The sequence below is a fragment of the Camelus ferus genome, chromosome 6 (assembly GCF_009834535.1).
Source record: "Camelus ferus isolate YT-003-E chromosome 6, BCGSAC_Cfer_1.0, whole genome shotgun sequence".
Classification (NCBI taxonomy): Eukaryota; Metazoa; Chordata; class Mammalia; order Artiodactyla; family Camelidae; genus Camelus; species Camelus ferus.
Window position 1 is genome coordinate 23,166,908 of NC_045701.1, and position 101,172 is coordinate 23,268,079.

A 101,172-nucleotide genomic window follows, 5' to 3' on the forward strand; every position below is an offset into this window, starting at 1 on the left:
GGTGCTGTATGATGTAGTGGTGGCACTGGTGATAGAGTTCAAACTCTATTATACTGTTTCAACACCAGTTATTAAATAGTCCAGCTCTCCCCAGACTTTTATCCTATTAAATACTCATAGCTTTTTGCATCTTTGGTAGAACTAAGAACCTTATTAAGGTTGAAGCTTGCCATTTTAAAATTTTTTAAAAACATGCATCTTCTTCACCAGGGAAGTCTTTTTTTTTTATTTTTTAATTTAGGTGGGGAGGTAGTTAAGTTTACTTATTTTATTTATTTTTAGAGGAGGTACTGGGGATTGAACCCAGGGCTTTGTGTATGCTAAGCATGTGCTCTACCACTTGAGCTATACCCTCTCCCCAGGGAAGCCTTAACTTTAGGAGCTAGATTGGAAGCAAATCTGGTGTAAGAGTTGCAGTTGGAGGAAGAATTCCTCATTTTCTGATACAACAGAAAAGAAGCATTTCTTTGCTGTCTTTGCTTAAAGACTTTAGCCTAAACAAATTATTTCAAAGAGCCTTGTGCTAACTCTCTGAAAGGCTTTCTTATCTACCTTAAGATAAAAGCCCAACTAACAGTCTAAAGTTCTAATGCTACAGGAAAACAATTATTTCCAGATTCAGATTTGGCATCAGTTAGAGAAAGCACTGTGACTTGGGCGGAAGGTTTCTTGTACAGCTGTCACAGAGGGATGAAGGCTCTAACAGTGGCAGATAAGTGGATGCACACTTTATGAATAGTGAGTCACTATATATTTCATGGTCTCTTCAAACAAAAGTGAAAATCCTGTCTTTTCAGCTGTGTTCTTTTTCTCAGGTTCATCATTATGTTATTTGTGCCTTAGTGAGACAAGAAATAAGAACCATTTGAAATTTTGCCAAAAATAGAGGCTTCTTTCTCCCAAACAAGCAATATAAAATATAAGGGAGATGGAAATGTGCCCACTTTGTGGTTTTATGCTCAAAGAGAAAATGAAGACATCACAGGCCCTAACTGGTCAGTTACTATTTTCTCTCCTCTACAAAGAAGGGTCCGGATTGGAGAGGATGCGGAATGGAGGAAGAGCTAGCAAAGCAGCTGCAAGTTCTCTAATAAATTAGCTTCCTCAGATTTTCTTCCCTGTCCTCAGAGTGGATTTTCAGAAACAAAGTTTCATCCACAGGGCAGTGGCTTGTCAATCTTGTTGTCAAGGTTGCTGAAAAATTCACTAGATAGTAGTTAAGCCTATGTTAAGAAAGAATCTAAATTTACCATCCAGTCTCGGAGTAATGACGTTATGTGTCAAAGTGGTGGATTGAAAAATGAGGAGAAGAGAGCAGAGGGGTAGATGGGTTTGATTACATAAACATACAGATATGTAATTTTATAACCTCAGCTTTATGAGAAGAAAACATGAAAATGTTTGAAAAGTCGTATTTTCTTTAAGAACAAAAATTTCTAAGTTTCTAAGTTGATTATCCTTCAGATCCTTCAGTGTTTCAACTATATATGCTTAAATATTTTTAGCTGAGATATACTTAGAATCTTCTGCTTTTCAGCAATCTTAGAGCCGTGACAGTGACAACTAGAGTAAAAAGAAAAATCAGGCACAGCATAGAGGCATATTTAATAATTTTGATATTTAGATATGAATTAGATAATTTTCATTGCTCTTTTCTACCAATTTTCTTCCCTATCCCCAAAACCTGGTGTAATTCATGCTTCCATTTAGTGGTCCAATATTTCATCTAGATCTGTTCTCTTCCAACTCATCTTTTTAATATTCTGCCTCTTCTAATCTTCCAAACAACAAAACCCCCTTCTACTCCTTCATTAACCCTGCCCCCACCAAGTCATTCTGCATGTAACAGAATGGTGATTATTCCATTTCTGAAAGGTTGCTAAAGCCATTCGAAACCTTTCTTTTCTAACTCACACAGTTCTAATCAAGAGACCCAGTAGCAGCAGCACCACTGGATTACATACGTAAACCAAAGGGCTTGGTGGATAAAAAATGAAAACATTAAAATATATTGAAAACACATAATTTTGCCACTTAAAATTAAAGAAAATTTGGCCTTTTATAAATCATTTTATCTACTTTTCAATCTAGCTCATTTACAGGAAGGTCAGGAACACCTAAAGGAATGGTTGGCTATTCTGTCTTGTTACAATCCTATTATAACAGTTCCAAGTCTAGGATATAAAAATTTCCATGGTAAAGCAGCTCCTGTCTGCAAAATCAAGCCATTCATTATCTTAGTTGGCAAAAAGTAGATGAAATGTTAGAAGCACAAATTTAACAAACACTATTTTATTATTTACACAATACATAGTGATCATAAGGGTACATGTCACAAATTATAAAAGGGAAAAATACAGGGAAAGGTAGCAACAAATGCGTTAAATAACAACAAGGTACCCATTAATATGGAGTCTATTTAGAATAAAACAATTCTTCCTTAAAGTCAGACAAGGCCAAGAGTAGGTACATTGTTGAGTAGAGAATGCCAGTTACCTAGAAATATGTATCTACTAAAAAACAGAAAAGTATTAGTAGTGTACCTAAATTGAATTATAGCATATACAGGTCCAGTGTTCCACAAGACAACCATTGGTTTTAGGCAGGAATCTGTGAGAGATTTCACTGCCTATCTTGCTGCAAGAGGGAAGCCCCAGGACTGATTAACTTCCCTACCTTCCATAAAGCTTTGTTCAGGTGACTTTGGAATGTGGTATCAAACAACCCATTCATTTCTGCTGCAAGTTCCCCCAGAACAGACACTGTGGACTCATCACTGGCATTCAGAATCCGCACAAAGAATTTATTCCACAATTCACCATCTTTTAGCCTAAAAATATATAAAACCATTTCCATCAAGATTAGGTATACGAGTTAGAATTCTTTCTGTGTTTAACTCAGTGGTACACTTAGGCACCAACATGGTTTAATGTAATACCTACAACTCTCTTAGAGATCATGCAAATAGTTCTCTGAAATGGGAAAAGCCATAATACAGTGCACATAAAGGGAAAGAAAGTCATCTGAATCTATATATTTCCTCTGTACACTAAGATGCAGAACTTCTCTTCTACAAATAGAAGAAAAATGAATCTTGTCTCCTCTCCTTTAACTTTCCTAAAGTCTAGGTCATTAGAAAGAGTAGAGCTTCCTCTCCTCCTGCCCAGCGGTTTATTATCTTTACAATCTTCTCAGAATCCTAAGCTTGACCAAAGTTACTACTGCTTAAGTCTACGTATGATATTTGTGCTTTTTTTTTTTTTAATCAGAGAGGCTTCTATTATTGTATAAGGCAAGGCTATTAGGAAATCCCACCTGCTCCTGTTTGTATAAGACCCACCTAGGACCATAAACAACTGGAGAGACCTGAATCTATCCGTATGTCTTGCATTATATTTTAAACCTGTTTTGAAAGTACATGTTAGAGATGAGTAAGACTGGCCAAATTCTGAATTAAATAAAGAAAAAAATACAATTCAATTGTTGGGAGGGGATAATGGAGGTGAAGGGATATTAAATTTTCAACACTAGTTTTTCTTTTAACCAAAGAATGTATCAGTAAGAGACTGGTAAACTTATTCTGGGAAGTTAAGAGCAATGATAAGCTAAAGTGAAACATGGAACATTTAATAAGTTATTTTTTAGTCTCTAAGATTAAGAAAAATAAATGTTTTTATTTAACTTATTCTTTAATGTTCTTCCTTATGTGGATATGAATTTTTTTATTATTGAAGTATACAGTCAGTTTACAATGTTGTATAATTTCTGGTGTACAGCATGTTTCAGTTATACATATACATACATATATTCCTGTTCATATCCTTTTTCATTATAGGTTACCACAAGATATTGAATATAGTTCCGTGGGTTATACAGTATAAACTTGTTTAACAAGTTTTATGAACAGGCTTGAGGGAGTACTAAAGTTCTGAGACCAAGCAGCTCATATTAAGAAAGCATTTACTTCTTCACCAAAGAGATTCAGTTTTCTGCTTTGGTTTCACCCGTTCATTAAACAAATAATAGCCTTAAATAAGTATGTAATTTAGAAATTTAACTCTCTTCAAGAGATGCTTATTAGCTTTTGATAATAGCTATTAAAAAGGGGTATAAGACTAGTACCAATTGATTAGAAAATTATTCTCACAAAATGTTTCTATTAACACTTCTAAATTGAGAGGCTTCCATACTATAGTCACAGTCTATATGTCTATGATACAGCTAGGTCCAGAATGATGTCCTGAAGTCTTAATAGCCTGATTCCTATTTTTAATTAGCAATTCCTTTGTCCTGCACTAGGTGCTCCACTGATACTCCAATGAAAACTGGTTAAAATTAATGAAATCACAGCATATGGACTAAGAAACGAAGACTGTTGAAGCAGAGACAGCACCCAAAATAAAGAGAAAATTATTTGGACAGGAAAAGACCCTGAAATCACCAATACTTACTCAGAAATATTTTGGCTAAGTCTCCAGAGGGACTCATCCCAGAGGACCTGTAGGTGTTCCTTGAACAATAGTAAATGTGCTAAATCTGCTATACCAAACAGATCTACCTGAAATCATAAAAAGCACCATCAGCTAAAATAATTCTCTGCTACTATCATGGCAATTTATTTAAGAAGTTGACGGGTACTATAGTGCTTAGCTAAGTTTATTTTATGACATACTATTGACTGTTCCTTACCCTTATAGTAAAGGAAGAAACTCCCCAAAGAAGTGATTAGTAGAGCCAACTCTAGGAATTATCCTTAAGAACAAAAGATGACAAAAATATCTGGACTGTCAAATACAAATCTGCACACCTACTGAATTTGCATGGGCTTCAGCTGAGCTCTAAATGTGGTCCACATGACCAGTTCAGGCTTATGCTACATATTCAATCAGCAAATGCCATATACCCAGAGCTGAGTCAGAAGGGATTTTTGCATATAATGCCACCATATAAAACATTTTCCATTTGTCCTAATGTTCTTTTTATATACATCATTTCATTTAATCCTCACAAGAATTTTTATGTACACAGAGCAGATTATTACCTTTATTTTACAGAGAAAATTGCAGAAAATGATTTACAAGAGACCACACAGGTAAGTAGTAGAGAAAATAGTGCTGACACTTAGGTTACTGAGTGAGTCATGTGTCTGCACGTGTATGTGTATATTCTTCAGTGTTGTGACAGAAAAATGGTACATTTCGCTTGACTTGGTGATATTTGAAAACTAGGTCATCTGTTCCAGGAGAGACAATATCAGTAAACACTTAGCTTTCATGGCTTATCTAGGTAAGAAAGAAATTAAGAAACCCTCTCCATATTTGCTCAGGCTTGTTTTACACTTACCTGGTAGGGAGAAGAACAGTTAGCCAGGATCTTTTGTCCTTCCAGGATCTGTACAGTCCGAAAGCCGCTGAGGTTAAAAACGTCCAGCTGTGCCCTAAGGTCCACACTGTAGGAAAAGTCCACAATCTTCAAAGCTTCATTGTTCTTATTACAATCATAGGGATCGTGGATTCTAAGCCCATATTTAAGAGAAAGAGATAATAAAAACAGGCCATGAAAGAAGCTGCATAGCTGGTCTTTAAAAAAAAAAAAAAAAAAGAAAAAGAAAAAAAAGGAGGTACTGCAAGTGTGTCTTAGCTATGCCAACAGCTCCCTCCAGTGGTTAGTTCTGAAAATGCACCTGTAAGAGCAGCGGCAGGGTCCATCCAACTGGGGAAAATCTGATTAGTTTAGTGACACAAACTAAATCTCTAAACCATAATGTATGGCCACCACAGAACACTGATAAGTTTCCATATTATATAAAGTAAGTACTGGAAGTAGAGTGTAGGCCTCTGCCTTACAATGTACATACTAACACATACAATAGCCATGATTTATACACTGACAAGAGTTATGATGAAGGAAATTAAGCTTTTATAGGAGTCATAGCATTTCTTGTTTAGTATTGTAGATTAGGCTTTCCAAGCATCATTCAGATTCCTCCTTCCCAGAATGTAACTGAAAACAACATAAGGCTTTTTTTTTTTTGTAAAGTGACACCTTTACAAAATATTGTAAACTCTCCAGTTTATATTAAACTAACATCACGTGTAATTCCAACCTTTATTTCCTTAAAAAAACCCCACAAAAACCAAAAAACAACTTTATAGCACTTATTCACTATTGATTAATTTTCCTTGGGTTTACCTAGTCTGCAATAAAGCTCCTTTCCAAAGAGACATAGGAACTATTTATGTGAAAAAAGAATGGATTATTTTTCTGTGTTCCTTTTGTTTCCCTACTTTTTCTCAGTTCTTTCAAATCCCTGATTGATTTGGTGGCAGGTCCTATATTCCTAAATGCAGGCTTTGATTAATCCCATTACATATACTTTACAGCACAGTATCATCTATTTTCCTTTAAAATTCATAATTGCTCCCAGTTTTCCTTACTATAGGATGCAACTTTTTTTAGCCATTATAAAACTGTAATTCCCAAATATTTTTAAAACTTGGGAGAGGCAGGAAAAATGTTTCTTAGATTTAATAAAAAGAAGCAGAAAGTTCTCTTAACTCTCTAACTGGCCATTCACTGTTACCATGGGCAAAACATTCCACCTTTTTGGATCTCATTTTATACATACACGCTTACACACAAACACACACATTAAATGACTTCAAAAGGCTCTTTCAATTCCTCGTGACTCTCTATAAAATTCCTTATCAAATTTGAAAAGTTGTGACAAAGTAAAAGACAATGTCTTTATAACACTATGTGTTTTCCTGGAGTCCTCCAGTGACTGCGAGAAGGGTATGTGAATACATAGCACACAAATGCCCAATGCTAAAAAGGCTCAGAAAATCTCTTTGCTTACAATTCCCATACAAAGTCCTGAGAACTCAAGCACTATCCTCTGAAATTTCAGTGTTGTGAAACAGAAGGAAAACAAAAACTACACCAGGGGTTCTCACATTTGGAAACATATGGGGAGATTTTTGGTGATCACAATGGCTAGGAGACTATAACTTGTATTTAACTGGGCAGGGGGTAGTTATGGAGGCATAGAGATATAAAACAACCTGAAATGCTTGGACCAGACCTACACAAAGAATTACCTCATCTAAAGTACCTAAGGTACCCTGGATGAGAAATGCCTGGGGAGGTCTTTAGGACTCTGCCATCTCAGGAAAGAAGGTAAGATGCTCTAGTTCTTTTGGTTTTAACTGCAGGAATACATTGAGGATTCTTTTAATTTCTATGCCAACTATGATTTAGAGTCTAATTCAGTTTCCTCTTACAGAATAAGTAATCAGGAGAAATGTTAAAAATGATTCCAGCTTTTAGTGTACACCAGTGACCTCAGAGAGACAGTTAACTGCTCACTCAAGACGAACGGTTGGGGCCGACAAAGAATTTTTAAACCAGACTGCTTTACTCAAATACCATGAGACCAATGATCACTAGAAGGGTGTACTGGTCCTCTAATACTTTTCATAAAACAAAACTGTCAACCTTTTTTGCCTTGTTTATGCCTCAGTATTTTCTATATTTTCTTAGTAGTCTTCATTTCTTATTTCCTGCTCACCCCTTGAATGTGATGGCTAAATTGGATTTAATTTGAACACTAAGCCCCCTTTCTTGGCATGGTTTGCATTTGCATTCTGGTTTTACCTGCTTCTCTTGGCAATGATCTCAATTTGATATGACTTAAGCTTTGGGCTTTGAAACTGAGCAGTGCCTTGGTTTTGCTAAGGATAGCTAGTTATCCTCACTAGTTCTGCACTGGCCCCACACAAAGAAAGACTAGATAATCTACTTCACATTTCCCCAGATATTCAAATTTTATATCTCTTCTTGATAGGAATCATCACAATAGGGTAGGTTAATTCTTTTTTTCTGAATTATTTCATCAATGTGTTTTTTTTCCTTTGAATTCTCTTAAACTATTCCCAGTGACTACTGACATTTAGGTAGCAAATATTCTCAACATACTGTGTTCATTAATATGGCATTTAACAAAAAGCAAAAGAAAATAGCAACTATCCAAGTTTTAAGACAAAGCCGATAGAATTATAAAAGAATGAAAAGGACCAACCTGTTTCTAAGAATCAGGCTCCTTGGACTCAAGTCACCATGGACTATTTCTGCTTTGTGTAGTTTCTCTACTATTGTCAAAAGGTTATAAACGATCAACACTGTCATTTCATGGGTAATAAATTCACTGTGTTGAAGAAGATCCTGGAAATAGAAAGACAGAACACTTTTTCTTAAGTTGGGGTGACTGTACTTACACTCAATACCTTGCCTACTGCTGCTCTGCACTCTTCAGTGTTGTTCTCCATTAGAATGTGAGCTCCTTTGTAGGTAGGATTTTTGTCCCATTTTTAGCAATGCTGCTCTCCTTTAAGATTGTAAGGATTTATTGAAATAATAGATGAAGAGCATCAAGAGTGAGCCTGGCCCACAATAGGTGCTCTATAAATGGTAGTTTTAAAATACCCTTGATTCCAACCATTTTGGAGAATTCATATTACAATCAAAATATGCATCAAAACCATCACTATATATTGTACACCTGAAACTAAAATGACATGGTTTATCAACTATGCTTCAATTTAAAAAAAGAGATGAGAAGTAAAAAACCTCAGAAACACTAAAAAGAAAACCAAAAAAAAAAACCCAGAACAAAAAAAACCCCCGAAAATAGTAATCAAAACCGTATGGTTACTGGCACAAAAATAGACACAAAGATCAATGGAGCAGGATAGAAAGTCCAGAAATAAGCCAACACATTTAAGGTCAATTAATCTACGACAAAGGAGGCAAGAATATGAAGAAGACAGTCTCTTCAACAAGTGGTGCTGGGAAAACTGGACAGATAAAAGACTGAAATTAGAACATTCTCTAGCACCATATACAAAAATAAACTCAAAACAGATTAAAGACATAAATATAAGAACAGACACTATAAAACTCCTAGAGGAAAATACAGACAGAACACTCTTGGGCATAAATCACAGCAATATATTTTTTGAACCAACTCCTGGAATAATGGAAATAAAAGCAAAAATAAACAAATGGGTTCTAATTAAACTTAAAAGCTTTTGTACAGTTAAGGATATCATCAACAAAACAAAAAGACAACCTACAGAATGGGAGAAAATATTTGTAAATGATGCGACTGACAACAGACTAATTTCCAAAACATACAAACAGCTCATACACTTCATATATAAAAAAAAGAAAAAAAAAAAAAAAAAGCAATCCAATCAAAAAATGGGCAGAAGACCTAAACAGACATCTCTCCGAAGACATACAGATGGCCAACAAGCACATGAAAAGATGCTCAGCATCACTAATTGTTAGAGAAATACAAATCAAAACTACAATGAAATATTACCTCAGACCAGTCAGAATGGTCATCATCAAAAAGTCTAAAAATGATAAATGCTAGAAAGGGTGTGGAGAAAAAGGAACACTTCTACACTGTTGGTGGGGATGTAAACTGATGCAGCCCCTGTGGAGGACAGGATGGAGGTTCCTTAAAAACCTGAAAATAGATTTACCCTATAATCCAGCATCCCACTCCTGGGCATATATCCAGTGGAAACTCTAATTTGAAAATAAACATGCATCCCAATGTTCACAGCAGCACTATTTACAATAGCCAAGACATGGAAGCAACCTTAATGTCCATTGACAGATGAATGGATAAAGAAGTTGTGGTATAGAGGGGAGGGTATAGCTCAAGTGGTAGAGTGCATGCTTAGCATACACAAGGTCCTGGGTTCAATCCCCAGTACTTCCTCAAAAAATAAATAAATAAACCTAATTACCTACCCACCCCCCACCAAAAAAATAAGTTGTGGTATATATATATACTCAAACATAAAAAAGAATAAAATAATGTCATTCATTTGCAGCAACATGGATGGACCTGGAGATAGTCATTCTAAGTGAAGTAAGCCAGAAAGAGAAAGAAAAATGCCATATGATATCACTTGTATGTGGAATCTAAAAAAAGGGATACAAATGAACTTATCTTCAAAACAGAAATAGACTCACAGACATAGAGAACAAACTTATGGTTACCAGGAGGTAAAAAGAGTTGGAAGGGATAAATTGGGAATTAAAAAACTGGACCTCTTGGGGAATAATGGAAATGTTAGCTATCATGATTGTGGTGGTGGTTTCATTGGTGCATATATCTATCAAAATTCATCAAATTGTACATCTGAAATATGTGTAGTTTACTGTACAGGAAATATACCACAATAAAGGTGTTTTAAGAAAAAAAAAGGGGCAGCAAAATCTTCTTAAGGACATTCCAAAGAATAAAATGATATATTGTGTTTAGGTTTTTAAAAATAATCCAAGGGGTTAGTAATAGATAAAACAAAAGTGGCAAAAATAGACCACTGGTTTCCATCCTCATGTAAGGAGTTTAGAAGTTGCCACTCTGTCCTAACAAGTAAAAAGCTGAACTGAGAAATCAACGACTCTTCTAGAATCTGTAAGCATAGGGGGCCCCTCACACTTCTGTGAATTTTACCTCTAGGAGCCAGACTAGGTTCTCACAACATATATTGTAGAAAAACTCCCCTCTTGCTTCTGGCATGGGGAGGGGAAAAGGAACCATCTGAAACAAGCCAGAGCACTCTGTTCTCAACAAGGTCTGCCTTCAGGGGAAACTAGTTAACCAGAGTCTAACCTGCTAGGGTATTATCAGAGTCTAACCTGACCAGAGGAAGGGAAATAGCCAATTCCAGCCCACACTAACCATCCTGTCCCACCTAAGAGCGGGTGGTAAACTGAGAAACTTGTGAAGTTCACAGTCCAAAGTCATAGGCTCAGGATAAAAAATGATACATTGTAGCACTATACAACACTTTGCCCCCCTTCACACCTTATCACATTACTAAAGGCATATTTACAGCAATTCCTTTTATACACTGTGTCATGTATGGCTATCAGGAAAAAATCACAAGGCATACTAAGAGGCAAAAAATGCAATCTGAAGAGACAAAACAAGCATCAAAGCCAGACATGGCAGGGATGTTGGAATTATCAGACCAGGAATTTAAAACAAGAGTGGCCATGAACTGGTGATGATCATAATGAGATGACCAGGTCATTGCACAATTCTGTCTACTTTTGCCTGTGTTTGAAATTGACATAATAAATAGAAGAGGTTCTTGGTCAAAATAACTTGGGAAAAGAAAATAATCAGTGCTTTTAACTTATAATTAATTGGTCTATTTCTAGAAGATTAACAGGAATTCTGTACTAAATTCCTTTGCTAAGTGGAGCACAAATCTCTCTACTTGGGGACTTTAAGGGATAGATTTTCATATTATTGCAAACCTGAAGGGTGAAGCAGTTTATATACTGGTGCCAAACGATACAGCCATCTTGGTATTCATAACAGCTGCACAAATTATCACACTCCTCATTTAAACGTTCCTTTAACTTGAGGTTGATATAAAAGTCCCATGGGACAGGTTGAGACGATACCTATAAGAAAATATATTTTAAAAATAAGAGCAATTAGAATCTGGCAGATTGAAAACATTCCCTTCAGCTCTTCTTATATCCAAACAGAAATAATAGTAAAGGGATATTTTAAAAGGCATAATCTACAGTAAAGAACACAGCAGCAACAAATTTTGGAAGCCAGAAAGAGGACAGTGAGAGGTAACAACCCACTTAGCAGACCCAAGAAAGCTGATTTTAGCAGTAGAGAAAGCTGAGAGCAACTGAATTTTTACAAGACCATCCCCCAATAATATGAAACTGGTGGCACTAATTACCTATAGAGCTAAATAGGAGTGGTTGAACTATACTAAAGAGGAAGTTAGACCCCAGATTCTGCTTCCTGCTCCTGTAGCACAGCCTGGCAATTATCTCTCTCTCATTCTAGAAAACCAGGAGTTTATTCCTAGAGAATAAAAAAACAGAAGGGCCCTGGACTAGAAGACCCTAGGCACTGTTGACAGTGGGAATATCATATGGAAAAGAGGAAAAATTTACTACATATCAAATGTTAAGATGTACCTTCCCGCCCCTCTACTCTCCAGAATAATTTCCCCACTCAGCTTTCAGGAGGCTAGCAGCCAGGATTATATGCTCCAGGCAGGAAACCAAGAGTTTTCTCTGAGGAATCTGATAAGCTCAAGAGAAAATACCTAAAGATTGGGGATTTTCCAACAAAATGGCCAAGTGAGATCATTGTACAGTGAGGCCTGTAGTTGTCAAGGTCCCACCATATACACAGAGATTTCAACTGGCTTTTTGAATCCAGTCCATCTCTCTAAATATGAAGAGACAGCCAAGACTTAAAGAAAGCCTTTAATATGAAAGACAGAGATCAAAACAGAGAAAGGAAATAGATGATGCTGGGGGAAAAAAAAATTAAAGCATCACTAATATAACCAGAGATAAGAAATATTTAATCATTGAAATGAAGAGCAGAATGCTATAAAGAAGAAAATTTTTAGAATAAAAGAGCTCTTACAAATTAAATACATGATAAAAGAAATTTAAAAACGTAGTAAAAAGATTGAAAATAAAGTTGACAAAACATTCCAGAAAGGAAAGTAAAAAGACAAAGAGAAAATAGGAGAAAAAAAGACAAGATTTTTAAAGGATCTGTCCAGGAGACCCCAAATCCTAATAAAAGGAATTCTAGAAGGAGAGAACAGAGAAGACTGAGGGGGAAGAAATACTTTTTTCTTTGAAGATAATTTCTCAGAACTGAAGGAGTCTCCAGATCGAAATGGTCATTGAGTGCCTAACATACGGTTAACAACAGGCTTTTACCAAAGCATGTAATTGTGAAATTTCATAATACTGGGGACAAACATAAGATCCTACAAGGACCCAGAAAGAGAGGGGGAAAAAATCCCATAGGGAATGGCAAAAGATTTTAAATGCAAGGTTAGAAGCCAAAAGCTAATGGAGTTCTTCAAAATTCTAAGGAAAAAAGTTCTGAACCTAGAATTCTAATATCCAGCCAAACTACCAATCAAGTAAAGTTGTGGAATAAGAAATTTTCTGACATGCAAGGTTTCAAAAAATTTACATCCTATGCATCCTTTCTCAGGAAGCTACTAAAATATGAGGACTTAAACCAAGAAAGAAGAAAAAATGGGATCCAATGTAACTGGGCATCCAACATAAAAAAGAAGTAATATGAATCCCTGGGATGATGGTGAATAGAAATTTCAAAGTAGTATAGTTGTGTGTGTGCGTGCGTGTGAAGCCTAGAATGTAATTGTCCAGATTGGAGCATGCCTGAAAATTTCAGGAGAGATGTCCTCAAAAAGATAAAATTGATAGAACACCTAACATGTTTGGATACGTTAAGAGAATTACACAATACCCTCTCATTTTTTATATCTGATCTTGACATACAATGATGAGTGACTTCTTGATGCATTACTGACTTTCCTATAAGGAAGCTCATAGACTATTAGAAGGATCTGATGGGACCATGAGGCCACAGTTACTGTTGCAACCCATATTATTTACAAAGTAATTGAAATGACAAAGAATCAGTCCCACCTTTATTATGGTTAACTCTGCAGAGTTTCTTGGCGTCACCCAGAATAATTTGTAATCTTCACATATGAGGTATTCTTGTCTAATGCAATAATCCTCATTATCTGTTGAGAAGGTTTGATTACATTTAAAATCACTGTGCATATGTATAGCCCCCTAGCTTTTACTCCCTGGTTTAAGGGCTAAAGGCATTTTATATTTGCCAGTTAGTAGCATCTAGAATAATTTTCTAAATCATTTGTTAAAAATTGAAAGAGGGGAAGAAAGAATTCCTATTATTACTGTGACATGAAATTATCAATGTCTTAACTTCTATAATGCTCTTTCTTTCATTCTAGAAATATTGATTGTGCTTAAGCATCAAGTTCAAGTACAAATAATCACTTATTTGTATACTGTCTACACAAAAGGACATGCATTCAATGATACTTACCTAATTCAATTTCCTTCTCTATTTCCAAATTAGGCATTGGTCTATCTTCCACAAAAAACTCTGCAGAGGCACTCAGCTCTGGTATAGATTTTAGCAGTTGTCTGCGATACTGTGAGCACCAGGGTGACTGAGCAGGGTTGTCTGGGGAAAAAGTTAAAAAAAATTATCCAAAAAACTTAAAATGGGTATTATAACAGAGAAGGGGAAAAAAAAGCCCCAAGACTGCATGATCAACACTGCTAACCTAACACTCATCTTAGGTCTTTACGGTACTGAATTTAGTTAGTACTCATTTATTCTAGAGATTTCACAATTTATGGCAAGTTTTCTATATTATAAATATATACAGCTCAATTTGCCCTGATAAATCAGTGTTCATTGCACATGGATGTAGAAGCTTGCTTATAAGTGGTATATATGAACCTACCTGCAGTCTCGTTAGTGAGCTCCAGTTTCTCAGGAATTTGAAGACATTTGATGGAGGAGGTGCTTGTAACTGAGGCAGAAGATCCAGAGAACCCAGAGGAGTGTGTGGCTTCACGGCTATCTTCAATAATTGGGCTAAAAGCACAAATGAGTCAATCCTTATAGGGATAATGTATATCAATTTATCTTTGTTAGAATTTTGACATTCAACAGTCTCACTTTTAAGGTCTATTATTTTCCTGAGACAAAAATAGATTCATTATCAGAATCCAGGTGACTTTATCTACCCTGGTTGACAAGTAATGCCAAGCATTAAATTTATGCTTTATTAACATAATCTATAGCAAATGCCTATTCTACATTTATTCTTAACTTACTGAGAAAAACTGATGAAGACATTAACTTTCTTCCTCTTTATCCCTTCTCTGGACTTTTTACTCTTCAATAAGCAAAGGTCAAGAGAAAACAGGAGTTACTCAAGGTGAATACATGCTACAAAATGTGGAAAAAGTTTATTAGGGAAAAGATTTGAAAATACAGTTTTAAAAGCACAAATTGGCAAATTGAAGGATATTCCTTAAACTGGAATTAGTTTATTTAAATTAGCTGATTTTTAAATATGGATAGATCACAAGGCTTAGTCCCTGGCTCTCTATGTCATTTCCTCATAGCTCTTCTTTATTCATTTCCACCTCTCTACCAAAAGATATTTTTAAAAAATATATCTCTAATTGCTTATTTGAAATTAGCATCAAACTATTCTACCATTATTTGAAACTCAATATTAAAGGAAAAATAAATGCCTCTTCTCTACCAATCAGGCACACTTTGCTGAGTTTCCTCAAAGATATCATAACCACCAAAATTTATTTCTTCTAACCCTTTAAATTGATTAAAATCAATTAATTACTAAATCCCATTGATACTTTATCTAGGGGAGCTCTACTGTCATATAAAGCACTTAGCACAGTACCTGGCAGGTAGTAAGAGCTTGATAATTGACTGCTATCACTGACAAGCACACACAGAGTGAGAGGGCCCTCAAACAGTCTGGTTTGTACAACTTGTAATTACCACTCACCTCAGCTTCTTGATGCTGAGAGTTGGATTGTAGATAATGCCACTAGCAGTTTGCTGGTCCTCTGAGGTCTTCACATCTAGATCTTCTTCCTGCAGCAGTCTCTCAGGATCAGAAGGGAGGTCCTTCAAGGATATGACCTCATGAAAAGGAGTGGATGCAAAACGAGCTGCTCTAGCAAAGTCACAAGTGTCTTCTGGGTTAGGACAAATGGTTACATTCCTGAAACCTGTGATAATAGCATCCTCACTCAAGGGCTCAATTCCTGTAAATTCATCCTGAAATAAAAACCATGTAAAATTTAGCTGAAATATTTCAATGAGTATGCCTATCTTTTTTCCTGAAAGAGACACATATTAGATAAGTGACTTTGAACACAGGGTAGAAAAGTATCATATCGGAATCTCTAGGGAAAGACAATTTTAAAAAGCACATATTCCACATTTGAGGAAAAAGGTTTTGTATTGTGAAAACAGCAAACTATATTTTATCAAAAAAATACACTGTGAGGATTCTCCACACAAAGGAAAAATACTAGACAACGTTTTTTTCCCAACTAGTTTCACCAAGGAACTAGAGGACTAACAGTATTTTCCTTCTGCATTTGGCCTAGAAAAATGTTCTGGTAATCTGCTATCTTCATACCTTTTAAGTCTTCTTCTATGACACATATTTAATTTTTATTTTATTTCTTAAAGTTTTTTTTTTTTTTTAAAAAGTCAACTAGCTTAAAAAGATATATAGTGAAAAAAGTCTCCCTCCTGCACTTGATCCCCCAACAGCTCCACTCCAATTACTACTCCCCAGAGACAACTGCTGTGACCATATACATCTGGTAGGATACATGCACAGCATTTAAAAAGGGGTTTTAAAATAAGTGAAATTACAGCATATATGCTAGTCTATGTCATTCCTTCTCATTGTATTTTTTAATATATTTTTTGTGCTATTAAAAATTCTTTAAAAACATGATGGTAACACTGTGGGTCTATCAGAAGTTGACCAACTGTTTCAGGTTATTTCCTGTTTTTTACTATCATAAAACTTGTAGATTTAAATCTTTAGTAATATGTTAATTTTCTTAGAAATAATTCCTAAAAGTAGAATTATCAAGTTAAAAAGGTAATGGAACAGTAAGGTTCTTTATACATACTGCCTAGCTGCCCTCAGAGAGACTGTACTTTGTACATTTACCTGAAGTGCACAAAAGTGCCTATTTCATTTAACCCTTGTAGATATTAGATATTAATTTTCTAGATCATTACCAACGTAACATATACTCTGAATTTTTGACTCAACATTAATAAGCAGAGGTGAGAGATACATCTAGAAGAAATAAATGAAATTAAAAAAACCATAAGATTAAAGTAAAATAGATGTCTGTAGTATAAGAACACATTTTATGCAATTACTACTTGTGGTCCTATTAGTTTAGACATTTTAAATGATTTTTTTAAGGCGAAAAAATTCTGGTAGGTACCTATTATCAAAATTCAAGTAAAAGGTTTAAGACAAAAAAACTAGATCAAGATTTACTCCTTTAATAATTTAGTCCATCTTTGAACAGCTGAACCTAGAACCACTGCCTCCAAATCCAGCATATCTATTCCTCATATTCTCTGATGGTATTCTCCAGAACACAATATATAATTAATTACTCTTTCACATCATTATCTTTTCATAGCAGTCAGTGGATTACCTATATCAGAATTACCTGGGAAAGTATTTAAGATAAAAATAAATGCTTGGGTTTTATCCCTGGAAATTCCAATTCACTATAGCTGGAATGGGGCCTGAGCACTTTTGGTCATAAATGGCTCCCTAGGTTCTTCTGGGTTGCTGGAAAATTTCTGTATCTTGATCTGGGTGAAGAATGCATGGATATTTGCATATGCAAATATGCACTTAGCTGTACAATTAATATGTGTGCAGTTTACTGGATATAAATGTACTTCAATAAAAAAGTAAACAAAATGAAAAACATGTTTAAAAAAGTTCCCCCAATGACTCATTCCCTAGGATGTGGAGAATACACTGTTTTAAATCACTACAGCTACTGATCACATCTCCCCTTGTAAGTCTTCAGATTAAACACACTCAATTCTCTTCAATCTCAGCACAAGTTTCCAGATGCTGGTTTGAAAAGAGGGATGACTGTCTTCCTTAAAATGTCAGTGAAATGTCACTGATAACGTTTATTTACTTTGACTTGAACGTTTAGGCAGTCTTTTTACCCTAAGTATTATCATGTCACTAGTCCACAGTAGTTAAAATAGAACATAACTAAAAAAAATTGGTTGGTCCACGTAACTTTCATTGCCACAAAAAAATATTTTATATAAAAAGAACAAAATCCTTTGCCAAATTGTTAATTTGAGATATAATTCACATAACCTAAAAATTCACCCTTTCAAAGTGTGCATTTCAGTGGTTTTTAGTATATTCACAAGATTGTGTAACCATCCACTATCTAACTCCAGAACATTTTCATCACCCCCAAAAGAAATACCATACCCATTAGTAGTCAATCTCCAATCCACTCTCTCCATAATCTCCTGGAAACCCCTAATCTACTTTGTCTTTAGGGATTTGCCTATTTTGGACATTTCACATAAATGAAATCATACAACATATGTTCTTTTGTGTTTGGCTTTATTTTAGCTAAGTGTTTTCAAAGTTCATCAACGTTATAAAATGCATCAGTACATCATTCCTTCTTATGTCTGAATATTGCTCCATTATATAGATATACAACATTTTGTTTATGCGTGCATCAAGGTTATTTCCACTTTTTGGCTATTCTGAATAATGTTGCTATAAACATTCATGTTTAGTTTTTTTGCTGAAGATATGTTTTAAATTTTCTTGGATATATACCTTGGAGGGAATTGTTGGATCACATGGTAACTCTATGTTCGGCATTTTGAGAAACTGCTAAACTGTTTTCCAAAGAGGCTGCATCATTTTACATTCTCACCAGCAATGTATGAGGGTTCTAGTTGCTCCACATCCTCACCAACACTTGTTATTTTCTGTCTTTTTGATTAAGACCATCCTAGTGAATGTGTGTAGTATCTCACTGTGGTTCTGATTTGCATTCTTTGATAATGAACGGTGCTTAATTCAAGCCAGTGATTTTCATTTAACTCTAAACCTTTGTGAGAATTAAATGAAACAATCCAATAGTTCATTTATATTAACTCAGGGATACTGCTCCTTACACAAACATCTGGAGATACATCCTCATTTGAGGTGATGCTTTCTGAAGTTTTGAGAACTGCAAGGGGTCTTCGTTGGGCTAAAGCCCGTGGGGGATCTGCAGAAGGACTAGAAAAAGATATATTCTATTTAGCAATTTTTCTCTTAACATAGATAACAGTAACCCTTCATTTCATACTCATTTATAATAAGAGAAAACTTTTAAGTGTCAAAACAAAACAGAAAAACCTCAAACCTGATAGTCTTCTTTTCTGAAAGAAGAAACTCGTCAAAAATGGAGAAAGGTACGCTGGAACCTACAGAAAGAGAGCCTAGATTTACATTCTTAAGAGTAAATGCCCTACTCTTCAGGACAACTAGGTCAATTAACAGTTTTATTGTTTGAAAGCAAAAAGACAATCTATTTGTCTTTTATAATAAATAATTTCAAATATATAAAACTAGTTATCATTTAATAACAATTATCTAAACATGTTTTATCTTTATTCCCCACCACTACTCCCCAAACCTAACCCAACTCTGGATTATTTTGAAGCAAATACAAAATACCGTAACATTGCATTTGTAAATATTTCAGTATATGTTCCTCAGAGAGAGCCTTTTTTTAAAAAGCATAATCTCAAAATATGATCATATCTATAGAATTAATGATTTCTAAATATCAGATATCCAGTCAGAAGTTTCACATTTTATACTCAAAACTTTTTAGAAAGTTTGAATTAGGAATGTAAAGTAAATTCATACACTGTGACTAGTTGAAATGCCTCTTAAATTGCTTTTATTCTATAGGGCTTTTTTTTTCGTTAGTAAATTTTTGTTTTAGAAACTGGGTTGTCTACTACACAATGCTGGATTTTTTGCCAAGTATATTTTTACTTCACATGCTCTTCCAGGCTTTGCATTTCCTATAAATTGATGGTTAGAATTAGAGGTTTAATTAGATTCAACTGAATTTTTTTAAACTACTTATATAGGTGGATATTTATGTTTCTACCACTTTTAACGTGTTTCTGAAAAGAGAACAAATTTAATATAAAACAGCTTTAGTTTTAAGCTTTTTTTCCCTCCTTTCTTCTAAAAAAACCACTTTCCAGTCTTGGCTGTTGGGTACTACTGATATGCTTAGCTTAGAGTGGAAGATGATTTTGCAGTTAGTATAAATTTAATTTTACATTTAAACTGAGTATTTTAAAGCATGAGTCATTTCACAAAAATATTCTTTCAAATGTCTAACCTATCTTGAATCATATGTTTATAACTGAATTCCATGATTCCAAGAAACAGTAATACTTTAGTCCCCCTCTGCCTTCTTTCAACTCCTTTTACCATAATCAAGAAAAGTATTTATACTTGTTATATAATGCATCTGTTATCAGCAAGTTCTTCATCAGACTGTCAAATACAACTCACTTTTAGAATGAGGTTGTTCTTGCGAAATATTTTCTGCAAGTGAAGTTTCCCTGTGAAGAAATTTGTTTTAAAAAATGTGCTTGGTACCCACAGAAGGAATTATTTAATTCTTAAAAGTCCAAGAGGCTTTTTTATTAAATATAATCTTCACTCTAAGATAGAGAAAATATTCTAGTACCATCAATCCGAATTCTTTAAGATAGAAACTTCAATCATTAAAATTGTTATGGAAATATATTTGATAGCAGATGTTAAGTTACATTAACAGTATAAGCAGATTACAAAATGGTAAACTTTCATTTTTATAAAACAGAACCAAAATAACACATAAGGAGAGAGATACCAATGTTAACAGTAGTCATCTTTTGGTGGTAGAAATGAGTGGTTTTATCATTTACAAAATTTTTTATATTTGATAATTTTTATAAGAAACATGTATGTTTTTTCATGGAAAAAAGCCAGTATCCAAACCTCCCTCATCAGCATCAAAGCTTATGTTGTGAGAGACTTGTAAAAATCATGTCTTGATACTAAAAAAGTCAAGGAGACTTTAAGTCACTGGAGAGTCAAAGGCTGCTTCTAAATGCCCCCTATAAGCATCATCCCTTCCACCAATGTGGTCATACCTGCCACAAGAGTTTAATGGGCAAACAGAACTGGATAGAGCCATTCCTTGTATTTCCTGAGACTCTGAAGCAATTTGCGGTTCGGTCATCTCCTTTGTAGACATCTTCTCTTCTTGCTGTTTACGTTAAATAAACAAAATCAATGTGTTCCTCTTATCCAGAAAATGCTACCTATTTTCAAGCTTTAGCTCCAAAACTAACTTTACTATACTCTTCCCCTAGCCATCCATTAGCCATATAAAATGTCTGTACTGCAAAAGTTCTTCCCAGTAATTTATGTTTGCAGTATAAATTGGTACTGTTGTACTCAACTGAGTAGTGGTAAACATATACACACACTGAATTTCTTCAGCGAATCCCATACTAATGGCTCATGACTAGAATAAAAAGCTAAAGTCAGAAGTAACAGTACAGTGATTTAGTGTATAACTAAGAAGTCAATAAATTGCATCACTTATATGCCACAAATTCCATTTGAAGTCACTTGTTAAATTACTTTCCTGCTCAACTTTGCTGCTACTAATAGCTAAGAAACTACCAGAAACTCTGAATGGGTGCTGGCAGGACTTTTACCTTCTTTATTTTTATATTGTTTAAATTGGTCTCAATAAGCATTAGTTTTATGTTTTGAAAAAAGAGAAATGACCTGATCACCCGCTCTTTCCTGCTGAGTAGTTTGGATTTCTTTTAGCTTCTTCTCCATCTCTTCAATCTGTTTCTGCATTTCTGCTCTCTTCTCTGCACTGGTCAGTAGCTCAGCTAGAAACAGTAAAGTTGGCTGAGGCATTACTCCTCATAGCAATTTATTCTGTCAAAAACTGTCTTTGGGGCTCATGTCCTCAACACATACACTATTTTACAGATGAGAATGACACAAATGAAGCAAAGTCCTCAACCTGAGGTCTAGGTTTCTATTCTTTTATTCATTCAGTCAACAACAAAAAAATAGAGTATCTATTATGTACCAAGCACAACTTTGAGCATTTTAGTATTATATAATACAAAGTCCTTGGTCATGTGATGTTAACATTCAATTTGAGGGGGGACAAAGACATACACAAATTAACAAGAAAATCAGTGTTAAAAATAAAATAGGTGAAATGACAATGTGTGACTTGGTAGGGGGATGGAGGTCAGGGGCTACTTAAGTCCAGTGATCAGGGAAGATCGTCTAAGAAAGTTACCTTATAAGGCTGTAAGTTGGATAACAAGGGGCCAGTCATATAAAGATCTGGGGAAAGATTCTAGGCCAAGGGACTAGTTGGCACAAATGCCCTATTGCAGGATCATTGTGTTCAAGGATCCAAAGGACGGCCAGTATGGTTGTAGCATAGTAAGAGGGAGAAAAGTAAAAGACGAGATTGGAGAGGCAGGCAGGGGCCAAATAATGTAGGCATAAATAGTTTATATCACATTCTAAGACAATGAGAAAACACTGGAGAATTTTAAGTGACATGACCTGACTTTTTAAAACAGACAATTTGCTGTGAACAAAATGGACTGTGATAAGGCCAGAATAAGGGCAGAAAGTCTAACTGCAGTAGTCCAGCTAAAAGACTCTGGTTTGGAATAAGGTAATAATGGGAATGGTGATAAATTAAAGATATATAAAAATTTTTGGTGGTAACATTGATAGGCTTATTCATGAGATGTGGGGGAATGGTAAGGAAAGAAGGATCAAACATGACTTCTTTTTTTTGGCTTGAATCAACTGGGTGCATGGTGATGCCTCTTATTGAGACGGGGAAGCCTGTGGTACATTTGCATTTTGGGGTGTGGTTTGTGACAGAAATCAATAACTGTTTTTGGCTATGTTGCGTTAAAAATGTCAATGGATTAGTATAGCCAAAAGATGCAGGCAACAAACTATGAGTCTAGAGTTCAGGTGAAATGCCAGGGGTGGGGATATGAATTTGAGAGTCCATGGACTATGAACAGTATTCAACCTATTACCTAAAGATAGTTGTAGAAAGAAAAGATAACTGGAATATTCCAGGACTTTCTTCTGGGCCTTAGGAAGAAGAATGAGAAGAATAGCAGTAAAGGAAACTGAGAAGGAATACACATCAAAGAAGAAGCCAAGAGAAGCATTTCATAAAGTAGTACTTCATCAACTCTGCCAAAAGAAGCCAAAAGGTCAATAAAAATCAGGACTGAGAAACAGCCATTGGAAGTTTCTGGAGACTGTGATCAGAGTTGCTTCAATGGAATAGAAGGGATGCATGAAGAAATAATAGATATTAAAGAAGATTACAATTCCCCCCAGATTTTGCTGTGCAAGGGAGTATAAAAATGGGGTAGTAGCTGGAGAAGAACATGAGGATGATGGAGTCTGTTTCCTTCTTTAAAGAATGGAGACATTAGTGTATATATGTATAAATTGGTGAGAATGGTTTAGTAAAAAGGGAAAACGCTGCAGGGGGAAGAAAAAAGAATGACTCCTTTGATAGGAACAGAGAGATGTTAACTTTCACAGAAAGAATTTTAGAGTATATAGGTATAGGTACAGATTGCAGATATGGCAGATTTGGTGGAAGAAAATGGAGTTACCGTTATATTCCTTCTAGTCTCAATAAAGTTAGAAACAGGATTATATGTGAGGAGGGACAAAGATGTAGAAGATTTGAAAATATGAGAGAAAATTAAATTAGTTGTTTAGCAGAAAGAAAAAAATCACCTATCAAGAAACTAGTTAAGACTTTTAGGCAATGGTAAATGCTTGTTTTAGATTTGTGATCAAGAATTTTAAGCTGAGACCAATACATACAGTTGCATTTTTCTCTAGCTACATTTAAACTACTTGGATGCAGGTACAGAGTGTGAGCAGACAGCTGGATTTGACCAGGATTGGTTTTGCCAGGTGAATACAATATAGTGGATGGTGTAGGGGCAGAAAGTAAGCTATGAGCCAGGTGCTTGGTCAATTAATGAATGACTACGTGACTAAAAAGTCAGAGGTGAGATCACTTAAAGAGGTTCAAGAGGGAGGGAAAAATTGGAAGACATGAACCTGAAGGAAGCTTTTTAAAGGAGAAAAGGGAAAATGGTCTGGAAGTAGCAATGGGAAGAAAAAATTGACTTTAGGCTCTGCCTGTGGCTTTCTCATTTCTCGTATATCTGCCTTAGAGTAAGTAGTCAGCAACCATCTTTGAAGCTAGTTTTCAGTATAACAAGAAATCACTTTCTCACGGGCATGAGGATTTATAAGAGTATAAGCTATAAATAGTGGAAATTACACATTCATGAACTAGATTGAGAGACAAGCTTAGGAAATGAGTATTATAATATCCTCAAAGGTCAATACCTCTTTTTAACTCCTCAAATCCCAACTAACCCTAGCTCAGGTCCTTCTTTGGCTAGTTGAGAATAAAACACACAATTTTACTTTTATAGACCTGGTATAGCTAGATCCTTCCCTTTAGGAAAGAGTAGTTTTTATTTAAGTACCCAGTTCCTTTTCTAGCCCATAATGAGCCATCTTACCAGCCTGCTTCTTTGCTGGGGTCATTCCTACTTTTTAAAAAGTTTTATTAAACTAGCTCCTTGCTCTTTAACCATTCCCTGTCTCCTACCTACACAGAGAGATTCCATTTTTCAACGTATTATTTGAGCCCAGAGTACTTTTGTCAGGCTTGGAAGGCACTAGCTGATGTAACAAATGAAGGCAATTCCAAACTTACTAACAGTCTGCTTTACAGAGGTTTGCTTCTAACTTGTCACCTGGAACTCTGAAATAATTTTTTTCTCAAATAAATTATGAGTGATGGTTAAGTTTCCAAGTTAGCCCTATGAATGCCATATCCTGTTAAGTGAGCTCAGCTACAATTGTAGGTTATTCTGGATGCGTATGATTTAAAAAAAAAAATGCAAAACTCAAACATTTATTTCTTCTTTCTTGGTATAGATCCTAGTAAAAATGTCTAAATGGATGAAATTCATTTTTGGACTCCCTACCTTCTTTTCTGTACTCTCGCTCATCTTCTAATGCCTTAAGCTGTAAATGCTATACTCTCCTACTCTAAGCCTGTTCTGTACTACCTCTTGCCCCCAAGTACTTCTAGGCTTCAGAATCAGAACCATTTCCCATTTTCCCCAAATTTCCAGTTTTTCAAAGTGAAATATTTAGAAAATATTAGGAAAAGCACTTAATGTAAAGGCACGGCATGTACATGCACGTCAGGGATTATCGCTATCTGCCTATTGCAGGGAAATATGAATTGTTCGTGCAGTTCAGAGCTTCTCCTCCTTTACTTTTGAACACAAATTTAGTTGCTTAGTGTTTTTCCCCAGGGGTTTCATGGAAAGCAGCAAAAGAAGTTCAACTTAAAGAGAAACACAGAAACCATAGAAGCATCACATAAAGGTACACACAATGGGGCAATTTTCCTCAGACTTAACATATCAAATCAACCTTCCTACACCTAAGTTATTTTTACAAACTTGAACTAGATCAATACACATACCTTCCCTTCGCTCTTTTAATTTCTTCCGGAAAACCTCAGCCCGGATCTCTTCAAAAGAGAACTCCCCAACTCCTGCATAAATCTTCTCCTTACAGTACATCATCTTCTCTTTCTTCTCCTCAGACTCTTGCTGATGGCTCTGAACTCTTTGCAGGAGATCACCTTCTTCCTTCCCAGGCTTTCTTGTGCTTAGAACATGGTTTATACTGGGTTCAATTTTACATGGTGTCCTAAAAGAAGCAAGATAATGATTATTCACCATAGTAGATCAAATGAGTTATTTCTTACATGCTTTGACAAAACAAAGGAACAATATAAGTACAGGGACTATATGTAATAGATTTCAAAAACAAAAACAAGTAAGATTGAGAATAGAGGTTAAAAATAATTTACATGATCCATCAACTGTTATGTTCTGAGCACTACTATGATGAGGAAGGAAATTAGCTATAAGTTAGTGTTATCAAATAGCTTATTTACAGGTAAAAATAAAGCTAAATACCATATCTTAATCAAACCCAGTGTACAAAATGAAATTAACCTATGCAATAAAGCCCATTTTCCACTCTTAAGCATCCCCCAAAATTAGTTAGGAATACAGCATTTGGGGAACTGATGATGTGAAATTCCAGTTTCTCAGCTGAAGGGGAAGAATAAGAATGGTAATGTAGGTTTGAAAAGAATGAAATATAGTGCCTCAACCAGGATAGGGCAGATGTTCTCAATCCTGGCTGTGGCTCAGAATCACTTACATATCACTTATATATTTATTTCCTTATGTAACTTTTTACAACTGAAGATACCTGGTCCTTACCTCAGGTACACTGAATCCAAACTTTTAATGCTCCAAGCATCTACATACTTAAAAGGCTTCCTCAACTTGCTCAACTGATAAAGGACATCTATGAATAACCTGCATAAACATCATACCTAGCATATAGCAAGGGGTTATAGATTAGTTTTGAGGAAACTCTTGCAATGGGACACGACCTAGTATTAGAACCTCGCAATATTACATATTAGACTAAACCTTGGACTGCCTGATATCTAATCATCACAGATCATACTTTTTCTTATAAACAGAAATCCCAAGGGTTAGGAAGAAAACAAAAAAGACATCCAGAAAGAAAAAAGAAGTTAAGAGGAAAAACTGCCATTATTTCTAATTACTGTCAATAACAAAGGTAGAACACCTCACTTAAATCACAGTGACTACTTTTGACTACAATAATGTAAATATAAACCCATTAAGTTTATTCCTTAATAAGAATATTACCAAATGGTCTTTTAGCCCTAACATACTCCAAAAAATATAGACATAAAGGAAACAAAACTTTGTCTGGTTACTTTCATCCCCACAAAGGAGAAAATGCCTTTGGGAACTAAGATAGGTGCTCCTGATCACTCTTAATAATTCCCACCTCAAAATATCTGGAAACCGAACTCACATAACTGGTTGTTGTGCAGTCTCTTCCACATATGGAGTAAAACTGGGAAGCACAGAGGGAACAGCTGTCATAGAAGCTGTACTGCCACGAGGCTGGCGATAAAGAAGAAAACTAAAATTACCATAGTTTTACATTCTGACACAACATATGCAGACCATGCCTAATTATTCAACAGGAATTAAAAGAGATGCTAAAAATACTCCTCTACTCTAAGTTTGAAGTTGTTGTTATGTCGAATCTAATGCACTGGATCTAAGAGTCCTTACCCTGTACTCCAAAGGCCTGCTTGTGTTCCAAGGGCCGGCTTGCAGCTCATTCTCTTTGGCCCTGGGCACAGGGGGTGCTGTCCATGGCTGGACTGTAGGCTTAGACTCCGCTCTGGAAGCCTCATCAGCATTTTCATCAAAAACAGTAATTCTAGAATTACTTTGCATCTGTTGAGGAACTGGATTTTGGAGTCCTCTGTTCTGGCTTAGAGCTAAGAGAAAATTATTAAAACTTCATGTAAAACCTTTAATTATCAATTTAGATGCCCAATAAAGTATACCTAATTCTTTCTCAAATCAAGGAGATTATTTCTAATACCATAGATGCATATTTTTTAAATAATAATTTTAAAAAACTTAAATGTATCAAGTTAGTAATTTTTAAATCCATTCTGTATTTGTTACTCATACCCTTCCTCCTTTCCCTCATCTATAATGTTTTACTCATAGATATCCAAAAAACAAATTCTACATCTTCCTTCAGTCATCATTCTAATAGTGTCTAATTTTATCAGAGACTAACCTAATCTTAATCTTTGTTTTTCAGTTTAAAATTTTCTCTCAGTGGAAATCAGCTGAAAAGTACTGAATCTAGAAAAAACAAGTCAGCCAATTTATTAGTGGTATTCTCTGTTGTGGGGCTGCTAATTAGAATCCAGCTTAATCATGATCTAGATGAAATATTCTTTAGGACAATACTCCCTTTGCCCAAACTCTAGGATCTCTAAGAAACATTCTGAGCATTAAAAGTTGATGCCAGGAGTGGGATAAGAGAATTTTTAAAAATCTGGTTGACACATCTAACCGCTATAAATTTGGTTAAAAGCTTATTGCTGTCTGTACCTTCTGCTCAATTTTGCTGTGATCCTAAAATTTCCCTAAAAAATTGTATATTTGAAGAAACGCTTATTGCTGATCATCTTTAGGTATATAATGAGAGCCTAATTTCTGGCCCCAAAAAGCTGAAGACCAAATTAATACATTCTTTGAGGCTTTGGTACATGTAAGCTTTACTTTGATAATACTTGCTGTATTATTGCACATCTTCTTTCAACTCACAACTCAAACTCTAGATGCTTCCTACGTATTGGATTTTTCTTAAGACACAAAATGCTGATATGTTTTGGTTTTACTGCATACCATGATCTCAGCTCTCCTTTTTTGCTGCCTAGTACTCAGAACACTAGTACAGTGCCCACATATATATGTTTATACATGATCTCCTTACATAATTTGCCTACCACCCAAGACTAACAGCTTCCAATAATAACACTTAAACTTACCCTTGAGAGCACCTCCTACACGGCTGATTGGAGCTCTTGCTGTCTTTTTCCCTTTGCTTTTTAGTTCAGCCAGTGTGCTTCGTTGTGGTACAGAAGATACAAAAACTTCCTCCTCCTCATCTTTCTCAAGTGCCAACAGAGTTTGCCGAGACACTCGAGCTTGGAATTGTCTAAAGAGAATGGACAATTAACACTTGGTGAGATGACCACTACTCACCAGATTCAAAATTTCTAATTTGTTGAAGCAGGAGAAGAGTAGGATAGGGGAACAAATATACAAAAATAACCAAAGGAAAGTGTTTATTCTCTCAAGAATAAAGAAAGCCACGCTGAAATTAGAGAAGGTTTTGGCTAGAATGATTTAGCTCCCCCTGTATATGCCCAAATTTGACCAATTAAAAATACTCTGAAGAGTACCAGTAGGTTGATCTCAGGATCAGATCAGGGTGATTAAGATTAAGATTATAGAATTTATTAAGATCAGAGTTTCCCATCACCTTTTTAAACTTACAAAATAGTTGAAAGAGTAAATGAGCACCTATATACCCTTTACCTAGATTCACAAATTGTTAACATCTTGCCACATCTATTTTATCACTGTTTGTATGTCTCTTTTTCTCTCTACACAGAATCTCCACCCTCCCCACCACCCCACTATTCTTTCTGAATCGTATGAAATGAAGTTACATCCAACATGACATATTACTTTAGCGAAGCTGGCAGAAGTTTTAAGACAACTTCCTGTGCTTCTGCCAAAGTTTAAGTATTATCAAAAGGGTAAAAAACTGAATAAATGGCAAATGCTGGCCAAGATGGAATAAGCCCACGATAGCCTCTCTCTAATTAGAATTTAAAACTCTAGACAAAATACAAAAAAGCAACCGAGCCCTCTGAAAAGTAAACAAAAGCAAGTAGACTGTGGAGAGGAGTCAAACTTGAAGACAACCCACGCAGGTTTGTTTCCTGTTTTTTTTCCCTTCTTCTCTTTCCCTCACAGTTTTGAACTGTTACACTGGTGGTATGGAAAACTAAAACTCCTACAGAAACTGCATCTTTCTGGCCAGAGGACTGGGACAAGGGGACTCTGAGGGCCAATGATTATGGGAGAAATACTGAAGAGGATAAGCTGAAGAAGGGAATCTCCTAATTCTGTATATGAACTGACACAAGCAGTGGACTCACTCCTGAGCTATGCATACACAGGGCAGACCCAAAGCTGCACAGAAAAGGGTCTGAAAACTGAACTATAATATAAACCACCATCCAAGTCCTAGATTAACCCCAGAGCAAGAGACACATAGGATAGACCCAAAGGTTTTGAAAACTGAACTATCACCGGAATCAATACCCATATAAGATGAAAAGGAAATTATGATATCTAAAGGTTGGTTGCTTAGTAATAAGACAAAAACATCAACATTCTCCAGGGGACATCAACCAACAGGACCCAGAGTCTAATAATAACAGGATAAATATCCAGGAAATAATCCAAAATTACCTGACATGCAAAGAACCAGGAAAATGTGACTAATTCTCACAGGAAAAAAAAATCAATAGATACAAGCATAAATGACCCAAGCATTAGAATTTTCAGACAGAGATTTAAAGTAGCTACTAAAATGATGCTCCATGAGATAAAGGTAAAAGTATTTGAAATGAATGGAAAGATAGAAGTTCTCAGCACACATAGAAACTATAAAAAAGAATCAAATGGAAATTTTAGACCTGAAAAATACAATATTTAAAATAAAAAACTTACTGGATACACTCCATATCAGAATGGAGATGGATGAGGAAAGAGTAAATGAACCTGAAGACAAATCGATAAAAGTTGGCAACCCTTAAGAACAGAAAGAATAAAGGGTAAAAAATTATTTTAAATGAACAGAGCTTTAGGGATCTGTAGAATAATATCAAAAAGTCTAACATATGTGTAACTGAAGTCCCAGAAGAAAAAGATACAGGAATAGAAAAGTATTTTAAAAATAATGGCTGAAAACTTCTCAAATTTTGTGAAAGTCATGTATTTACAAATATAAAATGCCCAGTAAATCCCAAATGGATTAAATGCAAAGGTAATCACACCTAGACTCATCACAATGAAACTGCTGAAAAGCAATGTTAAAGAAAAGAAATCTTAAACTTGCCCAGAGAAAATCAACACATTACATAAGAGGGGAGGAACCATCCAAACGACTGTAGATTTCCCATCAAAAATCATGGAATCCAGAAGACAGTGGAACATCTTTAACATGCTCAAAGAAAAGAACTTTTGACCCAGAATTCTACATCCAGTGAAATATCCTTCAGGAATGAAGATGAAGAAAAACTAAGAGAATTTATTGGCAAAAGACTCACTCTAACTGAATGGCTTAAAAAACCCTCTTCTGGCTGAGGGGAAATATCAGAGGAGAAATTGGAACTTCAGAAATAAAGAACAGAAATGGTAAATACAAAAGACTATTTTTTTTCTCCTAAGTTCTTTAAACTAGGTATGGCTGTTAAAAGCAAAAACTATAACATTGTCTGATGGGGTTTTCAACGTATGTAAATGTAATACATGTGACCAGTATACCAAAAAAGTAGGGAAGATAAAGAACATACATGGTTATAAAGTTTCTATGTTTTACTCGAAGTGGTAAAATATTAACTCTAAGTAGACTGTGAAAGGTTAGATATATGTATTACATACCCTAGAGCAACCACTTAAAAAAAAAAAGCTAATAAAACAAAATGAAATACTATTTAAGTATATTCAAATAATCCAAAAGAAGGCAGGAAAGGGGCAACAGATGAACAAAAGATAAGAGAATAAACTGAAAACAAATAATAAAATAATAGCTCTAAATCCCACAAAATTGATAATTCTATTAAAATGTTCTAAATAGGCCATATAAAATATATTGTGAAAGTTGAGAGAAACACAACATCCAACTCTTTGCTGTGTATAAAAACACTTAAAATGTAGAGACATTGACAGGTTAAAAGTGAAAGGAGCAATCTTCTTAAAAAATGGACAGAAGACTTGAATAGATATTTTTCCAAAGAGGAAATGCAGATGGCTAACAGGCACATGAAAAGATGCTCAGTATCACTAATCATCAGGGAAATGCAAATCAAAACCACAATGAGATATCACCTCACACCTGTCAGAATGGCTATCATCAAAAAGACCACAAATAACAAATGTTGGCGAGGATGTGGATAAAAGGGAAACCTTGTACTCTATTGGTAGAAATGTAAGTTGGTGCAGCCACTGTAGAAAAACAGTAGGGAAGTTTCTCAGAAAACTAAAAATAGAACTACCATATGACCCTGCAATTCTATTCTTGTGTATATAACTGAAAAAAAAAAAAACAAAAACACTAATCTGAAAAGATACATGCACCCCAGTGTTCATAGCAGCATTTTTTACAATTGCCAAGATATAGAAGTAACCTAAGTGTCCATCAGTAGATGAATGGATAAAGATGTGGTATATATATATAAAGTGGAATACTACTCAGCCATGAGAAAAAGAAATCCTGCCATTTGCAGCAACATGGATGGACTTGGAGGGGATTATCCTAAGTGAAATAAGTCAGCAGAGAAAGACAAATACTGTATATCACTTATATGTGGAATCTAAAAAAAAAAAAACCACAACAAACTAGTGAACCTAACAAAAAAGAAGCAGACTCACAGATATAGAGAACAAATTAGTGGTTACCAGCAGAAAGAGGGAAGAGGGGAGGGGCAATATAAGAGTAGGGGATTAAAAGGTACAAACTACTAGGTATAAAATAAGCTACAAGAATATATTGTACAACACAGGGAATACAGCCAATATTTTATGATAACTATAAATGGAGTGTAACTTTAAAAAATTATGAATCACTATATTGCACACCTGTAACTTTTATAACATTGTACATCAACTATGTACAATAAAAAGAGAATACCCTTCGTTAAAAAAAAGTGAAAAGAAACCCACAAAAACCTGTAATATGAATGTTTGTAGCAATATTATTTCATAATTGCCAAAAAATGAAAAGAACCTAAATGCCCATTAAATGACGAATGGATAAACAAAATGTGGTACATCCATAGAACGGATAAAGAAAATGTGGTATTATATCCATAGAATGGCATATTATTCAGCAACAAAAAGGAATGAGGCAGGGGGAGGGTATAGCTCAAATGGTAGAGCACATGCTTAGCATGCATGAGGTCCTGGGTTCAATCCCTAGTACCTTCATTAAAAAAACCCAAAACTAATAATAAATAAATAAATAGACCTAATGTCCCCCCAAAACAAACAACCAAACAAAAAAATTTAAAAAGGAATGAAATACTGATATATGCCACAACTATGTTTACCTAACGATGAATCTTGAAAACATGTTAAGTGAAAGAAGCCAGTCACAAAAGACCACATAAAGTGGGATTCAATTTATATGCCATGTCCAGAATAGGCAAATCCAGAGAAAGAAAGCAGATTAGTGATTGCCTAGAACTGGGGTGGGTGGGTATGAGGAGGGACTACTAATGAGCATGGGATCCATTTTGGAGTGTTAAAAATGTTGTAAAATTAGATTGTGGCTATGGTTGCACAACTCTGAAACTCATATAAAAAAAAAAAAGTAAAGAAAGGAAAAAGATATTCATGCAAACTAGAGAAAGCTGGAGTGGCTGTGTTAATATCAGATCAAGCTGACCTTGGGACAAGTATGACCAGGGATAAAGATGAACACTATATAATGATAAAGGGATGAATTCTAAATGTGTACCCACCGAACAACAGAACTTCAAAATATATGTAGCAAGACTTACTATGAGCTAAAAAAAGAAAAATATAAATTTACCATAAAAGAGACTTCAAAATTCCACTCTCAATAACTGATAGAACAAGTAGACAGAAAATCAGCAAGGATATAGAAGATCAGAACAGACTACCAATCAACTTGACTTAAATGACACTTACAGAACATTTCATTCCAAAACAGCAGAAAACACATATTTTTTTCATGTATACATAAAACATTCACCATGATAGACCATACTTGGGACCATAAAATGAAACTTAATAAACACAAAAGAATTGAAACCATACAAATTATGATCTCTAACTACAATGGAATTAAACTAGGAATCAGTAACAGGGATATCTGAAAAATCTCCAAATGCTTCCTAATTAAATAATACACTTCTATATAACCCATGGATCAAAAGATATACGGAAAATTAGGAAATATTTTGAACTGAGTGAAAATGAAAATACAGTATTATATCAAAATTTGTGGGGTACAGCTAAAGCAGTGGTTAGACAGAAATTTCTTCTATTAGAAAAGAAAGTTCTAGAAATCAGTGCTACAAATGCCACCTTAAATTAGAAAATAAGGGCAAGTTAAAGCCAAAGCAAGCACAAAAAAGGAAATAATAAAGAGCAGAAGTTAGTAAAATTAAGAGCAGAAAATCAATTAAGAGAAAAATCAATGAAACCAAAAGCTGATTCTTTAAAAAGATCAACAGAAATCAATAAACTTCTACTCAGACTGACAGAGAAAAAAGAGAAGACCAATGTGAGGATTATCAGTATCAAAAACGAAAGAAGGGAGTTCACTACATAATCTACAGACATTAAAATGATAATAAGAGAATACTATGAACAATTCTACACCCATAGACTCATCAACTTAGATGAAATAGACCAATTCCTTGAAAGATAAAAAATACCAAAGCCCACTCAAAGAAATCAAAGATCTAAATAAATGGAGAACCATATCTTGTTCATGTACAATACTAATCAAAATCCCAGAAAGCTGGTTCTAGAATCTATAGAAAGTCAAAAGAACTAGAAGAGTTAAAAAGAACAAAGTTAGAGGATTCATATTACCTGATTTCCATACTATAAAACTACAATCTAGACAGTGTGATATACAGCGATGATAGACACATAGATCAACAGAACAAATCAGTTTCACTCAGTAACAGAAAGAAATCTACACAAATATGATCACCTGATTTTTGACAAAGATGCAAAGGTAATTTAACGGAGAAAGTCTTTTTAATAAAATGGCACAAGAATAAACCGAGGTTCACATGCAAAAAAAAAAAAAAAAGGCCTGATAACTTCCATAAAAATTAACTCAAAATTGATCACAGATTTAAATGTAAAAAGTAAAACTAAAACTAAAATTTCAGCATGAAAATACAGGAGAAAATCTCTGTGACCCTCAGCTAGACAGAATTCTCAGATATACCAAAAGCACGATCCATTCAAGAAATAATTTATGTTAAACTTCTTCAAAATTAAAAACTTTTGTTCTATAAAAGACACTCTCAGACTTAAGCTGGGAGAAAAGATTTACAAATCACTTAGCTGACAAAAGACTTATATAAAGAACTCTTAGAACTCAGATGCATTAGGCTACATGAAAGCAGCCAGACTATACACTGTATGATTCCATTTATATGACATTTTGGAAAAGGAAAACTACAAGGCTGGAGAGTTAATCAGTGGTTGCCAGGGGTTGGGATTGTGAGTAGTTGTTGACTACAAAGGGATATATCATGGGGGAATTCTATGGAGTGATGAAACTATTCTGTATCTCGATCATGGTAACGGTTACATGTCTCTGTTTACTTGGGAAAACTTATAGAACTGTACACCAAAGAGTAGATTTTACCACAGTAGAAAATATTTAAATATGTCTTTTTAAAAATTGAATAGTAACTAAGTTAACTTGCTAATCCCTGGGGAGCACTTTATTCAGAAGCAAAATGACTGTTTATATCTTATTAGTTTTAAAGAGTTAAGCTCCAGAGAAGCAGTTTACCGGTGCTGGGACTGCAGTCTTTCCAGTGGTTCAGCTTTCTGTTGAATCCCTTCCTGGAATATCATATCTGCTTTCTTAAAGTTTTCTCTAGCTTCATATTCTTCAGCCCATGAGATATAGAATTGAGCAAGTAAAATGCCAATTCCTTGGTTATGTAAATAACTGTACATATCCAAAGGTTCATTGCATAAATGCCCCTGTAACAAATTGAAAGCATTAACAGTTAACCAATTTCTCTTGACTTACTGAGTATCTATTATGTGCCAAACAATCAGTGGAGATACTGTATTTAGTTTCTGCATTGAAAAAAATACACTGATTATAATACAACATTATAAAGAATATATTGGAAAGACCTAAAATGCAGACGAAAGTAAAAGATCGATTTGTAAGAAAAAGAGATGGGGGGAAAGACTTCAAGAAAGTGTGACATCTGAAGTATGTCTCTTAAGGAGGAATACACTTATTTAAGGTAGAGAATGGGAAAGAAAGGGCATTTTAGACAGAGAAAATAGCATATGCAAAGACATAGAAGACTATAAGATTGCAGGGGTACAGGCAAAACAGGAGTTCTTCCAAACTTGTAGCCTCAGTTAAGTCCTCTTTGTATATATTACTATACAACTCAATACTTTCCCTCTTTCTCTTTTGTTACATTTACAATTAATTGCTTACCATCTGTCTTTCCCAATAAAGCAAGCCCCACAAAGGCAGAAAACATTGCTATCTATTACATTCCAGTCCCGAGCCAGGCTCTGGTAGAAAAAGGTTGAATAAATGAAATGCTTCATTTATATTTTTGACAAAAGCAACTAGTATTTTATAGTTTAATTTTGCAGTAATTCAGTAAATGGAGTTTTTCTGCTTATCCAAATTAGTAATGCTCTCCTTTACATGATGTTGTTTCAAGCAGTTATAATTCTGAACGTGTTATCAGTGTAAGATCCAGTCCTTGATATCAATTACTACATAAATAAAGCTTAAAATTGATTACATTTCATTAACAGCTTTCTGAATAGTTCTGGTGCAGCATGGGACAACCAATACAGATCAGGTTATTCCAGAGTGCTGAAGGAGATCACTTAAGAAATAATATAAATAAAAGGACAAGATGGTTAGATTAATAGATTCAAAAGTTAAACATATCTTTTTGGTAACCCTTAAAAAGCCAAACTAAAACAATTTTACACTTTCAACTAAAAATACTGGGTATTTTCTAAGAACAAATTTTTCCTTAGCTAGATTGTTATTATCCCTTATATAAATAACTCTGGAGGAATCTTTCCACAAAGCAAAAGAAAGGAGCAGTGTGAGGAACCCATCTGTTACTCCTCCTAAGAAAAAGACAGCAAAATAATTTAATATGCATCTTTTTATCCAGGTACAAAGTTCAGATTATTGCTGATCAGTCTAAAGCTGATTATTCGAACTTGAGGATTATCTAGACCAGTGCTTCTCAGATTACCACTGGTGAAGGGAACAGTTTCGGGAGTGTGGGTGTGTTTAAAAGTTTCCATTCTATTGTTGACTGATATTTTTAAAAACTATAATAGAAGTTACCAGAAAAATGATGATGCACTTAGATGTTGTAGTAATGTGAAATTGTTGACAAAATTTCTAAATGCTTATTCTCAATTTTTGTACTTATCTTAAAGAGTCTAAAGACCATTCTTTCAGTAGTACTGGCCTAGACTATGCTTTTTACTTTATAATAATCATTGCTCTTCAGTACCAGCACCAGGTTAACACAGTGAACAAAGAAATTATTCCAATTAATTGTTACTTTAATAGCTCCAACTAAATATAATCATAGAATCCTGGGATTAAAAGTCACATTAGAGGTTTATCTAATTCAACCTTTTAATAAATCATATATAAGAGTATTATATAGGATAGAATGAAGAACAAAATCCATTAGTGTACCACCAGGAATCTTAGTCTCCATACTAACAAATCTATTTAGCATTCTTTGTGTGCCACCCTTTGTTATAAATTCCTGTAACTACTATCCCTAAGGTAATTTCTCCAACTTGTCCATAAGGATGCCAAGATACGTCGAACATCCTACAGAAATCAAGATAATCAAGCCTTCAGGATTCAACCCAAATTCCTATATTAGTAACTATTTGAAATTTAAGATAAATCCTCCTCATAGGACGAAGGGCTGTCTGAAAATCAAACTATATTTTCATTTCATAAACCTAATCTACTAGTTTCTTACCACCTTATTGACATAGATCAGATTTGTATGATTAACCAATTATTGGTCAGTTAAAAATATTTAATTCATGAAATCTTTTTGGTGACTTGTAAGTGTCTTTACATTCACAATACAGGGCTTTGAAATGTACTACTTAGGATCTGCATCATGTATTTTCTAAATCAACTTGAAAGCAGAAAATTTCATCTTCCTCACATCCTTTGGATTTCAGCTGGTAGTAATTGTGTAAAGATCACCAAATCCATTAAAAATTTATAACATTTGATTCATGTATGACTGAAGCATTATGCTGTACATCAGAAACTGACACAACATTGTAAACCAACCATACTTCAATAAAAATATATACACAAAAAAGAAAAAATAACATTTGAAAAAAGTCCTCCTCAAGAGATATATTTTAGCCAGAAATCTTCATACTTTCCAATGTATTACTTTATCAATTACAATGGCTGTCGTAAATATTCTATTATTTAGAATGACCTAATTACCAATTTTAAAATAATTTTTTATTTTTAAATTTATTTTATATATATTTTATCCAATATCTATCATCTAACAGTCTATTCTAAATATTTTTCACTTGCTTTTTTCTAATCTCTTTTAAAATAAAAGCAATGAAATTAATGTCTGAGGAATCCTGGCCATCATTTTTATGAAGATGTTTAAAAATCCTCAAAAGTGTTCTTAGCAGAAGTACATGTCAAGTAAGATGGTATAAAGTGGTCAGATCAATATTTTTAATTGTAGTAACACACTAGGTGAAGGAAACTCAAAGAGATGAAGAATAAACATCATTTTTTTTATGGTGATGAGTCAAAAAGGGGAGAAAGGGATACCAGAATCACCTATAAAAGCTTTTCCCCAAACAACTGTACTACTGCTAAGTGTTGGCTTCTACACATCATCCCTCAGTATAGCTGCATGGCCCAAAGATGTTTATAATCAATAAATAAACCACTCCCACAGAGAGATATACAAGTCTTATGATCACTTTTAAAGGGATTAAAAAAAACAGCCTTATAGTAAAATCCACCTCTAAAGTAGAAATAATTTAACAAATATTGAGTATTTATTAAATGTATAGTATCTACCAAATGGCTGAGGTTTTGCCAGTTTTTGGTGTACAAGAAAACCTCTAGAGAAAAATCTCTTGATTTAATATTTTAAATTCAGGTGGCACTTGAGAAAGACTTACCAGCTTAAGCCAGAGATTGAGAAATCGAGGATCATTATAATATCGTTTTTCTCCTTGTAGTGCTTCTACAGCTCTTTCTAATAACGTTGACATATTACTTTCCTTCCCCCCCTGAGGATAGTTCTGCTCTGTCCAGTTAATATACCTGAATGGGAAGAGAATAATTTTAAAGTTTAGCATGTCTTGCTCTAAGACCCATTCTGGAGCAAATATTTTAAATCAGAAATATCTAACATATTGAAAGTATGTTTAGAGGTCCTTAGTGACATGCCCTAAGCCTGTATCCCTCAAACTTTTCCAAATATTGCTAACATGTACCTCTGGGAAGTAATATGAATGGTGATGGAAGGGTGGAGCTCACAGTCACATAATACAAACTTTACATTTCTTCAGTCCTGAATAACTCAGGAAGATACACTATGATTATTCTGTTTCTGTGTCCCCAAAACACTACCCTCTACTCTAAAACACTGCTCCATATACCCCAGTTTGAGAAGCATGGTCATAAAAAACTCATCTGTAAGTTTCTATTGCCCTTGTTAAATAAAAAAGACCCACCTATCCCAAACATCCAGAGGGTCATTTCCAGCATAAAATCGAATTTCAGATTCAAATGCCCTGAAATTTAAACAGAAAATATTAGCATAAACAATAGTGGTAAGAGCCAAATAAGCAAGTGTCACCTTCATTTGTATTCATTTATTAAGTGTTTAATATCAATCTAGATAACTGCACTGGAGTTTGAAGGTTTGTTAAACAAAAAGTAAAAGAACAGAAATAATCAGGATTCTGCCTGATAACATAACAGGAAGAAAAAAATATGTAGAAATTGGAGAAATTTCAAGACAATATATAGAAGAGCGGTATTACACAGCAGTTTAAAGCTCTGGAACAAGATTCCCTAGGTTCCAATAAAGCTCCACTAATCACTAGCTGAGTGACATTAGAAAAGCTATTTAAACTTTGTTTTCAGTTTCCTCATCTGTAAAATGGGGATAATAATAGTACCTATCTTATTAGGTTGACTAGTCTTAAGTGTGAAGTGTTTAGACATAGTAAGTACTCAATAAATGATAGCTTTATTTTATATGTGTATGAGAGTACTGAAGACACTAAATAAACACACACACAAATATATAGTAATAAGAATCTTAAAGAAAAATTCCATGGGTAACATTAGTCAGGGGAGAATTATACCATATATAAAGTGAATGAATGCTTCAGAGAAAGTGTAAAATATGATTTCGTGAAGAGCTGGGAAAGGCAGAAGGCTAAGACTACATTAAGATTGACCAGTTAGAATAGAGGAAAAGTATTGGGTAATAAAACACAATTTAGATAAGTGTTTAGTCAATAAAAACTGTATAAGCGGTTATGTTTGACATATAGGATAAAAATAGTCCCTGACACAAAGGAATTTATGCTCTAATAAGAAAGACAGTACATAAAGGAAAAATTAATAATACAGAACTGCACAGTATATTACAATTGCCAAGAATGGATATTAAAGGCTTTATGAAGTCAAAAAGAAGTATCACAGAAGCAGTCTTAGAAGGTGGGACTCTGAAGGAACTTTAAGATTTGAAAGAAAAAGAGAGTTTTCCAAGAGAGAGGGAAATCAGTACTGAATAAAGTTGTCAAAGTGTGAGAATTCATCCAAAGGAAAGCAAGCTATAACATAAAGTCAGTATTGGGAATAAAATGAGATACTGGAGAGGTAAGAAGGGACTGCTTTACATGTAAATTTAAAGAATTTGGAGTCCACCTTTTCAAGCCACTAGTGGTTCTTCAATTGGAAAATATCGAATATGTAAGCACAGATTTCAAAAAGATAAATCATGTAACATTTTAAGAATAGGAGAAATTAGAAAAGGGGCCATAATTATGTAGTTAATATGGTGATTTCCGTATGAGATAAGCACATTATCTGCGGAAATTGTGACAAAAAAATCCAACACATACTGATAAAAATCAGCGATCTTTCAAATTTATCTGTGGATTCAATGCAATCCAACCCAAATCCCAACAGTCTCTTTTCGAGAACTGTCAAGATGATTTTAAAATTTAGAAAGGCAAAGGACCGAGAATAGCCAAAATAATTTTGAAAAAGAGCAACAGAAGTTGGAGACTCACTCTACCTGACTTCAAGTCATAACCAAGACGATATATAACTGGTGAAAGGATAGACAATTAGATCAATGGAACACAATAGAGTCCAGAAATAACCCATACATACACAATCAAATGAATTTTGACAAGAGCCCCAAAGCAATTCAATGGGGAAAGAAAAAAAAACCTGTTCAACAAATGGAGGCAGAGGGGAGGGTACAGCTCAAGTGGTAGAATGCATGCTTAGTATGCCCAAGGTCCTGGGTTCAATCCCTAATACCTCCTCCAAATACAAATAAATAAACAAACCTAATCACCCCTCCACCCCCTTATAAAACAGAGGGAAAAAAAGGAGGTAGAACAACTAGACATTCATATGGGGTTGGGGGTGGTTGCAGAAGACCTTTTACTCCAACCTCACACCATATACAAGGATAAATTTAAGATGAATCAGGTCTAAACATAAAAGCTAAAATAAGCTACTAGAAGAAATTACAGGAGAATATCTTTGCACCTTTGCAGCAAGCAAAGATTTCCTAGAGAAGACACAAAAAGCACTAAAAGAAAAACACTAATTGATTAAACTTCATCAAAATTAAAAACTTCTGTTTGTCAAAAAATACCATGAAGAAAATAGATAGCCATGGACTGGGAGAAAATATCTGTAACACGTATAGATAAGGGACTGATAGACAGACTATATACAGAACTCCTGCAATCCAATTTTAAAACTAGGCAAAATAGCTAAACAAATACACCACAAAAGAACAGATATAAAAGGCCAATAAACATGTGAAAAAGTGCTCACATGGGAGATGGAAAGCAAAACCAAAATGAGATACTATTATATGTCCACCAGAACAGCTGAAATGAGAAAGATTAACCACACCAAATACCGGAGTGGATCTGGAGCAAACAGACCCTCATATATTGCTGATAGGAGTATAAAATGTTACAGCCTCTTTGGAAAACCAGCAGTTTCTTCAAAATTTAAACATACATTTATTCTATGACCCAGCATTTCTACTCTAAGAGAAATGAAAATCTATGTTCACAAAAAGCCTTACACAAGAATATCCATAGCAGCTTTACTTATAAAGCACATAACTGGAAAGAATCTAAATGTCCATCAACTGATGAATGAATAAACAAATGGAACACTACTCGGTAATAAAAAGGAACAATCTACTGATAACACTGAAACATGAAAAAGCCTAAACAAACATACTGAAAGAACCGTATGATTCTACTTATATAAAATTCTAGAATAAACGAAAGTAACCTATGGTGATGAAAATCTGATCACGTTGCTTCATGAAGGAGGGGAAGAAGAATAATTAGGAAGGGGCATGAGAACTTTCTGAGGTAATAAAAATGTTCTGTGTCTTGAAATGCATGTCAAAATTGATTAGACATACACTTAAATTCTGGGCATTTCACTGTATGTAAATTAATATGTAATAATTACTTTAATGAACTAAATAAAATACATACTAAGTACTTTAATAGACCAAATAAAATTAGAGTGACAGAGCAGTGAAGTAAGGTCATTCAGATGAATTTTGGTACCATTAATCAAAATGGAGTAGAAAAAGGCAGGTCATGTATTAGACAAGAGATTCAGTATTTAATATATTAGTAAAACATTTATGTAATTATATGTCACAGGTAGATAAAAAGACATTTAAAAGGCAAGTCAGAGATGTAAATAGTAGTTAAACAATCATGGAAAATTTGAATATGGAATGAGAACAGAGCGCAGAGAACAGAGACTTGGGTAAAATGCAGTAGGAAGCCAACTAGAAAAAAGGAAGAGTAGTTAGTGAAGTGGAAAAACTACTACAATGTCACAGAACCAAGATTTAAGAATAGAACACCACCATCTGTGAAACAAAACCATAAAACACAATGCTTTTAAAGATACAATGAGATGAACAAGGATGTTCATTACATTATAACCCCAAATTATGATAATTTGCCTATAAGAGAATTTTTTTTGGTCAAGAGATTGAAGGTAGAAACCAATACTTTAGTTTACTTTTTTGAAAAAAGTTTGTCTAAGCAGAGCAAATTCCGTCAAAGGAGAGCAAGTTGCATAGGTCCATTTGAATAATGCTGTGGTATTTTTCAGCTTTTCATTATCCTGAGTTTGTTAAATTCAGTTTCCCTCTGAGGTTTACATTTTCTTTGAAGACTACTATTTCTTTTTGGCACAGTTCTCAAAATACCTTCCTAGAAAGTTAATAATTAAGTACATTAAAAGATAGCAGATTCACTCTAGCTCAGTACTCAGAATCTAAGGAAGCAATTTTGTTAATTGATTACTATCAAATTTAGGGATCCAGAATGACATAATAGTTTTGGGAAATATTGCAATATGATACTTGCTTTACCTATCAGTTCTCCCCTGTATGAGAGGTATTTCTATTGATACAAGAGTTTGGCTACTCCATAGTGAAATGAAATCCTATAGCTCTTGTCCTTAACTGCACTTGAGATCTTTAGATAGCTGTCCTGTGATGAGAAAGCAGCAGGGAAACAGATTCTCATACTACCTAACTTTTGAAGAATAGTCCTCCTTATGCCATCCTGCGTGGATCCACACCCACATTACCTACCACAGTTGGGGATGAATGAAGACAGGTTGAGCCCCAACCATTCTACACACCGTTTCTGCTGCTGAAGAGCAGTGTTACAGGCAGATTCTTGCTGTGCCAGTGCTCCCTGAAGTGATGACATGATCCGCCCCTGCCTTAAAGGTTGGACATTTTCTTTACTCAGCTCCCATTCATCTCCCTCCAAGGACATGACCTCACTGTGAAGAGAGAAACAAAAGTAAATCTCATGCCAACTCTGAGTTATTATATCACTAGATTATTGTAAATGTTTTCAGAAAAGTGACTATTCATGATCTTTGGGTTGCACATAGTGGGCTGAAACATTAGTAGTGTTACTATACTTCTAAGCTTCTGAGCTTCTCTGTGACCTGGTTTCCAAGTTAATGGCTGTAGTATTGCCTAACAGAAGAGAACACAGCTAGGGTACTGCAGACAGTACTGTAAGAATAAAGTTTACGGCAGGAAGGAAAGAAGGGAAAAAAGTATTATAAATTTGGCAAGGCAGAGGAAAAGCAATTCGATGCCTGCCACTGAATGCACATTTTAGTTTAATTTAAAAGTAGCAAAATTAGTTTATCAGACTAACACCCCATGTTTCAACTGATGAGTTAAAACTGAAGTTCATATATATAGGTAGTCCAGAGCAGAAGCAGACAAAAATACAGTTTACTGGTCACAAATGGCTCCCCCAATTCTATCAAGCCTATGAGGGGAATTCCCAAAAGTTTTTTGGAAGCAATCAATGTAAAAGGTATATACTCTGAACTTCAGAGCTCTGCAGTGGTCAAAGAGAAGCCTACTTCTGGCTGAGAGACACTATCTCTGGGTTTAAAATAGACAGATAGGCACTACTCCTCAAAATAAAGTGAAAGTATGCGTGGCCTTCTTGATGAGAGCTTAAAACTCTTCAAGAAAGTAAATTGTAAGTGATTAACAATTTATCATATCTTTTCAACTATTTTGTGTGAATCCTGTAAATGTAAGGGCCATGTCATTTATTTTTGTATCCTCATAGACTAATGTAAGATCTAACACTAGTAAGCACTGAATAATTATTTCTTGAGTTCATCTGAATTTCTTCTCTTGTTCTTAAAATAGCAATTAAACTATCTCTGTTAAATGTCCAAAAAAATCGATCTGGAATTGCTCCCTCCTTGCCTCCTACTCATGCCCCCTCAAAGACCTGCTCCTTCCCTCATTTCAAATAAATGGCAATTTCATTTTTCCACTTACTCAAGTCAAAAATCTGAACGCCGACCTTGACACCCCCTCAGTCACTCAGCAAGTCCCGTTGGTTCTACCTTCAAAGCATATTCAGAATCAACCTCTTCCCACTATCTCCACTGTTTCCAGCCTGGCTCAAGCCACCATCTTCTCTTGCCTGGATTATTTCAATTACCTCTAAACTGGTCTTCCTGCTTCCATCCTTTTCTACCTTTAGTCTTTTCAACACTGCAGCCAAAGTAATCCCATTCAAACCCATGTCAGATCATGTCTTTCCTCTGCTCAAAACTTTCCAGTAACTTTGAAATACAGAGTAAACGCCAAGTCCTTACAATGCCTGCATCCTCACTTTTTAAACTTCATTTCCTTTTACTTTCTGGTTCATTCTGCTTCAGCTACTTGCTAAGTGCACCTTCCTCCCCCAACTCTCACCCTCTATCCTTTGTACTTCCCCTAGGTATATGCATGACTAGCTCTTGAGTTTCCTCCAAGTCTTGACCCAAATGACACCTCAGTGAGGCCCTCTATTCAAAACTATCTAAAATTGCACCCACCCCCTCTCCTCCCTAATGTTTTATTATATTTTAGTACCGATTACCATCTAACTTATAGTTTTTTTATCTTGTTTATTGTCTGTTGCCCCTACCCTCATCCCACCCCAGAACTTAAGCTTCATAAGGGTAGGGATTTTTGTGTCTTTTATTTATTTGCTGCATCTAGCACTTGGTAGGTAGTTAATAAATATTCCTTGCATGAATTAAAGAGCTCGTGAAATGGCATTTATCTAAGTACTGTATACCCCATAATGAAAACGGATACAGAATTCTAACCCCGAAGAGCTCATATATCCATAGGTAAGGAAGAGCAGCAAGCCTGCAGAGAAGAGCTCTTTAGATTTCTAACTATGCTACTGGCATAATGATAGCATCTACCATTTGATGAGCACTTATTTGGAGTCAGTTACTTTACAAACACTTTGAATTCTCCCAGAACCCGGCATGGTAACATTAACAGCAGTATTTTCCTTGTTAAGATATATCCAAGGTCAAACAGCTAGCAAATGGCTGGACTGAGATACAAACAGGACAAATTCCAAGCCCTCTGGTCCCGTGGCGTCCCAGAGCCTCCTTGGCTTTGAAGCTGGATGCAGCAGGATTCTCTTGCGCCCTCACCCCACTGAGGTCCGTGCTAGGCCTGCATCTTCACCTCCATTCCTTGAGTCCGACTCCAGCAGGAAGGAGGCTCAGGCCGAGCCTGCTCTTCTCCCGACCGTGGCGGTCCTCCCCTGGACTGCTCCGAGCGGAGCCTCTGTCACCTGCCAGGACCCCCCGGGGCTCGCAAGCCCAGCTCCCAGCCGCCCTTCTCCAGTACCTACCTCGGAGCACCCCTTTCCTTCTGCATCGCCGCCATCCTGCATTCCCGGCTCAGGCCCTCGTTCAGCCGCAGGCCCTTCCCTAAGACCTCAGACCGCCTGGTCCTCCTTCTACAATCTGCTCTCCGGGGTACTGAAGCGACTGGAGGATGCCCCCGGACAAAAGCACGCACCTGACTCCCTCACAAACCACCCACCTCAAGCCCTCATGCCCAGCCGCTAAGTTTCAAATTTAACGGTCCCGCGCGGACGACGTGCTACGCCCCTCCGCCCCTTCGCGCTCGCGCCTCTCACCCAAGGAATTCTGGGGCTTGTAGTTTATCCCGGGTTTAGTCCACGCGGTCGCGGTGCGTAATGGGAGTCGTAGTTTCTGGGGACTATGGCTATACAGGTGCCGCAGGCTTACGTGGTGTAAATTCTCTGCAGGTGCTCTCTGTGTCCTGGCTCTGGAGCTAATTTTTGAGCCGAGCGAGGGACAGTTTAAGTACCAGGATTTCTCTGATGTTATGAGTATAATGAGAGATCTTTGAGTGCTTGCATTTGGCTTGACTCTTTTCCAGGGTGGCTGGCCAAGCTATGACCACCCCTGGCTGTCTGCCCCAAGTCTCCCACTCCCACGTGTCCAGAGTTCTTAGGTGGTTGTGACCCAGCTGCTTCCTGCCCAATGCTTGAATTGAGAAAAGCTGGATTCTAGTTCTGTAAAAATCGTACCAAATGTGGAACCTTAGGGAGGCCACATAATCTCTCTGACCTTCAATTTTCCTCGTCTTTAATGTGGTGACGATATTGCCTTCCTTTCTCCACTGCATAGTCCTGGGCAGGAAAAACAGCTATGCCACGGCTCGCAAGATTTTGCCTCTTCCGCTTCAGGAGTCCAGCCTCAACCGATCCTAGACTCTTAGTCCCAATTCTGATTTCCTGAGGAAGTAACTATAGTGGGCTCCAGATGTGGCCTGGGGAGCAGGGTCTTTTGAACAAGCCCAGCTACACAGGAGTCCTGAAAGACTTCCTAGAGCCCTTAATAACTAAAGCACACCATGAATCTCTGAAGGAGGGGGTGTATTCCGTTCCTAATGCTGCTCTAACAAACTACCATAAACTTAGTAGCTTAAAACAACACAAATTTATTACCTTACAATTTGGTAGGTCAGAAATTTCACTTGAGTCTTACTGTGTTAAACAAGGTGTTGGCAGGACCATGTTTCTGGAGGCCCTTCAGGATAATTTGTTTCCTTTTTTCCAGTTTTCAGAGACATTCACTGGTATTCCTTAGCTTGTGGCCCTCCATCTTCAAAGCCAGCAACATAGCATCCCTCTGACCCAGCTTCTGTCATCACATCCCCTTCCCTGACTGCAGTCAGGAAAATCTCTCTGCTTTGGAGGGCTCATGTAATTATATCAGGCCCATCCACATTATCCAAGATGACATTTCTATCTCAAGGTCCTGAACTTTAATCATATCTGCCAAGTTTCCTTTGCCACATAAAGTGACATATTCACAGTTTCCGTGGTTTAGAACATGGACATCTTTGGGGGCCATTATTCTGCTTACCACAGGGGGTGCTAAAATATGTTGGCATCTCTAAACTTACTTGACCAAAAAGAAACCTTTTCATACATCTTTCAGAACAGATTTTGGGCATTCTTAATTTTAGCAGTAGGCCCCAGGAGAAGAAAATTCATAACTCAATAAATCTTAATGGTGGAATTTCAGGTACTGTGACAACTGGTCGCCACTTGTGACGAACAAGCCTCTTATTCTCACTCATTTACATGCAAAACCATACCTGTCTGCATCAGTAGCTGTTAGAGGGATTAGTTGTTAGAAAATCTATGATCTCTTGCTTGCTCTTATGGAGATGTGTGTGTTCTTGATTGTCAAAGGCTGATTTCCCCCAGCTTTGCCTGCATGGTTAATACAAAATTCCTGCTTTAGCAGGCTAAACACTGCAAAGAAGAAAACCTCTGGGTCTCCAGGGAACCCTTGGATGAACTACTTGTTTACTGTGCAACCACAGGAGGGGAGAGGGACGATCTGGGGGTGGGAGGAAGGTCAAGAGAGACTGAATGGGTGTGTGTGTGTTCAGGGCCTGAAGGAGACCACATCTGGCAAAGCAGCATCACCAGGCTGGCCTTTACCTTAGCAACAGATCAGCCAATCAGAGCAGCAGCTGTGTCTTGTATTTACCAGTGATGATGTGTCTTGAGGTAGAAGACCCAATGAGAAGGAGGCAGAATAATCCAAACCATCTTGTGTTACCAGGAGGAAGGGAGGTGAAGGGTGAAAAGATGCATTAGCCCCAGGGCTGGGGCTACTGGCTGCTGCCCGGTTGCATCTCACAGTAGCTGTTGTGACAGGGTATTGGGGACTCTCCCAGGAGCTGGGTTTTTCTCTTCAGTTCCATGGAAACTTCTTTCTGGACTATGTTTTTGCTTTTCTACAGAACTACCCTACTTTTCATGGGTCTTCTCAAACCATTGGAAATCGCCTGACCCAGAATTTCCACACTAATATATGCAAAAAATATACATACCAAACAAAAGAGACACCAGTTATCAACTTTTCTACATCTGGCAGGAAAGAACCAAAAGGTCAAAATGGACCACAAGCTGAGAACAGAAGCAGTCATATGGCAGGGCTATTAAGAAACAAGATAAGACGTAGAGCTAAATAAACTGTGTCACTATTGGAAGTACAAAATTAGGCTGTTTTGTCCTGGAATTAGCTTGATCAGAGTTTTGTGCTCCTGGGTGGACCTGGAGAATCTAGAGAGTTCTCAAATATTCATCACTGTGTTCAGTTGTGTTCACCACACATGAGGTGAGCCAACCTCAAGGATGTAAAGTGGTGATGAGTGTCACCCGTTAAGGAAGTTCAGAGTAAGATCTGAATGCTGCTAGCTTCCTCCTTCAAGTCCAGTGCTCTGGGTGCCACCAACCTCAGCTCTAAATTAAGAGAGTCAACCAATTCTGATATTTAATAAACTTCAGCTTCTGGGCGCCACCTTCTAGGGGAGGAGCCCAGCGTCACGTGTAGTAGGAGCCTCCACTTACTCCAATGTGTTAGATATGTCCAAAAAACTGATGGATGGGGCCCCCAGCAGGCAATTTTATTGGCTTTTGAGGAAGAATAGTGGAAGCAAGGGGTCCTGCCCATGGGCTTGGGGAGAACTGGAATGGGGAGGGCCACTTGATATCCATCTTGGACAGTGACCCTTCCTTGGCCTAGCCCCAAGGACTCCTGCCCTAGTAGAGAGAGGGCTGGTAGGCAGAACCTATGGAAGTTGGTACCATGTGATGCAGGCCTCCAGAAGCCCTGTCTTCATGCCCAGGTGCCCAGGGCACAGTTCAGCTCCAGCATCTCAAGTTCTGGCCATTCTGAGAGCTCTGAGAGGACACTCCTGGGTCTGGACATCAGCACCCTCACTGCTGGCTCCAGTGGCCTCAGAGGTAGAGGCCATCAACCAGGGAACTAGGGTAGGGAAGGAAGAACAGATATTGGGTGGTAACTGTGGGGAATGGACTGGCTGGTGAGCACAGGAGCTCTGGGAAAACACCCAGACAACCTGGAGGAGGCTTTGAAAGGGAGGCTGATTCAGGGCTGCATATATAGTTGTACAAATTATGCTAAATCCATGAGTGCCTGGCCAGTTTCTCCCTTTCATTCACTCACACTTGGAGGAAGCACTTTAAAAAATTCATCCGCCCAGTGGGGCCTCCTTTTTCTAATTCACACAAAGCACTGCATGTGCTAAACATGACCCTGGGCCCAGAGATCCTATGGAAGAGCCAATGGGCTTTTCATGACGATAGCTGGACAACAGTTAGGATTGGTCTTGGCCAAGCCAACCAGTGCGGGAAAGCTGACAGGAGGATGGTGTGTCGGGGGTTGGGGGGCATGTGTCCAGGCTTCCATTGCTTCTGCACCCTGCAGGCCTCCTTGCTCGCTCCTTCAGACTTCGCCTCCTGGGGCGCGGTGCAGGCTATGGAAAGTTTGCTTCTGACAGTCTAAGGGGCCCAGCTCTGGGAGGTGTTCTGCAGATCTGGGCTATGCCTTGCTTTCCAAGAAACGACCAGAGGTCAGGGGCCCCCAGGCTGGGAGAGGAGGAGATGATTGGAAACCACTTAATTTGTCTGAATGAAGGAACCAAGCATGGAAATGTTTGGATGGCCCAGTGAGAAGCTGGCCATGGCAAGATGGGAGGTGATTCAGAGAATTAAGTGAGGTGATAAGCTGTTTGGCCTGTTTCCACCTCTACCTTCTTCCCTAAAGGCTGTCCTTTTTTTGGTCCTTGCTTGGAGGTGTGGGTCCTCTCTTGACTGGTCAACATTCTTCCTTGCTTGAAACACTTCTGAGACTGAGAGCCAATGGGAAACTTGAATTTGGGCCACTTCTAGAGCAACATTAGAGGAACTCTTCACATCTCAGAATCCCGGGCTCACTCCTGGGCTTGAACATGCCAGCGATGAGAACCCCAGGCATGTGACCCAGGTCAGAACCACACAAGCTTCCCTTCTCCACAGAGGTCTTCAGAGGTCTTCAATTCCTCTGGGAAGTTTCAGTGTCTTTCTTCCAACACAGACGCCCAAACTAAAGGAGGGAGAAGGAAATCCAGAGACAGGCCGAGTTAGAACAACATCATCTCGTAACAGTTAAAGACAGAACTGGATGAGTCTCATCCTACTTCTGAGTTTCCATCCATCCCCTTTGTAAGGCACTAGAGAAGGCAGCGGGCATTCCAAGGAAAGAGGCAGGGATGTTGGCCCACTGTGGTCCCTGTGATATCATCAGGGGAGGCTGTGGTATCTGAGAGCCTGGCTTCTGCCAACTGGAAGATGTGTGCCTGGAACAGACAGATCCTAGACACCTATTACCTATGGTGATTGTCACGGGGAAGACCCCGCCTCATAGACAGGTATGAGGGAGGTTCAGCCTGTCTGTGCACTGCAGTTTCCTCCTCAACTGCAAACAAAGAAATTGGACTTGTTGGCTCCTCAGAGCAATGAAAGGCTCTGCGTTCTACAGTGTGTCCCTCACTGGAGTGTAAGAGCCATGAGGTAAGGTGTGGCTATTCTGACTCTTCATCGAATTCCCAGGACCTGACCCAAGGCAGATTCTCAAGAAACACTGGTTAACTGACTGACTGACAGAAGCAAACAAAAGAAAAGCGCTGGCACATGACTTTGTTAGACCAAGCACTCCAGGATTTCTTGCATTCACTCAACAAACGCTTAGTGAGTATTTGTCAGGTGCTATACCTGACAGGTACTGACACATTTTCATATAAATATGAAAATTAGCACAAGTCTGTGCTAAAAAACCAAAATAAAACAAAACAAAAAACAACTCCACACAATCTGTAACATGGCAGCTTATAAGCTAAAATCCATTGTGTGCCCAGAGTTAGGGGAACTCAAAAGAGGATGCAGCCCCTCCCTGACAGAGGGGCTGAGAGAAAGGAAGGTCAGAAAGAACTTCCAAGAGGGGTCTTGGAAAATTAGCAGGAGATACAGGAAGGAGAGGAAGCGCCTTCTAGGCTGAAGGAGCAACATGCCTAACGTGCCTCCCAAGGCAAGAGAGAGTGCACTGGGTGTCTGGGGGACTGTGAGTAGTCATGATGGTAGGAGCTTAGGGGAGCTGGGGGGACCTGGCTGAGGATGTCCCAACTCACTGCATCTGGCAAGCAGCAAGGTTGGAAGATAAACCCAGCCCCTTCTGCTCCAGTCTGGGGCAGGCGTCCAGCTGCAGTCTGGAAGCTGGATCTCTTCCACAGAGCTCTCAGATTTCCCAGCTACGGAGCCACCTATTCCTCCTGGCTCTGAGAAGGACCTGAAGATCCCTCTCCCCTGGCCCAGATGAGAAGGGGCAGGTCAGGGCACAGAACGGGCACCTCGCCCACCTGGATGCATTCCCTTCCTCATCTCAGACATGGCTCTCGGATGCCAAGCTGTTTTCATTTATTTGCTTTATCCCGACTAGGCCACTGAGGCTGCCAGGACCAGGAGGACTGCCCCAGCTGGTCTGACTGGTTGGGCTGTGCATTGCAGTTCTGTCAGAGGGCTCCTGGTTCTGCCCTGCTGCCCTCCTCCTGCCCCCAGCTCTAACGTGTTCCCATTGGCTGGAATGGTTCCTCCTCGGCCAGTGCTCACCTGCTGGCACCCTTCACCCCTTGAGGCTGTGGTGAAGAGCACTATGATGATGTTTTAACTTCTGCATCTTTCCTGGCCTCCTGGACTCATCTGCAGACGGAGGCAGCCCTGCCTCGGGCAGGCTGTCCATAGTACAAGAAACATTCCCCTCCAGAGGTTTGTGTCCCGAGGGTGGTTCTGCTACCCAGAGGGCACTGGAGGGTGAGGGTACCTCAGATTGCCTTGGAGACTGGGGAGCACTGTGTGGGTGTTTAATGGGGATGGGGCAAGGATATCCTGCAAAGCAGGGGACAACCCAACATAACAATGGATTGTCCTCCCAAAATGACAGTAACTTCCCCCATTGGGAAACACTGCACCTGGGCCCACTTTATTCACAGAAGAACAGTTTGTGTAATCTCTGCTGTAGGGCTCCTCACACTTCCCTGGGCACACAAATCACCTGGGGATCTTGTTAGAATGCAGAGCTTGACTCTGTAAGCAGGGGTGGGGCCTGAGAGTCTATTTCTAATGAGCTCCCAGATGTTGTTCAGGCTGCTGGTTCAAGACGACCCTCTGGGAAACAAAGCTCTATGGCCTGGGCCTGTACCTTGCTTCAGGGCATGTATTTTGGGCATGTATTTTCTTTTAGGGAGGGGCATTGTATCTGCAGGATTTGTTGAACTGGATATTGCCAAATATCTGCTTAGATTGGTGGTTTTCAAAAGGGAGTGATTTTGCCCCACTGAATGCCTCCCCCAGGGGACGTTTTTGACTATCACAATTGGGGGTGGGGGTGGGGAAGTGGGTGCTAATGGCATCCAGTGGTTAGAAGCCAGGTATACAGATAAACATCCGACAACAGACAGGACAGCCCCTAACAACAGAGAATGATCTGGTCCAAAATATCAGGAACGCCAAGGCTGAGAAATCCTGGTTTAGATAAAATTTTAAAACAATGCAAAATATATTTGTGGGCAATCTGAGTTCATCGCAAGTTGGTGACTCCAACCACAGGTGTTGGGGAACAAAAGTCATCAACTGAGATTTGGGCCCTTCTGAGCATGAGCACACCAGCCAGTTAGAAATCAGAAGCATGGGGTTGCGGTCCTGAAGAATGAATTCTGGTAGGAAGTGTGATACTTCATCAGCCTTGGAGAGCAAATTTTAAGAAAATCTATGGGTGGTAGTTGGTGGCGAGGAGAGGGATACAATGAAGGAGAAGGACTTGGATGAATGTGGCTGTGGTCCACATTTTAGTCCTAGCCCTGGGTGTTCATGGTATCTTACATCATTTTGAAATCAATAGTTAATTAAACATAAATAAACACAAAGGTGGGCCATGCCTGGGTCGGTAAAGAAAGAGAAAGAGAGATATAGACCAAGGATTGTGATTAATCCAATGTACCTAGGATTAAAAAAAAAAAGGTGAATTATGCAGGGTGAGTGACTAATAATGAAGTGATACCATTATATCCATGGCAAAAATATCTGTGAAGGTGAGAGAACATGACAGGTTATGCAAAAAGACAGAAGTAGGCACGCGGGGAAGATGCCACTTGCCTTGCGTCAGACTCTGTCCTTGCGCATGCATGGTGGAGGAGGATCTGGAAGGCATGGGAGACAGGCTCTTCCCTCTTAAGTTTTAGCCACACAGGAGTGTCCCCTGGGGTATCACAGTGGAAGGCTAATGGCTCCAGGCCACATCCTGACAACCTGCTGCCCAGAGATGTCTCCCATCAGGTTCTCTGTCCTGCCCTCCTGGAGCAAGGTACGGGCCCCTGCCCCACCCCCATCCCACTGCCCCTCTGAGATCCACAGCCCGGCTGACTCACAGCCTGACTCATCGAGCTCAGCTATTCTACTGGACAGACATGGGCAGTTGATGGTGTTTTCTCTGGCAATCTTCTGTGCCCCACAATTCCCCACTGTCCTTACGTCCCCTATGTTCCAGTTACCCAGGCTCTTGCCTCCTTTCTATTTCTTGTGGAATCTCATTAGTCCCAGTGTACACATTGCATTTTGCTTCAGACTTTCCTCTCCATGTCAACCCTTACCTCTCCTACACGCCTCTCCCTCCAGATACCTCTCTCTGAGACCAGCTAATTATGAACACCAGAGAATTTTCCTCAGTGATGCTGATGGATTTTTTTTATTATGATAACCCTCCCCCTGTGATGTATGTGCATTTTAACAGAGGATATCTGAATGCTAACACCTCAACCCAAAGAAACACCTCCAGAGGCGGGAGTTAAAAATCACCAAATGTCAGAGTGAGGAGAGGTCTTAGAGATCTTCTAGTGCAACGCTCTCAATTGACAGGCAAGGAACCAAGGTTCAAGGAAGTTACTTGCTAGAAGGTCACACAATATAATGGGGGTGAAATTGAGAGTACAACCCAACTCCCATTCCTTTACTCAGTCACTCACTTAGTCACTCAGTCAACACATCCTTATTGAGCATTTGCTATTACATGCCAGGCACTAACTGGGCAATGGGGTCACAAATAACAAGATGAAATTCTTGTTCCAAGTCACCCCCAGCCTAGTGAGTGAAGACAGCCTAGTGAGAAAGAAAATTGCAATATGGTGGGGTCAGTGATTCAGCAGATGTATCATATGCAGTTGGACACATGGAGGAGGGAGAGAGAAATTCTAAGGCCGCTGTGGGAGACTTGGCAGAGCAGTTTTCTGACTGCCTCTAGGGTTTGTCTCCGTAACTCTCACCAAAGCGGGGACCTGGACACCAGTTTAAAGGATGGTGGGCTTTTAACTTCCTTTTACCCCAGCTCTCACCTTTAACTGGCTGCAGTCACTACTCTCCATCAGCTTGTCTCAGATACCTGGTCACAATCACACTGCCCAGGCTGCATCCCGAGCCTTAGGAAACCTCACTGTAGCTCACTGCAGCCAGTGTTCATGGTTTACCCAACACCAAGTCCTACTGCTCTCTTTTGCTAACAGGGTGATGTCTGGGGGTGGCAATGTGCCCTGCCCCAAGCAATGGATCACGATTTTCCCAACCCAGTCATGACAATTCTATTCTCGTTTCTCAGCTGCCTTTGCCTCTAAAAGTGGCCGTATTATCCAGTTATGATCCAAACGGAAGTTTGGAAGAGACACAGTTGACATGGCCCTTTTGCCTTTCTTCTTACCTTGGAGATAGTTGTGATGTCTGGAACCAGGCAGCATCCCGTGACCATGAAGTGAAAGCAGGCAAATAAAAACGAATATGCTAAGGGAGAGCAGAATGGAAAATAGAAAGAGCCTGGCATCATACACAGGCAGCACGTTTGTCCTGGGAGGGAGGACAGCTCCAAGGAAAAGCGGCCATCATGGGGGAGCTGGTGGACATGCCATTCCCCCAAATCTATCATGTTTTCACATCCTGTGGTCATCAGCTCCCCAAAATTCCATCCTTACTTTAGTTGCAGGGACACTGAAGGTGGGAGAAGGGCTGATCATTGAGTTTTACCAGCTATTTGTTCTCAAGAACATGAATCACAGATGGGTTTGCACTAATGATATTTTCACAGTGGCTTTGTATAATTTTCGTTGAATATTTTGTATAGTGACTCTTCACCCTGTTAACAGCGTGGTTTGACTTAAGAATGGAAAAAGCACACTGTGGGTTGGTTTGTTTGTCTGTTTGATTTTGTTTTGTTTTTGCTTGGGAGTAGTTAAATAAATGGAGGAAATGGATGATTTCATTAAAAAAAGAAAAAGAAAAAAAGCCATTGCACCAACCTGGAACTGCCATCCCCAGCCTTCTCATTATGTGGGAAAATACCCTATTTGTTTAACTACTGCTTATCAGGCTTTCTGTTACTTGAGCTAAATTCATTCCTAATGGGGACACCGTCTGCATCAGTCAGGGTCCTAGCAGGAAATCAATGACACTCGGTATGTGAGACATAATGAAGGGACCATGGACACCAACAAAGAGGGTGAAGTACTTTGGGATTAGCCATGGTGGGAAGCTGTTACCCCTGATCCTGATGGAGCAAGGGTTGGGAGTTGATCCTGGAACCCACTGAGAACTCCAGCAGGGAGAGGGCCTGATGGGAGGTGTGGCTGAAGGTGGAGAGACACAGCCACTGACAAATATGGCACCACAGAAGAGTGGATACTCAGCCTCTCTCTCTTCCCACCTCCTGACTGACCTACCAGGGTCTCCCAATAGCCAAACCAACTGGAAGTCAAAGGGCAAGAGGCTGGTTGATACAGTCCTTTCAGGGCACTGTTGGGGAAAGAGTGGAGAGCGAATCGGGTGGCGTAGGTGGGCGATACGCCACACACCACCCAATGCAGGTTTCTATCTTCCTTCCTTGCTGTGGGATGATGCTATTGAGAACGAAAATTTTGTTTTGTGATATGCCAGTGGTAGCCCTGGAGAAGCTGGTTCTCCTGACCACCCACGTTGATGATGAGAGGGACATTAAGTCAGCGGCTATCCCTTATTAGACTTGGCTGCCAGGAAGTTAGAGGTGAAATGTTGCATGCAGTTACAATAATTGCCCTTAATGCACATCTTCTGGAAAAACTGCCACCCCATTTTTATAAAATGCCTCTTATTTCTGTATCCTTGTTTGCATGATTCTCTCATTTATTTTTCATTTACTGTAAATTATCTCAAATTACTTTTGGAAATAAATGGAGTGTGAAGAGTAAGTCTTAATGTCCTTCTAGTTGGGATTAGGTTTGGTTGTGAGTAACTCAAAATAACCATGGCTTCAACAAGGTAGACGCTGTTTCTCTCCTAAGTGGCTATCTGGGGGAGGCAGGCCACGCCTGGCTTGGTGGTTCTGCTCCACAAAGTCTTCAGAAGCACAGGCTTCATGGTGCTTGGCTGCCAGCCCTCTTATTAATTATCTGCCAAGGATAAGATAATTATCTGCCAGGAGTTAAGTGAAAGGCCTTTCAGCTGAGCAGAGGCACCAGCCCCAGGCCTCACACAAGACTAACCCACTTTGCTCTGACTCCATCAACCTGCTGTGGTGAGGGCCCTCCTTGAGGCCCAGAGAACCTCTGGACACCTAGCTCCCAGGAACACTGTAGGCTTGGGTGAAGTTTGCCTCCCACCTTGGGGAGCAGCCTATGATAGTGGAGAAAGGAAGGAGAGAGTTGAGTCAGGGCCATCAGGCATCATGGAAGGAGGAAATGTGGCTCCTTCAGAGGCAAAGGCCCAGAATGTAGCCCCATGGAAAGGTAAGTCTAGCATGTAATTCCTAGGAATGTTACCTCCTCAGAGGCCTGTAGCTGAATTGTGCTTAGAGCCGGACCTCAGGTATAAGAAGGCAACCTGCAACGAGAGACGTAGTCAATGAATAGCGTGACTGTAGTTTTAATTATCACTAATTAATCACCTTACCTTGGCATAGTATCCTGGCTTCCTGGGTTCAGATCCTCCCTCTGCAGTCCCTGCTGTCTCCTGGCCCACCCTGGGAGGGGGAAGGCTAACAACACAGTGTAGACATCAAGGAAGTGTGTGCCCTATCCCAAGCCCTGCTCGTACCTGGTAAGGGGCATTAAGTCAGCTTTAGGACAGGCCTGGCTGGGGCTTGGTGCAGCCAAGGGCCACCTCCCATCTTGGGTCAGCCCCAGAGTGCTTCCTGGCCCCCTCTCTACCCTTCTGGAGTTACCCCAAGGCCAGGTTGAGCCTCTTGGTTTCCCTACAAAGCCCTGAGCCCAGACTCCTACTCTTTCCTTTGTTGGATCTTGGAGGTGTGTCCAGAATGATCAGAAGGAAAGCCTTATGGGGCCAAACTGGGACTTAGCAACTCCATCCCTCGGACTCTGCAGTCAGGAACTCAGAGCTACACTAGGGTGACCACAGGAATGATTGTCTAAAACAACAGTAGTGATGGGTAGTGGAAGGGGGCACTTTTAATAATTATGCTTGGATAGCAGTTATATATTATATGCTGGGACCGTCCTAAGCAAGCCTGGACATGTGGCCTTCCTAACTCTGGGGTGGTGCCTATTGGACCCCACTCCCGCTGGCCCTCCATCATGCTGAGGGGTTGCAGTCTAGGATATCTTCTATCATTCTTGGCAGCCAAGTTGTTCTGCTTCTTGAGATTGAATTACCAGGCACACAGTCCTGCCTACTGGCCTCTGAGGGTGGCCCCAAAGCTGATAAACCAGTCCGTCTCGCCCCCTCACCCCCTACCCCAGGCAGGGAATGTGCCTCTCTTCTCTTTGTCCCTCATGCCTTGCGAGGGGGTACAGGGCAGGATTCTATGAGGACTGCGGAGCCGTCCTTGTTCAGGATCTCAGCTCCAGGGAAAGGGAAGCACCGTGGGTGTTAGATCCAGAGAATACAGGGCCTGGGTTTGAGTTTGGTGTTTCTTTACATTAAAGAGAAGGTGTTGGGCCCAAAGAAGGAACCTTTAGCTCTAAAAATCCTATGATCCTATGATAGCTTTTGCCCTGCACAGATACTGAGTGAGGAGCATGACAGCATTCAGTCTTAGCCTTGCATCATCAGGGCGTGAGTTAGATTTAAGATTGTATCAAAGTCTGCACCCTTCAGAGCAGGCCTGACTTGAAAGAAGCAGACAGGGCTCCATGCTTAGAAACGGCAGGAGTCAGTTCATACTTAACCTTGTAGGCCATTGGAAAGACTTGGCTTTTACTCTGAGTGTGATGGGAAGCAATCTGGTATGGCTTTTAACAAGAATCCACTCTGCATGATGGGATGAGAATAGACTAAAAGGGGCAAGATAAACAATAGGAGGCTGATTATTGCAGTAGTCCACACAAGGGATAATGGTGGCTTGAAGTAGTGGTGATGTGGTAAGAAGTGTCATAATCTGAATATATCTTGAAGGCAGAGCCAACAGGGTTTACTGACAGTTTCCGCATGAAGTATAAGAAACGAGGAGTTGAGGATGACTCCAAAGTTTTGGCCTGAGTGACTAGAAGGATGAAGTTGCTGGTTACCATGGAGAAGGTTGAAGAGGAGCAGGGTTGTGGGAAGTACCCTTTAGACATCCAAGTAGGGATGTTGAATAGGCCGTTGGGTCTGCAGTTCAGGGAAGAGAAAAGGGTGGAGTTTACACTCTTTTTTTTTAAAGAAGTGAGTGAGCAAATGTGATAAATCCCACCAGTCTGGTTTAATATATTGATAGCTAACATCTACTGAGTGCTTACTCTGCCAGGCATTGTACTACGTTCTTACACACGTTAACCCATTCAGTCCTCACAATAATCCTAAGAGTTAAGTTTTATTATTAACCACAAAAGGGAGGTATAATAGTTTGCTAGGGCTGCCATAACCAAGTGCCACAGACAGAGTGGCTTAAACAACAGAAACTTATTTTCTCACAGTTGTGGAGGCTGTAAGTCCAAGACTGAGGTGTCAGTCAGGCAGTTTGGTGTCAGGCAGGTCAGCTTCCCCTGAGGCCTCTCTCCTTGGTCTGCAGATGGCCTCTCCTCTACAGGCTCGCATCCCCAGTGTCTTCTGCATGGCCCACTCTCCTCTTTTTATAAGGACTCCAGTCAGATTGGGTTAGGGGCCACTCATATGATCCCATTTTAACTTAAATACCTTTTTCCAAATACAGTCACATTGTGAGGTACTGGGAGTTAGAGCTTCGACGTATGAATTTTGGGGTGGAAACAATTCAGTCCATAACGGGATGTCTAGAGAGACCAGGCACAGTTCACAAGATCACCCAGCTATCACATGGGAAAACTGGAATTTGAATTCCGCAGGTCTAAGCCTCAGCCTACTTTCTTAATATCGTCTGTACGGCCTCCTTAGTCGTCATGCTCATACCTTGGTATAGTTTCTTCTCCACCTGTAGCAGCATTTGATACATGTTCACAATCGCTTATCTGAACCCTTGGGACAAGATAACACGGTGCACATACCATGTGTTTTGCTACCACCTCCAGCAGGGTCTGGGCCAGTGCTCCATTAATACTTTGCTAATTTGGCAGAAAAAATATAGTAATAATCACCCTAAATGAGATAGAAAACATGAATAGTTTCGTATCATTTTAATAGGCTTTGATGCCAAATGAGTTATACATGACTTTTTTGTTGTTGTTTTTTAAGAGTTTGGAGCATTGGGGATTTTAGAATTTCAGACTAGGGATTGTGGGCATACACCTGCAGTTCTCCTTGTGGTTGTAACTATCCTCCTTAGTAAGTTTTATATCCTACTCGCTGATTCTCTTAATCACATATGAGGCATGCGCTGCACCAAAGCAGTTTGTCCCATGAGAGCCAATTGAACATGTGAGGTGTGAAGCCCACTGAGGGAGAGGGGAGTGGAGATTTTGGTCCATAGTTCTGGTCAAAGGAGGAAAAACCCCTTGGTCCTCAGGAGGAGCTGAGCATTACCCCCAGAGAACCTGGAGCCCCTCCTATAGGGGAAGCCACCACTCCTTTCTCCAAGACTTCCTCCTGGTAACTGCTGCATCTTAACAGGACCTTCTGGATACTCTGAAAGAAGGATTCCAGTTGTGGGATCTGCAGGCCTCAGAGCAGGTTGTGGGAAACCAGAGTTTTGGGAATCCTTCTCATGTCATTCCATATTGACAGCTGCCACCTTGGCCTAAGTGTGGACAATCCTGTGAAGAGAGAAGATAACTTAAGCAATGCCACGTAGGTGGCTCTGGCCTGAGGCTCATGCAGGATCTAGAGATTTACTCAATGTTGGGCTCTGCCCTCAGAAGACCAGGTAACTCAAAGACTTAAGGGCACAGAGCTTCTTGAGAACGGAATGTGGGGCCAGCGGTCAGGGCGATCCAGACTTCCTCCTAACCCTGCGAGGCTCAGGCCCAGCTGTGGATGCTGCCATACGTGCTGTCCCCTCCCACTTCCTCCAGGCTCTGCCAGGCTTCTAGGGCCGAGTTCTGAGTGACAGCTAATTTGATGCAGGGAGCCAGTGGAAATCCAAACTTTAGAGCAATCTGTCTGGCTTTGTCTGGAGCCAGGCAGGTCAGCAATGGCTGGAGAACAAAAGGCTTTGCAGATAACGGGAAGAAAACAGCATGAAACTTTAATGGTGTACTTTAAAGGCAGGTGTAATAGATCAGGGCCAATTTCCAACTCTCCTCTCCTCCACAGCTCCTAGGTCTGCTCCTCTGCCTGCCATCCTGGAGATTTCCTTACCTGGCTCCATGCAGCGGGCATGCTCCTGCTTGTCTGCCCCACTCTAGCTGCTGTGCGTGTTCTCTTGGCGGGGGCGGGTGGTGGGGTGGGCACTGCCCAAGGGATATGTGCCTGACAGGTCCCCTCTTCCCAGACTGGGGAGCTCCCTGCAGCCTGAGGATGGGGCTCAGGTCTGCCTTAACTCAGTGTTCTCAGGAGGGAGTCACTGAGCCAGGGCCTTCCCTGGATTAGGAGGGAGAAGAGGGGAAGGCAGATGGACCTGGATCTGGAGGTGGAAAAAGAAGAGAGTTAAGAGGGCAGAGAGATGAAGGGAGAGCACTTGGTCTCTGTGGCACTGGGTTTCTGGCCTCACTTCAGGGAGCCCCCAGGGCAGTAACTGCTTCTGGGCGGCAGCACTGTCCTGGCCTGCCCTGTGGTCATGCCACCTGCTTCACAGGCCAGCTTATAATATTAGGGTTGATTGCAGTCACCACCAGGCACCCTAATTAATTCATTGTGCATGTTTGCTTTTAAGTGTATGCAAATGCATGCAAATAAGCACAACATCTGCGGCTATCCCAAGAGGCTTGGTGTTAGTTTTGCTCGGGTTCCCAGGCTGGGAACGTGGGGTTCACGTGGGCTGGGGGCATTTAAAGGACGGGACCATTTCCTTTTAAAAAGAAAACAGCCTATTTCCCCTCAACTTCCTTTTCTTCTTTCTTTTAGAAATTCAGCCCTAGACTCTGTGAGAGAATAGAGAAATGTGAACCCAAACTCAAAATTGAAAGCCCAGAAAAAAGCCCCAAGTCCTCATGGGAATGGGTACAGCCTGTAATGCACTGACTCCCCCGTGAAGAAACAGGGTCACAAGATTGTCAAATTATTTTGTACAATAATCGTTATAGAATTAGACTAAGATTTGTGTTCAGCTATTTGAGTTTCTAAATTATGTACTGAAAAATGTAGATTGTAACTGAAAGTGGATGAAACCGCAAGTTTGCTGCAACCCTGGCTGGAGAATTACCAGAGAGGTATTTCACACGTAAAGCTCACACCCTGTTTTTAATTTGCGATAGCTCTGACAGACACAGACACTGAGTCACAGGGACACTGGTGGTTCTGTGGGTCACAGAGGAGGTTGGGGCAGCTGATCTGTCATACCCCTGCTGCTCCTTCCCTTTTCTGGGAAAGGGAAGGGAAACTGACATTTCCTGAGCATCTATGTGATCAGCACCAGGCGAAGAACGTGCACGTGTGTCATCTCATTTTTAATCCCCAGTTTTTATAAACAGATGAAGAAACTAGGACTCAAAAAAGTTGAGTAATTTAAAAGGCACACAGCAGTATTTCTTTGTGTCTGAGGATTCCAAACCCCACCCTTTCACTACTGGCTACTTCCCTAAAACTGCCTGGAGTAGAGGACACTTCTGCTTTACCGGCAAGCACCAGGGAGGGGCCTGGTGGCTCTTCTCCCTAACTGCTGGCAAGGCTAGGGGTAAAAATCCACTGCTTCCAGAGGCCGTATTGCACAACCACTTATATAGGACGACACATGGGCTCTAGGTTACCCTGACTTCCATCTCATTTACATACTCAGCTAAGTTCCACACCAGGTTCTCTTTCTGTCTGAGACACAGTCTTGGACTTGGAAGGCATTAGAGTCACCAGGTCAGGTAGGGTGTGGCCAGCGTGCATGTGGTGGACAGGCTGCATCTTGGAACCATCTGGATCAGGCTCTTATGGTGCATGATTGGGGCTGATGAAGGATCTTCCTTGTTTCATGAATAAGTTAAGGATTTGGGTGACATGAGATCCTCTGTGTTCAAGGCAGACACTTCCTGGTCCACCAGAGGGAATTTAACCATGAGTGATTAAAAATGAACATCAGGCTCAAGCTTTCAGTGTCTTTTCCCTGGGAAGGCAGTCCACCTAAGGGGAGGGGGAAGTTACATTGTTCCACACCCGCCAGCTCAAACTCAGGTTGGGGAAGAGGCTCTGTTTTCTCTTATTTTTCTCTTATTATAAGGCAGATTTGGGAGGAGGAGGTGTAAGATGGAAAAGGGGCCTCTTCCACAACCTGCATTAGTAAATTTATTAATTTTAAAGACTGAATATTCTTCTCTTCTTTTTAGTGCAAGGCTCTATCTAGAGGTATAGTCCTAAACCCCAGATGCATATTTGAATAAACTAGGGAGCTTTAAAATATTCTAAGGCCTGGATCCCATCCCTAGAGATTCTAATTGGTCTGAGGGGAGCATGGGTTCGGGATTTTTTTTTTAACTCCCCAGGTAATTTTAACGTGCAGCCAGTGTTGAAAACCACTGCATCCAAATCACTCGGAGGGCTTATTAAAACAGATTGCTGGGCCCCACCCTCTGAGTTTCTGAATCAGTACGTCTGGGAAGAAGATCAAGAATTTGCATTTCTAACAAGTTCCAGATGATGCTGCTGCTGCGGCACCTGGGACCACATTTTGAAAACTGCTGTTCCAGAGGGGACTCAAGGTGAAGGCAACTGTTAGTAACTACCACCACTTATTGAGTACTTACTGTGTGTCACTTAACACTTTGGTGGTAAGCATTTTACATATTGTAGTCTCATTTATTCCTATAGTAGTCATAGTCTATATAACGATTTTTAGGTACATTATATGCTGCTTTTATAATGCTACAATTATTTCGCGTGTGCTAGGTTTGACTCCCTAACCAGAATATGCACCTTCTGAAAGTAAGGTCAATGGTTTTCTCATTCTTCTTCTGGACTTTCTTTCCCTTGCCTACAGTTGCTGAACACATAGTAATAGTTACAATATGTTAAGCATCTACAATGTACCAGAGCACTCTACTAGGTGTTTTGTATAATTTATTACAATTTCTACTTGCCGACAACCACCTGAGGAGGGTGCTATAATTATCTTCATCTGACAGGTGATGTAACTAAGTTCAGAGAGGTTAATTTACTAGGCCCCAGTCACAGGTAGTTGCCAGTGCTAGAATCTGAATCCCCGTTTTCTGGCTCCAAAGTCTTGTTCTTTTTTTTTTTTTTTTTTCTGTTGGACATTCTGCAGATTGAACCCAGGACCTCATGCATGCTAAGCATGTGCTCTGTCACTGATTTAGTACCTTCGCCTCCAAAGCCTTGTTCTTACTCTGTTATTTTGGCTGCTTAGCTGAGTCACAGCATTATCTCTGGCCACCTAATTAAATCCCCAAGGAGTCCTGGCTCCCTTTTCAATGGTCCCTTGGCATGCCTGTAGTGGAGAAGGGATGGGGGGGGGGGTCTTGATGACTTCAGGGATACTGACTAGAATGGCAGGGAGGGCACTAACCAAGATTCCTTGGGCCCTGAAGCATCTATCTCCCCAAACCACAATGCATGGCACATAGTTGATACACAATAAATATTTATTTAATAAAATAGTACTGATGCTCTGTACCTTATAGTACTTGGTTACATACTGTTTTGTGTTAATGTCCTCTAATTCCCCTTCTGTGTAAATTGTACCTCCTCAAAAGGCTATAGCACAATAGAAGACTAGCAAATTGATATTAGTGACCCATAGAAAGGATCATACATGAAGTGGAATTTGTAAGGTTGCAAGCTTCATTTAATATATAAAATCAATCAATATAGTACCCAACATCAATAAAATAAGAGACAAAATCACATGAATACCTCAATAGAAACAAAAAAAGCATTTGACAAAATCCAACAAATTTTCATGATAAAAACACTTTCATGATAAAAAAAAATAATAAACTAGGAATAAAAGGAACTTCTTCAACTTGATAAAGGACATCTATAAAAACCCCACATGCTAACATCATATGTAATAGTGAAAGACTAAAAGCTTTTGCCTTAAGATCAGGAAAAAGACAAGGACGTTCACTCTTGTCACTTCTGTGCAACATTTTACTCGAGATTCTAGCCAGGGCAGTTAGGCAAGAAAAAGAAATAAAAGGTAATACAGATTGGAAAGGAAAAAGCAAAACTACCTCTATTCACAGATGACCTGATCCTGTACATAGAAAAGCCTAAGGAATCCTCAAAAAGGAAAAGAAAATTATTGGACTAATAAATGAATTCAGCAAGATTATAGAATACAAGATCAATATACAAAAATTAATTTGTATTTCAATGCACTAGTAATGAACAGTATGAAAATAAAAATAAGAAAATAATTGCATTTACAGCAGTAGAATAAAGAATAAAATACTTAGGAACAAATTTTTTAAATGTGCAAAACGTGTACACTGAAAACTATTGTTGAAAGAAATTAAAGAAGATCTAAGTGAATGGAAAGATAACCCAGGTTCAGGAATTGGAAGACTTAATATTATTAAAGTGGCAATACCTTCTAATTGGTTTACAGGTCAATGCAAACCACAATCAAAATCCCAGCTGGCTCTTTTGCAGAAATTGACAAGCTTATCCTATTATTCATACAGAAATTCAAGGGACAAGAACATCCAAATGATCTTGAAAAACAGGAACAAAGTTGGAGGACTAATACATCCCAATTTCAAAAGTTACTATACGGTAACAGTAATTGAGATAGTATGGTACTAGAATAAAGGATAGACATGTAGATGAAAGGAACAGAATTGAGAGTCTGGAAATAAACCCTCACATATATGGTCAATTGATTTTCAACATGGCTGCCAAGACCATTCAGTGGGGGAAAGAATAGTCTTTTCAACAAATGGTACTGGGACCACTGGATATCCACATAAAAAAGAATGAGCTTAAATCCCCCTTTTACACTGTATACAAACATTAGCTAAAATGGAGCACAGGCCTAAATATAAGAGCTAAATATATAAAACTCTTAGAAGAAAACAGTATGAGTAAATCATTTGACCTTGGGTTAGGTAATGGTTTCTTAGATATGACACCAAAAGCATAAACAACATAAGAAAAAAATGGACAAATCGAACTATATCAAAATTAAAAATTTTGTGCTGCAAGTGATATCATAAAACAAGAAGTAAAAAGACAACTAATAGAACAGGAGGAAACATGTACAAATCCAAATCATGAATCTGATAAGGAAATTGTATCCAAAATATTTAAAGAATTCTTCAATTCAGCAATAAAAAGACATATAGCCCAATTTAAAAATGAGTAAAAGATTTGAATAGACATTTCTCCAAAGAAGATATACAAATGGCCTATAAGCCCATGAAAAAATACTTAACAGCGTTAGTCATTAGTTAAATGCAAATCAAACCCACAATGACTCTTCAAAAGATTAAACATAAAGTTAGCACTTGACCCAGCAACTGCACTCCTAGGCATATACTCAAAAGAATGGAAAACATGTATTCAAACAAAAACTTGTACATGAATTTTCATAGCAGCACTACTCATAATAGACAAAAAGTGGAAACAATTCAAATATCCATCAACTGAAGGAGGATATAGCTCCATGGTACAGTATGTGCTTAGCATGCATGAAGTCCTGGGTTCAATCCCCAGTACCTCCATTAAAAAAACCCTAATAATAAATAAATAAATAGACCCATTGACCCCTCCCTAAAACTCCCCCCACAAATACCCAATAACTGATGAACAGATACACAGAATGTCATATATCCAAGCAATGGAATATTATTCAGCCATCAAAAGGAACGAAGTACCGACACATTGTACAACACACTTAAATCTTGAAAAGATTATGTTAAGTGAAAGAAGCCAGTTACAAAACATAACGTAGTATATGATTCCATTTATATGAAATGTCCAGAATAGGCAAGTCTATAGAGACAGAAAGTAGATTATTGGTTACTTGGTTACTTGGGATGGGGAGTGACTGCTAATGGGTATGGAATTTCTTTTAGGATGACAAAAATGTTCTAAAATTGTGAAGATGGTTACACAACTCTGTAAATATTTAAAAACACATTAGATTGTACCCTTTAAAAGGGGGAATTTTATGGTAGGTGGATTATAACTTAATTATATCTCAGTAAAGACTATAAGGGCAGGCAGTGGGAAGGCAGGCAGGAAATGTGTCATACTTCATGGCCTCTCTAACACTCCTATGATTTGAGGCACACAGTATGTGTTCAATAAATACTTAATGTAAAGGAAATCATTTCTTTGCAGAGAAGAAGTAATGATTTCATATCCCCAATCTGTTGGGGATGTGTAGTAATAGGAAGATTCCCCACTGCCAAAGAATCCAAAGAGATCAAATTAAACAGGGTCCCCAAAACATACGGCTAAGACTAAATTATTTTTTTAAATCACATTTCAAAGATAATGACACAAACTTTGTTTTAAGTACAAAGAAATGGAATACAGACACTCTCTGCCTATAGGGACTATTTGAACAATAAAATTTAAGCAAAAGCTTCCTTCCTGCAGACAAGGAAACTGGTAAACTCCAGGAGTGCTTTCTGAGGAGCTACATTTTATTTTATTTATTTTTTTTTATTTTGTGAGGAGGTAAATAGGTTTATTTATTTATTTACTTTTAATAGAGGTACTGGGGATTGAACCCAAGACCACGTGCATGCTAAGCAAAACACTCTACCACTGGGCTATACCCTCCCCAACTGAGAAGCTACATTCTAAACCCAAGATTTTTTGTTCTCCTCCCCTCTGAGGGCTTACAGAGTCCAAAGGCACAGTAAAGGTCATAGTCTGTGACCCTGTCTTGGAGCTGAATTAAGCTGGAAAGTGGTATCTCCCCAAGATCAATAAGAAGTTATGCTGAGGGGCTTATACAGAGGTCAGTTTTATATATTTTATATCCACATTGTGAGGGGGAATTAGGATTGAAAAAATTATTCTACTCTGAAGCATCTGGGAATTTCTGATATTTTTCTCGGGTTGTGAAATCCAGGATTGATCCCCATTTCCAGTTTCTTCATCACAAGTTTACACAGCCTCAGATGATGGCTCGGAGTCTATGAAACCTGAAATAGGCTTGGTAACCTAGTCCGATCCTGGGGAAGAGTTGCGAGTCCTTGGGGTCACCGTTCATTCCTTAAAAGTTTAGCACATCTAGAACAGGCTTAATGACCCTGAATCCTTAGGAGAGAGACTGAAATGGCCCTATCTTTACCCAATTTTGCGTGGCAGTTTGATGTTTCTTTAAACAAAGTAGAACAGCGTTGGTAATTTAAGGCTGGGCTGGTCCTAAAAGAACAATTTGATGTATCTTCAAATCACTGATTCAGGTGTCCTAATTCCTGCCAAGGAGTAAGTCAGGTTTGCGGTACAAAGAGCGTCTGAGAGCTGGGGGAGACCCACGTAGTGGTCACTGGTTTAGCATCGCTCTCTTTCTCTGGGTGAAGAGACAGACAATAATAACCCCACTCAGACTCAAGCAAACCATTTTCAAATGGGGATGGTAACAGTAAAAGAAGTAGCCTCTTGCTTTTTCCGTTCCTTGTCTGAGAGGGACTGGCATCTTCAAACTGGAGACATCTCAGTGGTCTACATGAGGACTTTGGATGGAGGCAGCCTAGGTATGTGGTGAAGAGTATCTTGCAGTGAATAAACGGATTCATTTTCATTAATTTGCATTTCAACATTGCTGTATTTTCTGCTTCTTTGTCTTTAATGCCAGTTACGACATAATTAATGTGAGTAAAAATAAAAACAACAGAAAATTAAAAAAAAATAAAAATGTAAATAGCAGCACACATCCTGCGCACAAGATGACTTCCACTGAAATGTTGAGCATTTCATGAGCCCATGAAGGGCTGACTGCTGTTGCTGTGGCCCAAGGTGAGGCCAGAGAGAGGAGGCGAATGCAAGAGGAAAGCATTGTAGGAAGGGAGGTGAAGGAGACCGAGTGCTGCACGGGGGAGGGGGAGAAGGAAGTTGGCAGAGAGGGAATGGAAGTCGGGGATGGGCAGGAGAGGAACTTCAAGGACAAGGATCTATCTTAGGTTCCAGAAGATTCCATGACGATGTAGGGAGGGAAGCAAAGCCCAGTGCAGTGTGTCTGCCTGTCTAATGGGCCTGAGGCACTGCACCAGAGACATCCAGGCTGTGTTGGCTGGCTTTTCAGCACCTGACAGCCCTGGTGGCCCAGACTTACAGGCACTCATCCTTGAAAGGCAGATGAGAGGTATCGGTGGCTCCTGGGACTTGTTTCCCGCATTTAAGAGGACTTTTTCTTTGCGCTCACGTGATTCTTGACTGGCCCTTGGCTGGGAAAGCCCCAGCCTGACCTCCCCTCCCCCATCTGGCAGTGTTCAGAAAAGGGATGAGGGGCCCCTCTTGGTCCTGTCCAAATCCCAAGCAACAGACCGGTCCCTTGTCCAGACATGCACGTTAGCCTAAACCCTCAGGGCCAGCACAGGAGTAAAAGATAAGGCAATGTGCTCACTGTGCGCAAGGATAGAAGCAGGAACTGAAAATGTGCCCCAGAGCCCAGGCTGGGCTGCTGGACCGCTTCCTGCGGGTGATGCAATCGCTTCTGCCGCAGGTGGTGGCAGCGGTGGGAGTGTTTGCAACTGAGAGAGCCTGGAATTTACCTCACTAGGCTGCTTCAGGCTTGGCCTTCCTGTTCTGAGGGCACTGGGGACAGGGTGTTATCGGGGGAGGAAGGGGAGTGAATCTCGTCTGTGGGAAGGGGCTGGGTGTGCCTTTAAGGCCGTAGATGTAGAGAACGTGAGCACTGGCTTTCATACCAGACAGATGTGGCCTTAAATCTGTTGCCCATCTTTGAGAAGTGACCTTAGCTTCCTTGAATGTAAAATGACACTGATGGTGATAGATCCCTTTTGGGTTGTTTAGGATTAAATGAACTATCTTTTGCCGTGTGTCTGGCATTCAGTAGGTGCTCAGCAGGTGAGAGTTGTTTTGATTTTAGCCCAGGGACCTTGGGCAGGATTGGGATAAGTTGCCCCAAAGTCCTAACCTCTGCTGAGCCAGTCTGTTTACCCAAGTTATGCCACCTCTGAATCTGTAGGGGCAAGGATGTAAATGTGAGTGTTGGAAGGTCACTTGTTGATGGCAGAGCTGGGAACTGAACATCTAGTCAAAATTCTTTCTATTCGACCTGATGATGAGTGGGCTTTGGGAACAGGGAAGCAGAGCGTCAGACATTTCCAGGATGCCTCTGTACAAGGAAGGGCAAGACCACTTCCGGGGATGCTCAGCCTCCTGGGAAGGCCGGTTTCCCTTAGCTTGTGCATGTATAGCTTTTCCTGTCATACCCTCCTCCTGCCCCTAGTTTCCCTTTGAGGTTGTGTGTGTGCGCATGCAGATGAGGATTCATGTTTTGGAAGAAAGGTATGCAGGTATGCTCGAGGATTCCCCCAGGGATTGTATCTGCACCTCTTGCCCTTGGCGTGAAGCCTAGCACATGGCAGGTGCTCCGTAAATGTTTGGTGAACTCACACTTGGGTGACTGAGCCCCTGGCTCATTGTGAGATAGTGGCTCTCTCCCACTCCAGGACAGCAGGGGCTGAGGGATTGACTGAGAAACGGCTGATCTAACTCATTCTCAGCCCAGATCCTTTCAAATACCGGAATCAAACCTGAGAGGCTCTTAGCCTGGAAAAGACAGGTCTCTAGCTCTTCCGGGTGGCAGGTTTCCTTGATAGCAATTGTTCATTCTCTGGGCCCAGCTGGAAATTTCTGAGATGTCCTTGCCAATCCCAAGGAGGAGTGTGTCCTAATGTTCTGATGTAACTTTGCCCAGGAAAGAGGCTGCATCCTGGGGAAAGTAGAAGGGGTATTTTGATTGGATTTCTTCATTCTTTGGCAGGAGAAAGCCAACTTCTCTTCCATGGGTTGGGCATCCCGAGTCCTGGGCTGGGCAGCAGGTGGGGAAGGGGGAGCTGAAGACACTGCCCTGAGGGCCCTGCTTGTAGTTTTTCTGTAAATTTGTCTCCACAGACTTAGGAATCATGTGCCAAGCCTGGAGGATGGTGATCTGAGGGAACCAAGGAGTTGATGTCATCACCTTTGCCTTCTATGGGGAGGCTCTGCTGGTGAGAAGAAACTCAGATAAGACCAGCCATACCAAGTGGCCAACACAATGTAGACAAGACATTTATGGAAAATCTTCCACTGCAGCTTTTCCCCACTCCCCAAACAGAGAACTATTTATATTTTCTAAATGTGGAGGTGTACCTTCATTCACTCATTCAGCAAACAAAACTGACTATGTGCTGAAGGTCATAATGCATGTGATCCTGGACTTCACCTAATCTTTCAGGTTCCACTGGGCTTTTGCATGGCAGCCTCAGTCTCTGTGTTTCCCCTTACATTCAGGTCTCTGAATTCCCAAATGTTTTCTCTTTAGCACCTGCTTTTCCTATATGACTCTCACTTGCCAGTGATTGGCAAGGAGTGAGTTCACTGACTAGGAAATCAGGTCTCTTCACTTGCTTGCCAATTAGAACAAGCCAATCTGTCTGTTCTGGTATATCTACCCCCAACCCGTCCACACACATACACACACCCCTCTGCAACTCAGAAGAGAGGGCCTATTCCTTTGCAGACAGATGGAATGATGCACAGAGATAAAATCACTCTGTTAGAGCAAGTCCAGCGAAGGAAGGACACCAAGCCTTCCAGGTTGCTGGTCTTTCTTACACACATGGTCCCTCCTGGAGGGAGTTAAGAGGCAAGGGGGTCAAGCACTATGGGCTCCCCCACCTTACCCATAAATCAGTTTCCAATCTAACCCCTCTCTGGGGGTTAAGTTACAAACCTCAGTAACCCTAGGGCGGCCTGCTTGGTAATTCCTATTATTCAGCTGTCAGCTGGTTTTTTAAAAACCTCCCTTCCCAGTGATCCAGTTACTGGAGTTTTAGAGCCCATTCCTTGTCTCAGAGAGAAACCCTATAGCCAGGTGAAACAATGGCGAGGGCTCCTGCCTGCTTTCTACAGGGAGCTGGGTTTTCTCTTCTGCTGAAAGCAGCCTCCCTTTAACTCTTTGCATTCCCTCCAAGATTGTCGGAGGAGGTCTGCCTCCCTTTCTGGCTTCCAGCAGGTGCCTTTCAGAGTAACTTTGCTTTTCTCTGAGCAAAGTTTTGCCTCCTTCCAGAGCCAGCATCAGTTAGCAGAGGAGAAAAACAAACTGAGGCAAGGGGTGGGAAGAGAAAGCGAGAGAAGAGAGTCTTCAAAACGGTTGCTGTGGCTGCAATGTGCATTCTCTCTGAGCTCAGTCACAAGTCCAGGGTTCTTCCGTTACTCATTACTCGGGTGCTGCTGTTGGTCAGGGGGCTCAGAGCTCAGATCTGCAGCCCAGCAGGTCCTGACACTGCAGAGTCTGCCGTGAGCTGGAAGGGAAGAAAGAGCACACAGGGAGGGGCCTGCTCGGACAGTGATGAGAAGTGGGGAGTGAGGCTTCTGACCTCCCTGACTTCTTTATCCCTGACAGTCTTTTCTGGTCCCTCCAGCTCAGAAGTCTGGGCTCCTGCTGGTTGACCATAGAGGCTGAGAGCACAGGAGGCCGAGCCACAGGATGTCCTTCAGAATGAGTCCCAGGGAGCAGGCTGTGAAAGCCTGGGAGTGAGGTCTTAGAAGAAATGTCACTAGAGGATGTGACCCTTCCTCCTCCCTTGCAAACTGCCCAGACCTACTAAGATGATCCCCTCTGCTCCCCAGCCTCATTCCCCTACAGTGGTGATATTTAATCTTTTATAGGGTCATAGAGTCCTTTGGGAAACTGTTGTAAGCTATGGAGCCTCCACCCACAGACACAATTTAGCCAGTTTCAGGGATTCACAGACCCTAAAGCTGAGGAGACTCTTGTGAGTCTGGTAAATACACAGATCCCAGGTGAAAACCTTTCTCTATCAGCTTCATTGCTTCGTGGACCGAATTCCACCTTGCAGGATGTGATGAAGCAGACAGCTTTAGCAGCTGGGGTGGGTCTGGAGAATTAGGATGACCCATGCCCCCTGGGGCATGTGCTGCCCCAGAGGACACACTCAGAGCTAGTTTGTCCTTCACTTCTACCCTTGACCTAAGTAATGCCCGTAGGCCCAACTGGCCAGCCTAAGATACTGGCCCAGGAGAAAAGCCAGGAAGAAGAGAAGGATGGAAGGAAGGAGGTCTATGCAGCGCCAACATGGGGAAGTCTTCTCAGTGCCCTGCCTGGAGGCTGTGCTTGATCTCCTCATCTCCCCACATAGGGCATGAGTGCTAGGTCACCCCGACCAGCTCTGACACTCCTGCTTGGCCAAGACTCTTGGTAAAATCATACACCTCCTTTTGGCCCCAGCACCTCTTTCTGGACATCTGTCAACTTTTGGGCGGACTGGGCTGATGGCCAAGCTTGACTCTCCCCTCCTTCCATTTTCCTTCTTCTCCATCCTTTGGGGACAATGTTTTCCTACTCTAGCAACCACAGCCCTCATTATGCCTGGTCTGCTCTCTTTCAGGTACCCTTTGAAGGAGCTAGGGAAAGAATGAGTAGGAAAAAGGTACAAGGAGACTTTAGGCTTCTCCGGGCTAAGGGTCTCACCTCCACTTAGCTTAAATCTGTCTGAGCTTATGACCCAGGGAGAACAGCTTGGTGGTCAGAGCACTGCCAGCCACTCTGACCCTTGGATCTGGCCCCATCATGGATCATGCAGTCTATGTCATGGACTGGCTCCCTCTCTCTGATTTCTGGCCCTTTTGTTTATCTTTCCTAAAATTCAGATTTGGTCAAGTCGCTCATCTACAAAATCCTTGCTGGCCCCTTTGCCTCTGGAATAAAGTGCAGTTTCCCCAGCCTGCCCTTCCAGGGTTACCTCTGTAATCTGAGCTGAACCTACTCGCCCATGCCCAGCCTTCCTAAATCTGGATGTGCACCCAATGATCCTGTCTTCCAGCCTGTCCTTGCTCCCTGGACATGTTCTCCAGTTCAGCACTTGATTCTGCTGATTCTAGGCCTGGGCAATTTTGTCTGGTTTTCCTTGTTGAAAAATCCAAGTCCCATCCTTCAAGGCCCAACTCAACAGCCATCTCTCTGAAGCTTTCCCCAGTCTTTGCATTCTGAATTTTTCTGCATCCCTGGCACTCATTATCCCTGGATAATGTTTTTGGCACCTAGGCCAGTAACTGGCACAATGTAGCTGCTCAATAAATGTTTCTGAATAGTCCATATGGTCCTGCCATAAACAGTCCATATGGGACTGCCCAAGCGGTCCCTGCATTTTTAATCTCTCCTGTCCTCAGCCAGATGTTTATTTTGTTAAGTGTCCAAGCTCAGTTATGAAAGGGACATGAGGGTCCCTTTGGGTGTATTTGATCTGAACGTCACTCTGTAAAAATGTCAGACACACGTGTTCTCAAGCCTCGGGCAGCTTTGGGGCTGGAGTGTTCTTCTGACCCGCCTAGCAGGCGAGAGGATGTTTTGCCACCAAGTGGCCCACTGGACGCTGCCAGCTGTGTCTAAAATCTCCCCGCCTCCTCCTTTTCCCCTCCCTTTACGGACGCGCCGAAATTATTCAACCCATTCCCTTGAAAGAGAAGACAAAAGTCACTTTGGCGCCCCCTATCTCCCTCCTATTAGGGAGGACTCAAGGACTCTCTAGAGTTTCCCGAGCCAGCGTTAGGAACCGAATCTGCGCGGGCGACGCGCCCCTATTGCGTTTCTGGTGGAGATCGGAATTTAGCTCGGCCCCTTGCAATGTCTCCAAGGGAAGGTTAGTACATTTGTGACCGTCCCTGGCAGCCGCCCAGCCCGGGACTTGGGACTCCACTCACCATTGGCCAGCCGCTGGTGTGACGCGCCGGAGGCGGGGCCTTATCAGCTGTTTGCGGGATGCCCGGAGCGGGCGTATTTTGGAAACAATACCGCGCGGTGCTGAGTGGCCTTCTCCCGCGCCGGTCCGCCGGCTACCGCCGCCGCCCCTACCCGCGTCTCCCGCTTCCCGCCAGTCCGGTGAGCGGCCGGGGACCGGGAGGAGTTGGATCGCACCTCCTCGGGGAAGTGGGGAGAGGATCGCGCTGCGCATGGGGGCCCGGGAAGGGTTGGGCTTTAGGCTTCTGGGGTGACCATGGACTGGGGCGCTGGGGTGCGGGAACGGGGTGCAGAACCCACATCTAAGTGCGCTGCTCCATGAAGGAACTTGCGGGTAGTAGCATTTTAGACTCCAAGGAGTTGGGTCCAGGTGGGCAGGGGAACCTGTGGTGCACTGCTGTGCAGACCTGGGCGCCCGAGAACGGCCTGGCCTCTGGATCTGACTTTGGGGTAGGACAGGGAGTTGTGGGACGTCCTGCATACCTGCGGAGTCTGAAGACTCCTCTTCTTAACAGCTGGGCTTTTTCCCTTTTTCCCTCCTTCCCAATTGAGTTTGGGCGCCAAGCCCCCGAGTGCTCGTCACGCTGGACCCTGGCGCGGAGCCCTGGCATCACGACTCGGAGGCCGAGACTCTCTCCTGGAGTCACCCAGGTCTGCTGTGTGTTGTGTGAGTGCGTGAGTGTGTGTGCGTTCCCAGATTTTCGCCCTTGTCAAGGTTCAGAATGTCTGGCTACTGCCTTCTCCTAGGAGGAGAAGTCTGAGTTCAGCATCCCTGTTAGAGTCCTTAGGGGCAGGGATGGCTCCAGTGGGCGTTAGGTCCGCTTGATGGGAGTACAGCCTTCCCTGGTAGTGCCCTTAGGAAGTGCCCTCCTCCTACCAGTTTGGACACCACCTCTTCAGCTCAGGGGAAGGAAAGAAGAGGGTCTCTTTACTGTATCCCAGTTTACACTTGACCTTGCCCAGCGCCCCTCCCCGGGGCTCCCAACTGCAGCAGAGCCACCTGCAGTTCTCGTGGAGAGTGGGAAGGGTCCCCCCAGACTTGCAGAGCCACACCCTCTGGCTGCACCTCCCCCACTGTCCAGTCCAGGCAACGGTTGAACTTTGGGGCTTTGCTGGGAGCGGGTGGGGGAGGTGATAGGCTTCAAAGGAAAACCCAAGACAATGACTCCTGCTTGTGATTGGCTTTGGAGGGCCCCATCTTAGGTTGGGATTGCCAGCTTTTAGAGAGGAGGTGCAAGGGCAGGAGGGAAGCCCCTGCCAGGTGACTGGCAGGACAGTACTTGGTCCTTTCAGCAGAAAACTTTGTTTCCTGGTACTGATAAGCTGGAGTTCTCTCACTCCCCTTTGGGAAATGCTACCCAAAGAACACCATGTGCCTGTTTTGCCATCCAAGTGTTCATCTTCTCGCTCTCCAGGGAAGAGGGCAGAGATAGGACCACAGGTAGCTCAAGGTCAGGATGGGATTGAAGGAGGATTGAAGCAAGCACCTCAGGGAGAGCTTGCATTTGAGAAAGCCAAAATTTCTTAATTTAACTGAGATTCCTTTAAATATTTGACCAACCCACAAACCATTTGGCTCGTTCTTCAGAGGCAAAAGACTGGGAGACAGAATTCCCAGGGCACCTCTAATTGAATCACTGCAGTGACAAACATTGTCTCTCTGTATCTTTAGCCGTTCAGGTGGTTGCTGCTCTGGCTGTGCTGCCCCAGGGATCCTAAGGGGTTTCTGTGTGTATGTGGGGGGTTGGGTTGGGAGCCCAAGTCCAAGTTCAGACTTCCATCATCAGGTGGAGCAAGTGGAACTTCTTTATCACCAAGAAATTCATATCAACAACCTGAGTAGTTTAGGCAGAGAGTGAGGTCACAGAGAGAGGGCTGAATTTCACTTCCTTCTGTGAGGCTGGTTGTACCAATCTCAGGTTCAGCGCTGGCAGGAATGGTCAGCTCTGGGGAAAGCTTTGAAGTTGGGGAGACCAGTGAGTAGACTGAGCTGGAGGAGGCGGGCCAATCTGTTGGATGCTGGACCTCCCCTTTAGGCTGAGCTGCAGCGGGAAGTCAGCTCTCCTCTGCTGAGAGGGCAGCTGCAATGACTAACTTGGGTTTCTCTCCCCTCTCTCTCCCAGGACACACTCTTAACCAGATCGTGGAGCCTGTTTGTTGTGTTGAGCAAGCAGAGGGGTGGAGACTAGTCTTGGGCGGGGCTTAGCAGGTTTGGAGGGAACCTGGCTGCCCTAGGATTGCTGGCTTTTGTTTTTGCTGCTAAGCCTGGAGCTCAGCTCAGACTGTGATGAGAACTTGGTGGTTACTCCTCAGGCCAGTGAATGAGTGTGTGTGTGTGTGTTGTGAGCACTGTGTGTACAGCCAGTCACAGCACCCTTTGCCCTCCCACAGCCACTCACAGAGGCTAGTCTTGTTGACATTTCTTCAGGTACCCTGCGTGCTTATAGCAGCTGACCATACCCCTGCTATTGCTCAGATTGAATAGCAGTCAAACTGCGTGACCGGGACCAGCCTGGGTCAGAAGAAGAGTCCAAGGGGAGGGTGGCTCTGAGTGGGTCCAGGGAAGAGGTGTGCAGAGTCCCAGGACAGTGAGGCAGCCCACATTCATGGACGGGTATCACTCTTGGCAGTGCTTTACCTCCCGGGTGGTCGGTCATCAATCCCTGACTCTACTTCTCCAGATAAGAAGAGGGAACAGGAAAGAAGGAAGGGGAGGGGAGTCCTTCCAGGTTTAGCCTGGGTGGGGGCTGCCTCCCGGATGCCTGCATTGCACCCTAACAGGGGAGATGGAGCCACCCCAGTGTGTGGAGGAGCTGGAGGATGATGTATTCCAGCCAGAGGATGGGGCGCCGGGGACCCAGCCCGGGAGCTTGCTCTCTGCTGACCTGTTTGCCCAGAGCCAGCTGGACTGCCCCCTCAGCCGTCTGCAGCTCTTCCCTCTCACCCACTGCTGTGGCCCCGGGCTTCGACCCACCAGCCAGGAAGACAAAGCTACCCAGACTCTCAGTCCAGCCTCCCCGAGCCAGGGTGTCATGCTGCCTTGTGGGGTGACTGAGGAACCCCAGCGACTGTTTTATGGTGAGTGCTCTTAGCCTCAGGACTCCTCCCTTAGAGACTGGGGGAAAAGAGGGGACTTTCCCTCCCCAAACCTGCCCTTTGCTATTTCCTTCCCCAAATTGAACAGCAGGGGCTATTGAGTCCTCACCTGCTGCCTCTCTGCTTGTTACTGCTCCTCACTTGGGCTTCTCGGGCCCCAGGCAAGGGAGATTGCCTTGGTATTATTTCTGCTCTTTTGTTCCTTCCTGGTGGGACCCTTGGGTCCATGATGTCTCCTTAGGTTGGAAGAAGGGCACCTGGGCCTTGGCTTTTATATCCTGTGGCCCATTGAAGGACCCAGCCTTTTGTGTCCTAGTAGTGATGTTCCTTCTGTAAAGTGGCCAACATTGCCCTGGAGAAGGCTAGGGGATCTGTGACTCGCTGTTGACACTGAAGGGAAAAACCCAGCCTGTTCTGGGAGAGGAGGTTCCTGAAGGCAGAAGGTGGCCCCTAGTTGTCACTTGGGACTTTCTGTGCTTGGAAGGGGAACTGGAGAAAGAGGTTAGGCCTGCCTGGGCACAGTGCCAGCAAAGGGGCCGTTTCCAAAGCTCAATCAGACAAGACCCCTTCATTTGTGGGCTTAAATGGTTGGTTTTATGAGTAATGTGCCCTCCTCTGGCAAAAGGGCAGGGTTAGACACTCAGTCTGTTTTCTTCATTTAGCACAATAGCTTATGGGGGGAGGGGAAAGGTTCGGAGGCTATCTTGCTGTGTCTGATGGAGCAGATTGAGGAGACGCTGCAGTTATTCTCGGAGGGAGCTGCCCTGGAGGGCAATCCTGGCAAAGCCGTTCTGGCGGGAGTCTGAAAAGATGGATAAGGCAGGCAGGCTGGGCGGGGAAGAGGAACAGAAGGGAACGGGCGGACTGGCGCCCCTAGCGGCAGCACTTGGTAAATGAGGAGCGCTGGTCTAGAGGTCTGGCCTGGGTTGGCCTCCAGAGAAGGACTCGGCTATTCTGTGGGTCTGAGTTCTTCTCTCCCTATTTTTTGTTCCACTGCCTAGAGTTTCAGGGCCTGAGACCAGCCCTCCTCTGCTGCATTAAAAAGTGAAGACACCTTTTGGTTTTCTCTTTCTCTGTCCCTTGCTTTGCTCAACCCAGGAATTCTGGAGAGCTGCCTCCAGTGCTTTTCCAGAGAAGAGCTTCAGCCTGCTACTGTTCCACGAATAATGAATAATGAATTGTGGTCAAGCATAGATTGGTAAATAAGGACCGAAGGTTAGCAAGTTCACCCACACTTATTACCTTTGCCATGGCCCTGCCAGCGAATAGAGGGCTGACAGGAAGGCTGGGACCATTCCCTTCTCTTCTCCCAGCATCACCTTTCATACACCTGGGCAGCAGGCAAGTCAGGCTGTCCACATATGGCAGAGTGCCCTGATAAAGGCAGGCAAACTTCCTCTCCCTTCTCATACTAGGGTCTCCCCTCTGCCCCTGGTCTTGGCCAGGAGTGGCAGGCATGGGGAGGATGGGGTGGTTGTGGAGAATGCTGAGATGTGGGCCCTCTGTCTTTGCAGGCAATGCTGGCTACCGGCTCCCCCTCCCTGCCGGTTTCCCTGCAGCCTTGCCCCTTGGTGAGCAGCCCCCTGAAGGGCAGTGGCAACATCGAGCAGAGGTACAGATTGCCCGAAAACTTCAATGCATTGCAGACCAGTTCCATCGGCTTCATATGCAGCAAGTAGGCATGGGGGCTTGGGGAGGGGGGTGAGTCTGCTGGGGCTGGGGGGCCAGGGCCTTCCACAGCAACTCTATCTCTGCCAGGCCCCAAGGATAAGGTCCCAGAGTTTTGGCCTCACACTGTTGTGATTCTCGTGGGCTGGGTGGGCCCGACTGGATGAGCAGTCTTGCCTTCACCTCTGAGATCCAAGTTGTTTATCTGCCCACTTGCAGCTCATGCCATGATCCCTCCTGGGCAACAGGATACCTTTCTGCAGCCTTGATTGATAGACGGTCTCTTCTTGAGGCCAGGGGTGGGAGGTTGTCCCTCACAGACCTAAGGGGAAGATTTTCAGGGTGCTGAGTAAAACCGGACAGTTGCCTGGCTGCAGTGCAGTGGGAAATGCGTAACCAAGGCCAGGACGGGCCTGAAGTCAGGGAAAGTGGTGGAACCGGTTGTAACCCGACACTTTCCAGCTGGGGAGGCCGCTCCTCATTGTCTCTGTCTGGGAACCAGGGCCTGGGACTCAGGAGTGTGTACCTCAGAGAGTCTCTCCAGACCAGTGGCCGGGCTCTCGTCCGGGTGCTTGGCTGGCAGCCTGGCACCAGCCCCGCCAGGGCGGAGCATCGCGTGTCAGTGGAGCATGTGGCAGAGCCCATCAACAAAGGCGGCGGCTGGCGGGCTCGTGCTGGAGGAGCCCTCCGTGCCACGGGCTGGAGGCTGCCCTGCTCTGCAGCCTCTGTCTGGGCCGGCCCCCAGGCACTTAACCCTTCCTCTGGGCTGGCTTTCTGGATGGCTGCCAACTACTGAAGCGAAGGCACGCCACCTGGAAATGAATACATTCCCTACCCCAAGGACAGTGTCCCAGATCCAGTGGGCTGAGTGTGTGTGTCTATATCTGACTCTCTGTCAGGAAATCAAGAGAATAAATAATTCACTGTGATTGGGCAGACCCTGAGGTTAGATGGGGAACTTGAGGTGACCAAAGGAGAGCTGTTGGTAATAGAAGGTTTGACTTGAGGGCCGAACCATGGCCAGCACTAGGGGGAAGAGAAATTGACTTTGGGTTTCCTAGTAACAGGCCTTTGGGGGTTAGATATGGTGAATGCCTGTGCACAAGGGGTTCTGAGGGAAACCTGGGGCTAGACCTGGTCCTGGTGGCTCTTTCAGCCCCTCAGGAAGTGAGGGTGGCCCAATGCTTAGATCATAAGGCAGCTTGGCCGTCTTCTCTGGCTCTAAGCTCAAGCCCCTGTTCCCTCCTTTGATTGTTCTGTGGAAACTTGGCTTCGAGTTTCCCCTTCAGTCCATGTGTGGACTCACTCTGATTCTTGATTTCTCTCTTGGCCTTCGTCCTGCCCATTCACTCTACCCTGATTGTATAGGCTTGTGGTTGGGCTGAGCTCGCAGCTCCCAGTCCTGGGGCTGTAGCTGATGGAGGACACGGTGGCTGTGTGTCTCCTAGGCTTGTCTGCGGGACTCTCTAGAAGGCATTGCTTCATTCCCAATAGACCTGATCTTTCAACAGTTTCCCAGAATGTTTCCCCACCCACTGGTGAGCCCCTGTAGGCTGGGGAGCAGACCAGGAGGAGCCCACCACCCTAACTTGCCCAGGTATGCCCTGGCACTGGACTAGAACTTAGCCTAAGGCCCTTCCTTCCTGACTCAGTTCTGAACAGGAGAAGGTGGCCCTTATCCCCAGGTCTGACCCTGGTCTTAGCTGCTTGGCATCATTGACCCCAAGGCAGAGCTGTCTCTTTGAGGGCTTGGTTCAACTCTAGACAAGGTGCTGTCCTCTCAGTCCAAGGCTTCCAGCCTGTGAGGAGGAGGGGCAGATCCACAGAGTTGGAAGGGAACTGGAGTCTCCCCTGCTCTGCACCTCGCTCGCTACTGGCTCCTGACTTCCCTGTGCCCCTTACCTTCCTGTTCCTGCCAGCTACCTCCTCCTACCATGCAGTGGCAGGAGGCTGGCCTCTCTAGCTTCAAGCTGGTTTTCCCAAATCTTCCATTGTGAAGAGCCAGGCTTTTGGTCCACGAGAGTCCTCTCAGTTTTATCCCCTCCTTCCCCACTCACCCTGCTCACTTCACTAGGAGCTCATCCTTGGGGGAAGGGCTGGTGGAGCACTGGCATAGGACCTTTCAGAAAAGCAGCTAGTTTTAAGAAGTGAGTCATTTTCTGAGCTTGATTAATATAAACTAATGTCTAAATATTTCATATCTACAAAATACTGTTGTCACTCATATATCCTTTATCTTTTATCTTCTTTCCCTATTCCTTTCCCTCATCTTTTTTTATTGACGTATAGTCAGTTTACAATGTTGTGTCAATTTCTGATATACAGCATAATGTTTCAGTCATACATGTACATACATACATTCCTTTTCATATTCTTTTTCATTATAGGTTGCTACAAGATACTGAATATAGTTGCCTGTGCTACACAGTATAAAATTGCTTATCTATTTTATATGTAGTGCCTTTCCCTCATCTTTGCAGGCAGGGACACTGAAGCACTGGGACGGAAGAAATTTACAATTAAGTCTCTAGGCTTCAGATACAAGGTCAGAAGACCCAGGTTTGAATGCCAGCTCTGCCACCTGCTAGCCCCTAGGGAGTCACTTGACCATGTGCAGCCTCTTTCTTCTTCTGTAAATTAGACCTAATGCCACAGAATCTTATTGTGGCATTAGGAACCTACGAAAGTTCCAGGCACAATAGGTATTCTTTAATGCTTATTTCCTTCAGTCTCTCTATAATTCAGATTATCCCCCACATTTGTCCTTGTCAGCTTACAGGGCATTTGCCACCCCACTTGTCAAACTGGTCCCTGAGCAAAGCTGCCTCCCCTGGCTCCCTGCCAATGTCCAGGGAAATTGGTGTCCAAGCTGTTCAGTTGTGGGCCTTGGCTTTGTACATTTCTGCTCAGAGAACAGTGGTCAGTCTCCAGCATGGTAGGCTGAATTTAGATAACCAAGAAAGATGACCCAAGAGGCAGTAAGAGGGTTGAAGGGGCCTGGACTATCTCCTCTCTCCTCAGGTCTGGGATGGTGTTTCACGGCCAGACAGTGGCAATGGGCCCCTGAGTCCTGTAGGGAATGTGAGATCCTGCCTTTTGTGCCTGATTAGGGACCTCTTATTCCTTTTCTGTATCAGGGGAAGCCTTCTCCCTAGGAGATGTGGAGCACAGGGAGAGCTGTGATGATGGGGTGGTGCATTGTAGGATGGCCTTATGGCAAACTGAATGCATCAGCATGATCCTAGAGGCAGCATGCTCCAAATTCCCCCTGGTTCTGGTTTTTTCAGACCATAAGCCCTCCCAGCATGTTTCTCAAGGAGCATGTGGGGTGGAGGTCTAGCCTGGTTACCTGAGTGATCCATTCAAGGTGGCTTCTCTGGACCGACGGGCAAGGAATTGGAGGTAGAAGATCAGTGTCAGTGAGGTGCTTGCTATCAGTGCTTTGGGTCTCCAAAGCAGCAAGAGAGCTGGAGGCCGAGCAAGTAGAGGTAAAAGCCTTTCCACACATGGTCACCTACGCCACCTTCCTTTGGCTGGGTCAGGAGTGAAATGTTACCCTCTTTGTGCCTCTGTGAGCTGTCCAGTTGTGACAAGTGACCTCTGGTGGTCTGCTGACCATGGCCTACCTTGTCTTGGGCTCTGTGAGGATGCCCTGGTGTTTCTTGTCTGTCCAGCTTCTACTGGGAAAATAGTGGCACGGGTTTGCTTCCTCCCTGAGCTCAAGGGCTGTTCCGGCCAGAATTTGAGTCCCAGCTTCTTTCCAGTCCTCCTGCCATGGTCTCTCCTGCCTTGAGCTGAAGAATGGGCAGAAGCTGGTGCCCTTCCCCTTAGGAAAGTCTTCTATCTCAATGGCACCATCTTGAAATTTGTGGGGTATTCCTGGGCAATGTTAAGATGCCAAGAATCCTCCAAAAAAAAGTAGCTACTGTGGACTGTTGAGTGAATAAAGATACAGGAGGGTTGGAATTCTTCATGTTGGAAATGGCTTTTTCACTTGGACCAGTAGTGGCTCCATTCAGAACAGTCAGATTTGAAAATTCCCTGAATAGTAATTAGACTTTCTGGAAAATGAATTCTGAGCCAAAATTTCAGCCACTCAGTTGAACTCATCTTTAGTTGCAGTATCACAGAAAGAATCCTAGACTTAGAGGCAGATTTGGGTTCAAGTCCCAGCTCTGTCACTTAGGAGTTCTGTGTTCATAGGCAAATCATTTAACTTCTCTGAGCCTCGGTTACTCATACTTACCTTGCAGAATTGGTGTGAGAGCCCTTTGGAAATGGTAATATGTGTAATTAATTGATGTGTGGACTTTTGTAAATGGGTTAGAAGATGCTTTTAGGATTTTACTTGGACCTGGCTTTATAATTCTTGGGGGGCTCTTTTGGAAGTTGTACCCGAAGTGGTGTCTGCGTGGTTTATTAACTAGCAGCTTCTCTGCCAGCAGCCTGGATCCTTTGTTCAGGGAGCCCCGTACTACTACTTCCTGACCCTTTGGGATGCTCTCCTTGTTGGCGAGTTGTTTTCTGGAGCTCAGACTGTGGCTATTGAGGTTGTTCAGGCCCTAGGTGGGGCAGCCCTGGGCAGGAGACCCAGAGATTTGCTCTAGAGTAAAAAGGGTCCCAGAAGTAGATGGTTCCACTTTGGACAGTGCCCGGGGAAAAGCGAGGCTGGGGGAGGGGCTGTCGAGAGCGCTGTGCGTGAGAGCCAGTGCCGGGGCTGGGGGCCCTGTGTTTGCTCTGTGGCTGGCTCTGTTTATATCGCTCGCTATATTTAGCTTCTGAGTCATCAGCGTGGCTGACTAGAGCCGAGTTCCCCACACAACTCTGCACCTGACTACTCTCTCTTCCAGGAGAAGGGCCTTGTAGTTCCGGACAGTTCATTCCCTCCCCGCCAAGGCAAGCCATGGGGATAGGGTTGGCTTTTGTTTTTATTTTCCTTGGAGTGGGGGTGGGGTGGGGTTGAGGTGGAGGGGTGGGAATGTGGGGGAATGGGAGGGAGGGGGAGGCACTAGGAAAGAAGGATAAAGAAAAACGTCTGGTTTGCCTTTTGATCTGTGTCTGGCAACCAAGAGGGCATGTTCCATGACCAGTACAAGAACAGCCAGTGTGGGGAGGAGGGTTGGGCTTCCGTGCTCAGCCTGCTTTGTCCTGTCCAGGGACTGGCCCCAGGCGGGATGAGAACAGCCAGCTGCAAAGGCCCCAGGTTGGGAGTGAGAGCCTTGGGGGTCCTTCTCCACAGCCTTGTAGACCCACAGTAGACCTGCCCCCTCCTCAGTCCCTTGTCTCCCTTACTTTTGACCAGAGAGCACACACCCCTGTTGCTCCCTGAGTTCTTAAGAAATTGCCCAGTAGTTTGATGGATCTGTTCTCAGACTCGGGGAGACAGCTATCCCCCGGGAAACTGGGTGAGGGCCTCAGCACTTCCTACCTCCAGGCCACGGAGGTGCAGCACAAGGCTCTGGAGACATGGGTGGCACACACAGCCCTTTCCCCCCACCCCTAGACCTTGGTGGCTGAAGCCAGTGGTCTCTAGTTATGTTAGAGGAAGCCCTCCTGTCTTCCACTGAGAACCAGCCGAGCCCAGGCTGCCCTTTCTTCCTTGGAGAAGTGATCTGTGTTGCCATGGTGGCAGCTGGTGGCTTCAGCGTCCTCTGAGCTCTGCTGGCTAGGCTGAGGAACCTCTTCGCAAGGAGTATTTTTTTCCTTTTCCGTTTTGCCACGTTGCTCATTCCTTAGGTGTCTGGGTCAAAAGCCATCTGGGGCAGTGGGCCCACGGGGCCCAAGGGACTGTCCCATGGGTTTCAGAATCCCTTACCCAGCTCAGCAGCCTGGAATTCTGAGCCCAGTGGTCTCTGGCTGCCATGGCCCATCTCAAAGTGAAGTCAGGGATTTCCCCAGGTCTCCCTGAGTTTGCTTAAAAGGTAGCACCCCTGGGGTGGGTGCCCTGAGCTGAGGGTGTTGAGAGAAGTGCCCAGCGAAGTGGAGTTGGGCCCAGGTTTTCCTTGTCCTCACCGGGAAGGGGTAAGCTGACGGTGCAGCCACTGACCCGATGCTTTACATATATTTTTCTCATTTAATCAGCACAGCAACCTTGGACTTCTAGACTCCATGATCCCCATTTTGTAGGAAGCTGGGGCTGGGAGAAGTGAGATAACATGCCCAAGTTACACCGTAAGTGGCCAAGCTGGGAGCCGTACTGATCTGATTGATCCTAAAACCGTGGTCCTCCATCACCCATCCCTGTTCCTCAGCCTAGAAAGTGAGAATATGATGGAGCTCCTGTTACTGCCCTGACCTGGCTCTGCCTCCTGTGAAGCAGTTCTGTGTTCTTGTGTTTCTCCCCTTCAGATAGTAAAATAATGGAGCATACGTCTTGCTCATCTTTCTGTCCTTAGCTCAGTTCGGTGCCTGATAAAAGCTTGCTGAATCCAACAGAAACATCCTCCCAACTTCTTTCCCATGGAATTTTCCTGAATTCTCTCTTAGCTCTGTCTTCCTGTTCTCAATGGAAAGGCTCTTTCCTTCAGCCCCACTGTGGTGGGTTTAGAGTAGGAAGGAGGAAGGGAAGAGGTGGGAAAACATCACTTTATAGAGAGTGTATCCCCCTGTAAAGCAGAGTATATACAATTCTGCATTTTAAAGGAACTGCACATGGTTTCAGAAAATGAAAAGTTATAATTTCAGACCAATTTTAGCTTTATTTCTTTTTGATCTTCAGTTAGCTCTGCCTCCTGAAAGGTTTATTTTTTCTGGTCCACAGCATCCTTACTAAATAGTTAATGATCTGGAAACAATTTCTTTAAACATACTAGGGGAGCAGTTAAGTGGCGATTCCCTTTGAAAAGCTAATACTATTTTTATAATGTGAATAAACACACAGTAATATTTTAGTGAAAGAACATAGTACTGGAGTCAGAAGTCAGGGGTCTGAATCACTTCCCTCGCAACTAACTTGCTTGGGGTAACTTTTCTAAGCCTTTGCTTCCCCACCTGTAAAATGGGATTGACAATAAGACCTGTCCGTCCTATGGCTCAGACCTTTGTGAAGAGCAAAAGAGACGACAGAAAAGCACTGTGTTCTAAGCATAAGACATTATAAATTGCTGTCTGTTTGGTCAGTTTGCATTTTGTGTGTTAGGGTCTTTTAAATCGGGGCTACCTTGTAGCTGTGCTTCCTTCTCTAATTCTTTGGGGTGAATTAGCTCCAGCTGGAGCATCTGATACACTGGTGACACGCAGAGTCCCCAGAGGGTGTGAACTGGATCCGAAGAGGGAGAGGCAGAGGGAGATTCTTATCTGGGGAGGGCAGGGAACACTCTTTGTGCTTAGGGCAGAGGCCATGTGGGATGAAACAGAGTTTGATTTGTGTAATCCAACCTCGTCAGAAACCACAGCCAGCTCTTTTTTTGGCAGGGGGGCAGGGAGCCTTTTACTAGCTGGGCCTCTCTGTAGGCATGAGGCTGACCCTATCATATCAAGTACATCTTTAGACCTGGCCAGACATCAGTTGTGCCTGGTCTCAGACAAGCGAGTTATCTTGCAAGGCTGACTTTTCTGTAGTCTGTCCATTGTGCTTGCTGAACACCTACTATGTGCCCTACATGTTCCCTGTTGTACAGGACGAATGACCGGGTGCGTTCAGTCTCGGTGCCTTGCACACAGTAGGGGTGACTTGAATGCTTGTCAACTGACTGCCTTCATGAATCCCCCAATCACAGAAAGTGGGATGGAAGGAAGAACCCTAGGTCTCTTATGTCTGTTTATACTCTCTCAACTGAAAAGAATGTTTTTACCCTTGACTTCTTCCCTCAGAGTGTTCACTTCTGTTCTTTCCTTTCATATCTTGGTCCTCCCCTTTCTGAATTTGAGAGCTTTGGTGTAAGCTTCTGTCATTTTATGACCCATTTTATTATTAGACAGAATAACATTCAGTCATGTTAGTTTCTTCCTTCATTTTTTTGTTTGTTTGTTTTTTAAATGAAGGTACCAGAGATTGAACCCAAGACCTTGAGCAGGCTAAGCATGTGCTCTACCACTGAGCTATACCCTCCCCACTGGTGTAAGCCTAAATCCCCATCAGCTTCCCATCTCCTGACCCCCAGTCTCCTATCCCTGAGGGCCTCCTGGCTGTACATCCCAGGAACCCCCACTCTTTGCAGGTTGCCAAACTTTGAGGGGCCCCACGCCAGTCTGGAGAGCTGGGCCTTGCACCAGGGGTTTGCCCTGGCTGGGCTCAGGTCTTGTGCTGGCTGCTGTGCCAGGTGTCTGAGACCCAGAGGCCAAGCGTACTCTTCCCTGGCCCCCCATCCTTCTCCCCCTCTCCCCCACACTCTCTCCTGGAAGGATCCGTGTGCTCTGGTGCTTTGGTATCTTTGTGTCCTTCATCCTGTTTGGTGAATGTTGATTTCCTTCCTCCTTACTGTTTCTCTCCCTGGCCTCCCTTCAAGTCCTCTTTCTTCCCTTTCTAGTCAGGCCCCTTTGTTTAATTTTTTAAAAATACGTTATTTATTGTTGTGCCTCATAATCAAGGCATTCTTTGATTCTCTTGGTAGGTGGCAGTTTGGTTTCCTTTCAGAGAAGGGCCTTTTGAGGGCTGCCCTGTGGCAGGATAAGGCTGAGTGGGATACGTGTGGCATCCTTTCTTGCTCACGGCCAGGGCTCCTGGGGCAATAGATGGTGTCCCAGGCCTCTTGTTGCTCTTGTGGCTGCCACGGTGGCCAGCTTAACCCTGTCCTAGGCAGCCTGTTCTCCAGGCCCACCCAGACCCTCTGCCAGGCTGACTGGATTCATTTGTTGGAGCTCTGGGTTGTAATCCTGAAGGTCATTGTGGATGGCAAACTCCAAGTCACCACAGTTTAGGGTTGGAAAGCACCTTAGTGGTTTCCAAATGCCTGTCTGTGGCCTGGCTGCCTTCAAACCACCTCGGCAGGGTTTACCTCCGGCGTGGCCAAGTCATCATTCGGGTGGGAAGAGATTGAAAGAGATCGAAGAAAATACCAACTCATGAAGTGTTTTCTTCCAGGCTATCAGATTGCAAGTGATTTTATTTTCTTCTCTCTAATTTCTGGTATTTTCCAATTTTTCTACAGTTAGCATGTCTGACTTTTATGACTAAAAGTTACAATAAATGTTACTTGTGATTTTAAAAGGTGTCGCTTAGGGAGCTTTTCAGTATACACATTCTTGGGCCCCTTCCTTGAGTTGGTCTGGGTGGGACTGGGGACTTTGTATTCACAATAGCACCTCAGTAGATTCTGTGACACAGTCAGGTGTGGGAGCCACTGGCCTAATACCACACCTGCACTTCATTTATAAGAAAAGTGAGGACTCGGGCTGGTGGGAGACCCCAGCCTATCAGGTCCTCTGATTCCTGGCCCAGGGAGCCATCTACTGCTCAGAGTTCCTTCCTTGCTGATTCAGGAGTCCCGAGGCCTGTCACAAGCAGAGGCACAGAACCTAGGTCCTTCCTGAGTGTGGTACCATGTGCACCTAGGCTGGTCTGTGTCTCCCAGCAAGACAACAGTCTGGCTCACAATTGCTTCCAAATGATTGGAGTGGGTGTGCATCCTTCCCTCATCCCCAGAGACCTCAGAGCCCAGCAAGTTACCCAGGCAGCAAGTGGCCTCCATTAGGGGAATTGGGGGAGAAACTGAGCCCTACAGAGATGGAATTGGTCCAGGCCCCAAATCATAGAATTGTGATCTCCCTTCTTGGGCCCTTGAGCTTCTTTAGAGATGATTTAGAGAAGAGGAAGCTAGAGGGTCTGCTCTGGTAGAAAGAAGGTATATGGTGGCACTCGGAGCATAGTCATAATGGGTAAGGACATTGCTCGAGGGCCACGTGGTCTGGATTTACCCAGTCCCAGCCATTACTAGCTCTGTGGCCAAGTTACCTAACTCTTTCAATGATCTCATCTATAAAATGGGCGTGATAATATATGCCTACCTCATAGGGTTGTTGAGAGGACCGAAGGAGTTTAACACATCTCGAGCAGTGCTGCCATACTCCAATGTATCTCAGAGTCACCTGGGATCTTGTTAAGAATGCACATTCTGATTCAGTAGGTCTGCATTTGTAATAAGCTCCCAGCCGATGCTGTAGCTGCTAGTCCACAGACCACACTTTAAGAAGCAAGGATGTAAAACATTCAGAACCCGGCACACTCAAGTTACAGTTACTGTTAGGATCACGGTTGTTATTGTTACTCTGCCTTTTCAAACAGGCACCTGAGGAGCCTCAGAATTCCAGCTGACTGGCCTCTCCAGAAAAATCTTCCTGGATTTTCCTCCTGTTCCACCCCATGACCTTTGCACCTGTCCCGGGCAGCAGCTGGGGAGGGGAAGCAGGAGGAGGGGGTGCTCTGCCCAGCTGCTGCAGGAGGCCTGAGTCTTCAGGTTTGCAGCTGAGTCCATTTTCACGCTGCTTTACTCTAACCAGATTTTGTTAAGCCGGGTGTGTTTCCTCTTTTTTACTCGTCTTTGTTTACAAAATACAAGGAAGCCATCAGTCTCCCCAGTCACTGTCTGCCAGGCCTCCTCTGGCACACCCCTTCTCCTCCCAGCAGGAGCCATGCCTCCAACTTTCTGGGTTGTTTTCCAGTCTCCCCTTCTGCCAGGGAAAGACGGACGCTCTTGCCATAGATGTGGGCATGGGGTGGGAGACAATCTATGACAGGGCAGCCTGACATCTCACCTCTCTTTGTGGCCTCAGGCAGGGTGACAGGGGCCCCACAACCTGCACAGTTGCCTGGGGACAGGTCAGCTAGGCCAGGGCCGGGGGTACCTGTGCAGCTCTAGGCATCCAGGAGCCCCCGGCTCACTTTCCAGTCCTGCCTCTGACTTAATATAGCCTCTTCTAATCTGACTAGGAGCTGCCTGGTAGGGGCCTGGGCGTGGTTAAAGACAGGAGGGGCTCCAGCCCCCCACCCCTCCCCGTACTTCACATCAGCGTGCTTGCTGCCTGGGCCACCACAGCAATCCAAGTTCAGCCTCCTTGCTGGCTCCTTTTTGCACACTAGGTTTTTATCCCCCTGTCCACTGAGAACCCTGTGGACAAGGCCCAAGCCCAGTTCTCCTGCCCTGGCGGACAAAGAGAGAACAAAGACTGCCTCTTGCAGCACCCCTCAGGCGCCCCTCCCCTCCCCGGGCCTCTGCTGGCCCCTGGGAAATGGTACCTGTGTGGGCGGGGCACCAGCCACAATCCTGTGAGCCACTGACCCCTGACCTTTGCCCCCAGCTTCCCTGCCTGACAGTAGGACCTGGGATAACCTCCAGAGAGTAGTGTGCATTCTTTGTTTTTGTTTTGTTTTCAAGTACGTTCTTGCTTAACGTTTAATTGGCTCCAGTCAGTAGGAAAGCGCTCCAAGAGGGATTATTTATGGCTTACTGTCAAGAGCAGCTATAAAAAGGGCAGCGCGGAGCTGGAGATGCTGGGAAGGGAGAGAGGGCGGGCGCACAAGTGTGTGTGTGTGTCTGTGTCTGTGTGTGTGCGTGTTTGCACTGGATGAAATCAGTTTTTTGCTGCCTCAGCAGTGTGGTTTAAATTGAAGATTAACCCTTTGACCTTCACAGTGTCAAATCACTTGCAGATGGAGGCCCCCCCCCCTTGTTCTCTGTGTTACTTTGGAGTTGGGGGAGAGAGGGGGGCACTTCTTCTCTTTCTTTCTGAAGAAAGTTTGTTGTTCAGGCTGCTGAGGTTTGAGGGGCTCAGGAGCCAATCTGATTAAAAGCAGCACTTGGCTAAACTCTGGAAAATCCTGCAAGCAGGGGAAAAAGTTTAATCCTCTTGTGCACAGTGCATAAAGAGCCGGGTCTTTTCTTTTTAATGTTCAAACTGCAATTGTTTTTGGAGAACTCCAACTATCTCCCCCTCATTGCCACTTCTCTAGTCCTGCTCCCCCTGCCCCCCGTTGGCTGTACTGATGGGATTAAAGTGCCGCCTGGAGACGTGTAGATCTGAACTTTTATTGGAAATGATAAGGAGTCGTCTCAGGCTGTGTTTAGGAGTTGCGTTGATTTTTTTTTTCCTTTTAGCACCAGCAGAACAGAAATCGCGTGTGGTGGCAGATCCTCCTCTTCCTGCACAACCTCGCTTTGAATGGAGATGAGAACAGAAATGGGGCAGGTCCCAGGTGAGGCTGGGCTGCCCTCTTCACCTGGGGCACCACGGAAGGACATCGGCGAGGACGGACACTGTCTTGTGAAGTTGTTGTTGTTGTTGTTTTGTGTTTTTATTTTAAAAATTTCTGTGTACATAAGACATATCCAGGCCGGACCTCTTTCCCTGTTCAGGGCCTTGACCAGGAATGGGGACCTTTGTCAAACACTGTTGAAGTAGAGGCTGATGTGTCCATGATGTGGGACCTCTCAAGTGCTTGGAGAAGTAGATCCTTAAGTCATCAGTTGTTGAAGATGACGAGGTAGTGATGTTCTCCGGTGAGTGGACTGTAGTTTTCCCACAGGAACTTGGTAAAGAAATAGGAGACTGGATTAGACTCCTGGTTCTACCAAACCTTTCAGCTTTCCACCGTGGATGAGGCCCAGATTCGATGGTCACACTGCTTTAACCCCCCAGGGCCTCAGCCAGGGGCTTTCCAGCCGCACACGGCAACTTCACCAGGCCGGTCAGCCAGCCGTGTCTGGGTTCTCAGTGGGCCCAGCCATCGCCCACCCCAAGGGCTCAGGGATTCTTGCCCGGTCCCTGTCATCTCCAGCAGACCTCAGGGAGGGTTGGGTTTCTCCAAGGACCCCTCAAATGTGCCGCAAAAATGAACCAAACTTCTGGGTAGACTTGGTTCCACTTGGAAGCCTCAGGATTGGTCCTCAGGTGCAGAACCACTGCCACCTCTGGCTGCCTGGGACTGGCTGGGTGTCAACCGTGGATGAGCCACATAGCCAATCAACGTGCTGTCGCAGCAGCTTGTGCCTTGGTCAGCTCTTCTTGCAAAAGACACAGCCAGCAGACTGCATTCCACCCCCCAACCTCAGCACTCTAGGGCTCGAAGGGACAGGATTGCAGTGGCACCGGGAAACATGGTGGCCATCCCACCTACAAGAGTTGGCCCTAGAAGAGCCCAGACCCCTCGGTTTCCTTGGAAACCACATACCTCCTCCCCTTTATCCCCACTCCTTTTTCATACCTGGTGGGATACAGGAAGAAGCCAGCACAGTGGCTTTGTCAGCTGAAACGTGTCTTTTAGAGTAACAGACAATGATTAGAGTGCGGAACTGTCAAAGCCGGGTACACATTTCCTGTCTTCCTTCAGCTCCCAGCCTGGCCAGAAAGGTGTGCTCTGGGACTCAGCAGGATCACAGCTGCCTCTGAACTTCTTCCCTTCTCTCCTTGCTGTGGCACTAATGGAGAGGATTTAAAGCAGCCAGTCTGGCAGCTCTGAGAACAGACACAGGGAATCTAAAAAGACAGGGTTTCTAGATGTTAACTAGACACCCCAAAATTAAGTTATCATTTTTGCATATGTAAGAAAAAGTTAACATTGGTGCTTAACAGTGAAGCAAGACCCGAAGAAAAGATGGCTTCCCTGGACAGAGAAGACCCCAGGGCTACCCAAGGAAATTGGAGGAGTCCAGAGTAGTCTCTCAAATTGGAACAAGCCCAAGTTCCTCTAATTCTGCAGAGAGGAGGTCTTTGTCACTGTTGAAGGACACGTTGATCTTCTGGATACACGGTCAGGCAGGTTTTTCACTGCACAAGGGCACCTGCAGCGGAAGCTAATGAAAACTAGAATCCAGCCCATGCTCTGCTCACTAAGCTGTATGCCATAGTGTAGGGCTGTGTCTACTCACAGGAGGGGGTGCCTTTCCTTATTTGCACAAAGGTGCCCTATGAGCTCACGGTGGCTCATAGGAGAGGGACTTCAAACCATTTATAAGCCTTTGTTTTGTTCTGCTTGGGTGTTCTGGAGATATTACCTATTCTTGGCCAGAATTATAGTCTCAGGGTGTGCACCATGGTTTGTCTGCTAAAAAGGTGGGTTCCTACTTTTAAGAAGGAACGCAGGGGACAGACGTGAAGACTGGCACTGGGATACACGGACCATTGTGACATCCATCCTTCCCTGTGTATCTCCACACTGTTCCTTGATGTGCATAGAATGTGTGTTGTTTTTCCCTCTCCTGGACCAAGGCTCTGATGGGCAGGCTGCTGGTATGTGCTTGAGTGGCACAGATAAGAAAACTAGGATTATTTCTACCAGTGACTTTTATCCCCTCCTAGTGGGCCCTTCCACCTGAGCTGAGTGAGAGAGCAAATAAATGGTCCAGGCCTTGGTGCTGAGGCAAAGCCATCAGCCTCAGAGACTGTGCCAGGCCGGGCGGGATGTTATGTGGCCTGTCCTGACAACTGAGCCCAGAGTTTGACAAGCTCGCCTGATCATGGAGCCTGGAGCCTGGAGCCTGGTGGAGTCTGGTCTGACTGCACTGTCTCCATCTTCTGTGAAACCAGGAACTAACTGACTATCCTAAGCAAGCCAGGGCACAGTGTAAAAAACGCCCCTCCTTCCCCCTCCCCCTAGAACCCGAGAGGTAGCTGGCTGTTTATAATTGGCCTAGTGATCTAGACTGGCCCCTCCCCCTCTGCCTGGTAAGTTGGTCTGAACATTCCTCAAGTCCAACCTCAGGAGACACATCCCTCCTCCTGGGCTCCTTCTCCCCATCCCCCACCTCCAGGAGCTTGGCTGTCTCTCATTTAGGGGGTGGAGAATCAGATTTAGAGGGAGGGAGAGTCTGACCTGGCTCCTGACCTGTAACCAGCTGACAACTTGTGGAGCTTTTGTGGTTTGCTGCTGGGGGGCTGCGGGGGCGGAACTGGAAACCTCCCTCCCTGGGGAAGGAATGGCCTGGAGGAAGGGAAAACTGATATTCAGGGTCAAAACAGCCCTTCTAATTCAGAACCCCAGAATAGGGTTTTCTGGAAGCCCCTCAGGCCAGGTGTCTGACTCCCCCAGCAAGTTAGAGGACTCAGCCGGGCCTTTCTGCATTTGCCTGCTTCCAAGTCTGGGCTGCTGGAGAGCTGTCCCTGTGGTCTTTTCCTGCTCAGTCTGAGACAGGAAAAAAGATCACCCTTCCCAGTGCCCTCCACGAGCCCCTAGGGAAGTGGGTCTGTGTGGGGAGCTTCTGTGGCAGGTGTGTTCTGAGTGCTCGGAGGGGCCCAGCATACTTGTCTCTGTCCCCAGCGGCCCAGCCCCATCCAAGGGTGGGTCTGGCCTGGGCATGGCAGGCAAGGGATTGTTTGGGATGATCCAGCCTGAGCTTCCATTGGAGTCTGAAGAGCCGCTGTGACTGTCCTGGGCAGCCAGGAGCATGCTGAGAGCTTGAGACTTGTGTCATTTGAGGGACTTGATGAAGTGTGGTGGGGAGATTGGAGGGGAGGAAAAGCAGGCATTTCAGCGGGCTCGCTGAGCTTCTGCATATCAGTACTGCAGCCCAGGCTGGAGGAAGCTGCAGGGTCCCTCTGTGTGTAGGCAGGGACACCTTGGTGAGAGACTACCCTGGCCGAATTTCTTCCAGGAAGGAGTTAACCCACAAGCCTATGAAGCCTCCTGGGGACACCGTGAGCAGTGGTTGAGACTTTGAGCCCAGAGGGAATAGCAGAGAAAGAGTGCTCTCTATAGATGCTCCAGCCTCTTGGGCTGAAGGTGCTTGGAGCCCTGCAGGCTCCTGTCTGCCCTGCTCCTCTCTCTGCACGGGAAGCTAGCAGTGCCTCTGCCTGCTCTGTGAGCATCGCCCAGCGGCCTGCCCCATCCCTGGGTCCCTGGATCCGCAGGGGCTGTTGGGGGAGACCCAGTGAGAATGTAGCATTTTGTCCATCCCCAGTTAGCCGTCCTGGGTTCTAGGCACTCTGCCTGTGGGAGAGGCAACGAAAGAGAGGGCGGGGTTGGGGACCCGTTGATTTTAAACCTGTACAGAATATTTGGCTTTATGTTTTTCACATGCATATTTGTGTGTGTATCTTTTCCCTCATCAATTGGTACTATTTTTAATAAAACCATTTAAAGCAAAGCTAGTCTGTCTTTGTCAAGGAGCAGTAAACATGCAAAGGGATCTGTTAGGGGGTTAGAGACTCCTGATTTGCTTCTTGGCTGCCCTCCTGAGTTTCCCCGCAAGGCCCCTGGCTTTTGTTAGGACTTTCTTTCCCCTTTTGGGGTTTTGAAGAGCCATTCTAACCACACAGTAAGCAGCATTGCAGAGACCCCATGAGATGGGAAAACACAGGTGTTAGATTCAGACCTTGATTTGGATCCGGTTCCAGCGTCCATCAGCTGAATGATCATAGACAAGTTGTATAACCTCTCTGAGCCTTGAGTTCTTCCATGTGTAAATTAAGCTGTGCCTGCCTCGCAGGACTAAAGGGAGTGCGTACAAAGGACCCACCCATGGCCGGCCCTCAGCAGCCTCAGTGACAGTGCCCTGGCGGCCCCTCTGCACAGCCCTCAGCCCTTGTCAAGATGGGCTTCGCTTTCCTTTTTATCAAGGTAGCAACTCAGGAAGCAGGCTAGTTGTTGGGGGACTTCCTGGCTTGTCTTTGTGGATTAATAATGTGTCTGACTCAAAGGGGTAATTTAAAGTGTTTGACGGAGTTCTAAAAATTCTGGGGCAAAAACCACTCCAGGTCCTACCAGCAGTAAGCTGTGAGTCCAGGGGCCTTGTCTGTGCTGGGCTCCGGGGATCTGAGATGCTGTCGGCTCTCTGAGGACCAGCCCTGGACTCTGGTTCCTTTCCTCCCAGAGAGTGGGGGCTTGAAGTGACGTCAGTAGTCTTGTCTAAGCTCTTCATTTGGTGGATGAGAAAACAGGCCCAGAAAGGGGGTGCAGTTTTCTCTTTGGGCTTTCTAAATAGCTGAGTCAGTCGGAAGGGGGCTCACCCCATCCATCTTGGTTTCCATTTGGAAATTGCAGTGTTCTTGCCCAGATCTGTGGGGAAGCCAAAACTTGTCTATTTTTAATGCCAAATAACTGCCTCCTCTCCTGTAAAACATGGCACTTCTAACCATTCTATATTTGGACAGAGAGGTTTATTTTTACTGGAGCATGGTGGGAGTGGGGCCGGGTGCCACGTCCGGATGTTATTCTACATTTCACGTGCCGGCTTGTAGTTGAGCCCATGAAGCAGCTCCTCTGAGGTTCTGGGGGAATTAAGTGATTGTGATAGTAACGACTTTCTTTCAAGTCATTGGCCCCTGCTTTGGGTGAGGCTGCACTCAGTTGCCCAGCTGGAAACCTGAGAGTTCACCCGCATCCCAGCCGGCCCCTCCCTTCTCTCTTTCTTACCCCTGCAGAGGAAGTCCAGGGAGAAGTTAAAGGCACAGCTGCCAGAGTTTGAACCCAAGCTCTGCTGCTTGCCAGCCAAGCGGCACTGGGCAGGTACCTTTCTGTGCCTCAGTTTCCTCATCTGTAAAATGAGATGATAATTGTACCCGCGTCGTAAGTTTGTTGTGAGCATTAAATGCGTGGTTATGTATAAGGACTTAGAATAGTGCTTCTTATGCATTAAGTTTTCAGTACATGTTAGCTGTTCCTATTATTAATAATTTTACTTTTACCATTATTATTTGTAGGCAGCTGATCAATAATCTCTGAGTATCCTTATCCGGCAATATCCCTTGCACCTTTATTCTATTTCTGCTGCATTGTCTCAGTGTTAGTCTGTTTTCCCGGACAACTGCAGGGCCCCTACCTGGTCCCTTCGCCAGCCTTGCCCCACCCACAGCATCTTCCCTGCTGACAGAGGACCTTTCTAAAAGACAGAGTCGATTCCATCCCTCCCCACTGGACAACTTGCCCTCCTGGATCAAGTCCACAGTCCTTAGCCCTTCTCTCCAGCTGTCCCCTTGTATTAGTATTCTATATGTGTGTTCTTGTATTTGTATTCTGCATAACAAATAATCCCCAAACGCAGCAACTTAAAACCACCAACATTTATTATCTCCCAGTTTCTGTGGATCAGGAATTCTGAAGTGGCAGCCCAAGGTGGCAGCATGTTGGAAGGCTGGTATGAAGGTGGAGATTCCTGGAGCACCCATGTAATTTACACTATGGGGTGCAAGGTGGGGATGCAGTGGTGAGTCAGGGGAGAGGGAGAGAGAGAGATGTATCTAGTGACATAGTGCAGCAGACAGGTCTCCTGCCCTGCACTCAGTGAACAGGTGGTGCCTGGAGTGAGTGTGACTGGGAACATGCATGACCCTTCCTGACCTCATATCGCACCAGCATCTTATTCAAAGAGATGTTTTTCTGGTCCAGTGTGGCTGTAAATGTTAGTGGTTTCCTCCGCTGCTCAACTGAGGCAGGAGAACTCTCTTCCAAACTAAGGGAAAGCTGGCTGTCTGGGACTTCCTGAGGAATGATCTTGTTGTTTTTCATGGGTGTCTGAAAGGATTTTCAAGGGCAGTTTTCACTTCCTGTGATTTTAGCCTTCCAGGAGGTCTTGGAACCGGTTCCTGTGGAAAATGAGACTTCACCGGACCCTAAAACCAGCCATTCTGCCCTAATCCCCTGCTTTCCTGGACAAGTTTTTGCCCCCTGAAATGGGAAGGCTCTGAGCAGAATTAGAATTGGAATTGCCCTGAAGGGAGGGTGAGAGTAAATGATATAAGTGGTGCTTGCACCTGTCTGGCTGCTGCTTTTGCTGCCTTTCAGAGGGGCCCTGGCTCCATCCTACCCTGCGGGCAGATCTGTCGGTAGCACTTGAACTCATGCCAAGCCCCGCCTGTAAGAGGAGACAGGGCCCACTGAACTGAGTCGATGGTCCTGGCGGAGCCCCTCACCAGGAGCCCTCACCCAGACACCACTGTAAGCCCACGCACAGATTCGAAGGAAACATGCCCCAAGACCCCAGTCCTCCACGTTGTGTCCTAAAAGAAAGCCAGTTGCTATGAGGCAGTGGAAACACCACCTGACTGGGATTAGGGGGACAGTTTTAAGCTGACTCTCTCACTAACCAGCTGAACGACTTCCCCTCTCTGGTCCTTGGTGTCCTCATCTGCAAATTGGGGCGAGACCAATCTGTGAATCTGTGACCTGACCAGCATTTTCTTCAGCAGTTTCTTTGTTGGATCTTGAACTCTTTTATTATTATTTTTTTATTTTTAAAATTTTTTGGGAGGGAGGAGGTAATTAGGTTTCTTTCTTTCTTTTTTTTAACGGAAGTGCTGTGGATTGAACCCAGGACCTCATGTATGCTAAGCACACACTCTACCACTAAGCTATACCCACCCCCACCATCCTGAACTCTTTCAAAAGAGATTCTGCTGAAACTGTAAAAAGGGATCTTCACCTCTGGAGAAGGCACAAAATACACAGACTCAAGAATTTTTGTATAAGATTTTAGGCAATTTATTTGGTCTCTTTATCTGACACTTGGTCCCCAGATTTATGGACTCTAAGGAAAAAAGCAAAAGAAAAGTACTGCAGGAACTTAGAAACCAAAGCAAGCTCTTTCCTCATCCTGCTCCTGCCTTTGCTCATACAGCAAGAAGTCACCCTCCCTCCCAGACACTTCACCCTTGTGTCCACCATGAAGGAGGGTGGCACAGTCTCTGGCGGGACCACGTTTACTGTATTGCATTCTTGATTTCAGAGACACCCCCTTCTCCATCAGCACAGGGGGGGACTGAAGCTGTGACAGCAGTCTGGTCCTTTCAGAGGCCACCACCCCAGCCCAGGCAGGGGTTTTCTTAGCCGTCCTTCTATCTTAGCCAGCCTGCAGGAGGGCAGTGAGCCTGGATGCCTTCCTGTAAACTCAGGGAGAAAAGGGGCTTCTGATGAGGTGTCTGGGAGGATCATGCTGAATGAGCTGGTGAGTAGCAGTCAGACACTGAAGGTGAAGGAGAACGTGCCCTGTGGCTGAAGGAGACCCAGGAGCTGCCAAGGGCAAGTCCTAGGAACTCTCGGCACCCCTGATAAAAGCTTCTTGCTTTTCATCTGAGTGAGCCTAGGGTTCTGCCCAGTGATTCTGTCTTTGAAGTGGAGAGGGTTCAGTGCCCAGTAGCAACCTCATTTCTAACACATCATTACATTTGCTTGGTGCCCTAGAGCATCAGGTACAAATTTCACAGGCATTGTACACACACACACACACACTCTCTCAAGTGGGCTGAGTACTATTTTTTTTAACACCTCTATTGTTGTATGATTGCTGTACAGTAAACTACACATATTTCAGATGTACAGTGTGATGAATTTTGACAGATGTATACACCGATGAAACCACCACCACAATCAAGATAGTTAACATTTCCATCACTCCCCTGAGTACTGTTTTAAATAGCAAACCCAGTCTGATGGATCAGCCCTGAGTCTGAGATCAGACTCACTTGCTGGAGCACCAAGGCTCAGTACTGCTTCAATATGCTGCTGCTGTCGCCGGATAGCAAATTTTGGTGATTCCCCCCCAACCCCTGAGATGTAGAGAAGAGCTGGTGACATTTCATCAACCTTGGAAACTGAAACTCACCTGGGAGAATGGATGTCATGCCATCAGGGACACCTCTCTTCACTGGCAGCCACTGTTTACCCAGTACAACTCACAGCATCTTCTTGATTAGTATGTGAATAGCTCTGTGCCTGTCTGGACAGACTGAAGGCTCCTGGTGGCAGGAACTGATCTGTCTCATTCACCACTTGTGTCCCCACTGCCCAGCAAAGAACCTGACACTGGCAAGGTGCTCAGAAATCTTTGTGGAAGGAAAGGTGGTGAATAACAGTTGGAGGAAGGGGATGAGGACTGATGTGCTGTTTAGCAAGATATGCCATCCACCACCGTGTTTATTTCTGACCTCCTCCTGGGGAGTCCCATGGGCCCAGGCTTTGAGTGGCAAAATGAATCTTGTTTCCTTTTTCTCCCCCTGCCAAAGTCTGGAAGTCAGATTCTGCAGACTTCCAGGAAGCTTGACTTGCTCACTTCAGTAAGATTGAATGAAGCAATTTCTGGGCAGAGGTGGGGCTGTGGAAGGGCGCACAGGCACTGGGGCAGGTGGGCTCCAAAAAGTGGAGGATAGGGGCCTGGGCTGAGGGTCACCTGCCTCACTCAGTGTTGGCCTTGAGCAGAGCCCAATCTCACCCAGTGTCCGTCGGTGCCCGGCACCTTGGCGAATGATGCTGACACGGCTGCTGGTGCCTGGGGGTGCAACCAGGGTGGGCTGAGTCAGCAGCCTGCCAGCTTCCCTCTGACAGTGCCAACCTCCTCCTCTGGGGGAGGGGCAACGAGGAGGAGATGTGGTCCAGGCTGCCTGTTCTCCTCTCTGGCTCATCCCAGCCATCCAGGACGAGCTGGGGGGAGCAGCGGCAGAGGAACAGCCTGCAGTGTTTAGATGTTAGGACTCCAAGGAAGTTCTGTCGTATAATCTATCAAAAACTCTCCCCTTGGACAGACATTGCTCTCTCTTCCAGTTGCTTCAGCCTGGAACTGAACACTGGCTACAGAAAGATGTGTGTCCCTTTTCAAGCCAAGGAGGTGTTATTTATTTTTTATTTTTTGAAGTTCTTCACTCTACCATGAGCCACAGACTGAAATTCTCCCCACAGAAGCCTCGGAGCCTGACACAAAGAGTTAACCCCCCTCCAGCGCATCCTATCAGACCCTGGAAACCTGTGTCAGCGCTCCCTTTCCCGCTCCCCCTGCTTAGCCTCAGGACTGCCAATCGCTTGCTCCCTGCACACAAAGGCTTCTCTGTTTCTGGCCAGGCTGGAGTC

At 42.7% G+C, this 101,172-nt stretch overlaps 2 protein-coding genes across 7 annotated transcripts; one reads left to right on the forward strand and one right to left on the reverse strand.

The window, feature by feature from the left end:
* Nucleotides 1-2,295: 2,295 nt before the first annotated feature.
* On the reverse strand, nucleotides 2,296-46,002 carry BUB1B (BUB1 mitotic checkpoint serine/threonine kinase B). The gene is made up of 23 exons (XM_006176606.3): nucleotides 45,761-46,002; nucleotides 43,212-43,358; nucleotides 38,993-39,052; nucleotides 38,435-38,579; nucleotides 35,016-35,212; nucleotides 28,198-28,367; nucleotides 26,915-27,126; nucleotides 26,649-26,740; nucleotides 25,201-25,430; nucleotides 21,384-21,496; nucleotides 20,738-20,853; nucleotides 20,112-20,161; nucleotides 18,937-18,997; nucleotides 18,704-18,809; nucleotides 15,486-15,760; nucleotides 14,406-14,539; nucleotides 13,979-14,119; nucleotides 13,549-13,649; nucleotides 11,350-11,499; nucleotides 8,081-8,223; nucleotides 5,344-5,515; nucleotides 4,452-4,558; nucleotides 2,296-2,830 (listed from the first exon to the last, which is right to left on the reverse strand). Exons 1-23 carry the CDS (start codon nucleotides 45,793-45,795, stop codon nucleotides 2,623-2,625), a joined length of 3,165 nt encoding a protein of 1,054 aa, XP_006176668.2. The 5' UTR covers nucleotides 45,796-46,002; the 3' UTR covers nucleotides 2,296-2,622.
* A 28,702-nt stretch (nucleotides 46,003-74,704) lies between these two features.
* BMF (Bcl2 modifying factor) lies at nucleotides 74,705-95,482 on the forward strand. Of its 6 annotated transcripts, none has more exons than XM_032481514.1 (6): nucleotides 74,705-74,843; nucleotides 75,255-75,353; nucleotides 76,826-77,780; nucleotides 79,313-79,473; nucleotides 84,317-84,362; nucleotides 91,499-95,482. In XM_032481514.1, the coding sequence occupies exons 3-6, from the start codon at nucleotides 77,489-77,491 to the stop codon at nucleotides 91,570-91,572; spliced, it is 573 nt and encodes a 190-aa protein (XP_032337405.1). In that variant the 5' UTR covers nucleotides 74,705-74,843; nucleotides 75,255-75,353; nucleotides 76,826-77,488; the 3' UTR covers nucleotides 91,573-95,482. The 6 variants fall into 6 exon arrangements, with proteins under 6 accessions (XP_032337405.1, XP_032337407.1, XP_032337404.1 ...); XM_032481516.1 differs by having other exon boundaries at nucleotides 77,333-77,780; XM_032481513.1 differs by having other exon boundaries at nucleotides 77,484-77,780.
* The last annotated feature ends 5,690 nt before the right edge of the window (nucleotides 95,483-101,172 follow it).

Excerpts from the sequence above, each read along its gene's own strand:
- BUB1B (XM_006176606.3), bottom strand. The coding sequence starts at position 45,795 with ATGGCGGCGATGCAGAAGGAAAGGGGTGCTCCGAG. Across the intron at positions 25,431-26,648 it reads ACTGCACAACAACCAGTTAT|GACACCATGTAAAATTGAAC; the intron begins GTGAGTTCGGTT and ends TGCTTCTTTTAG. Across the intron at positions 2,831-4,451 it reads CTTAGCCAAAATATTTCTGA|GCTAAAAGATGGTGAATTGT; the intron begins GTAAGTATTGGT and ends ATATATTTTTAG.
- BMF (XM_032481514.1), top strand. The coding sequence starts at position 77,489 with ATGGAGCCACCCCAGTGTGTGGAGGAGCTGGAGGATGATGTATTCCAG. Across the intron at positions 79,474-84,316 it reads ATCGGCTTCATATGCAGCAA|GAGAAGGGCCTTGTAGTTCC; the intron begins GTAGGCATGGGG and ends TCTCTCTTCCAG. Across the intron at positions 84,363-91,498 it reads TTCATTCCCTCCCCGCCAAG|CACCAGCAGAACAGAAATCG; the intron begins GCAAGCCATGGG and ends TTTTCCTTTTAG.